Raw genomic sequence first — 144,179 nt, forward strand, 5'->3', positions numbered from 1 at the left:
GCTAGTTAAGAAAATCATATAAAATTTGTCTTCTGCCCTGCTGTGCTGGATTCTATTAAAGACAAACTAGGTCTGAGGAGTCCAGAAATATTAAAATCCCATGCCAGTGTGGGAAATCATACACTGGCCAAATGTGTCACACCTGTAAAGATAGATGTGATTAACATAGACATCACACCAGATTAGGTCAGCCAGGAAAGTCTGCAGTTGCTGAACACAGTCTTGACACAGGACATAGCATGAACTATGGAGACACAAAGAGCCTTTCGGCTGCCTTCACGTACTGAGACTCCATCACTAATGAAGTTGAAATATGTGTAACTAATGACCTGATTAATAGACACACGGGATTTCATCAACTGCAAATGAACAAATCTGACAAATCAACTTAGTTGGGGAGTCAAAGTCGAGACACTTAAATTGTGTACCAACACACAGCCCCTGCACGCACTGGGTCACAATTTGCAGATATGCAAAGACTGTGGCCCATTTCATCGACTTGGGGCTCTGGATGTCGAAGTCCTCTACGAATCATCTAGACTAAAGTTATAGCCACACATCCCTTGACTTTTCTAGCCAACCAGCACATATATTGACGAGCAATGTGTCAGTAAGCACCTGAAGGTGATGAGCAGCTCTCTCATTGAAACACTGCAGCTTTCCCAACACTGTCCAATGCGACACCTGTGAACCACTGAAGAAGTGACATTGGAAAAGTTTCGCGTAGCATGGGACAAATAAAGCCACGATATAACCTGAAAATGAGCACTATGGAACTGAAAAGTTTTACTTTATCTAAATGCATGATATTTAAAATGGAAAGCATCAATGGAACAGGAGCTATGCACCTGATAAACAAAAACCTCTGACAATGCAACTCTGGAAAACTACTCGGGCAAGTAATTTTAGAATGGAAAATATGTTTTGAAAATAATTTTAATCCACTGTGAAAAAGAATTACAAAAACGGGGATAGGACAACTGGGTGAAAGCACAACAATTTTGGTATCAGTTACACTGTGAATCAACTTGCACGGTATGTTAATGGGCAAGATTATCATTAAATAATTAAAGAGAGTAGGTTTTGCAATTAAAACTTTACGATAAAATTTATGCAGTCAAAGAGAATCCTTTAAAATTATTTACTGCATTGTAGTTTGCTTCACTTCAAGATGTCAAATCTTGCATTAATTCGCTATGAACATCAACTGAATCAGATTCACTAAAATCATTAGAAAAGATTAATGAGGATGAAATCAATGAAGAAGTAGTGACACGAAATGATGTCAGTGGAAACCAGTCAGAAATGCTGAACATGCAATAGGTGGAAACATTGGTCACAATAAAAGTGTATATACACGTGTTTAAGGCAGCTCCTTATAAAAAACAGGATATTTAAGTTCGTGCCTGAGTATGGCACTAACTTTCTTTTAACCACGACATTCTCTTTTCACACAATATTAGCAGAATATTAAAAAAACAGTGCTGCACATGTTATCCCTGCATTTAGCCATATTTGTAGTTTTACCTTTAGGAATGGTCTGTTTCTTGAACAATTAAAGAACTCAATAGTAAAGCCGCTTTATAAAAAGGGAGAAAGGGATAATGTAGACAATTTTAGACCTATTTCTACGCCATCAGTGTGTGCAAATGTTATTGAAAAGGTCGTGTATGTAAGGACAATTGATCATTTTATATTGCACAATTTGCAATCAAATGTACAGTTTGGCTTTAGAAGTCATTTAGCAACTGAAAATGTTATATTCTCTCTTCTCTATGAGGTACTGGAGGAGTTAAACAAAAGGTTACGAACACTAGGCATATTTTTTGATTTAACTAAGGCGTTTGATTGTGTTGATCAAAAATTATTGCTCCAGAAGTTGGACCATTATGGAATAAGGGGAGTAGCTCACAGTTGGTTCACCTCTTCTTTTAACAACCGACAGCAAGAGGTCATTATTCATGTTCCTTATTTATATAAATGATATGTCCTCTAGTATTATGGGTGATTCTAAAATATTTATGTTTGCTGATGGCACTAGCTCGATAGTAAAGGATGTTGTGTACAACATTGGCTCTGTTTCAAATAGTGCAGTTCATGACCTAAGTTCACGTCTTGTAGAAAATGAACAGTAAATCACAGTAAGACTCAGTTTTTACAGTTTCTAACACACAATTCAACAAAACCTGATGTTTTAATTTCAAAGAATGGGCATATGATTAGTGAAACTGAACAGTTCAAATTTACAGGTGTTCAAATATATTAAAAACAAAGATTCCATGACTTACCAAATGGGAAAGCGCTGGTAGATAGGCACAATAAAAAAACACACAAACTCACACACAAAATTTCAAGCTTTCGCAACCCACGGATGCTTCGTCAGGAAAGAGGAAAGGAGAGGGAAAGATGAAAGGATGTGGGTTTTAAGGGAGAGGGTAAGGAGTCATTCCAATCCCGGGAGCGGAAAGACTTACCTTAGGGGGAAAAAAGGACAGGTATACACTCGTGCACACACACACACACACACACACACACATATCCATCCATCCACACATATACAGATATATACAAATGTCTGCTTGTGTCTGTATGTGCAGTTGGATATGGGTGTGTGTGCGAGTGTATACCAGTCCTTTTTTCCCCCTAAGGTAAGTCTTTCCGCTCCCGGACTTGGAATGACTCCTTACCCTCTCCCTTAAAACCCACATCCTTTCGTCTTTCCCTCTCCTTCCCTCTTTCCTGATGAAGCAACCGTTGGTTGCGAAAGCTTGAATTTTGTGTGTATGTTTGTTTGTGTTTGTGTGTCTATCGACCTGCCAGTGCTTTCATTTGGTAAGTCACATCATCTTTGATTTTAGAGATATATATACACACATATACAAGTGTCTGTATATATATATGTGTGTGTGTGTGTGTGTGTGTGTGTGTGTGTGTGTGTGTGTGTGTGTGTGTGTGTGTGTGTATATACCTGTCCTTTTTTCCCCCTAAGGTAAGTCTTTCCGCTCCCGGGATTGGAATGACTCCTTACCCTCTCCCTTAAAACCCACATCCTTTCATCTTTCTCTCTCCTTCTCTCTTTCCTGACAAAGCAGCCGTGGGTTGCGAAAGCTTGAAATTTTGTGTGTGTGTTTGTGTGTGTTTTTTATTGTGCCTATCTACCAGCACTTTCCCATTTGGTAAGTCATGGAATCTTTGTTTTTAATATATTTTTCCCATGTGGAATGTTTCTATTTTATTTATAGGTGTTCAGATAGATAGTAAACTGCAGTGGAAAGCCCACATTCAGGATTTTGTTCAAAGACTTAATGCCGCCATTTTTACTATTCGAAAGGTATCTGAAATGAGTAATCCTTTGACACGAACATTGGTCTACTTTGCTTATTTTCATTTGCTTATGTCGTACGGTATTATATTTTGAGGTAACTCTTCCCATTCTAAAAGGATATTTTTGGCTCGGAAATGGGCAGTTCGAGCAATAAGTGGTGTAAGTTCACGAACCTCTTGTTGACCCCTGTTCACGAGTATTGGTATTTTGACATTGGCCTCTCGTCAAAACTGACCTCTCAATATATATACATTCCTTACTGTTATTTCTTGTTAACAATATTAGCCTATTCCCAAGAATGAGCAACTTTCACTCAGTTAATACTAGGCAGAAATCAAACCTGCATTTGGATCGAATTTCCTTAACTCTTGCGCAGAAAGGTGTGCAGTATACTGCTGCATACATTTTCAATAAGCTCCCACCCGAATTCAAAAATCTTAGCTGTAATACAAGCGCATTCAAATTGAAACTGAAGAATTTCCTCGTAGGTCACTCCTATTCTGTTGAGGAGTTCCTTGAAAAATTAAGCTGATTCTTGTTGTATTGTTGATTGCATTTAATTAAACTTATGGATTGACTTTTTTGGGATTCATAAACATTTTATTTTAATCTGTTATTACTTTTATGATGTAATTTCATGAACTGACACGTTCCATGACCTTGGAGATATGCTCCTCAACTTGGTCCTATGGAACTTTTTGACATGTAAATAAACAAATAAGACTAGATATTTTCCCAAACATAAATGAATCCCAAACTTTTTTTTCCATGTGTGTGTGTGTGTGTGTGTGTGTGTGTGTGTGTGTGTGTGTGTGTGTGTGTGTGTGTCATGATGTTGATGTGCTCACTGTTGCATTATACTTTATATCACTAGCTCACTGGATACCACAAGGAGCAAACAGCATATATGTTAGTAGTGCCTAACTTAGCAAAAGGCATTCCTTCCCTAGTAATTGTGCATTCACAATTAATAAATTAACAAAGAACAGCTTACATTTCACTTTATTTTTTTTAGGAAAGGCATAACATACAGCAACTTTAAAAAGTCTTTAATAAGGAAGAAATGTTGAGAACTGTGCATATCTGTCTTGCAAAAGCTACATTAAAATACCTCATGTTGCTGCTGTGGTACAACCTTGTTTCTATAGCTCTCATTTATCCCTATTAGCTCTTGTTGAAAATTTTACTCTCATTTCCTACATTAAACAATCTTTAAATACAGTGGTGAGCATACAATTTTCAGTAAATTTGTCTGAGGAGGTTGAAGTGGTTTTCTATAAATCCATGGACAAATACAGATGCTCTGATGTAGATATGGGAAACGTCGGTTGGTACCTGTGGTACCATGACAGATAAAGAAGCTGCAGCAGGGGGTAAGGGAGGTAGCGCACATTGTGCGTACCACTGCAGCTCAACTCCACTGCAGCTCAACAAGTCAATCAAAAGTACCACTAAGAGAGTAGTATTTGCTTTTCAACAAACTGTAAATTTTGTTACCTAAATAATTTTAAATCAGAAAGAAGCATATGTTTTCCCATGGTAAGCCTTGGAATTGAAATGAATGGATACTATCTTTGATAGATATTGTAAGATGAACACAAATAAAAGAAAAAGAATAAGGGAATGCATTCTATTTAAATTAGATGATGCAGGGAGAGTTAGACTCAGAAATGAAATGGTAAAAAAGCTGACAAGTTTTGCTGTCTGGCTTATGAAATAACTGACAATTGACTGACACAGCAAGAAAACATTCCCTGAGAAACATTTAATATAAATTTTATGGTGTGCAGTGTGAAGAATAGCCTTGTACAAAAGTGAAACATGTTACAAAAAATGTTACAAAAGAATGTTCAAGACTGATGGGCAGATTGAATAACTAATGATGAGATAGTCAATCATATAATTAATGAAGTAGTTTTCAAATGAAACAGGTACAACAAAAACTTTGGCACAACTTGACTAAAGGAAGGGATCAGCTGACAGGACACATCCTGAGGCATCAGAAATGTAAAATTGGTAATCAATAACAGTGTGAGAGAGAAAAACTGTATAAAGAGAGACAGTTTTGACATCAATATGTAGGCTCAAATGCATGTAGGTTGCAGAGAAAAAAAAGAAGCACAGATTTAGATTAACAGTGAGAGCAGTGTCAAAGTTTTCGGCCCGAGGACCACAACATTATGATTCATATTACCACATTCTCCTGTTTTTTAAGCTTTCCTCTGGTCACACACCCAAATAAACAAGGTTGTACTATGATGGGAAGTAGCATGAGTCATATCCACAGAAATTTTAAGCACATGCGCCTGTGCCCCCCCCCCCCCCCCCCACACACACACACACACACACACACACACACACACACACACACACTCTCTCTCTCTCTCTCTCTCTCTCTCTCTCTCTCTCTCTCTGCATCTCTTCCTTATGTATGAACTTCACTTCTTTCTGTGTGAGCAACACCTGTATCTACGAGGTCTGCTTGTCAGCACTGTCCACATTTCTTATTTCTGTACCTACAGACGTCTGCTTGTCATCCTCCTCCTGGTTTTTCATTTCTGTATCTGCAATGGTCTGTTCGTCATTCTCCTCCACATTTTTCATTTCTGTATCTGCTGTGGTCTGCTCGTCATTCTCCTCCTCATTGATCATTTCTGTGTCTACGGAGGGCTGCTCGTCATCCTCCTGACCTTTCATCTCTGTATCGGCAGAGGTCTGCTTGTCATCTTCCTCATTTTCGATTTCTGTATCTGCAGAGGCCTGCTTGCTATCCTCCTCATCATTTAAGATAACTAACTCGACATTGCCTAATCCGAGGTACACTTTATTGTTCAAGGCCCTGATTGCTTCGAGACTCTGGTTGTCGATTACGTAGACCAGAGTCTGGCCCGAATCTTCCGATTTCGCACTAACGTTCTTCCACATGTTGGTCTCGAGGGTCTTGTTTTGAGTGCTGAGCATCTGCAAGATCTTTTTGGGGTCAGTCTTGGCAAACAATTTTGGTGTCTTGAGTAGCACCTTCGTCCCCTGTGAGACCTCTCCTTTAGGCTTTACGCAGAGCTTTCCGCTCTCCCACGGCTCCAACTGGGGTACAATCCTCTCTAGCCACCGTTTTGTCTGTTCGTTGGCACACGACATGACGAGCATGCCCTTCACTGTGTACGTACCATAAAACTGTGGAAAACAGCCATCCTCTAGAGGTTCGAGGGCATCTATAAGTACATCTTGGATTTTCTCTATTTCATTTTCAGTACACTTACGCTCAGGATCTGGCATTACTGACATCTTCTGTTTGTACAATGTCCCATCTTCTGCATCGGCTGACGAATTCTCATCTTTCCGTAGCTGCTTTTGTCTTTGTCTCTGAATATAACTTGCATCGTATTGTATTCCTTTAGCAGCTAGTTTCAGTTTGAGAGACTCTAATTTCTTCCGAGGTGATACAGCTCTCGTTGCTTGGGCCTTCTTCACTACTCTTCCTGAAGACAAGTGTCCGCCATCTAGATTTGAAAGAACAAGAGATTATATTCAGATTATTTACAAAGCAGATTTGAAAGAACAAGAGAACAGCCACATCTGGAAGTACAAGGTGTGTTCTTTAAGTAAGTAAATACTTTTGGAGTAAAGGAGACCACTTACCAAACAGCAAAAGTGTTGAGTTGCCAATAGGCACACACACCAGGAAAGAAAACTGGCTACCATTATGAGTAACATTTTTTTTGAGTTAGTGTGTTACACACACACACACACACACACACACACACACACACACACACACACACACACGTGCGCACCCACGCACGCCTATGCCCCTACATGCCACTGGCTGGACACACTGTGCTGCATTTTGGCAGGTGGACTAGTCTGTTGTGTCGGGTGTGTTGTATAAAGGAAGAGAAAGAGTTGGATGGCAGGGTAAGGGGTTAGCAGTGAGGGGTGAGTGGCTAGCTGCTAGCTAGGAGACAGCCGATTTGCTGGGTAGGAATGACTGAGGGACGGGTGGCAGGAGCATGGAATAAGCACTAGATGCACCACTGTCCCAACTGGTCGGAAGCAGTGGTGTCAGAATGTGAATTTGGAAGTGAGTGACAGGATGTTGGAAGCAGTGACTGTTGGAGGACAGTGGGTTACCAGAGTTTAAGACCAGGGCAATTACGGGAGTGGGGGATGTATTGGAAGGTTAACTCGCATCTGCGTAGTTCGGAGAAGCTGATGGTGAAGGGAAGGATCCAGATGGCCTCAGGCTGTGAAGTAGTCATTGAAATTGAGCATGTTACGTTTAACTGCATGTCCTGCCTCCTGGTGGTCAACTTTTTGGGGTAGAAGGCAGGGCAACTAACAACATGTAGGTACTGTTGATGTTTAGTTTATTTAATGTGGACAGATGTGTGGATGGAGCCGTCAGAGAGGTGAAGGTCAATGTCAAGCAATTTGACACCTAGGGTTAAAGGAGGGCCAAGTGAAGTGGGAGGGACACAAGGAATCGAGGTTGTGAAGGAATGAGGATATGGTGTCTTGGCCTTCAGTCAAGATGGTGAAGATATCATCCTGGAATGGAACATCTGAACATATCCTTCAACAGGGATTAGACGAGTTCTTATCATGCCCTGCAATGAGGGACATCCTTTGCAAGATCCTCCCCACCCTTCCTCAAGTGGTGTTGCATCACCCACCCACCCAACCTACATAACATCCTAGTCCACTCCACTCCCAACTCCTTGGCTGGTTGGTTTGTTTGGGGCACAGGACCAAACAGCAAGGTCATCAAGCCCAATGGATTAAAAAAGGAAGGTGGCCGTGCCTTTGAAAGGAGCATCCTGGCATTAGCCTCAAGTGATTTAGTGAAATCATGGATAACCTTAATCAAGATGGCTGGATGTGGGTTTGAACCATCATCCTCCTGAATGCGAGTCTAGTGTGCTAACTGCTGCGCCACCTCACTCGGTCCCAACCCCTTGCCCCATGGATCGCATCCCTGTGGAAGACCAACATGCAAGATCTGTCCAATCCACGCACCCAGCACTCTTTATTCCAGTCTTGTCACAGGATTATCTTACCTCACCTGTGAAAGCAGCCATGTAATATACCACCTCAGCTGCAAACACTCCACAGCTCTTTATGATGGTAAGATTACTGACCAGCTGTCCACGAGGATGGCACAAAATGCTGCTAAGCATACCATTCTCAATTTCAATTGATGCTTCACAACCTGAGGCCTCTGCATCCCCCCCCCCCCCCCCTCTCTCTCTCTCTCTCTCTCTCTCTCTCTAACACACACACACACACACACACACACACGCACACACACACACACACACACACACACACACTACCTACCTACTTCCAACACAACCCACACCACTTATCAAAATGCAGCATTGTGTGACTGTGTGTCCAGTCGGTGCCATGTAGGGGAATAGGCATGTGCATGTGGGCATGCGCACTCATTGGCTTGCCGACTAGCATGCACATAAAGAAAGAAAACTTTCTAGCTTTTGGAAAATCCTCTTTTGAGCTAGCGACACGTGCACGAGCGCGCACACGCACACGCCCATGCCCACGCGCACGCACACACACATTGTGTGCACTCTAGTTCAAAAGAGAAGTCTCCCAAAGCTATCAAGTTTTCTTTATGTGAGTGCCTATCGATGACTCAACGCTTCTGTTTTTTGGTGAGTGGTCTCCTTTAATCCAGACATATTTACATTCTATCAGAACTTTTTTAAAAAATAAAAAAGTAAGTAAGTAATATCTTTATATTAAAAACACAGGTGCATTTAACATATTATTATTGCTACATGGAAGCCTTAAACTTAGGCTGCTTTTCAATACACGTTACGCCAATATTAAAGCTTCTGGAGTTGCAAGCCTCCTACACACAGCAACATCATTCACGTACAGCCTTAATGATCATCTGAAATTATTCATGGGGTAATTTATACACACTGTAAACACAAACTGTAAAAGTTCTATGGCACTCCCCTGAGGTGCTCCCGAACTGTTTTTCTGCTTCTCGAATTTTTTTTTCTCCTTCTCAGATGGGCTAACTACGAACAGTGTGCCAATTTCTATTTCTTATTCATTGTTCTTTTCCTTTCTTCCAGTCCCTTCATTTTTTCACTATGTTTTTTCTTCCCATCTTCTGACTACTACAGACCAATTTTTTTCCATTCTCCTGCCTTGAAATCCTTCCGTATTCAATACTCTTTGCCTAAACTATTTTTACTTTGTGGATCCAGTCTGTTGTTGACTTGAATATTTGAAGCTCTTTTTGGTTAATCTATGTTTTTCATTTGTTATAGTGCCCAAAAAATACCAGTCTTCTTTTTTCTCATTATTTCTGATTAGTTTTCTCTGTTTGATGAATTTCATCTTACTTCATTATTTCCAATCTTCCATAGTTCTTTGTGGACCTAATAATTTCCTAGCGATTTGCCTTTCCCGTATTTCTAATTTATCTAAATTACACTTAAAAGCTAGACATCCACTTGCATACAGAAATCATGGTTTCACTACTGCACTGTAATGCCTCATTTTTGCATTTTTAGACATGCATTTTTTACTGTAAAAATTATACCACATGCGCTTCACATTTTATGTATTCTTTCCTCTGTAGCAGCCTTATTCAAATCATTTTCTTGGATTATCTCCCCAAGATATTTAAATTTTTTAGCCTTCCACATTTGGCCAATAACTGTTTTCAGAAATTTCTGTTCATTTTTAATGTTTCTTAAATGTTTTTTCCACAGAAAATCTTAAGCCAAACCTACAGGTTATTTCTTCTAAAAGATTATTTGTATCACAGCAGATGACACATTTTCAGAAACTGTAGCAATGTCTTCTGCAAATGTGAGACAGTCAAATCAAACGTCTATGTTTCCTCTGTCCAATTTTATTGGTGAAATCTTATACCCATTCAGTTTTTCATTTCAAATTCTCACTACTTTTCCTACACCACAATGAAAAAGAATTGGGAACAGATGATCACTTTGCTGTACACTTGTCTTTATTTCAAAGGGCTCAGATATTCCTTTCATAAATTTCACCAGTGGTGGCCAGTTATGGCATGCTAACATGCTGTAGCAAACTATAAGTATTGCACTAAAATTATGCCATTTCTCTCTGAATGCGAGCTGGAAATCACATTAAAATTACACCATCTCTCTTCAAATGCATGTTGGTATGCAAATAAAATGAACGAAAACAAGTTTTGCTGTGCTCTCTCTATGACAACTAGAAACCAGTGTCAAGTGCTATGATCAATTCTGAGTAGGGACACAGCTGCCTGTGAATGCTCTGACATGACATCATCCCTTCTGGCACTATGAGTGCTACTTTTCCACAGCACCAGGTTCAGTATTATTATTATTATTATTATTATTGAAAGTGCACATAAGATACTGTGCAAGCATACAGTATGAGGATTTTTTGAGGAGCAGCTTACATAACGGCTCCTTGGCCAAGTGGTGAAGTGCACTAACTGCCAATTCATCAGCTCGGGTTTGCAGCCCACTGCTGCCATCATTTTTTTATCATTTTATTTTATTTGTCCCAATGTTAAACTATTAATTATAAATTTTAAATATATTTAAAAAGTTCAATTCATATAAGTAAAATTAATATATTCAGTTTAGTTGTGATTACTGCCCTTGTAAGTCAAAAGGCTATAAACGGTGACAAAAAAAAAAAAAGGCAACGAAATAAATCTCGGGTGAACAGCCTGGTATGAGTGTGCATAGGACACAATATTTCGGCACTCAACCATGTTGCCATCATCAGGTGCGCTGATGTACTGACCGACGGTGGGCCGGCGCCATGTATATATAGGACAATCCCCCTCCCGCTCCTTCCTCAGGCATTTCCTATCAGTCGGTGCGGTCCGCACCCCAGATACAGCGTCCGTTCTCCCGCCATCTGGGCGCTGCGTCCTAGGTCTTCTCGTTCAGGAGGGTCTGTCGGCACTGCTCTCGTTATTCTGCCCTCCTCCCCCGAAGCCGGTACACTCTGGGAAATATCCTTTTTCTTCTTAATTCGGGTGATCGCGGGTTCCCACACCTTGCTAAGGATGTAACCGCTGTCACGATTTAGTTGTGGCTCCCTTACTCTGATCTCTATGGCTTCCTTGATGACCCAGTCCCAGTATTCGGAAGTCTGTGTCAGGACTTTGGTTTGGTCATAATCCATGCTGTGGAGTTCCGACAGGCAATGCTCAGCGATTGCCGACTTACTAGGCTGTTGCAGTCTAATGTGCCGTTGATGTTCTCAGCATCGGTCCTCAATGGTACGAATGGTCTGCCCTATGTATACACTACTGCATTGGCAAGGTATCTGATCAACCCCTGATTTACGTAGCCCAAGGCTGTCCTTGACACCACCAAGAAGGATCTTGGTTTTGCTTGGAGGATGGAAGATGGTTTTCACTTGGTGTTTACGAAAAATGCATCCAATTTTTCCAGATAAGGCCCCACAAAACAGAATAATAGCCAAGGCCACCGCCTCCTGAGGTTCTCCCTCAGTTTTTGCTGACGCGGCAGGTGTGGGATGTAGAGCCTTCCGAATTTGCCCTTCCTTGTATCCGTTCCTCCGAAACACGGTCTTCAGATGGTCCAATTCTTGTTGGAGACTGCCCCTGTTGGAGATGGTGTGAGCTCCGTGTACAAGAGTTTTGAGCACGTCATTCTTTTGTGCCGGGTGGTGGCAGCTATCCGCATGTAGGCACAAATCGGTGTGCGTCTTCTTCCTATACACACTGTGGCCCAAAGTGCCTTTAGCTCGTCTTCTAATCAAAACATCTAGGAAATGGAGCGTCCCATCCATTTCGATCTCCATGGTGAACTTAATATTCTCGTGTCTGGAGTTGAGATGTGTGAGGAAGTCTGCCAATTTATCTCTTCCATGTGGCCTGATAACGAAGGTATCATCCACATATCTAAAGAAACAGGTGGGTTTTAGATGTGCTGATTCAAGAGCTTTGCAGTGGGGGACAGTGAAGTACTGCTAGTGGGAGTGTGCAGGAACAAGCTGGACAGAAGGGCACCTAGGTGCAGTGACAAGTCAGGAGGTTAGATGGAGGGCAGGGCAGAGAGGGGGGTAGCAGAAAAGTAAAAAGACTTGGTGCATTGGTGGAATAGAGGGCTGTGTAGTACTGGAATGGGAACAGGGAAGGGGCTAGATGGGTAAGGACAATGACTAACAAAGGGTGAGGCCAGAGGGGGTTATGGGAACATAGGATATATTTCATTAAAAATTTCCACCTGCACAATTCAGAAAGGCTGGTATTGGTGGGAAGGATCCAGACAGCACAGACTTTGGAGCAGTCACTGAAATGAGGAATGCTGTGTTGGGCGATATACTTAGCAACTGGATGGTCCAGTTGCTTCTTGGCCACAGTTTGCCAGTAGCCATTCATGCGGACAGACTACTTGTGGATTGTCATGCCCACATAGAATACAGTTCAGTAGTTGCAGCTTAGTTTGTAGATCACATGACTGGGTTCACACGTAGCCCTGGCTTTGATGGGATAGGTGATGTTTGTGACTGGAGTGGAATAGGTGGTGGTGGGAGGATGTATGGGACAGGTCTTGCATCAAGTTCTATTACAGGGATATGAGCCATAAGGGAAGACGTTGGGAGCAGGGGTTGTGTAAAGATGGATGGGGATATTGTGTAGGTTTGGTGGGCAGCAGGATACTACTGTGGGAGGGGTGGAAAGAATAGTGGGTAGTACATTTCTCATTTTGGGGCACAATGAGAGGTAGTCAAAACCTTGGCGAAGAATGTAATTCAGTTGCTCCAGTCCTAGTTGGTAGTGAGTCACGAGGGGAATGCTCCTATGTGGCTGGATGGTGGGACTTTGGCAGATGGTGATAAGGAAAGATAAGGCATGGAAGACTTGTTTTTGTACAAGGTTGGGAGGGTAATTATGATCTGTAAAGGCCTCAGTGAGACCCTCAGTATATTTTGAGAGGGACCAATCATCACTACAGATGCAATGGCCACAGGTTACTATGCAGTATGGAACGGACTTCTTGGTATAGCATGGGTGGCAACTGTCGAAGTGGAGGTATTGTGGTGGACGGTAAGTTTGATATGGACAGAGGTACTAATGTAGCCGTCTTTAAGGTGGATGTCAACACTGAGGAAGGTGCCTTGTTGGGTTGAGTATGAGTAGGCAAAGTGAATGGGAGAGATGGTGTTGAGGTTGTGGAGGAATGTGAATAGGGTGTCCTCACCCTTGTCCAGCTCACGAAGATGTCATCAATGAATTTGAGCCAGGTGTAGGGTTCGGGATACTGGGTGTTTAGGAAGGATTTCTCTAGATGGCCCATGAACATGTTGACATAGGATGGTGCCATGCAGGTGCCCTTAGCCATACCCCAGATTTGTTTGTAGGTAATGCTCTCAAAGGAAACATAATTATGGGTAATGATATAGTTGGTCGAGGCAACTAGGAACAAGGTTGTTGGTTTGGAATCTGTCAGGTGTTGGGAAAGGTAGTGGTTCAATAGCAGTAAGGCCATGGGCATTCGGGATGTTAGTGAAAAAGGAGGTGGCATTAATAGTGACAAGCAGGTGTACTGTGTGGTAAAGGAACAGGAACTGTGGAGAGTTGGTGGATGAAATGCTTGGTATCTTTTTTATAGGAGGATAGGTTGCAGGTAATAGGCTGAACGTGTTGATCTATCAGAGCAGAGATTCTCTCAGTGGGGAACAGTAACTGCCTGCAAAGGGGCAATCCTGGTTGGTTGGGTTAATGGACTTAAGGAAGCATTTAAGAGGTAGGAGTACAAGGAGTGGTAGGGGTGAGGAGAGAGACAGACTCCGGGCAGAGGTTCTGGAATGGGCCTTCTGGATTTCTGGAAAGGGGTCACTGGCAGGGTTTGTAGGTGGATGAATCTGAGAGCTGGCAGAGTCCTTCTGCCAGGTAATCCTTGCGGTTCAAAACAACAATGGTGGAGCCTTTGATAGCTGGTAGGATTATAAGGTTTGAAAAAAGTTTTTGGGTGGTGGATTGTGGTTTTTCCTGTGGATATACAGTTAGTTTGCATGTTGAGGGATTTGGGGAATGATGGTGAGCCAAGGTTCGACATTAAGAAATTCTGGGAAGTTAAGGGGGGCAGTCTGTGGGCGGGGGATCACGGTTGGATGGAGGAGTGAACTGATTCAGGGAGGGTTCAACATTGGTCTTTAGTTCAGTTTGGTTGGTAGGGTTGGTAGTGAAAAAGTGTTTCCACTGTACGGACCAGGAGAAGGAGAGAAGGTCTTTAACAAGTTCTGCATGACTGAACTTGAGTGGGACAAAAGAGGAGGCCTTTGGGAAGGACTGATACTTCTGCGGGGCTAAAGCTGTTGAATGATAGTTTCATGACTATGTTTCAAGTCTGCTTAGGTTCTGGATTCTGTGTAGAGATGGGGGAGTGTTTTTGATGGTGGGGAAACGTATTAGGTCTGCGAGACAGTGTTTGTCAACTTTGAGAGGACGTGGGGCAGGTTTAGAGGTTGTCGCAAGGGTGGTGGACAATGATAGTCCAAGGTTGGAGTAAGAAATTAGCAGGATAAAAGTGTTTTTCAGGTGGCGTCCTCCTCCAGGAACTAAAGCAAGATGCACAATGCCACTTCAAAAAACTCTCCACCCTGCTCATTTCCTACTCCTCCCTTGGACTACCACTATCCACCACCTCTCCAACAACCTCCAAATCTCCCCCTCACCCCTCGTAGCTGATAAACCCTGCCTCTCAGACCTACTATATTTACCTTACCCTCAAAAATTCCCTCCCACCACAAAACACAACACAGAACCTAAACAGACTTGAAACAGTCATGAACCTTTCCTCCAAAGCCTTAGCCCCACAGAAGTATCAGTCCTTTCCAAAGGCTTCACATTTTGTTCCACTTCAAAATTCACTCATGCAGGACTTGTTACAGATCTTCTCTCCTTTTCCCAGTCCCTAAAGTGGAAACACATTCACCACCAACTCTACCAATCAAACTGAACTAAAGACCAACGTTGAACCCTGCCTGACTCAGTTCATCCCTCTATCCAACCGTGATCCACCTCCACTGCCCCCAAACCACCTCCTCTTAACTTTCCAGCATTTCTTAACCTCAAACCTTGCCTCACCATCATTCCCCAAATCCCTCAGCATGCAAACTAACCTTACATCTGCAGGAAGAACCACAATCCACCAACTAAAAACTTAACATGACCTTACAATCTTACCTGCTTACAAAAGCTTCACCACTGTTGTTTTGAACTGCCAAGGATTACCTGGCAGAATGACTCCGCCAGTTGTCAGATTTATCCACCTACAAACACTGCACGGTCACAGCGTTCCAGAAACCCACCAGGATCTCCAGTCTCTCCTCAAATGCTTAGGTCCATCCCAGGACCACTCCCCAGAACCATCTCTCTCCTCACCCCTATGACTCCCCAACATTCCTACCTTCTACATCCTCCCTAAAGTCCATAAACCCAACCACCCAGGACACCCCACTGTGGCGGGTTACTGTGCCTGCACTGAGAGAATCTCTGCTCTTCTAGATCTTCACCCTATTACCCGCAATCTACCCTCCTATATAAAAGATACCAACCATTTCATCCACTGATTCTCCACAGTACCTGTTCCTTTACCATACAATGTCCTTGCTCATCACTGTTGATGCCACCTCCCTTTACATTAACATCTCTAGTGCCCAAGGCTTTATAGCTATTGAACACTACCTTCCCCAATTCCGAATGGACTCCAAACCAACAACCTCCTTCCCAGTCACCATGACCAACTATATCCTCACCCACAATTAGTTCTCCTTTGAAGGCATTACCTACAAATGAATCGGGTTATGGCTATGGGCACCCACATGGCACTATAGTATGTTAACCTATTCATGGGCCATCTACAGAAATATTTCCTAAACACCCAGATTCCCAAACACCTCACCAAATTCAATGACGACACCTCCGTGATCTGTATCGAGGGTGAAAACACCCTATCCACATTCCTCCACAACCTCAACAACTTCTCTCCAATTTGCTTTACCTACTCATACTCAATCCAACAAGCCACTGTCCTCAATATTGACCTTCACCTCAAAGATGATACTGGTGAATTATTAAGACAGATTTTCCCAGAATAGATTTTGCCATTTGGGAAGAAATTCAACTTGACCAGACAATGCTTTGAGGAGGTCACTCTGTGTAATGATAGCAAATCCTAAGGAAGAAATTAATGTGTATATTGAGAAGCTCTTGTCTGTGTAAGACCATATGCTTGCTGAGTTTCACACAGTAGCCTAAAAAATTTTGGTGACAAAGGTTATAAACTCTATAAGTAACACTATAAATATTTCTTGAAGCCCTTCATATCTAAAAGTAATATTATATTTAATGTTGAAATATTTCAAAAAATGTTCAATATGAACTGGCAACAAATAATACAAATTTAATAATACTGTTTTGAAAATATTACTGTTTTTTAATATTTTTCCTGAAATCTGGTACAAGAAGACTCCTCTTACCTCTTGCGTCTCGGAGTTTTAAGCCTGAAGGTCGAAACACTCCTCTGTCTCTTCCTGCTGGTCCACTGCAGAAAAAAAAAGAGATAGAGAATTCACATTTAAGTACTGAGTGAGAATGAGTATCAGTGCAATTAATTCTTGTAACACATGTGGTTAAGAATGGCAATACTAACCCAAAATTGAAATGTGAAGAACAGCTACATTCGTCAACATACAGAATTGGTATATCAAACAATGGAAAATCTGAGATGGAAGCTGACAATATCTAAATGCCTTCTTTCAATGTCTCTATCTGTCACTCAAATCCTCCTGTGTGTGGTGGGTGTCATAGAAAAAGATTCAAGTTTCAAGTCCTAAGAACGGTAAAAGCATTATTCAAATGAAAAAACATAAAATAGAAGGAGAAAAGGTCACTACTGCATCTTAAATCTGCACTGAATAATCACAATCTGAGTCTGCAGCATCTTGTTATGATGTGGAAAGAAAACATTTTCTCAGTGAATATCTATGTCTATCTACAGCTATATTCTGCAAACCACTGCTAAGTGCATGGCAGAGGGTACATTTCATTGTACCAATTATTAGGGTTTCATCCTGTTCCATTTACACATGGAGTGCAGGAAGAATAAAGAATAATTGATCGAATGCTTCCTTGTGTGTTGTAATTATTCAAATCTTGCCCTCACGATCCCTATGTGAGCAATACATAGGGGGTTGCAGTACATGCCTACAGTCACGATTTAAAGGCGGTTCTCGAAACTCTTGGGATAGTTTACATCTATGTGCAAGAGTCTGCTAGTTAAGTTTCTTCAGCGTCTCTGTGACACTCTCCCACAGATCAAACAAACCTGTGACCATTTGTACTGCCCTTCTCTGTATACGTTCAATATTCCCTGTTAGTCCTATTTGGTACAGGTCCCCAATATCTAACTGACTGCCCTGATCCAAAGCTTTCAGTATGGCACGTGAGAAAAGTAAGAGTTGGGTTTCACATGATCGATGTTTACGGAATCCATGCTGGTTGTCACAGAGGAGGTCATTCTGCTCAAGATATCAATGTCAAATGTACTGGCTAAATGGTGACCATTCTTGGAACAAAAGACAGACACACACACACACACACACACACACACACACACACACACACACACACACTCTCTTCAGAAATTCTCTACTGAACAGAAGCTGTCACGAGAAAATGATTTCCATTTATTTTTGTGTAATAATTTACTGATGAAGAGGATAAATATTTCGCTGCATAATCTTCCCCAACCTATGCCACAGTCAGGCTTTACAATTATCAGTTTGCTGCACTAAAGCCTGATGACACAGCGTCGTCTGTGTTGTTGCTTCTTCTTTATACCAAATGCGCATACTACTCACTCACAGAAGGGCAGCTGATTCAGTAGCTACAGAGTAGTGGAAAAAAATTCATCTCACCGGCATAACTGAAACATTTATTAGTAGTGGCTCTGCTGTAGGACACAGCTATTGTCCCATTACCATTCTAATAGTATACATTACAGGAGTGTCCTTAGCCACAATACAGTATTCCAGTGAATTAGCAACTTTCTAGAAAATGCCTCTGGTCTGGTCTTGTAACAAGTGTACAAAGATTGCTTAATGTTGAGACAGACAGGAATACATCAATAACATTCACTCTGCACTCCATTTGAAAATGTGTCACTGCCATTTGTGTAACCCACTACAGTGTTATGTTCTCAGAACCCTACAGAAGGATCTGAAAAACAGCTATGCCAAAAGAACTCTGAGACTGTGACAAAACCAAATCCAATGCAATCTCTGACTGCCCTGAAAGAACTGTCCGGAAACAGGGTCCTAATAATAGGTGACAAAGTACATTTCCACATATTAGGGGAGGCAAGCGAAATGTCTGCTAATGGTGAGACTCAAATCCCTTAGTGCTCCAGGTGTGTCCTCTTCACAGTCGCCATGGCACAGTCTGGTGGAATATGAGAAAGTAGGCTTCCTTTCCACTGTTCACGCATGTCAATATGCATACAAAACACTGTGCTGCTGTCATACTTGTTGCTGGAGAATATGGTTTCTCTAAGACTGATGTACAGCACATACTGCCAAGGTGTCTTGACAAGCTTTTCCCAGGGAAAGTGAACAGGATAATCTGTAACCTGGACACATTGTGGGCATATGTGGTTATTTCAATTTCGGAAATGTGTATTAGCTATATCAGAAATAAAGGATGGAATATTAGGATTTAATGCTCCATTCATTATATCCATTGCGGACGATGAACTGCAACTGTGATTTAAATTTGTAGTTTATGTAGATATATTATATGTCCAGTCTCTTTTTATATTGACATGATTTTATGTACCATTAACTAATGTTTGAGATACTACAGGCTCAGCTTCAGGTGGAGGTCTTACAAGTACACTATTTTCTGGACCACAGCAGATGCTACAATCACACTGTAGTGGGAGCAGTGATGTGACATCTATTGAACAAAGTAGAAGAAGTCTGGTCGAGTTTTATAAGTACTGATTAAAAAAAAAAAAAAGTAAGCGTGGGCTCTAAAATGCATAACTTAAGAGGTATGAGCACTTGTTCATCTTTGGTACCATGAAACAGGTCTCTTCCACTGCAAAGCCTTTGCTTTTCACATTTTAGGGGAGGAAGCTTCAAACCAAACAAGGAAAAAATGTCTGATAAACATGGGAGTCTAAAAGAGCTATGAGCACCTTTTACCTTCACTGGTGTGAAACACATCTTTTCTACTCAACAACTGCTCATAGCTCTTGAGGTATTCATTTTAGAGCCCATGCTTACTAGATATTTTTCCTTGTTTTTGTCCATACTACCTCCTTCCATAATATGAAAAGCAAAGAGCTTGCAGTAGAAGAGATGAACTAGTCCCTAAAATTTGTCTTTTTTTTGGGCGGGGGGGGGGGGGGGGGGGGGCATACTATACACAGACTCAGTACAGTTTTGGCTGTAAGGAATATTTCACAAGTTCGAACAGGTCACCTTTGTGGTCAAGCACATGAAACAAGCTGTAGTGGATGTAAGAGCACTGTTAGAAATCTCTGCTATGCTAATACACAAATCATTAAAGTTTTGCATCACCTCAGTTCTGAGAGTTCCAGAACCTGTACAAGAAATTGGAATAGAGATCAACATAAACATCATTTCTGCCCTTTTTAATGCTCATGAAAACCACACATTGCATATTGTACCACACCCACTCATTTCATTTCATATTGTACCACAATACAGCGAGACCTTCAGAGGTGGTAGTCCACAATGCTCTATGCACTATTATCTCTAATATGCAGTAGCACATCCTCTTGCACTGATACATGCCTGTATTCATTGTAGCATACTATACACAAGTTCATCAAGGCACACTGTTGGTCCAGACTGTCCCACCCCTCAAGGCGATTCAGCGTAGATCCCTCAGAATGGTTGGTGGGTCACATCGTCCATAAACAGTCCGTTTTAATCTATTTCAGGCATATTCTATAGGGTTTGTGTCTGAAGAACATGCTGGCCTCTCTAGTCGAGTGATGTCATTATCCTGAAGGAAGTCATTCACAAAATGTGCACGATGGGAGTGCGAATGAAGACAAATGCCTCACCAATATGCTGCCGATATGGTTGCACTATTGGTCGGAGGATGGCATTCACGTATCGTACAGCCATTACGGTGCCTTCCATGCCCACCAGCAGCATACATTGGCCCCACATAATGCCACTCCAAAACAACAGGGAACCTCCACCTCACTGCATTCGCTGGTCTGTGTACGTAAGGCGTTCAGCCTGACGGGGTTGCCTCCAAACACATCTCCAACAATTGTCTGGTTGAAAGCATATGGGACACCCACTGGTGAAGAGAACGTGATGCCAATCCTGAGTGGTCCATTTGGCATGTTGTTGGGCCCATCTATACCACGTTGTATGGTGGTGTGGTTGCAAAGATGGGCCTCGCCATGGACATTGTGAGTGAAGTTGCGCATCATGCAGCCTTTTGTGCACAGTCTGAGTCATAACACGACGTCCTGTGACTGAACAAAAAGCATTATTCAACATGGTGGCATTCCTCCAAGCCATAATCCGTAGATAGTGGTCATTCACTGCAGAAGTAGCCCTTGGCGGCCTGATAAAGGCATGTTGTCGACAGTTCCTGTCTCTCTGTATCTCCTCCATGTCAGAACAAAATCACTTTGGTTCTTCGAGACACCTGGACACTTCCCTTGTTGAGAGCCCTTTCTGACACAAAGTAACAATGCGGACGCGATCAAACCGCAGTATTGACCATCAAAACCGCAGTATTGACCATCTAGGCAAGGTTGAACTACAGACAACACGAGCCGTGTACCTCGTTGCTGGTGGAATGAGGGAACTGATTGGCTGTCAGATCCCCTCCGTCTAATAGGCACTGCTCATGCATGGTTGTTTACATCTTTGGGTGGGTTTAGTGACATCTCTGAACAATCGAAGGAACTGTGCCTGTGATTCAGTATCCACAGTCCATGTCTATCTTCAGGAGTTATGGGAAGCGAGGTGAGGCCAAACTTTTTTTGATGTGTGTATTATGATTTTATTATTGAAGGGTTTGTAGTGCTTGTACAATGATATTCAACTTAGAATGAAATTTTCACTCAACAGCGGAGTGTGCGCTGATATGAAACTTCCTGGCAGATTAACACTGTGTGCTGGACCGAGACACAAACTCGGGACCTTTTGGCTTTTGCAGGCAAGTGCTCTACCAACTGAGCTACCCAAGCACGACTCATGCCCCATTCTCAAAGCTTTAATTCCGCCAATACCTCGTCTTCTACCTTCCAAACTTCACTTATGTATTACAGTGCTGACAACTTGGTGTCACAGCCAAGCTATGGAATGTCTGTTAGAAGTACTCTGTTTTCATCTCGATCACTAGTTCCACCTCAAAAATACACACTGTACATGCTAATGGGGACTGTATCAACTGGCTTTATAATGTCTAGTGACAAATATCAGAAAGTTCTTTTAATATTGTTTCTTCGGTGGTGACGGTCAGGTGGATTACATAACAGCAAGGAGTGTTACAACTTTATTACGTTTCAGTAGAGACTCGATAATGTGGTGCCACAGAAGAATGCTGGAGGGACAGGAGAGCATCACTGAATGATTGGCCTGATAGAAGGGAGAGACTGATAGGACAATCCTGAGGCACCAACAAACAGTTAATCTGATAATGGATGGTACTACAATGGGTAAAAATTGTGGAGAGAGACCAAGGCTCGACTACAGTAAGAAGGTTCAAACAGGTGTAGGCTGGAGTAATTGTACATTGGGTGCACTGCAGTGCAGAGCTGCAACAAAACAGTCTTTGGACTGTGGACTGTCATAACAGCAAACCTGTCACACAAAAAAGTTTTAGCCATTTAATAATCATCGTAACACATCATCATAATTATGTTACTGTCAGTTACTCCTATGTTAAGACAAGATACTGGCACGACTTCCCTGCAAACGCATCCTACAGAATAACGAAATCCTCTTTCCCTCGTTCACACTCATACACTGGGCAGTATCACTTTCTGGATTACTGTAACATTATTTTGAATCTTACAGAGCATAATGTGTCACTGAGATCTATGACACCTAGGTTACAAGGTGACACTGAATACAATCCAGAAATACTCTTTCACTGCTAAGTGGTACACTACATAATTGCCACTGCAGTTCAAGAACCACTTGTTATTTTACATGATGCTGTCCTTAACTATATCCCACTATTTGTAATGCTAATTGTGTTGAATTCGGCTGCACATAAATCAGCCCCTATCATTTTTACCATTAGGCGATTTGATGAGTGTTGGGACTGTAATCCAAATATGTTTATTCTTTGGAATTAGCAATCAGTGGATGTTTTGTATTTTGTAATTTAACTATGTTACACATGTTAAGCGTTTCAAAAAATATGTTGAAAAAGGCCTCACAGCGAAAACATTCAATCGTCGTCATAATCTACAGTCCACAGCCCCTGGCTGGGTCTATCTGGAACACAGGCCTCTCCATCATATCATATCCCCACACCATGTTTCCCTCTCCACACTGTCCAGTCTTCTCATCTCTTCTTCACACATTCCTTCACCCAATGACCCATCTGCCTCTCCATTTCTTTCCGTCTCTGGCTTGCTATTGTCATTTCACGAGCCTGTCCCTGTATTCTGTTAACTTCTATTCTCTTAACATGGATGTACCACCTTAATTTTACCTTTTATATTGTCTCTTGCTAAGGGTTCTCCTTCATTATTTCTCTCACCGCCTCATTCCTTACTCTATCCGTACCAGCAAATCCTACCCTGCCTTTTCTTCATTACACATGTTTCAGATACTTATGTATTGGAGAGTAATATAGTTGGTATAAGATTTGCATTTTCCGCTCTGCAGGAATCCGTGTGCTTACCTTCCCATTTCACTTATCTCTTTATTTTAAACACAAACTTCTGTTATGCTCTCCAGGTACTTGAAACTCTTCCCTTTCTTTAGCACTTGCCCTCTAAACATTTCAGTAATTAAAATCCACTTTCAAATAATATTTTGTATGTAGTATATTATATTGTAGGTAAAATATTTGTTTTGCATTTTAATATTTGTTTGTGGTACTCTTTGGGCAGCATGTGGCGGTTAGAGTTTGCCGCAGATGCCCTTACATCATAGCAGGCATGGTACGCAGCTTCCGACACTGCACAGACTGCTTATGGGAAGCCTCGGATTGAGCGACCATAGGATTTTTGTCAGTGACGATGTTCTTCAACAATATACTTGTGAATACTTCTGTAAAATACCAGAAGATCATTTTATTAGTGTGAACGATCTCTCCATTAAGATTGGATACCTGTACATTGTTATATGATAAATCTTCACAGTTATATGAACCAACTGAAAGTTATTACAAGAGTATAAATTGAAGAAAAATTAATAAGTAGTACACTGAAATTAAACCTACATCAAGAATGTTTTGCAATTTTGCCTCCCAGAACCCCCTCATCTTGCTTGAACCCATATTTTTTTCACGCTGTCAGTCAAAACCAATCAATAAGAAAAGCAAAGTAAAGGGATATTTTGACCTATACAACAGCTGCCAGTGTGGCAGAAAGTAATTGACAACATAATTTGTAGTGACTGAACCATATTGCATCTACTTTATCAAAATGTTAACTTTCATTGCATACTGTTGCTATTCTCATTTGCAAAATGTCTAGTACTGCTGATATAGAATTAATAATTCCTTCCATGGGGGAGGAGGGGAAGGAATAGCTTGAAGCAGGTCAAAACAGAAAGGTAGTCAAACAAATGTCTTCATATATGAGGTGTTCCAATTACTTTGCAACCTTATAGTTAATCCCAGAAGAAAAGAAATCTTGTCTGTAAAGCAGACTGCAACAGCAAAGGCATGTATTATTTAATTAGATTTCTGGCCCAGTACATACAATTTTTAACAGTGACTTGTTTCAAAAGCTTGCATTCATTTTCAAACCATTACCTACATAAGAAAATAAAATATTAATAAAAAACAAAAATTTCAAATGTTAAAATAAATAAATTGTTTTCTAACATTTTGTATGCACAGGTAGCAATAGAGCAATACATCAATTATAACCTACCGGCCTCTCTAATGTTTGATTGTAACATAATTCCAGTGGCACATTCAAAGATATCGTCCATACTGCTTGTCACAAAAATAATAGTAATTAGGAGAACCTGGCAGGTGCCTTCAGTTGTTTAGTATGTATTTGTGCATGCTATCTTCATTACAAATCAGCCGGAGCAACAAGACATTGCACATGCAAAAATGTGAGGGTTGTTTCATTCCGAACAGAGCACAAAATACTTAGGGACGCTTGGGGAATGGAAGCCGGTGATCAAGAAACTAATTTTCAATATCACAGGAAAGATTAACAGAAGAACTGCCACTGACTTTGATGACTTATAGAAGAAAATCATTTGTCAAACTTTATCGGAATGTTTAGACTGGGGCTCCTGGGTAATGAGAAAGTTGAATGTTATCACCTCTCAAAAACCATTCTGTTACTGACATCTGAGTCTGAGAAGCAAGCACATCTGCAGCAGTCGAGTAGTAAACACCAATATCTGTGTGTGTGTGTGTGTGTGTGTGTGTGTGTGTGTGTGTGTGTGTGTGTGTGTGAGGGGGAGGGGGGGGGGGGGGGTGCCTCCTTCAACATTTTGGACTGGCTAATTTCTGAGGTCAACAGTGGCAATGATTACATTTTCTGCCTTTATGACAGTTCCTCTAAACAAACAACACTTAACAGTGGACTCAGGAACAGGTAATATGCATAAAACCTGACAGAATTCTCGAATTTGTGTACTCTTACAATTGTATCACCATTTGAACTCGACACACTCTGTCAACTCAGTTACCTTCAAAATACATCAGTCATGGTGCTATATTTGGGTCTTATTTATACTGTTGGTGCATAAGTTCATAGCATTTTTGGTTTGCATGTTGATATTCCAGTTGCTATGGGTTTATTTATCAATTGTCATTTTTTATCTGTAGTTCACTGTTGCCATTTGAGTTTACATACTGTCACTTTGTCATTTGGAGACAGATTTCCAAAATATTCTTCTGTGCGAGTTCAATAGAGAAGTGACAGCAGTGGAGGTAGCCTAAAACATTTGCACTTTGTGTATAATGCTACTGGCAAGCACAGCAAGAAAATGGTTCTCTCATTTTAAGGAGGCTTACTTTGACATTAGTTTAAATGCATTAATCCACAATGGTCCACGTCATTGTACTTGAGAACTGCCAAATGTGATAAACTGCATGCAATGCGGAAGGTTCAGAAATCAGGTGTACGGGTACCGCATGCTTCTAAGCCAAAATCACAAAAATCAGTGGGTGGCCAAATGTGCGTCTCTGCCTGCTCATCATTAGTTGGTTCATGAAAGCACTGAACATTCCTGTTCTACACTCCTGGAAATGGAAAAAAGAACACATTGACACCGGTGTGTCAGACCCACCATACTTGCTCCGGACACTGCGAGAGGGCTGTACAAGCAATGATCACACGCACGGCACAGCGGACACACCAGGAACCACGGTGTTGGCCGTCGAATGGCGCTAGCTGCGCAGCATTTGTGCACCGCCGCCGTCAGTGTCAGCCAGTTTGCCGTGGCATACGGAGCTCCATCGCAGTCTTTAACACTGGTAGCATGCCGCGACAGCATGGACGTGAACCGTATGTGCAGTTGACGGACTTTGAGCGAGGGCGTATAGTGGGCATGCGGGAGGCCGGGTGGACGTACCGCCGAATTGCTCAACACGTGGGGCGTGAGGTCTCCACAGTACATCGATGTTGTCGCCAGTGGTCGGCGGAAGGTGCACGTGCCCGTCGACCTGGGACCGGACCGCAGCGACGCACGGATGCACGCCAAGACCGTAGGATCCTACGCAGTGCCGTAGGGGTCCGCACCGCCACTTCCCAGCAAATTAGGGACACTGTTGCTCCTGGGGTATCGGCGAGGACCATTCGCAACCGTCTCCATGAAGCTGGGCTACGGTCCCGCACACCATTAGGCCGTCTTCCGCTCACGCCCCAACATCGTGCAGCCCGCCTCCAGTGGTGTCGCGACAGGTGTGAATGGAGGGACGAATGGAGACGTGTCGTCTTCAGCGATGAGAGTCGCTTCTGCCTTGGTGCCAATGATGGTCGTATGCGTGTTTGGCGCCGTGCAGGTGAGCGCCACAATCAGGACTGCATACGACCGAGGCACACAGGGCCAACACCCGGCATCATGGTGTGGGGAGCGATCTCCTACACTGGCCGTACACCACTGGTGATCGTCGAGGGGACACTGAATAGTGCACGGTACATCCAAACCGTCATCGAACCCATCGTTCTACCATTCCTAGACCGGCAAGGGAACTTGCTGTTCCAACAGGACAATGCACGTCCGCATGTATCCCGTGCCACCCAACATGCTCTAGAAGGTGTAAGTCAACTACCCTGGCCAGCAAGATCTCCGGATCTGTCCCCCATTGAGCATGTTTGGGACTGGATGAAGCGTCGTCTCACGCGGTCTGCATGTCCAGCACGAACGCTGGTCCAACTGAGGCGCTAGGTGGAAATGGCATGGCAAGCCGTTCCACAGGACTACATCCAGCATCTCTACGATCGTCTCCATGGGAGAATAGCAGCCTGCATTGCTGCGAAAGGTGGATATACACTGTACTTGTGCCGACATTGTGCATGCTCTGTTGCCTGTGTCTATGTGCCTGTGGTTCTGTCAGTGTGATCATGTGATGTATCTGACCCCAGGAATGTGTCAATAAAGTTTCCGCTTCCTGGGACAATGAATTCACGGTGTTCTTATTTCAATTTCCAGGAGTGTATATTGTTACTTGTGATGACAAATGGTCTCTTTATGCTAACATAAGGAAAAGAAAGGAATGGCTGAGCAAAGCAGCAACTCCCCACACAAAGACCTGTGTGCGCCCACAAAAGATAATGTTATGCATCTGGTGGAACAGAGGTGGCGTAGTACACCACAAACTGCTTCCCTGAGGCCTGTTGTCAACAACTGAGATGTTTTGCAGACGCAATCCAAGAACAGTGACCCACGAAGACTATGCGAGGTGACAAAAAACACTATGGGAGTTGTGTTGGGAAGTCATACCATACCCACATAATTCACGTTATCTTGTGCCCTCAGATTTTCACCTTTTCTGCTCCCTACCAAACAATCTTCAAATAACTTCCTTACCAGATGAAAATGCTCTTTGACCATGGCTCGACGAGTTCTTCACCTCAAAATCACATGATTTCTACAATCGAGGAATCGGAAAGTTACTCCATTGTTGGCAGACTGTTATAAATAGTGAAGGAGAATATATTATTGATGACTTAAGTATCTGTTATGTGTATCTATTGTGTATGTTAAACTTATGAGAAAATGGTACAAACTTATACACCAAACTAAAATAACCCTGCTGTTACACTGAGGACTGTCACTCCGGCCGTATAGTGCACATCTGAAACTTAATCAATTGCTGTCAGTCAGTTACAATGAGAACTAAATTTTCCTGTGCATCAATGTTCTACTTTAAACAAACTGTGCTCCTAAATTGATGACAAATAACACAGTCCCACTGTTGTAATGTATGAAGTACTGCACTACCATTTTCTCAGTCAATGAAGAGGCAATAACGGCAGTGTGAATAAAAAAGCTCTCCACTTAGTGGTAAACACAGCACGTATAGAGCTACCTACATTGTTTCAGCAAAGGGAGCATCTAGAATCACATAATACTTACTTCGTCAATCTTCTGTCTCTAAACATGACTGTGTAAATCACCACAGCACCTGAAATAAGTGAAGAGCAATTATAAACTGAGTATTACATATCACAGTAATAATACAAACCACAGGTTGCTTTACAGTTTCACATAACAGCAAACGAGCTGCCATCTGACCAGGACACAGTAACATAGTTCCACACTAGTACTACTACAAGCTCTAACACACATTAATTATTTGTCTTCAACAGTACTCGACGTCTAAAGTTTTTTCGTTTGTTGCTGTATGGTACAAGAATAATGGTAACAGACTAAGGTCACGTAGTGAATAATGTAGTAAATCACATTCTGGAGAGTAGACTTTTCCAGTCCACTATTAATAGGCTAATTCTTAATAACAACAAAACACAGTAGTTCAATCCGCCCCACACTGACATTCAATTCCATCACCAACCCAGATTTCAGGGACTGGCAGTCAATGGTAATCTGTCACAGAGTACATACATTCTTCATCTTTTGCAGGAGCTTAATACAGTTACAGGAAGTAGTGACGAATATGATACAACTCGTCAGCTTTGGCCATTGAAGCTAATTGACAAGACAACTATTTTTTGGCACTATGTAACCTCTGTATATTTTAAACTAGCAAAGATCCTCGAGGGAATATGAGGATTTTGGACAATGAAGTTCTTGTTAATTCCTTGAAAGTTACTGAAAGCTTGAACATATCAAACTACTGTCCAAAAATAAGTGTTTTCAGCACGGGCAAAAATATAACTATAGAATACATCAAAATTATTCACACATATTAGTAATCTCTCATTCTATAACTTCACAAACCGATTATTCCACCCTACTTCCCTGGTGTTTTTACTGGAGCACTTTAAATGGTAACTTATTCTCTGTCTTTCTACTTACATGGTCATGCTATTTAGATTGGTATGTTTGTACGCCATCAATCACTGTTTCTATATGCCATTGTTCTGAATCTGTCCCTCAGAACAATGCCCCGTAGATTGTGTCAAAATCTCATCTGTGTGCTGTTTATTCTGGCTTTAGAGAAGAGTCCAATATTCAGTGCCACATACAAGAACTGTTTTCACTATCATATTGCCAAATCTGAGGTATTTCTTACCTTACTTCATTCGGTATTTCTTACCGTACATCGAATGTCTATCACAGTTTCTTTTTAATTTTCCAATGAAGTTATCACAATTTGTTAAATTCACACTCTTTACCTTTTTTTTCTGTTGCAGCCATTGCCCTTGTTCCACTTTTTAAAATTTACATGTGGTACATTTCAGCATGTTTCAAAATTTGCAAGTTTTAGGATCATCTTTACTCTCAGCTATTAAAGTTCGATTAAAATAACTTTGCAACTGACATTTCAGTCGGTCGAGTGGTAGAGACTAACCGTCTGACAGTCACAGCTGTTTCTCGGGCTCCGTGGGCTCGCCGTGTCGACTAGGTACATGTACAGCCTCACCGAGTGGTGCAAGATTACACGGGTAGAGGGGGAGCCAAACTTTGGGTGATTCGTATTGATTGCACAGGAAAAGTGGAATGCCACGTACTAGCCAGCAACACTGCCTTACCCTGCCAATGGTATTTGCCAATTACAAAGTTATTGGAGGTAATAAGTCTTCAGCGCCAACCTCTTCTTCTCGAAGCAGCACTTGCACCCACCATTTTCAGTTATTTATTGATGTATGCCAATCTCTGTCTTCCCTCCACAGTTTTTACCCTCTACAGCTCCCTACTTGCTGTCAGTGTTTTCCTCCTGTACCCTTCCTCGAAGATTATGTGGAGAACCTTATCGTTCCTTATCTTCACAGTCGAGTCACTCCATGTCAAATCAACACGCTTTAAATAAAAATTTTACCTCACCCTCTTACATTTTGCTGAAAGTTAGTATTATAGTGGGTGCTGAAATTAAGAAAAATACCAAATTTCAATTTTTTACCTCAAACCATTCCTGAAATATGGTCATGTAAACTTTTCAAAAACTGGCCAAAAATGTGTGAACGGACTTTTTTTTAAAATTGCCCTAGGAGCTGCCCTAATTGAGCTAGAGAACTGGGAAAGGTGTCATTTTGCAGCATTTTTCATGCTGTTTCCGGTGATAGACAAAAAAACATATCTTCTAATTAATAACCTTTTTCAAAATGGTAATTAATATTTTGATTTAATTTTTTTACAAAAAGTACATAATTGAAAATTTTCAAAATATTTCCATAACTACTTCATACTGTTGTAAATCACATGGCAAAATATAAATGTGGGATGATGATGGGTTCATTGTTAAAAAAAAAAAAATTATTCTGTACTCTTGTTTTTCACTAACCGCCCTAGTTTGACCAAACTGACCTTTAAGGCAGTACGTCAGTAGAGGACCGTATACATAGGGCTTGATGTCTGTACAATAATTCAGAGACTGGAGCCATTGTTGAGATGATGTAGTCTGCATTGTTACCTTCTAAGGCTTTGTGTGCCTACAGCATTATTGTGCACTGTGGTTTTAGTGCAAATCAATTGTTACCTCTGTGTTGACCAGTCTGTATCTATTATATTTAATAGTTCATTTTCAAGTAAATCTATACATTGAAGGACAGTTTATAAGTGGTTTTTGTATAAACATGGAACCAAGTAAAAAGTGCAGTGCTGTAAGAGTGCAGTGTTGTAATCCACTGAAGAAGTCAAATCATTTTATTAGAGACAGAAAAAAACTGAGAAATGCCACAACACGGATGCCCAAATTATTTTCTCGAATACCAAGTGGTGCCAAGATTTGTGATAAATGTAGGAAAGACGTAACCAAATTGAAAAATACACCAGAGTCCATCAGTGATGAAAGTGTTGAAGAAGAATCTTCTGGATCAGAGATAATCACCCGAGACCAAGACCCTGACTTCACTCTAACTTCAGTAGCTGTTAAAACATTTAACACAACACTTCAAGAACTAGGTGAGTCCCCAACTGACAAGAGAAAACTAACATCTAGGCATTACGCCAAATCAAAAGTGAAGAAAATCTCATCAATGACTCGTAAACTTTTTGTTGCTCCTGAAACTTCTTCGTCAGATACTGATACTGATGAATCCGTTCTTGAAAATCTTAAAAGAAACTTTAAAAATTCTATAAGTAGAGCAAAAAAAAACTAATTATTGTTACAAGTTTACCTGAAAAGTGAAGAGTCAGGAAAATAATGAGGGAATTTAATGCTCCTCATTACATTGTTCGGCAGCCCAAAAAAATTTTGAAAGAGAAAGGATTCATGGACGGTCCAAACCCCAAACCATGGAAGTGTTTACCAACAAAAACTGTCAAAACTGCACATTCATTTTATGAAAATGATGAAGTTAGCAGGGCAATGCCAGGTATTAAACATTGTGTAATAATTACAGAAACAAGTGGAAACAAAACAAAAATATTAAAAAGACTTATTTTGTGTAACCTTAAAGAAGCTTGCGAGCATTTTAAAGACAAGTTTCCTAACATAAAAATAAGTTTCTCTAAATTTGCTGAGTTGAGACCAAAACACTGTGTATTAGCTGGCCGGAGTGGCACACACACTGCCTGTGTGTGCACAACTCACCAAAACATAAAATTAATGATAGAAAATGCCAAACTAAATACAGTAACAAACAGCAGCTTAAACAATTATAAGCAGTGCATTGCAAAACTGCTTTACAACCCATCATCAGTTGATTGCAACATGGGAAACTGTGAATACTGCCCAGGAGAAACTGCCATATGTAAAATTTTAAAAGACTCTTTTCATGAAAACTTAATTGAACAAGTTCAGTTCTGACACTGGATGTCAGTTGACCAATGTAATCTGGAAATTGTTCAGAAAACTTCTGAAGAATTCATAGATTTATTTTGTAGTAAGATGTCGACTGATTCGGCATGACTTCATTGCCAAGCAACAACGAACATTCCTTAACTCCACAAGAGAAAACCTTATGGAATCTGAATTTGTTGTCATATCTGATTTTTCAGAAAATTATAGTATAGTTCTACAGGATGAAGCTCAGAGTTTCCACTGGACAAGACAACAGATTACCATTCATCCTTCTGTTATATATTACAAATAGGAAGACAAAATTGAGCATATGAGCTTTGTCATTGTTTCTGATTGCCTGGAGCACAATACAACTGCGGTTTACACCTTTCAAAAGAAGCTAATTTCATATCTAACAAATAAATTTCAATAGATTCCAAAAAAAAGATACTATTATTCTGACGGTTCTGCCACTCAGTATAAAAATAAGAAAAACTTCCTGAACCTTTGCCTTCATGAGGAAGACTTCAACATAAAAGCTGAGTGGCACTTTTCAGCCACAGCACATGGGAAAGGGCCTTGTGATGGAGTAGGGGGTTCAGTAAAGAGACTGGCAGCTCGTGCAAGTTTGCAAAGGCCATACCAAAATCAGATCAAAACTGCATGAGATCTATTTGAATGTGCAGTAGACAATATTACAATTTTTGATTTTGCATATTCCATTCAAGAAGACTACGCTGCTTCAGAAATATTCTTAAAAATCTGACTTGAAGAGGCATTTACAATCAAAGGAACACAGCAATTTCACGCTTTCATTCCCAACACTACATCAAAATTAATAGTCAAATACTTCTCAGGTGATATGCAGAGTTGGGAGAGGGAAGTAGCTACATCACCAGACAAACTGAAGTTACAAGATGTATCAGGCTATGTCACCACTGTATATGGCAGAAACTGGTGGCTTGGGTACGTTTTAGAAAAAAACGAAGATCGTAGTGAAGTGAAAATAACTTTTCTTCATCCATGTGGACCAGCTAAGTCATTCTCTTATCCTGCACGTGCAGATGTCCTGCGGGTGTCAGTTGTGGATGTTCTCACAAAAGTGAATCCATTTACTCCGACAGGGAGAACATACATTCTTAATGAAAGTGATGTGAACCAAACCCAGTCAGCTTTATTAAAATGTAATAAGTGAAGTTCCAAGACAATTTATTGGGAAACTGCTTTCAACTCAAAACTTAATTTTTGTCTCAGGTTAGTGTTAATGTATATTTTATAGAAAGTTGTTTCAAAATTATTGTTAGTACCTATTGTGTTAAATTTAGCTATGTAAAGATACCTGTTACTCAAAAACAAGCATTACATATTTAATTTGTTTAATAGTTCCATTTCAAACATCATGGACCAGAACTATTATGTAAATACTTGTACTTATTCATACTTTATTTCAGTTTGTAGTTAAATGCTCAATTTCTTGTTTTTGTTATATCGGTTAATATACTGTTAGTGAAGTTGTATGAAATTAAAATAAGCAATCAACTTCCAGAATGAGATTTTCACTCTGCAGCGGAGTGTGCGCTGATATGAAACTTCCTGGCACATTAAAACTGTGTGCCCGACCGAGTTCGAGTCTCGGTCGGGCACACAGTTTTAATCTGCCAGGAAGTTTCAGCAATCAACTTAATTATAAAATATGCTGATTAGTTTTGGTTTAATAAGGTGATGTTTTGATATTTCTAATACTTTTTTTAATTACCTTTCAGTATATTTTAAAGAAATTCCTGTTTGTTAAAGGTCAATTTGGTCAAACTAGGGCTGTTAGTGAAAAACAAGAGTCTGGAATATTTTTTTTTTTAACAATGAACCCATCATCATCCCACATTTATATTTTGCCAAGTGATTTACAACAGTATGAAGTAGTTATGGAAATATTTTGAAAATTTTCAATTATGTACTTTTTGTAAAAAAATTAAATCGAAAATATTAATTAGTACTTTGGAAAAGGTTATTAATTAGAAGCTATGTTTTGTTGTACATCCCTGGAAAGAGCATGCAAAATGCTGCAAAATGACACCTTTCCCAGTTCTCTAACTCAATTAGGGCAGCTCCTAGGACAATTTAAAAAAAGTCCGTTCACACATTTTTGGCTGGTTTTTGAAAAGTTTACATAGCCATATTTCAGGAATGGTTTGAGATAAAAAATTGAAATTTGGTATTTTTCTTAGTCTCAGTGCCCACTGTAAGTATACCAACTTTCAGCAAAATCTAAGAGGGTGAGGTAAAATAGGTGTGTTGATTTGACATGGAATGACTCAGTCCACCCAGTTTTCAACATCCTTCTATAGTACTAGGTCCCAAATTCTTCAATTCTCTTCTTTCCCAGTTTTCGCACAGTCCACGATTTACTACTGTACATTGATAAACTCAAAAGGTAGCAGAGATACAACACAAAGAGCATAAAATTAACTTACAACTTGAACTTGTAACAAACCAGAATGCAGCTGAAAGAGTTGCGAGACAAGAAAGGGAATCAGCGATGATGAAGTTAGTAAAACAGAGTTGCAGCCTATCCCCAGTGCTATTCAGTCTGCACACTGAGCAAGCGATAAGGAAACTGAAGAGAAATTTGGAAAGGGAACTGAAGTTCAGAGACAAGAAATAAAAATGAAACTTCCTGGCACATTAAAAATGTGTGCTGGACTGAGACTCAAACTCGAGGCCTCTGCTTAAGTGGGCAAGTAATCTACCGACTGAGCTTCTTGAGCAGGGCTGGGTAGCTCAGTCAGAAGAACACTTGCCCATGGAAGGCACAGGTCCCAAGTTCGAGTCTCCATCTGGTACACAGTTTTAATCTGCCAGAAAGTTTCAAATTGGCACGCACACTGCTGCAAGGTGTAAAATTTATTCTGGAAACATCCCTGGACTGTGGCCAAGCTGTGTCTCCACAATAACCTTTCTTCCTGGAGTCCCAATCTTGCAAGTTTTGCAAGAGAACTTCTGTGAAGTTTGGAATTTAGGAGATGAAGTACTCGTGGAAGTAAAGCTGTGAGGACAGGTTGTGAGTCACGCTCAGGTAACTCAGTCGGTAGTGTACTTGCCCGTGAAAGGCAATCTGCCGAGAAATTTCGTACCACCGCACACTCCACTGCAGAGTGAAAAATTCATTCTGCCAAGAAATAAAACTTTGCAGTAATCCTCTCAGAGATGGCAAGGACTGAGAAGTTGAACAGAATGGATAAAGAGGGTTCAACAAGTGTAAATAACAGAATGGATAAAGAGGGTTCAACAAGTGTAAATAAAAGTAAAAAGATTGTAACTTTGTCAAATTAAGGGGTTTCGTTTAGATGGTATAAAATGCATACTGGCAACACTTAAAAGGCTTTCCTGGAAGTGGCTGTATGGAATACAGCCTTATAAGGATGTCAAATGTGGTCAATAAAAAGTACAGACAAGAAGAGAATAGAAGCTTTTGCAATGTGGTACTACAGATGAATTCTGAAGATGAGAGGGGTAGATCATGTAAACAATGACGAGGTACTGAACTGATTTGGGGAGAAAGACGATTACAGCACAGCTTCACTGAAAAGATAAAACAATGGCAATGCAATCTAGTTGTGTTAAATCATGTATGCTGAAGGAGTAGATCAGGAAATGAGCCAGCAAAAGTAACAGATGAGTTTTCCTATTTGGGCAGCAAAATAACTGGAATTGGCTAAAGCGGACAAGGATATAAAATGAAGACTATAAAATGCAGAATGTGTTAATGTGTAATATATATGAAATGTTCAGAAGTTTTTTCAAAGCTATTTGTCTGGATTGTAGCCTCGAACGGAATTGAAACATAGATAATATGCAGTTCGGTCGAGAAGAGAATGGAAGATTTTGAAATGTGGTGAGGCTGAAGATTAGACGAGTAGAGCAAATAACTAATAAGGAAGTATTGAATCAAACGCGGGAAAAGAAATATATGGTAAAACACTGTAAAAAGAAGGGACTGGTTTATATGACACCTGCTGGGGAATCAGGGAATAGTGAATTTGGGAATGGAGGGAAGTGCGGTAGGCGAAAATTGTGGAGGGAGACCTAGACACAAGCACATTACACCACGTCAATTGGATGTAGGCTGTGGTAGTTATTCGGAGACAAAGACACTCGCACATAATAGACTCGTGTGGAGAGTTGAAAAAAGTAAGTTACTAGGATCATACACGGTGTCTACTGATTCACACGTGCCTCTAATTCACATCCTGTAGGTTCTTACACTGTCCTCACTGCACATCTGCCCTCTTGTGGTTCATAATATCACATTACTTAAGCAAACACAAGTTAGAGGAGTGATATGCATGGTGTCAGCATGTTTTAACCACTGGTTAAAAGGGCACATAACCCTGTACAGCGTACATTTTGCACCGGATTGCGCAAAGTGGAGACAGTCATGGCAAAGCAGAAGTTTTCAAACCCATTTCACTCGAGATATACTGGGAACCATGGACACAAAACAAAGGCAGATTCTGTGATACTAGGTAAAAGGAAAGTGTTTATCATACACCACACAGAAGACTATTAAATGTCCAGGTATACAGAATAGGTTTTGAGATATGTGGTCCGATCATAGACTCTCCGTATAGTGCGGCACAGTGTGTTGCCACGGCTAGCAATTGTTTGTCACAGACACAGCTAACGTTAGGAGTGCCCCAGGGAGGTGTGATGGGACTGCTCCTGTTTTCTATGTTTGTTGCAGCTCTCTCGAATACGGTGGCCGGCAATCTGGCACAGTTTGCTGACGACGCTGTTGTGTATGGCGAAAGTGTTGTCGAGTGACTGCAGGGCAATTTTGGATAGCTCGGACAAAATTTCTATTTGATGCCACGAATGGAGGCTCACTTTAAATTTGGTAAAATGCAATTCATCAGAGATGGCTAGGAGAAACTTTCCTGTGGTGTTCGACTTTTAATGGCATATCACTTGAGTTAGTTACTTCAATTAAACATCTAGGTGTAACATTCTGACGCAGCAAGTAAAGGAGTTAACACGTAATAGAGTCAGTTGTAACAAATGCAAACAGCTGACAATTTATCAGTTGAGTTCGGGGAAACTGTAGCACATGTAAAATGTGACAGCACATAATGACCGGATGATCCTTTCTCGAGTACTTCGAGTGTTCGGTACCCCTATTCAATATCGTTAAAGAAGAAGTTAATACAATTTTGAGGTACTTAGATTTTTATAGTTCTATCAGTAGGAGTGTGTTACAGAAATGCACCATGAGCTAAGTTGGAAATCTTTGGAGGGAAGAGGTCTTTCTTTTGACAAAATACTGCTGAGGAAGTTTTGAGAATCAGTATTTGTGACAGATTACAGACTGATTCTACTGTATCCAACTTTCACCTCACATTTATACAAGATAGAGATTAGGGCATGTAAAGAGGCATGTGATGTGAAATGTAAATTTATGCAATAACTCGTTCTACCCGACCCCCACTACTGCATGTAACAGTAATGATAATTTTGTGTGGCTCCACTGAAATGTAATCCAACGTGTCATGAGTAGTAAGAGCTCTAGACAGTTACAACTACAGATGCTTGTGTGTATTATGACTGCAATATCCGTCTACCATCTCAGTACATCAAACATCTACGGCTAGTCGGGTCGATTGTGGCTAGACAGTTTACGTGATTACCACACACGGTACCTACTTCACTGGCTCCTCGGAGCACACACAGCCCACACATTGCAGCAGAGATTATGTACATCTCATCATAATCAAAACACAAAGTCTCACTTATCTATTACCCTAGCTCTAAGAAAAAAATTTGCAAACTACTACTCTGTCACTCCTGTCTGCCTCTGGAACAGACTACCCTGCACTTTGCACACAATACAATGTTCTGCTGCTTGCTTTAAGATGAAGCTGAAACACTTCCATCACTCTCACTGGTTGGCTGGTTGGATTGGAGAAGGGACCAAACTACGCAATCATCAGTCCCTCCGACCTGGGAATAACTAAAACCGATAAAACCTCCCACTATAAGAGGGAGCTACAATGGCCATAAAAATTACAAACTATTGACAGAGAAGGAAGGAAGAAGGCAGAAGAAGAGAGGAGGGAAAGATAGACACTCGAGATAAAACAGACACCATAATGAAAGGAGTGGGAAGGTAGAGGGTAGGGGTGAACCACCAAGCCCAGTCGAGGTCAGTCCAATTGGGGTGAAGGGGGGAGCAAGATGGCCTGCCATCCCCTCCACCCACCGATAAGGTTAAATAAAGCGATAAAAACTGCCATCATGAAGAAATTGTAAAACTAGATCAGCTACTGAGGCACTGTCAGCTAATGCCAGGGGTAGCGAGTCACGAAAGCTAAAAGTCCGTCGCCAAGACGACAGAGGGGGGGGGGGGGGGTCGGGTCCTCACGACAGAGGAGATAACTGTGAGTCAGCCAAGTATGGCCTATGCAGAGCCGGCAAAGGACGACAGAGATCTTGAAAGAGGCCCATAAGGAGGACCGCACCATAGCTGTAGAATCATTTATAGCCCTAAGCTTGTTCTGCATTCCAAAGTCCCAAAACCTGACGACGTAATGCCGAGCGAAGGTCTATTTCTGAAATGCCAGTAGCAATACATGGCCTGTTAGTAGCCAATTTAGTCAGTCAATCGGAAAGTTCATTGCCAGGGATCCCAACATGGCCTGGGGTCCAAATGAAAACCACTGAGCATCCACATTGATCAAGTCCTGGATAGCTATGACCAAATGGGTAGAGAGGGAGGCACTGGCTGATAGCTTGCAAATTGCTCAAGGAGTCACTAAAGATAGTGAAGGACAGTCCTGAGCAGAAGTGGACGCGGTCCAGTGCGCGTAAGAGCACTACCAATTCTGTAGTAAAAACACTACAGCCATCTGACAAGGAACGAAGTTCCGTGTGTCTCACATAGGTGTAAACATAACCAGTGTGACCAGCAACCATGGAGCCATCAGTATAAATCACTTCTGAACCCTGGAATGAACTGAGGAGGCAGTAGAATTGGTGGTGAAGGGCCTCCAGAGGGACAGAATCTTTTGAACTGATGGAGAGATAAAGACAGAGCTGTGGCCAAGAGCCGCACCACAGAGGGGTATGTGCGGGAGTAGAGAAAAGAGGCGGTAAAGGGAAGTGCTGGAGCTCAGAAAAGAGTGACTGAATGCGGGCAGCCATGGTAAGTCCACATAGTGGCTGCCGCCACGGGAGGCTGATCTCTGTGTCTGGATAAAGGAGACCATAATTAGGGTGCTTTGAGGTGCAGCGAATGTGGAGCACATGAGATATCAGCTGTTGTTGGCGCAAAACTCGCAGCACTGGAATCCCCACCTCTGTGAGAAGGCTAATCACGGGGCTAGTTCGGAAGGCACGAGTCGCAAATCGTACCCCACGATGCTGGATGGGGTCTAGTATCTGCAATGCCGAAGGTGATGCAGAACCACAGACAGGACTCCCATAGTCTAACCGAGACTGGACCAGCACTTTCTACAAACGCAGTAGAATAGAGCGGTCTGCACACCAGGTGGTATTGCACAGACACGTAAGAACAATGAGAAGCAACCAGCACGTCCTCTTCTGCTGGGAAAGATGAGGGAGCCATGTCAACCGGGCATCGAAGACCAGACCCAAGAAGCGAGGGATTGGCCATCGAGGAACAGGTCCGGATGTGGTTGGACTGTACGGCTACAGCAGAAATGCATGACACACAACTTGGACACCAAAAAAAGCCATGGGACAGAGCCCAAGATTGCGCCCGGTAGATTGCACCCTGTAGAGGGCGTTCTGCAGCGCCCATGATGGAGGAAGCAATGTAGATACAAAAATCGTCAGCATACAAAGAGGTAGACACTGTCGGCTCAGCAGCCACCACCAGTCCATCAGCGGCTACGAGAAAGAGAGGGACGCTCAACACGGAACCATGTGGAACCCAATTTTCTTGCCAATGGGCGGTGCAGTAGGAGGAACCAACTTAGACCCACAAAGAGCGACAAGAGAGAAAGGTGGATATAAAAATGGGCAGAGCGCCACGAAGGCCCCATTCGTGAAGGGTGGTGAGGATGTGGTGGTGCCAGGTGGTGTCGAAGGCTTTATGCAGGTCAAAGAAGACTGCAATGAGGTGTTGCCAATGGGGAAAAGCTGACTGGATAGCAGACTCCAGTTGGACCAAATTATCCACCATAGAGCGGCCACAGCGAAAAACACTGAGTCGATGACAAAAGGTTGCGGTATTTAAGAATCCAAAACAGCCGCTGACTCACCAGTCGTTCAAGGAGCTTGCAGAGGGTGTTGGTAAGGCTAATTGGACAGTAGCTATCCAACTGAAGAGGTGGCTTCCCAGGCTTCAACACCGGAATACAATGCTTTCCCGCCACTGGGTAGGAAACACCCCCTCGCTCCACAGACAGTTGAAAAGGGTTATTATACAACGGTGGCCAGCCAACGGTAAGTGTTGGAGCATTTGGATATGTATCTGCTCCGGTCCAGGACCTGTGTTGGGACAAAGGGCGAGGTTGCTGGAGAATTCCCACTCGCTATATGGGGCATTATAAGGCTTCAAGCAGCGAGAAACAGAAGACAAAAGGCAGTCGTTCCGAGCACTCTTTCAGGTGGAGGAACGTGCACGGATACTGAGTCGATGCAGAGGCTTGGGCTAAGTGTTGAGCGAAATGCTCTGCGACAAAGTCCGGATGGGTAAGGACAACACCAGGCACAGAAATTCCTGAAACGCTGGTGGGAGGACAATGTCCAAAAATTCATCTGAGTTTCGCACAAACTTGTGAAGAGGGGGTGTGCAGTCCTATGGCAGCCACATATCGTTCCCAGCAAATCCCAGGTGGGGATTCCAGTGCTGCGAGTTTTGCGCCAACAACAGCTGATATCTTATGTGCAAATCCGTTGCCGAAATTTGATTAGGTAACTGGCCCGGGTGTAGAACCGTTTAAAGACAAGAAGGAGGCAGTAGAAGGGTGCCGCTTGAAGTGTTGAAGAGCACGGTGGCGGTCTTTTATGGTCATAGCAATTCCCGGAGTCCACCAAGGGACCATCTTCTGACGGGGAGGGGGGGGGGGGGGGGGGGGAACCAAGGAAGAAGAGATGGCTGAAACAGCTGCGGAAAGGATGGCAGCAGTAGACTCATCAATACCGCTATGTGATAGTATCGGGACAGAGGTCAAGCCCTGCCAGAACAGCTTCAACCATCCTACCTCAAAAAGGGTTGTGGGCATTAAAGTCCCCTAGAAGCAGAAAGGGAGAAGGGAGTTGTTGAAGGAGGGTGGTTAGGGCAAGGGATGTGGGTGGCCTGTCAGGCGGGAGGTAGAGATTACAGACTGTGATTGGAGTGGCCAGATGGACCCCTAGAGCAATTGCTTCTGGAGTGGTAAGGAGGGAAACCCATTTACTAACAATGTCCTTGTGGACAAAGGTGCAAACACCACCTGAAGCCCGCAACAGGCCAATTCGGTTCCAACAGAAAGCATGGAACCCACAAAGGGTGGGTGAGTAAGAATTGACAAAATGGGTCTCCTGAAGAGCAATGCAAGCAGCAGAGTAGGAGGAAAGAAGGGGTACCTCAGGAGGTACTGGAGGGGCTTTGACCTTGTTCTTGTGTTTCTGGTTCTTGTCTTGTGATGGAAGAGAACGGCAGACTGCAACAAAGTCGGGCATGGAATTACACCTGGCAATCTCGGCGGCCACCAGCTGCAGATCGCGCGGCTGATGTGGAGTTGCAAATCGCTTTCACGGGGATGCCGGGAAGAGGAGTCTCGGGAGGGAGCTCCAGTACCGGCAGCTGCCAAAGAAGGGGAGCACTTCTCTGGCAGGGGAGGGGGAGCAACACCCGAAGGGCTGGGTATGAGTGCTGATGGGGAGGGGAAGTGGGGGAGTGAGAGTGAGGGTGAGGTGAAAGGTGTGGGGCGAATGGGGTGGGGCTGGGAAGAGGAGAGGGAATGGACATAATTGAAGCAAAGGCAGAAGTTATAGACACGGGATGGAGCCGGTCATATTTTGACACGCCTCGGTGTAGGTATGTCGATCCAAGGTCTCGTACTCTTGAATCCGTTGTTCTTTCACTTACACCCGGCATGCTGGCGAGCGTAGAGGATGCTGCGCATTACAATTTACACACACTAGTGGGGGAGCACAGGCACTCCCCTCATGGAGGGGGTACCCACAGTAACAGCAGAGGGGATCATTGGTGCAGCGGGAAGACGTGTCCAAAACGTAAGCATTTAAAAGGCTTGGTCATGGCAAAACTGTTGCCATCTGTCCTGGTACAAACCAGGTACCGAGGAAAAGGTTTCCACCCAAGCCGGCGAGCTTGACCCTCCTCCCAGGGGGCCAGGGAGGGGAAGGCAGAAAGATCAGAAGGAGGAGTGTCAAGTCTTCTAGCACTTTAAGAGACAGCCACAGAATGGCCAGGATGTTGAAGCTTTTGTCGCTTCATGTGCAAGACGTCTGCCCTAGTACCACCCACTCCGACCAGGAGCTCACCCCGTGGGCACTACCCAGCCACAGCGAGGGCCGTCTGGCATGGCGGCCATTGCCAGGAGTTCTGATGCCCCCAAGTGACGAGCATCGACTCCTTGGCATAAAACAGGTGTCAACAGCTCAGGTACTAGCAGTGTGATCCCTGTGTTGTCAGGGGGCTCAGTCAAGTGGGTACTTAACAGCCCCCCCCCCCCCCCCCACACGGACTGGCTACCGTGCTGGTGACCTAGCAGGAAGGGGGCCAGGATGCAAGGGGAAAAGGGAGGGGAGGGGGAGAGGAGCCTGCACCATGGAAACTAGGTTGGGAGTTCATCCCCAAATGGCTCACACTGAATGGAAAACGTCGGAAATGGAGTTCAAACCCCGAGGGGACCAAAAACGCCAAAAAGGAGATGGAAACAGCAAACTAAACAATAGCACATACCAAAACAAAGTTGGGAGGATAGCCAGGTGCATATAAAGAAGTCCACCAAGGGGGAAAGGAGGGGCCAGGTATAAAGGAGCAAGGACAGGGAAGGAGAGGAACAGGGATGGTAATGCAGTCTGGAAAAAGGAAGGAGACTGCAATAGCTTGGGGCCCCGTGCGTGCCACACATGCATCACACTCTTAATGTTTCCCCAGAAATTAACGTATATGGTCAGTTTTCCCTCTGTCACTATTCTGCCCTTCTCTCACGAATATTATTGTTGTCTTCATAATTTAAAACTACCTTCCTGCCCTGTAGTAATTACTAGATGCTTTACAAACAAGTCTGTGTTCCCGACAACCACAGTTGTGGTAATACGTCTTGCAAACAGAACACCGCTTACAGCTGTATAATACTCTTTAATGGGAAACAACCGGATCCATGGTTTATTCCAGAAAAATTTCAAAGCTCCTCTAATGAAAGTGATTGACAAACTGAAACAAGCTATGGACAAACAAGAGGTGACTATTGTGCACTTTTTGGATTTCAGCAAAGCTTTCGACACTGTCTACTTCGGTATTCTACCCGCTAAACTCAAAAGTCAATTTTTTTCTTCAAGTGCTGTACAATGGTTGCACTCGTAACTTACATACCGCCAACAGTGTGTAATGATAGGAACAAAGAGGTCACAATGGAGGAATGTAGTATAGGGCCCATTACTTTCCTCATTTTATGTTAATTATGTGTTGGCTCTTATCCCCCATTGCAAATATCATTTATAAGAACCATGGACCATGAACCATGGACCTTGCCGTTGGTGGGGAGGCTTGCGTGCCTCAGCGATACAGATAGCCGTACCGTAGGTGCAACCACAACGGAGGAGTATCTGTTGAGAGGCAAGACAAACGTGTGGTTCCTGAAGAGGGGCAGCAGCCTTTTCAGTAGTTGCAAGGGCAACAGTATGGATGATTGACTGATCTGGCCTTGTAACAATAACCAAAACGGCCTTGCTGTGCTGGTACTGCGAACGGCTGAAAGCAAGGGGAAACTACAGCCGTAATTTTTCCCGAGGGCATGCAGCTTTACTGTATGATTACATGATGATGGCGTCCTCTTGGGTAAAATATTCCGGAGGTAAAATAGTCCCCCATTCGGATCTCCGGGCGGGGACTACTCAAGAGGATGTCATTATCAGGAGAAAGAAAACTGGCGTTCTACGGATCGGAGCGTGGAATGTCAGATCCCTTAATCGGGCAGGTAGGTTAGAAAATTTAAAAAGGGAAATGGATAGGTTGAAGTTAGATATAGTGGGAATTAGTGAAGTTCGGTGGCAGGAGGAACAAGACTTCTGGTCAGGTGACTACAGGGTTATAAACACGAAAAATCAAATAGGGGTAATGCAGGAGTAGGTTTAATAATGAATAGGACAATAGGAATGCGGGTAAGCTACTACAAACAGCATAGTGAACGCATTATTGTGGCCAAGATAGATACGAAGCCCACGCCTACTACAGTAGTACAAGTTTATATGCCAACTAGCTCTGCAGATGACGAAGAAATTGAAGAAATGTATGATGAAATAAAAGAAATTATTCAGATTGTGAAGGGAGACGAAAATTTAATAGACATGAGTGACTGGAATTCGAGTGTAGGAAAAGGGAGAGAAGGAAACATAGTAGGTGAATATGGATTGGGGGACAGAAATGAAAGAGGAAGCCGCCTGGTCGAATTTTGCACAGAGCACAACATAATCATAACTAACACTTGGTTTAAGAATCATGAAAGAAGGTTGTATACATGGAAGAACCCTGGAGATACTAAGAGGTATCAGATAGATTATATAATGGTAAGACAGAGATTTAGGAACCAGGTTTTAAATTGTAAGACATTTCCAGGGGCAGATGTGGACTCTGACCACAATCTATTGGTTATGACCTGTAGATTAAAACTGAAGAAACTGCAAAAAGGTGGGAATTTAAGGAGATGGGACCTGGATAAACTAAAAGAACCAGAGGTTGTACAGAGATTCAGGGAGAGCATAAGGGAGCAATTGACAGGAATGGGGGAAATAAATACAGTAGAAGAAGAATGGGTAGCTTTGAGGGATGAAGTAGTGAAGGCAGCAGAGGATCAAGTAGGTAAAAAGACGAGGGCTAGTAGAAATCCTTGGGTAACAGAAGAAATATTGAATTTAATTGATGAAAGGAGAAAATATAAAAATGCAGTAAGTGAAACAGGCAAAAAGGAATACAAACGTCTCAAAAATGAGATCGACAGGAAGTGCAAAATGGCTAAGCAGGGATGGCTAGAGGACAAATGTAAGGATGTAGAGGCCTATCTCACTAGGGGTAAGATAGATACTGCCTACAGGAAAATTAAAGAGACCTTTGGAGATAAGAGAACGACTTGTATGAATATCAAGAGCTCAGATGGAAACCCAGTTCTAAGCAAAGAAGGGAAAGCAGAAAGGTGGAAGGAGTATATAGAGGGTCTATACAAGGGCGATGTACTTGAGGACAATATTATGGAAATGGAAGAGGGTGTAGATGAAGATGAAATGGGAGATATGATACTGCGTGAAGAGTTTGACAGAGCACTGAAAGACCTGAGTCGAAACAAGGCCCCCAGAGTAGACAATATTCCATTGGAACTACTGACGGCCGTGGGAGAGCCAGTCCTGACAAAACTCTACCATCTGGTGAGCAAGACGTATGAAACAGGCGAAATACCCTCAGACTTCAAGAAGAATATAATAATTCCAATCCCAAAGAAAGCAGGTGTTGACAGATGTGAAAATTACTGAACTATCAGCTTAATAAGTCACAGCTGCAAAATACTAACACGAATTCTTTACAGACGAATGGAAAAACTAGTAGAATCCAACCTCGGGGAAGATCAGTTTGGGTTCCGTAGAAACACTGGAACACGTGAGGCAATACTGACCTTACGACTTATCTTAGAAGAAAGATTAAGGAAAGGCAAACCTACGTTTCTAGCATTTGTAGACTTACAGAAAGCTTTTGACAATGTTGACTGGAATTCTCTCTTTCAAATTCTAAAGGTGGCAGGGGTAAAATACAGGGAGCGAAAGGCTATTTACAATTTGTTCAGAAACCAGATGGCAGTTATAAGAGTCGAGGGACATGAAAGGGAAGCAGTGGTTGGGAAGGGAGTAAGACAGGGTTGTAGCCTCTCCCCGATGTTGTTCAATCTGTATATTGAGCAAGCAGTAAAGGAAACTAAAGAAAAATTCGGAGTAGGTATTAAAATTCATGGAGAAGAAATAAAAACTTTGAGGTTCGCCGATGACATTGTAATTCTGTCAGAGACAGCAAAGGACTTGGAAGAGCAGTTGAATGGAATGGACAGTGTCTTGAAAGGAGGATATAAGATGAACATCAACAAAAGCAAAACAAGGATAATGGAATGTAGTCTAATTAAGTCGGGTGATGCTGAGGGAATTAGATTAGGAAATGAGACACTTAAAGTAGTAAAGGAGTTTTGCTATTTGGGGAGCAAAATAACTGATGATGATCGAAGTAGAGAGGATATAAAATGTAGGCTGGCAATGGCAAGGAAAGCGTTTCTGAAGAAGAGAAATTTGTTAACATCCAGTATAGATTTAAGTGTCAGGAAGTCATTTCTGAAAGTATTCGTATGGAGTGTAGCCATGTATGGAAGTGAAACATGGACGATAAATAGTTTGGACAAGAAGAGAATAGAAGCTTTCGAAATGTGGTGCTACAGAAGAATGCTGAAGATTAGATGGGTAGATCACATAACTAATGAGGAAGTATTGAATAGGATTGGGGAGAAGAGAAGTTTGTGGCACAACTTGACCAGAAGAAGGGATCGGTTGGTAGGACATGTTCTGAGGCATCAAGGGATCACCAATTTAGTATTGGAGGGCAGCGTGGAGGGTAAAAATCGTAGAGGGAGACCAAGAGATGAATACACTAAGCAGATTCAGAAGGATGTAGGTTGCAGTAGGTACTGGGAGATGAAAAAGCTTGCACAGGATAGAGTATCATGGAGAGCTGCATCAAACCAGTCTCAGGACTGAAGACCACAACAACAACAAGGTGACAACACTTAGTTATACTTAAGTATGAGCTCAATAAATCCACACACAGCCATCCAGAACATAAATACTGACTTACTTCCTTTATCAGAAAGGGCACAGAACATTAGGTTTGAAACGTAACCATTCTAAAATGCAAGCAATCTTACAAGGAGAGGAAGCTACTCGTCATAGCCAAATTCGTCCAAATTCATGGAACATGTAGGGCATGGTGAGACATGAAAATGCCCAAAGTGGGAACTTCAGATGGCCAAGCATTTAGGAAATAAAAGGAATTTTGATACGGATCTATGACCATGTGCATGTTATCAATTGTCCCGGCAACACGATAATACACTGCGTGTCTCACAATAAGGCGAACACGCTCCTCAACACAGGAGCATAGAAGGGAGCCGAAGAATTTTTCCTCTCACCCCCCCCCCCCAATCCCTAACTACTACTCGCATGTCTCCCACCCCATCTCTCTTATTTTTAACTGTAGGTAGAATGTCATCATGAACAAAATTCAATACATGTACAGCAGGAGGAACAGAACAAAAATACACAAGGAGTTCTTGGGTACTGAATTTGGCCGGAGCAAGAGAGCTAAAATTAGATAGAATACCACAACGTCACAACTAAATCTGGCTATTAAGTGTGTGCTGAGGATAGAGTCTAATGCTGTGCATAATTTCCACTTTCCTTACCTATGCAAAAATTTTGTGTGGGCATGCAAGTGTGCACACAGGTATTACATAAGCAAACACCTATTCCTTGCATAAATGCTTGAAGTCTACTTATTTATACTAAGGAAATCTAACACATTAAAATGAATACAACAATAGGAATGCCATTCAAATATGAGCACCCTGAGATCACTCAGTTATGTTCTGATAACTGCAAGCAACTGGTTTTCTCAAGTACTTCCACACTAATTTTCAGATGGTTGCCACTAATTATGCCCCAGCTGATACCATACCATTTTTCTGTCCATTACTAATACTTTTAAAAACAAAGCAAATCCTTATGCAGCATGCTTCCTATTATTATTTTAATTCTAACAATGCAGGAAAATACAGAGTGCTACACACACACACACACACACACACACACACACACACACACACACACACACACCTCATTGTTCCTTTTCACCAATCTTTCTGTACATTTTTAATGTATCTGTGTGTATTTTTACATATTTTTTTATGCATCTGTGCATGTTTTTACATATCTGTGTGTATTTGTGCATGTTTCTGTAAGTCTTTTCATATTTTATATGCATGTTTATGCATCTCTCACAACCATCAACACCTATTTTCCACATTTCTGCATCATCCCATTTCCTTTATGCCAGTCCTGGCCCATTGGACCCTTGCTCCCTCTTTCTACACCCATTCAGAAAAGTTTCCCTTTTCCTGGCTAAAAGCCAGCCCCACATCCTGTTTTCTCCCCCCCCCCCCCCCCCCCAATTTCACAATGACGTACACCTTTTCAGATTCTGCCAATCCCTATCCCTCAAAACCTGGTATTGCAAAAACACATCTCCAATGCACAGGCATCTCAGAACCCCCTCTGTTCCCTCTGCAAAATACCACTACTCTACAATCACTACTCCATACATCACATCTCTGAAATGGAATCTCTTGCTCTCCAGCACTTGGAGGAGCATTCCAGACACCACCTCTATAAGTTATCCTACCTGCTGACACCCCACTGCTGTCTCCACGCACCACTGTCCAACCCCTATCATACCCACACTCTTCCCCCTTGTCCACCCCTCATTGCAGCTAAACCCTGCCTAGCTGACCTTTTCAACTTGCCCCATCCCCCTAAACTCCCTACCAACTCTCTATCAAAACCAAAGCCAAAACATTCCTGTAACATTGTCGCTAACCTTTCCACACAAGCTTCAGCTCCACAGAAGTTTCAGTCATGTCCAAAGACCTTACCTTTAGCCCTACAGCCAAATTTAACCATGCTGGACTTATCAAAGACCTACTCTCCTTCTTCTAATCCCTGCAACATCCAAATTCCAACATTGAACCTTGCCTCTTCCATTTCACACCATCATCCAACCATGACCCCCCCCCCCCAACCCCCACCTAACCACCCACTGGTCACCTTCTAGGAATTCATTACTTCCAACCTAGCCTCACCATCCTTCCCCAGGTCCCTTCCTCAGAACATCAACCTTTCAGTAGAAGAAAGAACAGCCATACACAACCTCAGAACAAATCCTGACCTAATCATCATACCTGCAGACAAGGGTTCCACAACTGTTGTTATGAATCACAAAGACTACCCAGCAGAAGCCCTCCGCCAATTACCTGACTCCGACACCAATAAACTCTGCCAGGGTGATTGATCCCAACCCAGAAGTGCAATACAAACTCCAATCCCTTTCCACAGTATCTCCCCTGAATCCAATTCGCTCCTCATCCCTATGACACCCAGCACACCTACCTTCTACATGCTCCCCAAAATCCACAAAATCAACAATCCTGGACACCCCATTATGGCTGGTTATTGTGCCCCCACTGGAAGAATTTCAGCGCTTGTTGTCCAACACCTCCAACCAATTGCCCGTAATCCAGACTCCCATGTCAGATGCCAATCGCTTCGTATGCCATTTCTCCACCATCCCCACTCCTTTACCTCCTGGATCCCTACTCATCACTGTTGACGCTCCTTCCCTATACACCAACATCCCTCATGCCCGTGGGCTTATCGCTATTGAACACTATCTTCCCCAACGTCCTTTGCACCTTTTTATGGGCTATCTAGAGGAGACCCTCCTAGCCTCTCAAAACACCAAACCCCTAGTCTGGTTCAGGTTTATTGATGATGTCTTCATGATCTGGACTCAGGGCCAAGACACCCTATCTCCGTTAATTCACAATTCAACACCTTCTCTCCCATCTGCTTCACGTGGTCCTCCTAAACCCAGCATATCCTAGATGTTGACCTCCTCCTCTCTGATAGCTCCACCCACACCTCTGTCCACATTAAACCCACCAAACACCACCAGTACCTGCACTTTGACAGCTATCATCTATCATCTCTTTCACTTCTAAAAATCCCTTTTCTACAGCCTAGCCACCTGGGGATTTCATATCTGCAGAGACAAAAACTCCCTTGCTCAGAATGCTGTGGGCCTCGGCAAAAAGGACTTTACAGAGAGGCACTATGCCCAAGACCTAGCCTGCAAACAGATCTCCCATGCTATTTCTCCTCACACCCCCAATCCTCCCGTCACCCCCAAGAAAAAGCCACAAAGCAGTGTCCCCTTGTCACCCCGGACTGGAACAATAGAACCACATCCTTCACCAGGGCTCTGATTATTTATCATCATGATCTGAAATGAGGGACATTCTATCTGAGACTTCCCACCCCTCCTACAGTGGTGTGCAATCAGCCACCCAACCACAACATCATCCTAGTCATCCCTATGCCTCTCCCAATACCAACCCCTTGCCGCAAGAATCATATTCCTGTGGAAGACCCAGATGCAAAGCCTGCCCAATCCAACCATTCAGCATTTCCTATTCCACCCTGTCACAGGTTTATTCTACCCAATCAGGGGCTGGGACACCTTGGAAGCAGGCATGTCATTTACCAGCTCAGCTGCAATCACTGCACAGCTTTTGCGCAGCTTTTTATGTTGGTGTGACTACCAACCAGATGTCCACCAGGATGAGTGGCCACCACCAAACTTTGGCCACGAACAAAGTAGACAACCCTGTGGCGCAACATGCAGCTGGACATAATTTATTTCAATGGCTGCTTCTACCCAAGCCATCTGGACCATTCCCGCCACCACCAGTTTTTCTGAACTGTGCAGATGGGAGTTATCCTCACAACACATTCTCCATTTCTGTAATTATCCTGACCTCAACCTACGGTAACATATTGTCCCCACATCGTGCACCCAACTGTTTCCACCCCCGCTGTCATATCATCTCCAACCCATTCTCATCTCCCACCCAGTTTATTTGCAGTCCGCTGCCAATGCACCTGCCTGTCTTTCCCCACTCCTCTCCTTTTTTGCTTCTATAATATAATAATAATAGATTTTTTTTAATGCAAATCATTATTTATGAACTACTAATGTATTTTTTAAAGCTGCTTCTATGAAAATTGGTATATGACATGTCTGTTACAAATTTAAAAAAAAAAGTGTTTCAGTGTTTTCAGAAATTCTGACCCCTAAGGGGTTGAAATAGGGGATAAAATGTTTTAAAAAATATTTCACTACGAGAGCAATGCTAAATCTATGAAAATTTGAATTTGGCTTCTCAGTCAGACACAAAAAAATACATATTTCACTGTTTTTGGAAATTCAACCCCTATTGTGGTGAAACAGATGATGAAAGCTTTTATGGAAATATTTCATTATACAAGCATTTTTGAGATTGAATTTATGAACATCTGAATTTGGCTTCTCTGTTAGAAATAAAAAATACCCATTTCACTGTTTTTGGAACTTCTACTCCCAAGGAGCTGAAACGGAGAATGAAATGTTTTGTGAAAATATTCCATTATGTAGGTATTTTAAAGCTAAATCTCTGAAAATCGGTATTTGGCTTCTCAGTTTGAAATGAGAAAATACGTGTTCCACAGATTCTTGGAATTTCAACCCCCATGTGGGTGAAACAGAGCGAGACTGGTTCACTGGCTCATCATCGCCCATCGCAAACTGCTAAGGATAGAAACTTAAGTTTAATGAGGGTGCGGATCTTGTATTGCAGGCACTGTTTAAGAAAGAGTTGTTCAAAATTCCACTCCTAAGGGGGTGAAGTAGTGGATGAAAAGCTTTTTGAAAACATATCACTATTAAGTCAATTTTGAGGCTACAACCACGAAAATTGGTATTTGGTTTCTCAGTAAGAAATTTAAAAAAATGTGTGTTCCACCACTTTTGGAAATTCAACCCCTAAGGAGGTGAAATAGGGGATGAAAACTTTTTAAAAAATTTTTGTTATATTAGAAAATTTTTGAAGCTAAATCTGTGTAAATTGGTATTTCATTTCTGTTAGATATGTAGTAATGTGTTATGGGATGAACGTTTCTATGGAAATATCATGAAGAGAAAAAAATTACATGACTAACAAAAACCTTTGACTTCAGCTACCAGAATTGTTTTTTGGTTAGAAGTACATTTAGAACAGACCAGTCTTCTATGGCCTTAATTAGTGTGCAAAGTTCAGGTGTTGCAATTTGTGAACAACATAAAAATTTTATTAAAGGAAATCAAAAAAAAATCTTTGCAGATCATACAGTCTACATGAGCGAAGCAACAGGCACTAAGCTAGTTTGTAAATAAGAAATCTGTAAACAGCTAGCATGTAGCCATTTTCTTTCTTTATATGAGGTCTATGTTTGTTCTGTTGACATATTCAAAATCATAACATTTATTGGAATATGATCTATGGAACAAGTAGATAAGAGAACCAAACTCCGGGGGTTAAGTTGGCGCTGTTCCAAAAGTTCCCAACAGAACGTTAGCAAAACCAGTGTCTGCCTCACTGTATGAGAATGGGCTTTGTCATGCATGAGAATCATGCCTGCTATCAGGAGTCCAGGTCATCTGTGGCGTACAGCTTGTTGCACTTCCCACGGAATGGTACAAGAATTTATGACATTATGGGACCCTTCGTGAGGCTGGAATTTTTCACAATATGACACACTACACAGCCTAAGAGACTATGAAACGGTCTCAAATTTTAGCTTTGCTGGGAAGGAGGGCTTATTTCATTCCACAGAGGAGTGTTACAAATCAGATTGGTAGTGGTGGACTCGTGACTCGTCCCCTAAAATGATCAGCGTTATAAAATCATTTCCTTCACTGCAACATGATGTGCTACACAGATAGCCCACTCTGTTTCATTTGTGAACTATGATTGAAAAGCAGGAAACTTTTTGTAAAGTAAATTTGTAATTTTTTGTAAATTCAACCACATATGAATGATGCAGTAAGTGGTTCCACATGAAAAATGTAGGGCAGGTACAGCGTCATTGTCATATGACGATCTTCATGGATCATTTCCTTCACGCTTTACAATAAATCATCACAGGAAAATTCCACAGGGTGATCATGACACTCCTAATTTGTGATTCTTTCTTGTACTTTGTTCAATTCCTGTATACGATGGAAGAAAGCCACCGGTGAAATCAGTCGTGGACTGGCTCTCTTCCATCTGATATGTGCTACCCCATTCCTGAAATGAACTTGTGTGAAATAAAAATTTTCTGCTACCTTAATCATCAGTATGTTGTCGAGTAACCTTATCTAACAGGGGCACTACTAAATGGTTTACAATAGTAATTATTTGTGCATTATTTATTAATGAACATGAGTCAATGAACACAGGATCTCTCAACATACTCCCAACTGATGTCAGTACACCACTGCCACCTTCCTGGAAACTTCATTATTGTGTCACGGAATCAATGTTTGAGAGTACTAAGCACCCACTCAAGACAGTTGCCTGTAAGACTTCTTCATTAGCCCACAGCACATCCTTTGTATTATCGAATCAAGCACACCCAGATGGAACAAGACCCAGTGAATAATGGTGGGTGTGACACAAGAATGAGCCCCAGTAATGTCAACTTTGCTCATCATTCAAGTGCTGATGGTAATTATCTGCCCCACAAACAGGAGCTTCTTGACCACACACTGCTGTTAAACATTTATGAATCTATTGTTCTGACTACTTCCTTGCAGAAAAACCATGCAGCCCTCTTTGTCCAAGATACTCACCTCGTATCTCATCCATTCTCTACTTAATAAAAAACTGGTGCTGTCCTTTCGCTGTACTCACTGTTCACAACTGCCATCTAGCATTTGCATGGTGTTCTAGAATCACTTCTTATTTCTGAACACCCCTAATATGATACAATGTCAGCTCAATGACATGTATCCTGATTGGTATTATAATGTTCCCAAAATAGAATGCATAATATTACTTGGTTAGAAAATATATCTACAACAACTGTTACAGTGTATCTTGTGGATTGGCATGGCTGATAAATGAAGCTTCAGGTCTATGTACAATTCAAACTCCCTGCCTAAATTTTTCCATAAGTGATTCTAGATTTCCAGATGGATGGCTTTTGACACTTTTCCTCACAAGCAGCTTGTAACCAAATTGCGTGCTTATGGAATATCGTCTCATTATGTGACTGGATTCATGATTTCCTGTCAGATGGGCCACAGTTCATAGTAACTGAAAGAAAGTCATTGAGTAAAACAGAAGTGATCTCTGGAATTCCCCAAGGTAGTGTTATAGGCCCTCTGCTGTTCCTTATCTATATAAATGATTTAGGAGACAATCTGAGAAGCCGTCTTTGGTTATTTGCAGATGTTCACATTTATCATCTTGTAAAGTAATCAGATCAAATCAAACTGTAAAACAATTTAGAAAAGATATTTGTAAGGTGCAACTAACTCTAAATAATGAAAAGTGTGATGTCATCCACAAAAGTGCTAAAAGGAATCCGTTAAATTTCAGTTAGGGCCTACATGATAAATCAGTCAAAGCTAAAGGCCATAAACTAAATACCTAGGAATTACAATTAGAAACAACTTAAATTGAAAAGAACACTTGCAAAATGTTGTGGCAAAGGCGAACAAAAGCCTGTGATTTATTGGCAAAACACAACAGCTCTAATAGAGAGACTGCCTACACTATGCTTTTTCCATCCTCTTCCAGAGTACTGTTGCACATTGTGGGATCTTTACCAGACAGAATTAAAGGAGAAAATCGAGAAAGTTCAAAGAAGAGCAGCACATTTTGTATTATCGAGAAATAGGGGAGAGAGTGTCACGGACATGATGCAGGATTTGGGATGATCATCATTAAAACAAAGGTGATTCTCATTGTGATAGGTGTTCTCACAAAATTTCAACTGCCAACTTTCTCTTCCAAATGCGAAAATATTTTGTTGATCCTGACCTACGTAGGGAGAAATGATCATCATAACGAAATAACAGAAATCGACAAAATAAGGCAAGTCAGAACTCGCACAGAGAGACATAGGTGTTCATTTTTTCTGCATGCTGAGAGTGAAATAATAGAGAATTATTGTGAAGGTGGTTCGATGAACCCTCTGCCAGGCATTTAAGTGTGATTTTCAGAGTAATCATGTAGACGTAGATGGAGTTAATAAACATACCCATTCAGCCATGTAGATCCCGCTGTTTGAATAAACAGATAATGTTTCATTCTTGATCGCCATTACACGTGTAGTAAAATGGACTTTTTACTGTGCCATACAATGTGTTAGCCTACAGTTTCTTCTCGTTCTATTTATAGATGGAGCATTGAAATAATGACTACGTCTCTGATTGTGTGAGTCGCATTTAGCATCATTTTGTCTTCTTTGTGTATATGGGCATGAATCTATGGTGCCGATGGATAAATGAGGCACTCATGGCTACACAATGGTAAGCCACACACTGAGAAATATTGAGATTTATACACTTTTCGTATCTAATGGAGGATGGCAAGCCACTGGTGGAGTATTATTTGAAGAAATTACATGATTGCAACACACACACACACACACACACACACACACACACACACACACACACACTGTTGTTTTGTATTGCACTAAGAAACAACACATCATTTTTGAGCTTTCGTATGCAAAATGGCATCTTGCACAGGAGTCATTTATATGAAAATATGCATTGTGAAGCTGATATGGGAACCCATCATTTTGAGAGTGAATTCACTTGCGATATTGCATCATCATCAGAGGTAAAGCAACAACAAAATGCATTTAAGACTATTATGGCTTATCATGACAGTGCCGTACATTAAATAATACTATTATCTAATGGAACAATAAACTATGGGACAAATTCTTAGATATTTATCTGGAGTTCATTAACCATAAATGATTGTTTTTCTTGTGATAGCATCACTAGGTGTCTACTATATGTTTTACTGAGGCTCACCATTACATTACTGCTAAATTGCTGTACTGTTCAGTGAAGTTTTGTAGGTTCATGCTATTAGTATTTCTTCTTTTTTCCCAGTAAGGAGGCAGAGTTAGCTCCTAACACAACAGAAAGAAAGATAGTTAACAGATGAACAACCTATTAACTTTTCACAAACCAGAGTGTTCAAATTTTTGGCCTCAAATCCTCATACAATTTTGCTGAAACACGCTGTTTGTGGAGAATTACGTGAAATTAATTTCAAGAATGGTGGTCATCCTGCACAGTAATCATCGATTACGACCTTAACACCAAAAAATCATTGTCCTATTCTATGCAGCCTAATCCATAGACGTACAGACTTGCAGTTCATCATGGATATTTTTTTACCCCTGACTCAGTATGAAGCCACAGAGCAGGCAGATGAACCTGAATTAATTGATGGTCATATCTTAGATTACACCGAGAGCAATGTGAATAGTTCTCAGTGAAGCTAAACGTTGGTGCTGAAACTTTGGTGATGTACAATGACATGGCACAAAATTATATGTATTCCTTGTATTTAATACTGTTTTTCACTACACGCAGTAGCTAAGTAAAAATGTTCTCCTCATGTCACAAAAATACCTTAATGTTTATTGTAGGTTAAAACACAATAAACGTATCTCTCATATCCATCATCTGATTTACAAAATTATTTTAATCTTCATGTCTCGTAAAATTACTTAAGTGATTCACCATTATCGAGCCTCAAGCAGTTCCAATGTAGTTTTCCCTCTGAAATTAATTTCATTGAATTTTTTCATAAGACTTTTTGAACAAAGTCTACAACAGGGCAGTGGCAGTCAGCTCTTTTTCCCTACGATAGATACATTGGCAATGTGTGGGTTCTGCATAGTCAATGAGAGGATAGCTTTGTGTAACTAACGAGAGGCAAGGCATGTGGCTTATTATTTTGAGCACCAAAACAAACTATCCGACACTCTTTGCTGATAAGGAAGGACGAATAAGGTTTCATGTTTCATTGATGGTGAGTTCATTATAAATTGAGACAAGTAGATTAGGAGTGGCTGGGAAATGAAATTAGCCACATCCTATTTAGTGGAAACATCCTAGCTTTAACCTATCCTAGCTTTAACCTATCATGATTGAGGGGAAACTGTGGAGAACCTCAATCCAGATTTCTCCAAGCAGAGATTTTAATTTCCATCCTCCTAAATGAAATCTCGGTATCAAACACTGCACCACCTCTTTCAGTCACAGGCTATCTGCAATTTGGCATTATTTTCTTATATAGTCTCCAGTTTGCTTGATAATTATGGCTGTGAATTCTACTGAATGGAACTTTTTGAACAACTTACACAAACAGTGAAGTAGCAGACTTCATAATTTATCACAAAAACACAAAGGGGATATAAGCCTTGCAGATTGCAGATATCCTAGTAACAGGATGTCCAGTACATGAGGGGCCATTGTATGTTGGTAATAAAATGAAGATGGAAATCATTGTGGAGCTGGGCTTCTAAGAACAGTACAGAAATGAATTAAAACATGATGGAATGGTACAATATTATGACACCCACACAACCTCAACCTCTGGCAGCTAAAAAAATACACATATGTAACATATACACAGGATTAAGTGCGGATGGGGCAGGAAATCGGCCATGGCCTTATCAATGGAACCATCACAGCAGAAATATTAGCAACAAGGGAAAATCATAGAACCTCATGTGTGGATAGCCAGAATATGAAACTCACTTCTCCCAAATCAGATTTCAGAGGATCTTCACAGAAATTCTAAATTTAATGATTTAGAGTGGTGTACAATTAGAATTACAACTGGAATACAGTAATGTAATTTCCTGTACTGCACATAAATTTCCATGTACACTCCAATTTCTTTCCACATCCCAGAGACCAGTCTTCTTGGAATATAGCTTTTAAAAAAAAAAAAAAAAAACACCCTTACTTCAGATGATTTTCACTGTATAGTATCGCACTTTTCCGCAACACAATACATATATAGTCCAAACAGACTTTATTAGCAACGTGCCTCTAAGTTCTCTCAGCAGCTATTGCTTACATGATGTTTGTGGCAGGTGTGGTAACACACGTAAATATTACAAAACCACTTGCGTGAATATAAGTACGTAGGGTAACTTAAAGGTATAATGAAAAGGATCGTGCGAAATTTTAGAAGTGTGAATAGCAGTCTTCGAAAATTTTGACAAAACACAATAAAGGAGCTATCATTCATTTGTTCTACTGCTGTTCTATTATTACGTACGGGTTTGTCTACTCTAATGTGCTTATGGCCTTCGCTGATCTGTTACATTTAATATGCGGCAAACGACTTCAAGAAGAATCTTCTCTACATTACATTACATTACATTACAAAATACTTAACTCTAGCACCATAAACATTATTTTCAAATGAATGAGCTTACGTTTTTCTTCACAGGTGCCTTAATTCATGCACTTGTTAGTTACAGATTAGCTTATTGACTATATTATGAATTTATTACCACTCACTAAACCATAACTTTTGTTTTCCGCCCCTACACATCATTTGAAACCAATACCGACAAAGATGTTCATTTGCCGGCAACCAGACATTCCTCACTTGTGTCTAGGGACAGCAAATCTTGGTGCTGATTGGACACTCTCGAGTCTCCCACTCGTAGCGCTTCTTCATGATAGTGAAAGCTTACAGAAGTCTTCTTTGCACTTTCGCTTTTTTTTTATTATGCTTTAGTTTACGTTAGTACAACTCTCATTTGAAAAATGTAAAAATATAGTTGCAAAACAGTAATAAAGCTTACATCGCCGAATTACTCAGGTTACAACCTTCATAATCAAAATTTCCATAAAATTAACTATCCTATCACAAGGCGGTGTGAGATCCGACACGTCTTGTGTGTTTTCATTCGTAGAGGAAACAGCGTTAGTTTGTGTTATATACCGCATGTAACCCATATGAACCTACAAGCTCATCTATACGAGGAAAAAGTTTTTTTTAGCTATGTGTCATATACGACACGGCCTTGTGACATGTGTCCTGATATCCACTCTGTGGCGGGAAAGTTAGCAACAATACTTACAAATGATCATTACCTTTTTTTCTTTATTTTAGGAGAGAGAAACTCAGCTAAAGAGCTAAGGAATACATCTTCTTATTTAACCCTCAGATCATTATTACAGATTACATTTCAACATCATTCTCTCTAACTTTTAATGGCGAGCGCCTCAGATGTTGCCATCGCAGAATATTATGGAAAGAATGATGTTGTCATAACGTTCTTCTACTCTCATACCAAATATTAGGCTCCACATATGTGAAATTTATACCAAATTTCATTAAAATCGAAACTGATGAAATAATAAATTTATTGATTTGAAAAATACGATATAGACTGTCTCGTCTGATGTATGTACAATTTAAATATCTAATTTCTATGACGTAGCCTTCATAAGTTTACCAATCGTATCAAACAAACACACTGACATTACTTTGTTATGGTTTGTTGTTGTGGTCTTCAGTCCTGAGACTGGTTTGATGCAGCTCTCCACGCTACTCTATCCTGAGCAAGCTTCTTCATCTCACAGTCCCTACTGCAACCTACATTCTTCTGAATCTGCGTAGTGTATTCATCTCTTGGTCTCCCTCTACGATTTTTACCCTCCACACTGCCCTCCGGTACTAAATTGGTGATCCCTTGATGCCTCAGAACATGTCCTACCAACCGATCCCTTCTTCTGGTCAAGTTGTGCCACAAATTCCTCTTCTCGCTTCTTCCCAATTCTATGCAATACCTTCTCATTAGTTACGTGATCCACCCATCTAATCTTCAGTATTCTTCTGTAGCACCACATTTCGAAAGCTTCTATTCTCCTCTTGTCTAAACTATTTATCGTCCATGTCTCACTTCCATACATGGCTACACTTCATACAAATACTTTCAGAAACGACTTCCTGAAACCCAAATCTATACTCGATGTTAACAAATTTCTCTTCTTCAGAAACGATTTCCTTGCCATTGCCAGTCTACATTTTATATCCTCTCTACTTCGACCATCATCAGTTATTTTGCTTCCCAAATAGCAAAACTCCTTTACTACTTTAAGCGTCTCATTTCCTAATCTAATTCCCTCAGCATCACCCGACTTAATTCGACTACATTCCATTATCCTTGTTTTGCTTTTGTTGCTGTTCATCTTATATCCTCCTTTCAAGACACTGTCCATTCCGTTCAACTGCTCTTCCAAGTCCTTTGCTGTCTCTGACAGAATTACAATGTCATCGGCGAACCTTAAAGTTTTTATTTCTTCTCCATGGATTTTAATACCTACTTCAAATTTTTCTTTTGTTTCCTTTACTGCTTGCTCCCTATACAGATTGAATAACATCGGGGAGAGGCTACAACCCTGTCTCACTTCCTTCCCAACCACTGCTTCTGTTTCATGTCCCTCAACTCTTATAACTGCGATCTGGTTTCGGTACAAGTTGTTAATAGCCTTTCGCTCCCTGTATTTTACTCCAGCCACCTTCAGAATTTGAGAGAGAGTATTCCAGTCAACATTGTCAAAAGCTTTCTGTAAGTCTACAAATGCTAGAAACGTAGGTTTGCCTTTCCTTAATCTTTCTTCTAAGATAAGTCGTAAGGTCAGTATTGCCTCACGTGTTCCAGTGTTTCTACGGAATCCAAACTGATCTTCCCCGAGGTTGGATTCTACTAGTTTTTCCATTCGTCTGTAAAGAATTCGTGTTAGTATTTTGCAGCTGTGACTTATTAAGCTGATAGTTCAGTAATTTTCACATCTGTCAACACCTGCTTTCTTTGGGATTGGAATTATTATATTCTTCTTGAAGTCTGAGGGTATTTCGCCCGTTTCATACGTCTTGCTCACCAGATGGTAGAGTTTTGTCAGGACTGGCTCTCCCACGGCCGTCAGTAGTTCCAATGGAATATTGTCTACTCCGGGGGCCTTGTTTCGACTCAGGTCTTTCAGTGCTCTGTCAAACTCTTCACGCAGTATCATATCTCCCATTTCATCTTCATCTACACCCTCTTCCATTTCCATAATATTGTCCTCAAGTACATCGCCCTTGTATAGACCCTCTATATACTCTTTCCACCTTTCTGCTTTCCCTTCTTTGCTTAGAACTGGGTTTCCATCTGAGCTCTTGATATTCATGCAAGTGGTTCTCTTTTCTCCAAAGGTCTCTTTAATTTTCCTGTAGGCAGTATCTATCTTACCTCTAGTGAGATAAGCCTCTATATGCTTACATTTGTCCTCTAGCCATGCCTGCTTAGCCATTTTGCACTTCCTGCTGATCTCATTTTTGAGACGTTTGTATTCCTTTTTGCCTGCTTCATTTACTGCATTTTTATATTTTCTCCTTTCGTCAATTAAATTCAATATTTCTTCTGTTACCCAAGGATTTCTATTAGCCCTCGTCTTTTTACCTACTTGATCCTCTGCTGCCTTCGCTACCTCATCCCTCAAAGCTACCCATTCTTCTTCTACTGTATTTCTTTCCCCGTTCTTGTCAATTGTTCCCTTATGCTCTCCCTGAAACTCTGTGCAACCTCTGGTTTAGTCAGTGTATCCAGGTCCCATCTCCTTAAATTCCCCCCTTTTTGCAGTTTCTTCAGTTTTAATCTACAGTTCATAACCAATAGATTGTGGTCAGAGTCCACATCTGCCCCTGGAAATATCCTACAATTTAAAACCTGGTTCCTAAATCTCTGTCTTACCATTATATAATCTATCTGATATCTTTTAGTATCTCCAGGGTTCTTCCACGTATACAACCTTCTTTGATGGTTCTTGAACCAAGTGTTAGCTATGATTAAGTTATGCTCTGAGCAAAATTCTACCAGGCGGCTTCCTCTTTCATTTCTTACCCCCAATCCATATTCACCTACTACGTTTCCTTCTCTCCCTTTTCCTACTACTGAATTCCAGTCACCCATGACTATTAAATTTTTGTCTCCCTTCACTATCTGAATAATTTCTTTTATTTCATCATACATTTCTTCAATTTCTTCGTCATCTGCAGAGCTAGTTGGCATATAGACTTGTACTACTGTCGTAGGTGTGGGCTTCATGTCTATCTTGGCCACAACAATGCGTTCGCTGTGCTGTTTGTAGTAGCTTACCCGCATTCCTATTGTTTTATTCATTATTAAACCCACTCCTGCATTACCCCTATTTGATTTTGTGTTTATAACCCTGTAGTCACCTGACCAGAAGTCTTGTTCCTCCTGCCACCGAACTTCACTAATTCCCACTATATCCAACTTTAACCTATCCATTTCCCTTTTTAAATTTTCTAACCTACCTGCCCGATTAAGGGATCTGACATTCCACGCTCCGATCCGTAGAACACCAGTTTTCCTTCTCCTGATAACGATATCCTCTTGAGTAGTCCCCGCCTGAATGGGGGACTATTTTACCTCTGGAATATTTTACCCAAGAGAACACCATTATCATTTATCCATACAGTAAAGCTACATGCCCTCGGGAAAAATTACGGCCGTAGTTTCCCCTTGCTTTCAGCCGTTCGCAGTACCAGCACAGCAAGGCCGTTTTGATTAGTGTCACAAGGCCAGATCAGGCAATCATCCAGACTGTTGCCCCTGCAACTACTGAAAAGGCTGCTGCCCCTCTTCAGGAACCACACATTTGTCTGGCCTCTCAACAGATACCCCTCCGTTGTGGTTGCACCTACGGTACGGCTGTCTGTATCGCTGAGGCACGCAAGCCTGCCCACCAGCAGCAAGGTCTGTGGTTCATGGGGGGGTTATGGATCTCACCATTAAAAACGTGCTTTGACAATTTGCTTTATTTTTTGACTAATTGTCATTAACAAATGACAAATTTCATTTGGTTTTTTTTATCAGCAAAAACAGTAATGACAATCAGATTGCACAGCAGTTTTTATTCTTAATTCTCCCTGTTGTATTGTGCTAAAGTAGTTTTCTCAATACTCCTGAACTCTAGCAAAACAGTTTGCATTTTATTACCAATTACTGAATTCGAAACACCTTTAAGAAGAAAATTGCCTAGATCACTACTACCGAATATGCACTATAAAACAATTTGCATGGTTTTAAAAATATTTCACATTGAAAGGTGGCTACACTGAGTCACAGCACCAGAGATTGCGCCAAAGATTATTACCCCACCGCCTCCACTGGTGCATTTACCGTAGCCTTTATGGTGGCAGACGGTGAAAGCACAGTGGTGAAAGCTTGACAGTTTACACTTGGCAGTCGCTGTTACTTTCGGCTGAGTCTTGTGTGTACTGTTCGGTTTGGTTGGTTTGGGGAAGGAGACCAGACAGCGAGGTCATCGGTCTCATCGGATTAGGGAAGGACGGGGAAGGAAGTCGGCCGTGCCCTTTGAAAGGAACCATCCCGGCATTTGCGTGGAGCGATTTAGGGAAATCATGGAAAACCTAAATCAGGATGGCCGGACGCGGGATTGAACCATCGTCCTCCCGAATGCGAGTCCAGTGTCTAACCACTGCGCCAACTCGCTCGGTGTGTACTGTTCGTTTCTTCGATGTTTTTGTTGTTGTTACCATGTTGTTATTGTTTGATCCGGTTCTCATTAGAAATATGGAGCAATACAATTGCAATTTGTGCATTGCAACATGTAGCAACAACAGAAACTTATATCACCACATCCGCTGCAAGCACCTGGTTGCTGTTGGTAAAAAAATTTACGTGTGTTTGGTGCGAGTATTCCACTCCCAGAGCAGATTCTCTAAAGCGCCATGAGAATGCTGTACATAAAACAGAACGCAAAAATATAGTACTGTGTGCTTTATGTGACTTTGGCAGCTCAAATAGAAACGGAATGCTTCAACATTATTCATTGCTCCATGGTCTAGTTACCCGCGAAGAAAATCATGAATTTTGTGATCAAAGTAAATTTTATGAATGGAAATGTGAATTAGAAAATATACTGTGAGTGAATTTGTACATGATGAGGACAATGTAATAAAAGTGCGGATGGAAGCAGTAAGTTATATTTTAAGTGCCACCGTGGTGGAAATTACAAACCCCGTGGAAGCAATGAGTGTCACTTAAAACTAATGGGCAGTAATAAAACTGGTGGTCACTGCCCATCTAGAATGGATGTGACACTTTATCAATCAGCCCAAATGAAAGTTATCTTTTGTAGCACACATGTGGATCATCAGCAGGAGATGGGCCGGTTGAGGCTTACGAAATTTGAAAGAGAGGAAATAGCAAAGAAAATTGCTATGAAAATTCCATTTGATCACATTCTCGACTCCCTTAGATATCCAATTGAAGATAGTGGTTTGCAGCGTCATAACTTGCTGTCAAGAAAAGATATCCACAATGTAGCACAAAGTTACAACCTGAAGGCTGAAGCTATAAGACATAAAAACGATTGTACTAGTGTGGAATCGTGGGTGAGGGAGATGCAGGAAACAGGATCTGTTGTCCAGTACTACAAACCGCAAGGTGTTGCATCACAAGAATACAATCTGCAAAATGAAGATTTCATTTTAATAATAATGAACGAAGCTCAAAAAGATATGTTGGTGAAATTTGGAAGTAACTGTGTTTGTATGGACAGCACCCATGGTTTAAATGACTATGGGTTTGAATTGACAACTTTATTGGTGTAAGACAAATTTGGCAGGGATTTCCATGTTCGTACATGTTTTCTAATAGAGGAGATCTTCCAGTTATGGGAGTTTTTTTAAGTGTCATAAGAAACACACTGCAAGTCCCAGAACATACAAATGTGTTGATGTCTTACATGGCAGATGTATTTTTCAATGCCTGGTGCAAAATAATGACTCCACCCAAGCACAGATTGTTCTGTTCATGGCATGTTGACCCTATCTGTGTAGGGTAAAGGGACAAGAAAATCAATTGCAAGTGTATAAGCTAAGTAGAACATTAATGGAGCACAACAACCGAGAAAGTTTTCAGGGAATTTTAGAAGAGGCTATACACTACATGTAAACAGAACCAGACCTTTTGGAATTTGGGATGTATTTTGAAAAAATCTACAAGACATCTGCAAATTGGGCATATTGTTACCGACAGCACAACACTCCAAACACCAACATGCACTGAGAAAGAATTCGTGGTGTGATCAAACACACACATTTGAAGGGAAAGAAGCCCAAGTGACTGGATGTGGCCATCCACACACTTATGCACTACTTGCGAGACAAGATGGGTGATAGGTTGATTCATTTGAATAAAGGAAAACTGGAAAACTGACCACCAAATTATCAACCATAAGGCAACAGCATCTATCATCAGAGCAGTTGAAACCTGAAAATGTTATTTGTGGAGATAGAGAGTGGGAAGTGGTATCAGCAAACAATGAGGAGACATACATTGTAAAAAAATTGCAAGGCAGTCTATGCAAATGTGAGCTATGTTGCTCTTACTGTAAAGATTGGATTCATGAATACATCTGTAGTTGTGTTGATACAGCTATCAAGTTCAACATGTGCGAACATATTCATTTAGTTTGCACATTTACAGCTGAAAAAGTTGATAGCAAACCTGAGTCCTCAGACACTGACTTGATTGTCTGTGAGCCAGGTAGTGGCAATAATCAGGACATCATAGTAAAGGAGCTGCAAAACCCTGTCACATCGAGACACTTTAAAAGCCAGAAACACAAGCGAGAAAAGCTTTTGCAACAGTTTAATCTATGTTTGAATGAAGCCACATCTGAAGAGGCATGTGAAGTCATCAGCAAATGTCTGTCCTCTCTGATGCCCACTCTTCAAGCTATGCAATCTACATCAACTAAATTACCTTCCCTTTCATCAAACAAAGTTTCTCAATTTGCCTCAGAAAAGGTTTGTGGCCACCAAATGGAAACGGAAAACAATGTGTGTGCCAATCATGAAGCCTGACATCTCGGAAAGAAGAAATATTGTCACTGGACTATTACCAACACATCAAGATAAGGATTGAGCAGTGACTGTTATACACTTTGCAGGAGCCTTCAATGTTGAGACTTGGAATGAAGACTATACACAGTTCATGAGTCAATGGTTGGAACCCTGTTATTCTTGAATTGATTTATTGTTCCGTTTTCATCTACAGCTGCACAATGTGCAAGAGATATTTGGATTTTTATGTTAATATTAACAGTTTTACATATAATATACCTTTGTACATAATAACACACACTAATAAATGATGAGTACTTAAATAAATGTTGTTACGCTGTATACAGGGAGAGACTACTGAATGAGACTACATTGGGTTAACATAGAAAAATTTATATTTGTAGGTATTCATTTACTGTGTAAAAGCAGTGATCAACCAAGTACGACTTCAATTTAGATTTGAAGTGACCAATGTTTTGTATGTGTTTAATGGTATCTGGTAAGGCTTTGTATAGTTTGATACTAGGATGGATAAGACCATTTTGAAATAACTTTGTGTTGGTGCTTTGAACATGTACATCCAATTTTTGTCTTGTATCATAGCTGTGTATTGTGTGAATCTGAGTGATGAGTGGTCTTTTTGTATGTAAGTTTTGCTTTAAATACATTATATTTTCAAGTATATATATGCAAGGAAGTGGCAAGGCCGTCCTTTTTTGAAACAATGGTCTACATGATTTGCAATTATCTACTCCTTCCATTATACTTACAATTTTTATTTTTTTTATTTTGAATGTTTTGATGGCCGGCCGGTGTGGCCAAGCGGTTCTAGGCACTTCAGTCTGGAACCGCGCAAGCGCTACAGTTGCAGGTTCGAACCCAGCCTCGGGCATGGATGTGTGTGATGTCCTTAGGTTAGTTAGGTTTAAGTAGTTCTAAGTTCTAGGGGACTGATGACCTCAGATGTTAAGTCCCATAGTGCTCAGAACCATTTGAGCCATTTTGAATGTTTTGATGGCATCTCCAGAATTTCCCCAGAACATAATCCCGTACCAGAGGTGAGGGTGTACAACTGCATAATATACACACTGAAGAGTGTTGTGGCTGGTGCAATTTTTTAATGTATGTAACACAAAACAAGAAGTACTTAATTTTTTGCACATTTGCTCAATACGTGCTTTCCATTTCAAGTTGTATTGTAGATGAAGTCCAAGAAATTTGGTACAGGCTGTTTTGGCAATTGTCTGTCCATATAGCCCTAGATTGGGTGATATCAGATTTTTTGTTTGTGCTGTGTGTATATTGTGTGTACAGTTTTTCCAGTGTTTAAGTCATTGTCATCAAAATAAGATGTTAGCCTGTCAGTGGCTTCTCTTATGTTTTTTATAAAAACACATAAAACATATTTTTTAATTGACTGGTATACTGAAGTTTTTCTCATATTTTGGAGATGAGGAGCAAGATCAATCACCTCCTTAGCCTCTTCATTTCTGATTGCTGAAATACATATCAAAAGGTGAGTAATTCTTTGTTCTATTATATATACCGATACATATCTGCAAATTTTTACAGCACTCTTGGAGGGTTTTTAAAGAGGCACTTCATACGTAAATGGACTGGGGAAATAATCTAATAATCAGTACAGAGGGCATAACCTCTGTCATACAGTTCACTGATTCGCAAAGTATGGAAGAATGAAAATCAGCTGAGAAGCTACTGAGTATAGATTTGTTTTATCTACATTGCCACACTACTGATATATTTCAAGATCATTCTCCTTTAATATAATTGTGGATTTATCAAATGTTGCCATTAAAGAATCATGTTGACAATGATATACCCATATACCAAACTTCTTGTCAAGCCAAATTTCATCTAAATGGTAACTGATGAAATTTTAATAGACATTTGAACAATCTGATACAGAATGTCTTATGTGCAATTTAAATTGCATATCTGAAGCAATTAAGATAACAAATCTTATCAAAGAAAGATACTATATTCTACTTCACCATGGTTCTGAACACATAAAAATTGTGCTTTGATGGTTTCCTTTACTTTTTTAAAGCCTTTATCATTAAGAGTAATGGTTTTCATTTGCTTTTTCTTTATCATAAAAAAACACAAATGTCTTTCTTAACCTGAAATATCTTTAGTGAGTAAATTTCCTATGTCACTACTACTGATAGCACAATTCTTAAAATATTTCGAGTACCAACAGGTAATGTATAGATCTTACTCTAATAATAGGCTCATTACGCTAATTACCTTATTTCATAAAGCCTGTCAGCTGTTTCTGACTCTTCCGTTCAGTGCAACATATTAATAAATACTTCACCTCAGGCTTATGAAATAGCAATGTCGAAAAGGCTTCCTTCGAATCAGGATTTAAATTTAGGACATTTCGAGAAAAGCAGACGCTAGGATGGCAATTGAGGTGTGAATAAGATCATACTATCTGATTAAAACTTGAAAATAAAAAAAAAATATGAAATCACTCAAATGTTTTGTGAAATGATTTATTATCTAAAAGTAAGAAATAAATAGATTAAAGATACATCTGACATGCCACGAATGATGCGTGACTTCATGTACAGCAAATGAGGCACATCAAATGTACTTTGGCCACACCTGACAAATATACTTTGACATGCAATGTAAAAACTATGGATATAACTTTGTAGATAGAACATATGATAAGGAGTATAACGTAAAGAGTTAAAAAAAAGTTTTGAAAATGATCAGTCTCGAACCAGAGAGTCACTTTCAGGTGCATAAGTCACAGACACTACCCCTATGCTGTGTGTCATGGGAGACGTGGGCTTACATTTTTGTACTTTCACAGTTAAGCGGTCTTAGATATCTGTCGGCTATTGAGAGTTTGTGGTCAGATAACAAATGCATGTCTTCACTTCACTGATGAAATAGTCAAACGTTTTGGCGAGAGCTCGTCGTCTGCAGACCCGAAGTCTGCCGAACCGAAGTTAGCCGAGTTCACCTCATTGGCTCCACAATTTGTAGTCGCCAGACAAACCAAAGACTGCGATTCATTGGCAGAACTCTTAGAAGGTACAACAGATCTTCTAAAGAGACAGCTTAGACTATGCTTGTCCGCCCTCTTCTGGAGTATTGCTGTGCGGTGGGGGATTCGCATAAGGTGGGACCGGCGGATGACATCAAAAATGTTCAAAGAAGGGCAGCTCATTTTGTACTATCGCGAAATAGGGGAGATAGTGCACAGCCATGATACGAGAATTGGAGTGGCAATCATTAAAACACAGCCGTGTTTCGTTGCGATGGGACCTTCTCATGAAATTTCAATCACCAGTTTTCTCTTCCGATTGCGAAAACATTCTGTTGGCACCCTCCTACATAGGGAGAAATGATCATCACAATAAAATAAGAGAAATCAGGGCTCGCACAGAAAAATTTAAGTGCTCATTTTTCCTGCGCTTTCAAGAGTGGCACAGTAGAGAGACAGTTTGAAGGTGGTTCAGAGAACCCTCTGCCAGGCACTTTATTGTGAATAGCAAAGTACTCGCGTAGAGGTATGTAAAAGTTTAATTTTGATTCTACTTTTACCCTCCAGTGATTTTGATGTTACTCATCTTGTTTGGATTTCCAAGACTTCAGAAAGTAATACTACTTGTTTGCTCAGGTGCCTGGAGGACACTGACTATAATTTGAAGGGAGCCCTCAAAAATTTTTACGAAGCTTGGAGAGGAGTAAAATTCCAGAATCAGCATTCGTCAACTCAAAATAGTGTTCAGAAAACTAACTAAATTCTAAGAGAAGGCTATGTCATAGTGTTGTGTATACATTGACTGTTATTTTAGTCAAGTGCCTGTAAATAATCATTGCTGTTGTGATTTTGTGTGTGTGTCAGTTAACGTCAGGATATACAGAAGTTTGTGTTGAATGGGCTACATGTGGTGTATGCTAGATACATCAGAACGATTCCAGTGTGGGTTATAAATTAAACTCTTTGTATGCTCGTAATTTCTGATAATGGCAGAGGAGGAGGAAAGAATTCCCACATGTCTTTAACAGTGAGTCTTTAAGCCATATTATGTAGATCGTGCTTCTTTTATATTATGCGCAAACTCATTTTCCCAATAAGTGTAACACATTCCAGTGCTCTCACATTATGTTCTCCCTTGGAATATATTTCATAAAAAAAATATTTATATGCCAATGTTTGTGCCATTATATGCTGTTAACTGTGTGTAAATATTTCATTCATTCTATACATCTTGCGTTATTTGTCCAGTATTTCCTGGCAAATGTTATTTAGCTACCAGATGGAATTTTGCTAATAAAGTACACTTACACTGACAGTCAAAACGTTATGACACTCCCACTTCAAGATCAAATGTCTCCCGCTGGTGTTGCGGGCACATGCTGCTGCACTACGGGAACCTATATGAGTCAAGCAGAGATGACTGGAGAATCATTCGTGAGACGATATGGGCCACAAATGGGGTACACCACTGACATAATCGACAGCGACATAGGGCAGATTGTTACAGCACCTGGAAACGAGCACCTCATAAGTGGTGAAATGGGTTAGCTTGTCACGTGCTACCGTCGTTAGCATCCTGTAAATTGGATCTGACACCAGATGGCAATGCAGGTGCACGCACGAGTGTTTCGAAGCACATCACTGAACACATCTCTGCAGCAGACAAATCCTACACATTCCCTTGTGGACGATTACAATTGCAGTGGGCTGCACAAAATGAGCCGTGCGTGATGGATACAGTCCAGTTGTGACCATATTGTGCTCTGAGAGATGTTCACCTGGGCTTGTTAACTGAAGGTACTACAGCACAAACCTGTGGACTGGGTGATATGGCATCTTCCATCAGGATAACTGTACTTGCTGTGAGGCCAGAATTGTGCTACAGAGGTCTGAGCAGCATCCTGTTGTTTTGGCCATCAAATTCATTTGATCTGAACGTGACATAACACATCTGGAATGCTATCAAGTGGCAGCTCAGTGACCACAAACCACCAACGTGTACTTTATGGGAACAGCATGACCTGTGCACACACACGTTGTGACAGATACCTCCAGAAACCTACCGAGGAATTTGTGTCACACAGAACTGTATTTCAAAGGTCTACTGACACACTATTAATCAGGGGGCCAGAATGTGTTTGATCAGCAGCGTGTCATTATAAAATAGTTTTTGTATTATTTGGGACAACACAGTAATAACAGCCAAGAATGAATAAATAGAGGCTCAGAGGACGTGCAACAAAAGTCCTGGGCCTTGTAGTGGCATTTCTGTGTATATACCAGAGAGAGAGAGAGAGGGAGAGGGAGAGAGAGGGAGGGAGAGGGAGGGAGGGAGAGAGAGAGAGGGAGGGAGAGAGAGAGAGAGAGAGAGAGAGAGAGAGAGAGAGAGAGAGAGAGGGGGGGGTAATGAAGTGCGACCACGTAATTTCTTGTCCAGACATCATCTGCATGCACCCAGTCCAACTTGTGGCAATTAGTGACAGACTATTTAAAATTATTAAATTAAAAGAAATTGTTTTCCTCCATTTAAATATGAACAAAGGTTTTTGATGAAGCCATTATCTAGGCTGAATGCAAATTATTTTATCTCTGCAAGTTGCCATTATTAGTGAGACACTTACAAAAAATTGTAGCAGCACACCTCTGTCCAGAGGATGGACTTATCCATCAAAGATAAGTGGGGAAGAATGGAAGGTAATGCAAGTAATTCAGAAAGAAGTTAACTGGGATTTCAGTAATTTGTTGTGGAACATGAAATAACAAATGTTGACATTCATAACAAGGACAGAGCTAAAGTTATAAATAGGAGTACCAGCCAATCTTCAGGAAGCATGCAATGGCGAGTCATGAAGAACTCTACTGGCAATCAGGTAGGGAGACCATACACACAATGAACATTCTTTTAGGAGTGTTATTTTAATCAGGGAAGTACTTCTCTCAGTAAGCAAATAAAAACAGCTCACAACTGAAGCTGTATACTTGTCACCTCATTTTTTCAATGGTACACACAAAAACTAGAGAACCTTACATTTACAACACAAATTGCTTGTAAATGAAAGTGATGTTTTCAATCACATATCTCTTCCTTTGGCTTGGACAATGTTTGGTTAATGTGAAGAAAGTCAATTTGCACTAAGTTTTGGAGTCCATGTATAGGCAGGAGGAAGGCAAGAGAATACCACCTCCACACCGCTGAGTGGAAGACAACTTTTCAGATTTTTTTTTTTTATTTTCATCTATTGTGTGTAATGTTTGTGAATCAGGGCAGGGTGTAATTAAATGACTTGCAACCCCTTCCTCCCTCCCCCTTGTGTATACGAAATATGTCTCCTTCATTCCTGTTTTTGCTGTTCATATCTTTTATATGAACGTGTGGTGTCTGTTCTTTTGGACATGTCTGAAAGAACAGACACCATGCAGGATCTACAACTGTTGTGTAAATTGAAGGGGATCACCGCTGTCAGCTGCAGTGGGACATTATGTGGAATCAGTGGCAATGAGTGAAAATGTGTACTGGACCGGGATCTGAATCTTGGAACTCCTGCTTACTATCTTGGGACACCTCACAACCTTTCCACATTCCCACTGAGCACCACCTATGCACAGTTCCTGTCCATTTCCTCCATTCCCTGAAGTGTAAGTGTGTGTGTGTGTGTGTGTGTGTGTGTGTGTGTGTGTGTGTGTGTGTGTGCGAGCGCGCGTGCTCATGTTTGCACATTTTACTTGTTAAATAAATGGTCGGCATTCTCCAAGTTTATTACTTTCACAGTTCTGCAATGCAGTGCCACGGTACCATGCTGTTGGACTTCTTCACCTTGTTGTGATGAGCAGGAGCTAAAATACAGCTTTAAGCTATTAAATAACAAATATACTTCTGTGTGAGCTTGTCTTTATTTACAACCAAGTCTTAATTTGCAGTGAACAGGTCTTTCAAAGTATATAGCTCTCGGTAAGTCACAACACGTGCGTGTAATGCATCTACACAGATTTCTAAACCAGGAATGATAGTTCTCATGTCTGATCAACTGTTCTGCCGGTTACATTCTTGCCATTGCCTCCTTTTCTTTGAAACTTCTAAGGCAACCCCTAAGCATAATTGAGCCTCCACAGCATGTGGAGATGTGCAGTTGCCGTTGTGCCTTGCCAGGGTCCAGAGCTGGCGTCTGTCATGTCCTACCTGTTTATATGCCAAACCAAAGCGTGTACAGTGGGATGTTCCACACTTAAAACTACATAAATTATGTTTTCGGTTACCACCAACATCTTTCATTGGTCTAAGAGGATAGATAAAGGTGGAAACCGTTATTCCGCCCAATCCCATGTTGACGTCACAGATCCTACCTCTTCGACGAAAAATGTTATGGGACTTAATTAGTCATAATATCGCATAACAAAAATTATTCTTTAAATAATATGTTTCTTATTATTTCCATCTTTAAATTCCCATGTAAATAGAAGCCAGTCGTATCTCTGAAAATGAATCGCCATCAAGTAATAATTCAGTCTGGTCAGGCAAAGTATAGGGTTACACTGAATGTACTTTCTTCTAATGTTTCCGTAAATGTTCAACCAATCCTTTGTTTGTTTCATTTTAAATTATAATAAATACACTTTTTCATTTTGTATTTTATTGGTCCCTCTGTATGGGATTCCTCTGGATATTGTTTCCTTTTAGTAATGAAGAGTACTAGAAATAGAGGAATGACTATATTATGGTTACGCCAATGTGACTGCATTCTCTTTACTTTGAACTTATAGATTACAAGAACATAACATGGATGCAAAGAGCCATCAATGCCCAGGTAAGTCTATTTGCTTCTAACTATTTTGGAGGATATTCCAAAAGCGTGACTCTGCAGTCACTGTGCAGCTTCCTATCTCTGTAAGAGCTGTGCTTACACTTTGTTCTATGGGCAGATTCTGCGTAAATACCTTTTCAGCTCTACAATGCAAGTGTCCCTCTATTCACCCTTCTACATTAAGAAAAGTGGTTCACATCATTCCTTCTATGGATTCACCTGGGCTGGGCATAGACCACTTGCCTAATGTTCACCTCTGTAAATACCTGCAACAAATTCACCCACATCCCATCTTAAATATTTAACAGCACACACAGCCTCTGATGCTTATCTTTACATCTCCCCGTGACAAGGTTTCACAGTAGCATACCGACGTTACTCCAACATATGTTTCCTGTTTTCACCTTTTATAACTTCTACTTATGTTTCATACAATGTTATACATTACCTTCCCATAAGCACCATTCACTAATTACTGTTTTCATGAATTCATACTTAATATTCATTTCTTGGGATGATTGCTTACACTGTACCCCTTCCCTATTTTTGTGGTGTGTGTAATATGTCCACATATACAATAAATCATAAATGACTTTACATCATTTACTAAAGTAGTAATGGATTCTGTTGATAACAAAGGTAGGATACTGAAACATACACTCAAGTTCATGATCACAGGAGAGAAAGAGAAGAAAAAAACTGCTCAAGGAAAAATGAAAGTTTGAAGCAGCTGCCCTGGAACCTGGCAGCTGCCAATCGATTAATCTGCAAAGGTGGTAGGTTCTCCAGAGGGTTTCAATTTCATTAACTCATCAATATTATACAAACATTTCTTGATCCATTCTGTGATCTGCCAGAAACAAAGTGTAAAAAAAAAAGTGTGTCTTTTTTTTATGTTTACATTATGATAATGCTACGTAATCAATATACTCCAGAGACTTCCTAGTGCTCATGCATTGGGGCTTACACTCGTTGTATACTTTAGTACACTCACTAGGATACCGAAATTCTTTTTTGTTTGCTATATAGCCCTGGTACATTCAATTTTTTCCTTTACTTCCTGTTCACCTAACTCATGTCAACTTCCCTCCAAACTAAATGAAATGTTTGAAGCACCAATTATTTCATTAAATTATTTACTTTGTTCAAATGCCTGTACTCCGCCTCATATGTCTGAAATTTGACTAATTAACTACTTAGCTTCACTGTGTACCTCTGTAAACTGTTCTTTCACTACATTTCTTAAGGGGTTACCCTGTTTATTTAGTTCAGTTTGTAACTTCTTAGGCAAATTTAATATTATTGTTTCTATCATAGAAATCTATTTTAATAGCTACCTCCTTCCCTTGCGTTTTTAAATCTGTAACACTATTAGACAACTCTGCTTTAAAGGTTTTAATATAATTTAACAACTCTTGTTTAGTGGCTGTAATACCATTTGATAATTTTTAATTTCTCCGCTCTTCCATTTTGTGTGTAGCAACTGGCATATAGTAATGACAGCAATATATTCCCTTCATAGCATTGAAATACTATTTCTCTATTTTGACACCAACTCACAAAAGTAGAGAAATGTATACCTAAAAATCTTCATAACTGAACTATTAAAAAAAATCAGTTTGATGCTGTTTACAGCTCACTTTATCAGGCGCACTACTAGCCAAAGTGTCTCACATGTACTGCACGATGTTACCGTAAGCTGCTGTATAGCCACTGCACTGTGAAGTGAAGCTGTGCTGTCGTGCTGGTCGGCTGCCACAGGTATGCTCTCCGCGATCGCTGTTGCTACTGTAATCTTGAAGTCACAGCGTGAATTTCTTTTGTGTCACCTATGAGAGTCTTCTTCACATACGTGACAAAGGTTACTTAAGTATGTGAATATATATTGCTGTTGACCTCGTTGATACTGTCAACAACTATTCTTTAATCAATTCTTGATAGCAGTCAGTGCTTCTTCTGTTTTAAAACAAAATATACTTAAAATGATGGGAAGTCCAGATTGGAATACCAGAAATTGTGAAAACGATAGATTGTTACTCACCATAGATTGAGACGTCGAGTTGCAGATGCACACAACAGAAAGACTGTTACATACTGAGTTTTTGACCAAAGCCTGCTTCAGGAAGGAAAGGAAAACACACCCACTCACACAACCAGGCACACTTCACACACACACGACTGCTCTCTCTGGCCACTCTGGGCAGACTGCAACTGTTGCGTTGAACGAATGCAGCAATCTTGAGTAGGGCAGGGAATGGGGACGGGTAGCAGGGTACGGGTGGGGTGGAGTGGAGTGCTGTCTGGCAGAGCGTGCAGAGACTGGAACGTGGCAGGACAAAGCTCTCAGGTGCAGTAATGTATGGAGGTTGTGGAGGAGGAGGCAGGGGAACGGGGAGTAGAAAAAAAGAGAGGAGCATCCTTGGGAGAAGACTGGTGGGTGTGTTGGCATGGGTCATGAACTGAGAGGAGGCGATACAACAGAGAGGGAAGGAACTAGTGGGTGGAGAGTGTGGGGACAGTAGGTTATCGTAAATTGTGGTTCGTATAACTTAGAGAGTGGAGAAAGTGTTGTAAGCATATTAGCTGGCAACTTTGCCCTGCCACCTTGTAGCCCTGTACCACTCACCCAGACAGCACTCTTCTCTCTCCCCACGCACACCCTGCTATCCTTTCCCCTTCCCTGCCCCACTCGAGATTGCTGCATTCGTTCAGCACAACAGTTGCAGTGTGCTCAGAGTGGCCCGAGATACCATATTTTTTTCTGCAGAAGGGTTTGGCCAAAAGCTTAGCATGGAGCACTCTTTTAGTTGGCCCCGTTTACAACTCAATATGTCATGTTTACGGTGAGTAGCAATTTGTCCTTTGCAAAATAAACTTACTTCTTCTTGATAATTTGATTTAAATTTAGGCCCGCTTATATCTTATCTTCTCCTCATATTTTCATCAAAATTCAAGACAAAACTTCTTTATTATCATGAATGCTCTCTTCTTATACTTCTTATAGTACCTCTAATTGGCATCCAGTCGTGGTCGCAAAATGGAGTGTAACAGGGTGGGACCTGTCATCCTGATGTGTGTGTGTTTGCTTTACTTCTTAAATAATTACCGTTGTGTTTGCTTTACTTCTTAAATAATTACCGTTTTGAAGTTGATTACTTTCATGGTAGTGTCATAGAGGCATGCTGTTGGACTTCTCCAGCTTGCTGCAATGTGCGGGTGCTAAAAGAAAGCTTCAGTTTATGCAACATACTAAATGATGAATGCACTTCTGCAAGAACTCTTCTGTATTTAAAATGAAGTCTTAATGCTTTACAACCGTAAACACTATTTGCAGTGAACTTATCTTTGGTAATTATAGCTCTAAGTCACATGTGTCTGTAATGCTTGTACATTGATTGCTAAATCAGAAGTGACAGTTCTCCAGTCTGACCTTCGACTGTTCCGTTGTTTACATTCTTGCCAGCATCTCCTTGCCTACTCCTCTTTGAGAGTGCCAAGCCATGATGCCAAAGCATATGCAAACCTCCACGGTAGGTGGGGACGTGTGAGCACTGTCACACCTAGCTGAATTCTGGAGCTGGCGGCTTTCACATCCTATCTGTGTATGTTTAAACCAAAGTGCTCACAGTGTGATGTCCCACTCTTAAAACTATATAAATTACATTTTCAGTTACCACAAACATCTTCTGTTGGCCTAAGAGATTAAAGATGGAACAGGTTACATCGTAGAATCCTATGTTACACAACATGTCTCACTTAATGAGTTGGTGAAATCTGTATCTTGCATGAGCTGTCATATTTGGGGACCAATAAATACTCACTCTTCATTCTTTGCACTGCTCATATTGCAAATCTTTGACTTCACGTGTGTAAAAGTTTAACCTTTTCTATATATATACTAAGATGGTATCAGTTCTTTCGGACATGTCCGAAAGAACAGATACCATCGGTGACCATATAGCTCGTTAGAATGAAATTACAATGAAATGAACACCCTTAGCTGCTTACAGGTGATGACATACGTCAATGGGGACAGATGAAAATGTGTGCCCCGACGGGGACTCGAACTCGGGATGTCCTGCTTACATGGCAGACGCTCTATCCATCTGATCCACCGAGGACACAGAGGATAGCGTGACTGCAGGGATTTATCTCTGGCACACCTCCTGTGAAACCTCATTCTCAATGTATTGTCCTGCACTACATTCGTAGTGTCCCTGCCCATTATATTCATTACTCGCGTGCGTTGTATTCCCGTCAGAGTTCGGGCACTGTTTGTGCATTCGCACAGAAGAAGAAGATGGTCAAGTGGCCGGTGAGCCTTAACTATATATATATACTAAGATGGTATCTGTTCTTTCAGACATGTCCGAATTGGCAACGCGCCGCGAGTAATGAGTATAATGGGCGCGGGCACTACGAATGTAGTGCGGGACAATACGTTGAGAATGTGGGTTTCGCGGGAGGCGTGCCAGAGATAAATCCCTGCAGTCGCGCTATCTTCTGTGTCCTCGGTGGTTCAGATGGATAGAGCGTCTGCCATGTAAGCAGGACATCCCGGGTTCGAGTCCCGGTCGGGGCACACATTTTCACGTGTCCCCGTTGACGTATGTCATTGCCTGTAAGCAGCTAAGGGTGTTCATTGTAATTTAACCTTTTCTGTCCAGCACTTTTACAAATATTGTCATTAAGCCCATTTTAATATTTTAATATGTGGGAGTGGGTGATATACATCTTCAGAGTTTACTTGCAACTCATTTGCTTGGAATGTAGGTGTTTCATTTTGGCCACTCTTAACGTACATCATGTTCCTTCTCGTAGCGATTGCCCCATTCACACAGAAAGCAGCAGTACTTTGAGTAACCTGATTGCAAATCGGTCAGTAGCCACATTACTTTTGGATCTACACACAATTTCCTGTCACACATATCATAATTTAATTTCTTAACTATCTTCTTGTTAATAAAGTATCTCACGCGAAATGAGGGATATTTATAACAATTATGAAGGAGGACTGCCTCTAAACCTCAAACCATTGATGTGACTACAGTACACAAACTAGTTGAAGGAAGATAGAAAGGTTTCCAATTCACATTGGAGCCTCCTACATCGAGTCATTATACCGCCCTGAGTGAGCAAATTCCATCCTCGTAATTGTGAACCCAGTAACTGAGATTTTGCCTGTGAGGGATTAAAAGCTCTACAGACGTGGTTAAGTTCTTGCTGCACAATGTGATGAAGTGGTGATTGTGGTGGTAGATACTCTTGATCTGAACCAACACATGCTGTGCTGGTTGATGCTGCTGTTTCATTACCACTGCTGTCAGATACTATCTCTATACGTTGTTCATCAATGGTCCAATCGCTTGGGGGTTTAGGAGGTGGAGAAGCATCATGATGAATTGGCTGCTTGGCTGAGGGCAGGTCTGGATATTGAATAGCACTCTTTGATTTTGCAGCATACTCTTTCACTTTGGACAAACAAAAATAGCAATCAGTGGCATGATTACTGAGGTTGTTTTAACATTGCCTCAACATTCTGTACAGAAGTTTCTAACAGAATATACTCTACTTCACATAAGCTTAACACACAATACAGTAATAATTGCCCTTACTGTGTTGCACCCATACTCTTGCTTCAAAATTGCATGAACAGAGAAAAAGTTGATAACCAGAAGAAACTGTACACGATGGAGGAAAACTAATTACATCTGAATTCTGTACTCGAAAAACAGTCATTATCACCTATTTTCATGCAGAGGGAAAAAATTGTGTTGTGCAGTGTTATTAAACTATTCATATTGTATAGGGATGGGAATTTATCCTCGCCTAACAAATTCAGAAAGCAACTGAATGTTGAACAGTGCTTCAATCTCGAATTGCTATGAAAGTTGACTTACTGTTAAGTGTAACAATTACTCCCAAGGAGCACGGTAACACGATATTCACATAACTTGGCATTAATATGATATGTGGCTTTAACACATTGCTAGTGCTACATCCTATGCAGAACTCAGCTGGAAACCTCTACCCCAGTTGACAAATCATTGACTCCTATCTCCACTCCTCTTCGATTATCGAGTCACAGAACCCGTTCACCTGGCACGACACTTCTGTCCCAAATCAAACATATGACCTTCATTGAGGCTGTGCTCTGCCACTGCAGATTTGTCCCTCTGGCCAAGGCAAATGCTTCTCACACGTTCTGAGGAGCACTGTGAATTACACTGTTGTGCCTGGCTGATATATCACCAGGCACACTTGCAACTAGTGATGTAGACTCTGGGTCTTTGTAGCTCTAGTTTGTGTTTTATTGAGCCAAGCAAATTTTTGATTTTGGCCAATGAGCAGAAAATGGTTTTAATGTTGCTCTTCTCCAGTACCCTGGCAATCTTAGCCATGGGTGGCCTAGCATACAGAAGGAACTAATGGCACACTGAGACATCTGTCTATAGACAAAAAGGCACACATGGACCTATGTCTAAACACCAGTAGCTGCCACCATCCAGCTCAATAATCTGTGCTCATTACCCTGGTGCACAGAGCACGATACACACGTGACATGGAGTCTACCCCCGGAGTTGCAGTATCTGAGGGCAACCTTTCTCAAGAACAGATGCTTGGAGACACACATGAGATGCACTCTCCAGCTGAGCAAGAAGAAGAAAGACGACAATCTGGAAGAAGACAAAGTGTCTGGCATTCCTTCTATATGCTGGGTTTCCCATGGCTGAGGTCGCCAGATTAGTGGAGAACAACTACATTAAAAGCATTTTCCACTCATTGGTCAAGATCAAAAATATGCCTGGGAGCTTGGCTCAATGAAAGACAAACTAGGACTACATCATCAGTTGTGAGTGTGGCAAGCAATATATTGGCCAGACACATTTTGCAGTATCACTCAGTACATGAGAGACATTCATCCTGGCCAGACAGACAAATCTGCAGTGGCAGAGCACAGCCTTAACGAAGGTCGTATGTTAGGTTTTGAGCAGACAGGTGTGCTGGACAAATGTGTTCTGGGACTCGATCATCAGACAGATAATGGAGACTGGGGTACATTATGATATTGTCAAGTGGGATACAGGTTTCCACTGAGCTCTGCATGCGACATAGCACTAGCAATAATACATGAAGAGTACTCTGATGTGAAAGCAGCAAAGGCAGCAAATGTAATACACAGGAATCCCCGGGATGCAACACCCAGACCCTTCAACATGACGGGAGTTAGCCCCCCACCCCTCCCCCCTCCTACAATTCCTCCCAAACCACCATTGGTGACACCCCTTCCAGAGGACAATTGGCACAGCTATTGCAGATGAGCCTGCAGTCCAGCATCTATAAAGATACAAACTGGACACAAATCCAACACTTCGGCTGAAGATAACAAGAAGGAAACTTGATGAAACATTGCCACTGAACAACAACTTGAGTCAGATAATGACTCGGGAAGACTTTATCATCAAAATTTGCTGAGAAAGCCTGCATTCCCATGTAAAATTCAATCTAAGTTACTGCATGACTTAATCACTTGAATTAGTGAAACAAAACCATATGTTTCAAAGTACTTACTGTATATATAAATGGACAACTGCATAAAGTTTTATCTTATTTCGTGTGCCTCATGAGTAAAAATAGCAGTGCGGGTAAGCTACTACAAACAGCTTAGTGAACGCATTATTGTGGCCAAGATAGACACAAAGCCCATGCCTACTACAGTAGTACAAGTTTATATGCCAACTAGCTCTGCAGATGATGAAGAAATTGATGAAATGTATGATGAGATAAAAGAAATTATTCAGGTAGTGAAGGGAGACGAAAATTTAATAGTCATGGGTGACTGGAATTCGACAGTAGGAAAAGGAAGAGAAGGAAACGTAGAAGGTGAATATGGATTGGGGCTAAGAAACGCAAGAGGAAGCCGGCTGGTCGAATTTTGCACAGAGCATAACTTAATCATAGCTAACACTTGGTTCAAGAATCATGAAAGAAGGTTGTATACCTGGAAGAACCCTGGAGATACTAGAAGGTTTCATATAGATTATATAACAGTAAGACAGCGATTTAGGAACCAGATTTTAAATTGTAAGACATTTCCGGGGGCAGATGTGGACTCTGACCACAATCTATTGGTTATGAGCTGTAGATTAAAACCGAAGAAACTGCAAAAAGGTGGGAATTTAAGGAGATGGGACCTGGATAAACTGACTACACCAGAGGTTGTACAGAGTTTCAGGGAGAGCATAAGGGAACAATTGACAGGAATGGGGGAAAGAAATACAGTAGATGAAGAGTGGGTAGATTTGAGGAATGAAATAGTGAAGGCAGCAGAGGATCAAGTAGGTAAAAAGATGAGGGCTAGTAGAAATCCTTGGGTAACAGAAGAGATACTGAATTTAATTGATGAAAGGAGAAAATATAAAAATGCAGTAAATGAAGCAGGCAAAAAATAATACAAACGTCTCAAAAATGGCTAAGCAGGGATCGCTAGAGGACAAATGTAAGGATGTAGAGGCGTATATCACTAGGGGTAAGATAGATACTGCGTACAGGAAAATTAAAGAAACCTTTGGAGAAAAGAGAACCACTTGCATGAATATCAAGAACTCAGATGGAAACCCAATTCTAAGCAAAGAAGGGAAAACAGAAAGGTGGATGGAGTATATAGAGGGTCTATACAAGGGCGATGTTCTTGAGGACAATATTATGGAAATGGAAGAGGAGGTAGCTGAAGATGAAATGGGAGATATGATACTGCGTGAAGAGTTTGACAGAGCACTGAAAGACCTAAGTGGAAACAAGGCACCGGGAGTAGACAACATTCCATTAGAACTACTGATAGCCTTGGGAGAGCCAGTTCTGACAAAACTCTACCACCTAGTGAGCAAGATGTATGAGACAGGCGAAATTCCCTCAGACTTCAAGAAGAATATAATAATTCCAACCCCAAAGGAGGCAGGTGTTGACAGATGTGAAAATTACTGAACTATCAGCTTAATAAGTCACAGCTGCAAAATAATAATGCAAATTCTTTACAGAAGAATGGAAAAACTGGTAGAAGTCGATCTCGGGGAAGATCAGTTTGGATTCCGTAGAAATGTTGGAACACGTGAGGCAATACTGACCCTACGACTTATCTTAGAAGAAAGATTAAGAAAAGGCAAACCTACGTTTCTAGCATTTGTAGACTTAGAGAAAGCTTTGTTGACTGGAATACTCTCCTTCAAATTCTGAAGGTGGCAGGGGTAAAATACAGAGAGCGAAAGGCTATTTACAATTTGTACAGAAAGCAGATGGCAGTTATAAGATTAGAGGGACATGAAAGGGAAGCAGTGGTTGGGAAGGGAGTGAGACAGGGTAGTACCCTCTCCCCAATGCTATTCAATCTGTATATTGAGCAAGCAGTAAAGGAAACAAAAGAAAAGTTCGGAGTAGGTATTAAAATCCATGGAGAAGAAATAAAATGTCAGAGACAGCAAAAGACTTGGAAGAGCAGTTGAACGGAATGGACAGTGTCTTGAAAGGAGGGTATAAGATGAACATCAACAAATGCAAAACAAGGATAATGGAATGTAGTCGAATTAAGTCGGGTGATGCTGAGGGAATTAGATTAGGAAATGAGACACTTAAAGTAGTAATGGAATTTTGCTATTTGGGGAGCAAAATAACTGATGATGGTCGAAGTAGAGAGGATATAAAATGTAGACTGGCAATGGCAAGGAAAGCGTTTCTGAAGAAGAGAATTTTGTTAACATCGAGCATAGATTTGGGTTTCAGGAAGTCGTTTCTGAAAGTATTTGTATGAAGTGTAGCCATGTATGGAAGTGAGACATGGACGATAAATAGTTTAGACAAGAGGAGAATAGAAGCTTTCAAAATGTGGTGCTACAGAAGAATACTGAAGATTAGATGGGTGGATCACGTAACTAATGAGGGGGTATTGAATAGAATAGGGAAGAAGGGAGAAGAGGAATTTGTGGCACAACTTGACCAGAAGAAGGGATCGGTTGGTAGGACATGTTCTGAGGCATCAAGGGATCACCAATTTAGTACCGGAGGGCAGCGTGGAGGGTAAAAATCGTAGAGGGAGACCAAGAGATGAATACACTAAGCAGATTCAGAAGGGTGTAGGCAGCAGTAGGTACTGGGAGATGAAGAAGCTTGCACAGGATAGAGTAGCATGGAGAACTGCATCAAACCAGTCTCAGGACTCAAGACCACAACAATTTGAGTAAAATGAAGACTACAGTATCCACAGTTTGTGGACATTATTTTTAGCGCAACAAATTGATTCCTACACAAGTTTCAAAGCCATAAAATCTGGATGTCTGAATGCTTTTTACACTCAATGTCCATGAAGATAAAATATGAGGTAGTAAGTTAGGAAGTAATTAGGTAAGACTACTACAAAGAAAACTGACTAAATACATAACTCTAATACTTACGATGACATAACCAAATAGTTTAATCACTGATGCACATATAAAATTGTTCTGACATCAGAAAATGGAATAACGTATATAAGCCTGCTGTAATTAAACTGTGGCCTCTCAAAAGGCTATGGCAGACTTCTTCACTGGCTGCACAGTAATTGCTGAAAATGACTTCAGTACTACTACTGTAACTATTTTCAAATAATATACAAAGACTACTTATAGTTATAACCCATATATTGTCCATAAACATACAGGGTGTCCAAACCTTTTGGGTCAAATTGAGACAGGGGATCAATGGTCGGAAATGCACATTTGTCGCATTATGGACATGCACAGCGTACTCTGCTTCACAAGAAATTGGCTCATAATAATTGTTTAAAGTGATAACCACCAGTCTCAATTAATGTGTTGCAATGGTGCCTGCAGTTCTGCCACACTCCCGTAAATATCCCAGGAGTCTGCTGTACACTGGAACAGGCAGCGGTTCATAAACAGCGTACACTCCTGACCAGGTAAACTGCACACAATGTAGATCACAGTGTGTGTGTCATGTGACAACTACACGCATTGCACCGGCTCATTAACCTGTGCCGCATGCACATCACTATCCCTGGTGTCAACTGTCAGTTGCATCAGACAGCTTGTCCTGTGTCTATGAAAAGATGTGTTACTGCGTACAGAGCATTACGTGCTGTCAAAGACGGAATATTATTCACTGTAGTAGTACAGGGTAGCTTCTGCCATGCACAGTACGGTGGCTTGTGGAGCATCTATGTAGATGTAGATCACGAGAGTTGGCAGGCATTCATTTAACGTGTGGTGTGTCAGGATGTAGCGCCTGTAAAGCAGCAAGAATGTACAGAAAATGCGTTCCTAACGGGCGTCATCCTAATTGGAGGAAGTTTATCTCTGTGGGTACCAACTTACGAGAGACGTGATCACTCACGTCACAGAGAACCGACCAAGGTTCCTGCCGAAGATATGTCCCAACACCACACTTTGAGGTGGTGGCATTGGATTGTGTGGCTGACCACTCAGCCGTAAGCACCTGTCAACTTGCCTCTGAAACGCACACCCCGAAGGATACAGTGTGGAGAGTAATGGTGAGATAGGTATTACATCTATCATAAAAAACATGTGCAAGCACTGGGACCAAAGGATTTTGAGCCTCGCCGCATTCACTTCTGCCAGTGGGTTATCCACTGCAGTGCTGAGCTACATACAGTTTGTATTGTTCACGCATGAGGCCTCATTCATTCATGATGGTGTTTTCAATAGCCACAGCAGTGATGTCTGGAGTGAGGAAACTCCCTGTGTCACCCTTATCGGTGGCCACCAGCAACAATTCTCTGTCGATTTATAGGTGGGCTTTGTCCAGGGTCAGCAAACAGGACCAGGTTTGCTGCCTGCCCATTTGACTGGTCCATGTTACCTGGTATTTCTGCAAGATGTGCTGCCACAGTTCTTGGAGACTGTATCCCTTGTTGACCAAGAAACGATGGGGTTTCAGCATGACAGTGCACCAACCCACTGCAATGTTAATGATGTCCAAGAGCACCTGAACAACACTTATCATTGTTGGATTGGTATGGGAGGTCCTATCCCATGGCCAGTGTGATTGCCAATCTCTCACCTCTGGTCTTTTTCCTCTGGGGTTATGTCAAGACTTGTTGTATGAAACCTCCGTAGAAAAGGTTGAAGACCTTCTTGGTAGGGTCCAATCTGCCTGTCAACTGGTACAACAGACAGCAGGGATCTTTAAGAGTGTGCGGCAGAACTGCAGGTGTTGTTGCAATACATGCACTGAGACTGATGGTCGCCCCCTTGAACAATAACTAGAGCTGTGTCCATAAAACAAATATGCATTTCTGACCATTGGTTCCCTATCTCAATATAACAAGTTGTGGACCCAAATATCACTGTTGCAGATTGATCCAAATGGTTTCAGGCAGCCTGTAACCATCATTAACTGGATAACATCAGACTTCTGTCAAATCATATGTCCAATTCGGAATCTTCACATAGAACAAGTGACATTTCTTAAATCAACATATCTATTGTCAAAATTATGCAGACTTTGAGGACTTTGGTACTTCTGCAAAGTAGGGCCTCTCACAAAGTTGCCGTGATCACTGTCCCATCTCAAAGATACTCGTCGATCCTCACAGTGAATCTCCACTGAAAATAAAATCTGCACAATATTTGTGCTTTCCTATACAATAACATTTCATGGTTTTCATTCATCGACAACAAGACATAGGGATACATATTGCTCCTGTGGAGTGGTATGTGACACGGCACACGTGGTGAGATATTTTAAAAAACGTATTCATTATACTGAGAGGAGAAAAATTTAATTGTGATGGGAGTAGTAGAAAAGGACAAACAGTAATGCATGGAATGGGTGAAAGGAATGGAAGAGTGATCTACCAGCTGGAGTTTGCACGATATTAAACTACAAAATCTCCCCAGGATCAGAGGGGTCTTGAATAAGTTTCACATGGAGCACTGGGCAACGATGGAAAGAGGGGAAAACTGTGTAATGGAAGACGGATGGGTACATTTGAGAGCTAAAACTGTGGAGGCAGCACAGGACAAAAAAGGCAAAAAGATAATGTCCACTAAAAGTCCTCAGATAGCACTGTCCCCAATCTACATATCTTAAAACAGTTAAATCCAGGCTAGAATAATGGCACACACACACATTCATATATGACTGGGTGCATTACAGGGATGTGGTGGCGACAGGGTACAGCAGCTGGGTGCAGTCAGGAGTAAGACGATGTTTGGGGGGGGGGGGGGGGGGGAGGCAGAAAAGGAGAGTACTAGAGAAAGGGTAAAATGACTACAGGTGTGTGTTGGAACAGATGGCTGTGTAGTGCTGGAGTGGGAGCAGGGAAGGGGATAGATGAGTGAAGGACAGGAACTAGCAAAGGTGGAGACCAGGGTGGTTATGGGAATGTAGGATATATTGCAGGGAGAGTTCTCACCTGCACAATCCAGGTAAGCTGGTGTTCATAGGAAGAATCCAGATGGTATATGCAGTGAAGGAGTCATTGAAGTGAAGGCAGCATTCTCTGCAACTGGGTGATCCAGCTGTCTCTTCGCCACAATTTGTTGGTGGCCATTTATGAGGACAGACAGCTTTTTCGTTGTCATACCCATGTAGAATACAGCACAGTGATAGCAGCTTAGCGTGTAGATCACATGACTGCTTTTATAGGCAGCCCTTGTGACCAGTTTGGGGCAGGTGGTGGGAGGATGTATGACACATGTTTTTCATATAGGTCTGTTACAGGGATACAAACCATGAGGCAAGGGGTTGAGAGCAGGGGTGGAGTACGGATGGACGAGTATATTGTGTAGGTTTGGTGGGTGGTGGAGTACCACTATGGGAGGGGTGGAAGGATTGTGGGTGGGACATTCATCATTTGGGCACATGAGAGGTGGAGAATGTGATTCAGTTGTTCCATTCCTGGGTGGTACTGAGACATCAGGAGAATGCTCCTTTGTGGCCAGACAGTGGAACTTGGGGAGGTGGTAGGTGACTGGAGAGATAAGGCATGGGAGATATGTTTATGTACAAGGTTGGGAGACTAATATGAGTCTGTGAAGACCTCAGTGAGATCCTTGCTATATTTGGAGGAGGACTGCTCGTCACTACGCAATATGCAAGGCTACAGGTGACTAGGCTGATGGAATGGATGGCATCTGTTGAAGTGGAGGTATTGTTGGTGGTTGGCTGGTTTGACATTGACGGACATATCGACGAAGCCGTCTTTGAGGTGGTCAGCATCAAAGAAGGTGGCTTCTTGGGTTGAGGGCAACCAGTTGAAGTGAATAGAGAGAAGGTGTTGAGATTCTGGAGGAATGAGGATAAGATGTCTTCACTCTTGATCCACATCATGAAGATTTCATCAGTGAATCTGAACCAGGTGAGGAGTTTTGCAATTCTGAGTGGTCCGGAAGGATGTCTCAAGGTGGCCCATGAATAAGTTGGCATAGGACGGTGCAATGTGGGTGTCCATTGCCATACCATGGAGTTGTTTGTAGGAGATGCCTTCAAAGGTGAAGTAATTTTGGGTGAAGGTGTAGTTGGTCATGGTAACCAGGAAGGAGAGTGTAGGTTTGGAATCCGTTGAGCATTGGGAAAGGTAGAACTCAATACTGGCAAGACCATGGGCATTAGGGATGTTAGTGTATAGGGAGGGGCCATCAATTATGATGAGCATAGCACAGTGTCTAAAGGAACAAGAACTGTGGAGAGTCAGTGGAGGAAATGGTTGGTATCTTTTACATAGGAGGTTAGGTTATGGTGATAGGGAAAAGGTGTTGGTCTATGAGAGCAGAGATTCTCTCAGTGAGGGCACAATAACCAGCCACACAGGGGTGTCCTGGGTTGTTGCGCTTATGGAATTTAGGAAGTATGTACAAGGTAGGAGTATGGGGTGTGGTGGTTGGGGTAGGAGGGAGGGAGGGAGAGGTGGAGAGAGGTAGAGAGAGAGAGAGAGAGAGAGAGAGAGAGAGAGAGAGAGAGGCTCATGGGAGAGGTTCTGGGAGGGGCCTAAGAATTTGAGGATAGACTCAAGACCCTGTTGGATTTCTGGAACAGGGTCACTGTGGCGGGGTTTGTAGGTGAACGAATCTGACGGCTGGGAGAGTCGTTCTGCCAGGTAATCCCTGCAGTTCAAAACCACAGTGGTTGAACCTTAGTCAGCAAGTAGGATTATAAGGTCAGGATCAGTTTTTAGGGATGGTGGATTGTGGTTCTTTCTGTTCTTCAATGTTGCGGGAATTGGGGAAATGATATTGAGACAAATTGAGAAATTCTGGAATGTTAACAGGGGTGATTTTGTAGCAGTTGAGGTGGATTGCAGTTGGATGGAGGAGTGAAATGACTCAGACAGAGTTCAACATTGGTTTGTTTTGAGTCTGATTGGTAAGGTTAGTGGCATAAAAAAATTTCCAATATAGGGTTTGGGAGAAGGGGTAAAAGTCTGTAACAAGTCCCACTTGATTGAATTTGGGAGTGGGGCAAAAGGTAAGGTCTTTGGAAAGGATTGGTACTTCTGTCGCGCTAAGGCTTTTGGAGGAAAGGTTCATGACTGTTGTTTGGGTCTGTTTAAGTTCTGGGTTCTCTATGGTGTGGGGAGGGAGCTTCTGAGGATGTGGTAAATGTTACACGTCTGCAAGGCAGGGTTTGTCAGCTATGATGGGATGTGAGGGAGGTTTGAAGTCTGTTGTAGAGGTGGTGGATAGTGGTTGTGCATGCTGCTCTAGTTCCTAGAGGGCAAGAGTTTCAGTGTTAGATGTAGGCATTGCACGGCAGAAGAATTTTATGGATAGAGAGGAATTATTGCAAGGAGGTTTGGGCCTGATTTACATGGTTTTGGAGGACTAGGTTGGTGAGGACTAAGGACTGGTAGAAACCAAACAGATGGAGGTCATTGTGGAAAGAGGGGTTGCAGCTGGGGATGGGTAATTTGATGGTAAGGCCATTTTGTGGGCTTCCATGAGCCAGGCAACAGCGCAGGAACAGTATGCAGGACTGGGTTCTGGCTAAGTATAAGGTAACTTTTCTGTGTCTTGGTGCAGATGGAAGAAGCAGTGATCCATGGTATGATGGATAAAAAGCATAAAAATATGTAAGAACACCTACAAAAAAAACTTGTAAAATACATAAAAACAACATAAAACTGCAACAGCTGCCACCTATTCCATACCATGAAGTCACTTTCGTACAGCCTAGCACGCCCGGCTGTTGCAACTGTAGCAAATAGCAGTCCCGCCCCAAATATAGCAAGGATCTCACCAAGGCCTTTGCAGACAGAAATTACCTTCCCAACATTGTACAGAAACAGATCTCCCGTGCCTTATTTCCACTGTCATTCACACCTCCCAAAGTTCCATTGTCACCACAAAGGAGCAATCCCCTCATGGCTCAGCACCATCTATGACCAAAACAACTGAATCAGGTACTCCATTAGGGTTCTGACTACCTCTTGTTGTGCCCTGAAAAGAGGAATATCCTGCCCACCTCCCACAGTGGTATTCCGCCACCTGCTGAAACTACACAATATCCTTGTCCATCACTATTCCACCCTGCTCCCAACCCTTTGCCTCAGGGCTCATATCCATGCAACAGCCCTAGACGCAAAGCCTCTCCCATACATTCTCCCACCACCACCACCACCACCACCACCACCACCACCACCTACTCCAGTCCAGCCACAAGCATCACCTATACAATCGAAGGCAAGGCTACCTGTTAAAGCAGTCATGCGATCTACAAGCTAAGCTGCAACCATTGTACTGCATTCTATGTGGCACGACAACCAACAAACTGTCTGTCCGCATAAATGCCCATCAACAAACTGTCATCAAGAAACAGCTTGACCACACAGTTGTTGAGCATTGCTCCACCCAGGCATTTCCATTATTGATTAACACCTAGTCAGTTTTACACAAAATTCCGAACTATGAATTTGGACACTGTACACAAATAATAGCAATGTTTTTAGGCACTTTGCGTCAGCATTTGTAATCCTTCTGAACCACAAATCATGAAAAATTTCTGAACATTTTTGTATGCAAAAACTTCTAATGTAAAACAACGATAATCATCTCTACTCACCTATTTCACCTTTGTGCACATCTAGTTCAATTGGAGGAAGTTGGAGACTTCACCTAAAATGACATGAAACTTCTGTCCACAGAAAAGCTGCTCCATAATGAACAGTAGGTCTATCTGTCTTCGCTGTCACTATTAATTACACTGACAAAGTTATAAGTAAGGCCCATACTGCGTTGTATTTGTACTAATGCTTATGATGAGTGTGTCATCAAGAAGTTCGAGGTAACATTATAAAAGAGAGAAAGTGTGAGGAAGCAATGAATGAGTTGGAAAGATTCATGCAATTTGACTTGACGTGTTCAAGCACAGGTGGTTCAGCTTGGTGGGGGAGAGCATGGCGCCTTGTAATGGTTTTATTTTGAGCAGCTACTGCACAAGAGAGTAGCTGTCAACTCCTTCATTGCATCTTCTGACTTTAAACTGTCTCAGGTGCATCAAAATGAAGTTCACTCTCCTTGCACATACTGTAATAGGAGACACACAACAGCTAAGAGTTAACTGATGTGGCCCACAGGATGCACCAAACATTTGTTGGTAAGAAAGTGTCTCTCCTGCACACAATAGCAGCAACAATAATGAAAATTTCCATTCAGCAGACTTAACATGACAGAGACTATGAGTTCATCTGCAAATGGGGAGGGGGGTCTTCAGAAGTGAGGTGTGATGCTATACTCAACCGTGTATTGCATGATTCTGTCAGCATAAAAATATGGTGATGGCAAAATACAACAACTGAGACAGATCCATAAAATCTGAATCGGGATGTCTCTTATCACAAGCGGGAGGTCAATAGGAACTGGGAGAGATATAACAACTTCTGGTCATCCTGGTGGTCAGTAAACGTTGAGTTTGTGATCCTGCCCAACAGTGCACCAAAGAAGTCTAAGAGCAAAAAAATGCACTGTGAGGTTCCTGGAACTTATGCAAACATAGCCAAAAATATTTCATGGTGACAGATCCATCTGCGTCATCAATCAGCTGGGTGCTCACAAAGGAAGGTTAAAGATGAATCACACTTTACCTGGTAGCATCATCTACATCTACATGACTACTCTGAAATTCACATTTAAGTGCTCGGCAGAGGGTTCGTCGAACCACAATCATACTATCTCTCTACCATTCCACTCCCGAACAGCGCACGGGAAAAATGAACACCTAAACCTTTCTATTCAAGCTCTGATTTCTCTTATTTTATTTTGATGATCATTCCTACCTATGTAGGTTGGGCTCAACAAAATATTTTCGCATTCGGAAGAGAAAGTTGGTGACTGAAATTTCGTAAATAGATCTCGCCGCGACGAAAAATGTCTTTGCTGTAATGACTTTCATCCCAATTCGCATATCATATCTGCCACACTCTCTCCCCTACTACGTGATAATACAAAACGAGCTGCCCTTTTTTGCACCCTTTCGATGTCCTCCGTCAATCCCACCTGGTAAGGATCCCACACCGCGCATCAATATTTTAACAGAGGACGAACGAGTGTAGTGTAAGCTGTCTCTTTAGTGGACTTGTTGCATCTTCTAAGTGTCCTGCCAATGAAACGCAACCTTTGGCTCGCCTTCCCCATAATATTATCTATGTGGTCTTTCCAACTGAAGTTGTTTGTAATTTTAACACCCAGGTACTTAGTTGAATTGACAGCCTTGAGAATTTTATTATTTATCGAGTAATCGAATTCCAACGGATTTCTTTTGGAACTCATATGGATCACCTCACACTTTTCGTTATTTAGCATCAACTGCCACCTGCCACACCATACAGCATTTTTTTCTAAATTGCTTTGCAACTGATACTGGTCTTCGGAGACCTTACTAGACGGTAAATTACAGCATCATCTGCGAACAACCTAAGAGAACTGATCAGATTGTCACCCAGTTCATTTATATAGATCAGAAGCAGCAGAGGTCCCAGGACGCTTCCCTGGGGAACACCTGATATCACTTCAGTTTTACTCGATGATTTGCCATTTGCCATCTATTACTACGAACTGCGACCTTCCCGACAGGAAATCACGAATCCAGTCGCACAACTGAGACGATACCCCATAGGCCCGCAGCTTGATTAGAAGTCGTTTGTGAGGAACGATGTCAAAAACTTTCCGGAAATCTAGAAATACGGAATCAACTTGAGATCCCCTGTCGATAGCGGCCATTACTTCGTGCGAATAAACAGCTAGCTGCGTTGCACAAGAACAATGTTTTCTGAAACCATGCTGATTACGTATCAATAGATCGTTCCCTTCGAGGTGATTCATAATATTTGAATACAGTATATGCTCCAAAACCCTACTGCAAACCGACGTCAATGATATAGGTCTGTAGTTCGATGGATTACTCCTACTACCCTTCTTAAACCCTGGTGCGACCTGCGCAATTTTCCAATCTGTGGGTACAGATCTATCGGTGAGCGAGCGGTTGTATACGAGTGCTAAGTAGGGAGCTACTGTATCAGCGTAATCTGAAAGGAACCTAATCAGTATACAATCTGGACCTGAAGACTTGCCCGTATCAAGCGATTTGAGTTGCTTCGCAACCCCTAAGGTATCTAATTCTAAGAAACTCATGCTAGCAGCTGTTTGTGTTTCAAATTCTGGAATATTCCATTCATCTTCCCTGGTGAAGGAATTTCAGAAAACTGCGTTCAATAATTCCGCTTTAGCGGCACAGTCGTCGGTAACAGTACCATCGGCACTGCGCAGCGAAGGTATTGACTGCGTCTTGCTGCTTGTGTACTTTACATACGACCAGAATTTCTTCGGATTTTCTACCAAATTTCGAGACAATGTTTCGTTGTGGATCCTATTAAAGGCATCTCGCATTGAAGTCCGTGCCAAATTTCACGCGTCTATAAATTCTAGCCAATCTTCGGGATTTCGCGTTCTTCTGAACTTCGTATGCTTTTTCCGTTGCCTCTGCAACAGAGTTCGGACCTGTTTTGTGTACCATGGGGGATCGGTTCCATCTCTTACCAATTTATGAGGTATGAATCTCTCAATTGCTGTTGCTACTATATCTTTGAATTTGAGCCACATCTCGTCTACATTTGCATAGTCAGTTCGGAAGGAATGGAGATTGTCTCTTAGGAAGGCTTCTAATGACACTTTATTCGCTTTTTTAAATAAAATTATTTTGCGTTTGTTTCTGGTGGATTTGGAAGAAACGGTATTGAGCCTAGCTACAATGACCTTGTGATCACTAATCCCTGTACCAGTCATGATGCTCTCTATCAGCTCTGGATTGTTTGTGGCTAAGAGGTCAAGTGTGTTTTCGCAACCATTTACAATTCGCATGGGTTCATGGACTAACTGCTCGAAATAATTTTTGGAGAAAGCATTTAGGACAATCTCGGAAGATGTTTTCTGCCTACCACTGGTTTTGAACAAGTATTTTTGTCAACATATCGAGGGAAGGTTGAAGTCCCCACCAACTATAACCATATGAGTAGGGTATTTATTTGTTACGAGACTCAAATTTTCTCTGAACTGTTCCGCAACTATATCATCGGAGTCTGGGGGTCGGTAGAAGGAGCCAATTATTAACTTAGTTCGGCTGTTAAGTATAGCCTCCACCTAAACCAATTCGCACGGAGTATCTACTTCGACTTCACTAGAAGATAAACCACTACTGACAGACACAAACACTCCACCACCAATTCTGCCTAATCTATCTTTCCTGAACACCATCTGAGACTTGGTAAAAATTTCTGCAGAACTTATTTCAGGCTTTAGCCAGCTTTCTGTACCTATAACAATTTCAACTTCTGTGCTTCCTATTAGCGCTTGAAGCTCAGGGACTTTCCCAGCACAACTACAACAATTTACAACTACAATTCCGACTGTTCCTTGATCCAAGCACGTCCTGTATTTGCCATGCACCCTTTGAGATTGCAGCCCACCCCGTACTTTCCCGAGGCCTCCTAACCTAAAAATCCGCCCAGTCCACGCCACACAGCCTCCGCTACGCGTGTAGCCGCCAGCTGAGCGTAGTGAACTCCTGACCTATTCAGCGGAACCCGAAACCCCACCACCCCATGGTGCAAGTCAAGGAATCTGCATCCAACACGGTCGCAAAACCGTCTGAGCCTCTGATTCAGACCCCCCACCCGGCTCTGCACCAAAGGTCCGCAGTCAGTTCTGTCAATGATGCTGCAGATGGTGAGCTCTACCTTCATCTCGTAAGCAAGACCCGCAGCCTTCACCAAATCAGATAGCCGCTGGAATCCAGAGAGAATTTCCTCAGATCCAAAGCGACACGTGTCATTAGTGCCGACATGTGCCACCACCTGCAGCTGGCTGCACCCTGTGCTCTTCATGGCATCCAGAAGGACCCTTTCCACATCAGGAATGACTCCACCCGGAATGCACACTGAGTGCACACTGGATTTCTTCCCTTCCTTAGCCGCCATATCCCTAAGGGGCCCCATTACGCGCCTAACATTGGAGCTCCCAACTACCAATTAGCCCACCCTCTGTGATTGCCCAGACCTTGAAGACTGAGAATCATCCTCTGAAACAGGACAGGCAGCTGCATCTGGCTCAGTCAGAGACAGTGCCTCAAACCTGTTTGTCAGACGCACCGGGGAGGCTTTCTGATCAGCCTCCGGGGACGTCTTTCGCTGCCTGCCACGCCTTGGAACGACCTCCCAATCAACCACAGGCGAGGGCTCAGCCCCACTGCGGGCAGCAACCGGGGCAACCACAGCGGCAGACCGATCTGGCGACAGACGGGACGAGGTTGACATCCCCGTGATACCCAAGTCCGGCTCCCCATAGTGGTGCCCATTGGCAACAGCCTCAAGCTGCGCGACCGAAGTCAGTGCCGCTTGCAGCTGTGAGCGAAGGGATGCCAACTCAGCCCTCATCCGAACACAGCAATCACAGTCCCTGTCCATTCTAATCGATGTTGAACAACAGTTACTGAAACACGAGTCAGTGCCTAGATAATGCAAGGGAACACGCAAAGAATGTATTAACTAACCTGTACAAATGCCTAACGACTGCGCTACAATCTGCCTGAATTTACGATTACAGTAACTAAGACTCGAAATTACACCTCCTATACGAAACTCACACGCAATTTAAGTAAGAATCTACGAAGTAAACACTAAAGTGCGATGCTACAACTCTCAAATACTATAATACGCACGAAATTTATGAATTAAACAATGCAAGTACCCAAAAACACGCAAAGAAATTAAGAATTAAACTATGTAACAAATAAGTAAGCTAGGGGTATACGACTTGCTGCTGCAGCTGCTTATCCAACGGCGGCAGGGAGCACAGCATTGCTTGAATATGAATGCTCCTGGTAAGACATTATGTGTACGGTGATTCCCATTGTGGTTCCTAGGTCTTTCTAATGTGAGAGGTTCCTAGGTCTTTCTAATGTGAGACACTGCTCTGGGTCTTGAAGGACATCCATTTATGTTTTCTATAAAAACATCATTGACGTGTTGCCTGTTGGTGCTCATCTCAGGATATTCGGCTGCTGGTTGGTTAGTGTTTTTCTGACTTTATGTCAGCTCGAGTGGCTAGCACACTCAGATTCACCCTGCATTCTGCCAACACCAATGGAGAGTGACTTTTCACAATGTTAGCCACTGGTAAGCTAAACCATTTAATGTCTGGTCCTCAAAGATACTGAGATGAAAGCTATAGGCTACACAGCAGAAAAAAGTATCCAGTTGGTTTATTCTGTGGCCTCCTCAATGCCGTTCACTGTAGAATCACATAATTCTACTTATCAGACTAAACCGTTATGCCATTAATAGCATCCACCTTACATGTCTCGAGTTCCATCTCCAAAACAGCCGGAATGACCTGTATTTGCACACTGCCACACTGCAGACTGTTAATGAAGTTCCAAGCATACGTTTAGGTGCTCAGAAATAAGAGTGGTTTGAAGACCTTTAGTACCTTGAAGACTTTTTAAGTAGAAGAACTCAATACATTGTCCAGTATTGTGAATGTTCACCAGAGACAAAGGTGTCATCAGAAGTGCCGCCCAAACGGTGATGGGACGACTCTTTTTCTCTATATATGTAAATGATCAATGGGATAGGGTGAGCAGCAATCTGAGACACTATGCTGATGGCATTGTAGCTTATGAAAGTGTTGTTGTTGAGTGACAGAGGATGACTTGGACAAAATATCTTTTGGTGTGATGAATTGCATATTGCTCTTAAAATAGAAAAACGTAAGTTAATACAGATGAGTAGGAAAAACAGTCGCAGAATTTTCAAATACCTAGATTAAATATCTAGGAATAAAGCTGCAAAATATATGAAATGGAATGAGCGTGAAAGGCCTATTGTAAGGAGGGTGAATGGTCAACTTTGGTTTATTAGGAGAATATTAGGAAAGTGTAGTGCATCTATGAAGAAGACCACACACATAACACTTGTGCGACCCATTCTTGAGTACTGCTTGAGTGTTTGGGATGCTGCCAGGTCAGATTAAAGGAAGGCAAGGGAGCAATTTATAAGTATGCTGCTCTATTTGTTACCAATAAGGTTGATCAACACTTATTACGGAAACGCTCTGTGAACTGAGTCTCCGAAGACAAGATGACATTCATTCTGCTAGACAATATTGAGAAAATTTAGAGAACTGACATTTGCCATCTGTAGATGTAGATAGCAAAACAGGCCTACAAGTGATTCACTGCAAAAAAGTTTAAATCTTACTGACAACATAAAGATCTAGATTACACAATTTAAAACAAGTGAGAGTCATCTTCTGGCACCACAGATAGGCATTCACAGTAAAGTGCTGTATGTGAAATTCTTTGGGATCCAGTTGGATAACAAGTTGAAATGGATTCAACATGCGAATAAGATAACCAAGAAGCCCAGTTTAACATCTTTGGATCTTAGAAGTATGTCTTGTTGTCTTTATTGAATGGTACCGGCTTACTTTGCGTATTTGTGGCTCCCTGTTGTATTAAGGAATAATCTTCTGGGGTAGTGCATCTAAAGTAAATAAAGTATTTATTCAGCAAAAGTGAGCAGTAAGAAAATTCTACATAGGTGTTTGTAAGTAAGTAGCTAGGGACTCTTACATGAATTTCCCAATATTTTACTCTATAATGTCTTTTGTTGCCACAAATACTAAAATGTATTCTTCAGTCATGGCTATTTATCTGTGTTCTTTATTTTCTGCCTATCAGTTTTAAATAAAAGTACTTTGACATCACTTGAATGCAGTAATTCTAATGGTGCTATGATATACTCTCAAAATGATCACTGTTAAATTGCAATATTCTACTATATTTACAGGTTTGAAAGTTGAAAGCCTCAATGTGCTGAGGGGGGGAGCAATGTGGCTTGGGTGAACTATCCAGGCAAGTAATTGCTGAACAGAAAATGTTTTGAGATCTTTAATCTTATTTTTCGCCTTCTCAGAATACGGCAAGAACTGGATGCAGTACTAGTTTCCACTGTCAATATCTTACAAGAATCCTCACCAATCAGATATGTTATGGACAGCAGTTACAAAAAAGTACAACTGGGTAAAAGCTCAACAATGTTGGTATCAGCCTTGCTGCGGATCAACTTGTAAGGCGTACTAATGGGCACAAATATTATGAATAAAAATAAAGTGTTTGGGATTTTCAATTAAAATTTCATGTTAAAGTTTATTTAGTAAAAGCAAATCCTTTAAAATTGTATTTACTGCATAGAAATTTGGCTTACTACTACATGCTTTATCGTGTGTTAAGTTTCATGTGGATATCAATTGAATTATATTCACTGAAATGGAGCAATAAGGACGAAATCAATGAAGAATGCCATGAAATGAGGTCTGTGACAACCAGTCAGACATGCTGAACCCAAATAGGAAAAAAATCATCATCAATGCTGTGAAAGTGGGTGCATACTCACACAGCTTATTTGTTAAAGCAGCTGCTTGTGGAAATAGGGAAATTTTGGTTCATGTCTCAGTCTGGCACAAATTTTCATATGCCACGAAATTCTTTTCACAGAGCTGACATCTTCCCAAACAAGGATTAATCTTAGATCCATTTTTTTTTTGTCATATGCTCGCTCTTGTGTCACACTTTATATCACTAGGTCATTAGTAATCGCAAAAAGAAAACAGCACATATGTTAGTAGTGCATAGCTTACAAAAAGGCATCGTTCACTAGTAATCATGCATTTCCAAGTAATAAACAAAGAACAACTAACACTTCACTTTATTTGTCAGGAAATACGACGACTTTAAAAAGTCTATAATAAGGAAGAAATGTTCAAAATTGTGAAGACCTATCATATAAAGACTACATTAAAGTATCTCATGTTACATCCTCCTTTGTCCAGCCCTCATTTATCCCAATTAATTTCTGATGAACATTTTACTTTCATTTCTTAGATTAAACAACTTTTAAATGCAGTGGCGTGTTTACAACTTTCAGTGAATTTGTTTGAGAAGGTTGAAGACGATTTTTTATAATGTATGAACAATTAAATGGATGCTCTGATGTAGGTATTGAAAACATCAGTCGGTGCCTGTCCACTGGAAAAATACAAGTACAAAGAAGCTACATATGGAGCAAAGGAGGCAGCATACCTCGGCACTCCACTGCAGCTCAACAAGTCTTTCGAAAAAGTACCGCAAAGACAATAGTTTTTGTTTTTCGACAAGCTGTAAATTTTGTTTGTTACATAATTTTAAATCAAAATTAACCACATGTTTTCTCATCATAAGTCTTGGAAGATTACTTGAAAGGAGTGGATGATTCATTTGAAACAGATTATAAGATGAACATAAATAAAAGAAAAATATGGGTCAGGGAGTATATTCTATTTAAATTGAGTGATGTTGGGGGAATTGGGCTAGGAAGTGAGATGTTAAAATTGGCTAAGTTTTGCTATTTGGGTGATAAAAGAACTGATAATTGACTGGCAAATCAAGAAAAGCTTCCTGTGAAAGAGAAATATATTAACATTTAATATAAATTTAAGGGTTTGGAGTATAGAGAGTAACCTTATATGAATGTGAAACATGGACATTAAATGGTAGGGGGGAAAAAAAACTTTTGACATGTTACAGAAGGATGTTGAACATCTAATGGGCAGGATGGATAATTGAGGATGTATTGTATCAAATGGAAATGTATGGCTCAACTTGAGTAAAGGAAGGGATCAATTGACAGGACACAACCTGATTCATCAAGGACTCATCAACTTGATGCTGGAGGGGAGTGTGAGAGTTAGAAGTTGTGCAGGAAGACTGAGGCTCGACCATGGTAAGCAGGTAGTTACAAAGACATTTGCACAGGGCAGACTAACAAAAGGGCAGTATCAAGCGAGTTTCTGGCTCGAAGGCTACAACTTTATTATTCATTTTACCACATTCTCCTGTATTTTTAGGCTTACTTTTGATCCCACATAGTCCAAATTAACAAGATTGTACTGTAGCTGGAAGCAGGTCCAGCCCTAGCCACAGAAATTTTAAGCACAGACATTGTCCTGCTCATTGCACTATAGAAGGAAAATGAATTTGCTCAATTTGAGCAACACTAGTCTAAATATTTGGGCCTCCTTCTTCAATACGAACTTCAATGCACTTCAGTTCTGTGAGAGTCACATATGTATCTAGGTGGTCTGCTTGTCAGCTTCTGCCTTGTTTTTCATGTCTGTATCTACACATGTCTCTTTGTCAGCTTCCTCTTGATTTTTCATGTCTGTGTCTACAGACGTCTGCTTGGCAGCTTCCTCCTGATTTTTCATGTCTGTATCTGAAGGTGTCTGCTTGGCGACTTCCTCCTCATTTTTCATGTCTGCATCTACAGACATCTGCATGGCATCTCCTTCCTTGTTTTTCATGTCTGTATCTCCAGAGGTCTGCTTGTCACTCTCTTCCTCATTTTTCTCATCTGTATCTGCAGAGGTCTGCTTGCCATCCTCCTCATTTACGATAACTAAATCAACATTGCCTAATCCGAGGTAAACTTTATTGTCCAAGGCCCGGATGGCTTCGACAGACTGGTCATCAACCATGAAGACTAGAGTCTGGCCTGTAGCTTCAGAAGTCACACTGACATTCTTCCAAAGGCTTGTATCGAGGGTTTTATTTTGAGTGCCAAGCATCTGCAAGATTTTTTTTGGCTCTGTCTTGGCAAACAACTTTGGCGTCTTGAGTAGCACCTTAGTTCCTTGTGCGACCTCCCCTTTAGGCTTTACTAGGAGCTTTGCACCCTTCCACGGCTTCAAGTCTGGCACAATTCTCTCTAGCCAGAGTTTTGTCTGCTCGTTGGCACAAGACATAACAAGCGCACCCTTCGCCACGGAAGTCCCGTAAAACTGTGGAAAATACCCATCCTCTAGAGGTTCAAGAGCATCTAGGAGTGCTTCTTTGATTTGGGCTATTTCCTTTTCCTCTAATTTTCGATCGGGATCTAGTGTTATCAACATCCTCTGTCTGTACCCCACAAAATCTTCTGCAACAGCCCGTGGATTTACAGCTGTCTGTACCTGCTTTTGTTCTTTCAGTTTGTTCTTCTTATTAATATTGTAAGGCGCATCAACAAATCGTCTTCCTTTGGTAGGCCAGGGCCCAATACCTAGAATTGGAAAAGCAAAAGAAACATATGATTATAATCAGATAAAAAAAATTCTATTACTTGACAAAGCTAATCATAGTCCCAGCCATATCATTAACTATGAGGTTTGTTTTGTAAGTAAGTCTTGTCCTCATTTAAAAAAAAAAAAAAAAAAAAAAAAGTGCATTTACAAAATTCTTATTACACAAAAGCCCAAACCTTAGTCTACCTTTCAATACAATTTATACCAATATTAAGGCTTCTTTCTGGTGTTCCAAGCTTCCTACTAGACAACAGCAGCATCTGCAGACAGCCTCACAGATCTTCCAACATTATACACAGGACCATTTATAGAGTTAGTAACAGTAACTATAACACTCCCTTGGCGTGCTCCTGAAATTACACTTAGAGCTGTTGATTTTGCTGAGTTATGTATGCTACGAAGTCCTGAAGTCAGTCACAAATCTGGTTCGATACTCTGTAAGTTCAGATTTTGTTTGTTACACAACAATACAAAAGTAAAAAATTCAGCAGCAACATGGATGCCTTTGTCTATGGTGCTGTGGACTTCCTGAGTTGCATGTGGCCTCTGTATGCAGATGCTGTGTTGATTTTAATAGACATTGTCATTCTTCAAAAAGACCACAATTCGTGTATTAAACATATTTCATAATTCCACAATAGATCAATAGCAGCAATAACTTTCCAAAATTATGTGCACCTGCCTGGTGATCCTTCTTGTGAAATGGGAATGGCCTGCATTTTTTTCAAGCCTATGTCACAGCCACTTCAATTATTAAACAGATCTTCCCACAATGGATTCTGCCATTTCAGAAGAAATTTGACTTGACCAGGCAATACTATATGGGGTCACTTGCAGGAGTAAGTTATAGCAAATGATAAGGAAGGAACATGCATTACTGTAAATATTGAGGAACTCCTGTCTGTGCAAGATACTTTGCTTGCAGAACTTCACACAGTAGACCAAAAAATCATTGTGACATATATAACAAAGGATGCACACACTACAAGCAAAACTGTAAAAATTTCTTGAAGTCCTTCACGTCGGAAAGTAGTTGTATCAACATTTAGTGTTGAAATAGTTCAAAAACTTTTCAGTATGAACAGGCAACAAATGTTACAAATTTATTAGCAGTATTTTGAGAACATTACAGTTTTTGAACGTTTTTCTGAAATGTGTTACAATACAACTCCTCTTACCTCCTGCACCTCGGGGTTTTAAGCCTAAGGGTCGATATGCCTCTCTGCCTCTTCCTGCTGGTCCTCTGTAGAAAAAAAAAAAAAGAATTCACGTTTAAGTACTGACCACAAATGAGTCACAAAACAATTAGGTCTTGTAACACCGGTGGTTACAAATGAAAATTATAACCCAGAAATCAAATGTGCGGGGCAACTACATTCATCAACATACAGAACAATTGATTTCCCACACATCAAACAATGGAAGATCCAAGATGAAAGCTTACACTCTCTAATGGCCTTCTTTCAATGTTCCCGTCGGCCACTCAGTGCCTTCTCTATGTGGTAGCAATCTATCCAACTGAATATCAATTCTCCCCAGTCACGAGAAACGCTATTTCCATTTATTTTTATTGTGTATACGCACTTTTAATTCACTGGTGAGATGTACAAATATTGTGCTCCACTATTTTCTCCCTCTTGTGGTGAAGGCAGGCTTAGTAAGGGATATTGCAGCTAGTTTTTACTTGTGTTATATTTACGAATGGAATCATTTTTTGTAAAATCACCAACCCATCAAACACTCATTGTCAAGCAGGTTGTCTTGCTATGCGGTGGTGACTGCACAACCTGATGCAAGAGGGACACCGCTTGCCACGCTGATAAAACAGTCACAGGTGGAGCAACTTCTATCCTTCCATTTCATGTCAGCATTTCCTTTCTTTCCTACACTGCTTCTTATCAGTCATTATCTGTTGGCTGTTTTCAAAAAATGTGTCCCGCTGTGGGCTAATGATCTCCAGGATGAAGGGTCAAGGATTGAGTTGTTAATATTACTTTGACAACATCTTCATGTTAGCTTTAATTGCATCCTTAACTCATTTCCTCTGATCTCCTAGACTAGCATCTACTCACAATCAACTCAAAGTAAAACACTCGTTTAGGAACATGGGCTACATGCCATCCCCATCATAACTAGCACCTGAAAAGTGCCACTTCTATGCCGGTTGTATGTGCCAGTTATAGGATGCTAACATTTGTGTGACTGTCTTGCTATATTACACTATGTCTCTTTGAATTAACAACACTGCCTGTCTAACGCCACTTTCTCACTAGATCCTGAATCGTTGATTTTGCAGGAATATTACTTGCAGGAAAAGTGTCATGAACATCTTTAATGGATTCAGACCACACATATTCTTCAACAACGAACACACGTTCTTCAATGGAGTAAGGCATGACAATGAAGTACACGGTTTATAACGACTACTTTTCGTATGAACTGCTCACACACTACTGCAGTTAAAAGGGGGCAAAGAAACTGACAAGCTAGTAATGCTACGCACGCACGTCGACATTCCGGTTCGGGACGGCTTTCTGTGTGCCACTCTGCAGTATATTGCTACAAACATCAGCTTGAAACTTTGTTAAGTCGACTTTCTCATGATATTTCTCATCTATCTTCAAGTACCAGTTCAGTTTTATCAGCCTCACTGTGGCACTCTCCACAGGTGAAACAAACCTGTGGGCCTTCGTGCTGCCCTCCTTTGTGTACATTCAATATCCCCTGTAAGTCCCACTCGCTAAGAGTCCCACACACTCAATGGTGCTGTTTTATATCCTTACATATTGTTACACACAGGTACTTGCATGAATTGACCATTTCCTGAATATTTAAAGCAAGTCGTCAATCTTTGCACAACTTTGGAATCTCTTCAAGACAGGACTGAATATTTCTGCACTTGTTTTCAGACAATACTTCATTTCAAATAACTGTATCATTTACAAAAATTCTGAGGTTACTTTGCTACTGCCTGCAAGGTCATTAAAACATAACACAAACAGCAAAGAAACTCAACACACTTATGCAAAGACAAACAGATTTGCTCATGATGGAGCAGACTGGACAAGTGCAACAAGATGTCAATGACAACACTGAACAGCACGAAAGTCAGGACATTATTGCAACTTTTGTACTGAAGTGTTGTTTGATTGCTGAGTCAGCTTTACCTTTATATGCATACTGCTGCTATTTTCATTTGACTTAGCCATTTGCCTCCAGGGCGCCAAATGTGTAGTATTGCTGACATACACACATGAAAGGAGACACTTCTTAGCTTTCATAACTAATGGTTCCATCCCCAGAGAGGATGGAGGTATTCATTGGGAAAGGTTAAACAAGAAGGCCATATCACTCAAACATCAGGGTGAGAGAGACAGTACTGTCAAACAATTCTGTCTCATAATTATAACTTTTCTCTACAAAAGTTTCCTTCGATTCAGTTACAAGTTGCACAGAGTCATTCATTCAAGAATTAATATACATACAAATTTCTTCACAACTTTAAAGTGATTCCAGATGAGAAGGAGTCTTTTCTGAAAAGAAGACCACAAAAACAAAATTATCTGGTGTTTAAATCTGAAAAGTGCAGAAGCTTCGCAAATGGAAGCCCAAGTTCCAACTTCACGTTAATGAAAGAAGAACTGTCGCTGACTTCACAGACTTATAGAATAACTTAGTTCATTGTACTGTATAGAAATTTTATAGTCACAACTTCTGAGAAGTAAGAAGAATGAGAAAGTCGAACATTATACTGCTTGACATATTGTTCTGTCACTGACATCTGTACTCAATGTGACACGAGTCTGCTGCACTGCAATAGTTAGCAACAATATGTGTGTGTTATTAATGTGCACTTTAAAAGTTCCCAATTTGTTAATTTTGTAGGCTAATCATAGCAATGATTCCACATTATGTGTTTTTTTTATGTTTCCTTCGCACAACATTCTTACCAGTGTTTTCAGGAATATTTAATCAGTATAAAATCAAACACAATTCTCAAATTTGTAAATGCCTACAATCAAACCCCTATCTCAACAGGCTTAGTTCTGTTTCTCAACGAAGTCTGCTCGAAGACATGTCAATGGCGATGTCACTTTTGTTCAGATTTATATAACCTTGCTGTCACACAGCGCACAGTCAGAGGAGCCATATAGTAAACATCCAAAGGTTAATCAGCTGCTGTCACTGAATTACAATGAGAAATAAAGTTTCTATTAAATTTTGAAACAGCAACACTCCTTTGCAAACAATTGCAAACAATCTGTGTATCTAAATCAACAAGAAATAACACTTCCCACTGCTGTAACAAAGAAGCAATAACAGACTGATTAAAATGGCTCTCTGCATAGTGGTAAAGACAACACATGTGCACTGAGATGAAAAAATTCGTGGGATGCCTCCTATTATTGCGCGGGACCTCCTATTGCCCAGCATAGTGCAGCAACCCATTTTCGCATGGACTCAACAAATCATTGGAAGTCCTCTATAGAAATATTGAGCCATGCTGTGTCTATAGCAGGCCATAATTGCAGAAGTGCTATTGGTGCAGGATTTTGTGCACGAACTGACCTCTCGATTATTTTTCATAAATGTTTGACGGGATCTGGGTGGCCAAATCATTCACTCAAATTGTCCAGAATGTTCTTCAAACTAGTCACATATAATCGTAGCCCGGTGACATGGAACATTGTCAGCCACAGAAATTTGATCAAGTCCATGACTGGCTGCAGACGGTCTCCAAATAGCCGAACACAATCATTTTCAGTCAACGACCCAGTCAATTCCGTGCAATCATAGCCCATACTATTACAAAGCCACCACCAGCCTACACAGTGCCTTGTTGACAACCTGGGTTCGTGGTTTCGTGGGGTCTGCGCCACACTCATACTCTACCATCAACTCTTACTAACTGAAATTGGGAATCATCTGACGAAGCCACAGTTTTCCAGTCATCTAGACTCCAACTGAGACGGGCACAAAGCCAGGAGGGGAGCCGCAGGCGACGCTGTGCTGTTAGCAAAGGCACTTGCGTCGGTTGTCAGCTGCAATAGCACATAAACGGCAAATTCTGCCACACTGTCCTAACAGATACATTCGTCACACATCCAACATTGATTTCTGCAGTTATTTCATGCAACGTTACTGGTATGTTAGCAATTACAACTCTACGCAAATGCTGCTGTTCTAGGGTGTTAAATGAAGGTCACTGGCCACTCCATTGTCTCTGGTGAGAGGTAATGCCTGAAATTTGGTATTCTCAGCACACTCTTAACACTGTGGATGTCAGAAAACTGAAGTCCCTAACAATTTTCCCCTCCCCCCATGAATCATGGACCTTGCCGTTGGTGTGGAGGCTTGCGTGCCTCAACGATACAGATAGCCGTACCGTAGGTGCAACCACAACGGAGGGGTATCTGTTGAGAGGCCAGACAAACGTATGGTTCCTGAAGAGGGGCAGAAGCATTTTCAGTAGCTGCAGGGGCAACAGTCTGGATGATTGACTGATCTGGCCTTGGGCAACAGTCTGGATGATTGACTGATCTGGCCTTGTAACACTAACCAAAATGGCCTTGCTGTTCTGGTACTGCGAAAGGCTGAAAGCAAGGGGAAACTACAGCTGTAATTTTTCCCGAGGGCATGCATCTTTACTGTATGATTGGGTAAAATATTCCAGAGGTAAAATAGTCCCCCATTCGGATCTCCGGGCGGGGACTAGTCAAGAGGATGTCATTATCAGGAGAAAGAAAACTGGCATTCTACGGATCGGAGTGTGGAATGTCAGATCCCTTAATCGGGCAGGTAGGTTAGAAAATTTAAAAAGGGAAATGGATAGGTTAAATTTTTTTTTTTTTTTTTTTTTTTTTTTGTGGTTTTAGGGCGCAAAACTTCTATGGTCATTAGCGCCCAGCCCGTGACGTAGAAAACAGGAAAAAAACGAAATTTAAAATCAGCAGCAATGGAAACAAAGTCAGAAAAATTAAGAAACTAAAGGCAGAAGGAATGCTTAAAAGTCCACTATAGAAAGGGGTTGGTTGTCCCCCAAAAAAAAGCTTCAAATGACTGACGTCATTTCACTGTCTCTAATAAACTGTAGAACGCGGTCAGCTGAGCGCGTGTCATCTGCTAAAATCGACGATAGATCAGGCGATAGCTGTAGACGGGAGCGTAACGGATTAAAATAGGGGCATTCAATTAAAAGGTGTCTGACCGTCCACAGCTGAGAGCAGTGGGGACAGAGTGGGGGAGGATCACCGCTTAAAAGATGTCGATGACTAAAAAGACAGTGCCCTATCCGGAGTCGGGCTAAAATTACCTCCTCCCGACGACGCGTTCGGGAGGAAGAGGTCCAAGCGCAAGGAACGGCTTTCACTTCCCGCAATTTATTGTGGGGAAGTGTTGACCAATGCGCATGCCATAAATGAGTGACTTGGCGACATAAACCGCTCCGTAGATCGGTAAACGGAAGAGACTGAAGAGCTGGCCGAGGAAGAGAGACTGCAGCCTTGGCCGCTATATCGGCCGCCTCATTTCCACAGATACCAGCGTGTCCCGGGAGCCAGAGGAACGCCACTGAGACGCCCCCCAGGTGGAGCAAGCGCAGACAGTCCTGAATCCGGTGGACCAGAGGGTGCACAGGGTAAAGAGCTTGGAGACTGAGGAGAGAGCTGAGAGAATCTGAGCAGATTACGTACTGTATCCGCTGATGGCGGCGGATGTAGTGGACAGCCTGGAGAACAGCGTAAAGCTCCGCAGTATAAACCGAACACTGGTCGGGAAGCCGAAAGTGATTTGGGGTGTCGCCAACAATATAGGCACTCCCTACACCTAACGATGTTTTCGAGCCATCGGTGTAAATAAATGTGGCTTCCGTCATTTGTGCACATAGAGCAGCAAATGCCCGACGGTAAACAAGTGTAGGGGTACCATCCTTGGGAAATTGACATAGGTCTCTGAGCAAGTCGATCCGGGGACGGAGCCAAGGCGGTGCTGTACCCCAAGTTGTCAAGAAGGTTTTAGAAAAGCGGAAGGAAAGAGAATGGAGCAGTTGACGGAAGCGGACTCCCGGGGGTAGGAGGGAGGAGGATAGGTTAAAGTTAGATATAGTGGGAATTAGTGAAGTTCGGTGGCAAGAGGAACAAGACTTTTGGTCAGGTGAATACAGGGTTATAAATACAAAATCAAATAGGGGTAATGCAGGAGTAGGTTTAATAATGAACAAAAATATAGGAGTATGGGTAAGCTACTACAAACAGCATAGTGAACGCATTATTGTAGCCAAGATAGACGAGAAGCCCACGCCTACTACAGTAGTACAAGTTTATATGCCAATTAGCTCTGCAGATGATGAAGAAATTGATGAAATGTATGATGAGATAAAATAAATTATTCAGGTAGTGAAGGGAGACGAAAATTTAATAGTCATGGGTGACTGGAATTCAAGAGTAGGAAAAGGGAGAGAAGGAAACATAGTAGGTGAATATGGATTGGGGGACAGAAATGAAAGAGGAAGCCGCCTGGTAGAATTTTGTGCAGAGCATAACTTAATAATAGCTAACACTTGGTTCAAGAATCATGAAAGAAGGTTGTATACATGGAAGAACCCTGGAGATACTAGAAGGTATCAGATTGATTATATAATGGTAAGACAGAGATTTAGGAACCAGGTTTTAAATTTTAAGACATTTCCAGGGGCAGATGTGGACTCTGACCACAATCTCTTGGTTATGAACTGTAGATTAAAACTGAAGAAACTGCAAAAAGGTGGGAATTTAAGGAGATGGGACCTGGATAAACTGAAAGAACCAGAGGTTGTAGAGAGTTTCAGGGAGAGCATAAGGGAACAATTGACAGGAATGGGAGAAATAAATACAGTAGAAGAAGAATGGGTAGCTTTGAGGGATGAAATAGTGAAGGCAGCAGAGGATCAAATAGGTAAAAAGACGAGCGCTAGTGGAAACCCTTGGGTAACAGAAGAAATATTGAATTTAATTGATGAAAGGAGAAAATATAAAAATGCAGTAAATGAAGCAGGCAAAAACGAATACAAACTTCTCAAAAATGATATCGACAGGAAGTGCAAAATGGCTAAACAGGCATGGCTAGAGGACAAATTTAAGGATGTAGAGGCTTATCTCACTAGAGGTAAGATAGATACTGCCTACAGGAAAATTAAAGAGACCTTTGGAGAAAGGAGAACCACTTGCCTGAATATCAAGACCCAGTTCTAAGCAAAGAAGGGAAAGCAGAAAGGTGGAAGGAGTATATAGAGGGTCTATATAAGGGCGATGTACTTGAGGACAATATTATGGAAATGGAAGAGGATGAAGATGAAATGGGAGATATGATACTGCATGAAGAGTTTGACAGGGCACTGAACGACCTGAGTCAAAACAAGGCCCCAGGAGTAGACAACATTTCATTAGAACTACTGATAGCCTTGGGAGAGCCAGTCCTGACAAAACTCTACCATCTGGTGAGCAAGATGTATGACACAGGCGAAATACCCTCAGACTTCAAGAAGAATATAATAATTCCAATCTCAAAGAAAGAAGGTATTCACAGATGTGAAAATTACCGAACTATCAGTTTAATAAGTCACAGCTGCAAAATACTAATGCGAATTCTTTACAGATGAATGGAAAAACTGATAGAAGCCAACCTTGGGGAAGATCAATTTGGATTCCGTAGAAATGTTGGAACACGTGAGGGAATACTGACCTTACGACTTATCTTAGAAGAAAGATTAAGGAAAGGCAAACCTATGTTTCTAGCATTTGTAGACTTACAGAAAGCTTTTGACAATGTTGACTGGAGTACTCTCTTTCAAATTCTAAAGGTGGCAGGGGTAAAATACAGGGAGCGAAAGACTATTTACAATTTGTACAAAAAGCAGATGGCAGTTATAAGAGTTGAGGGGAATGAAAGGCAAGCAATCGTTGGGAAAGGAGTGAGACAGGTTGTAGCCTATCCCCGATGTTATTCAATCTGTATATTGAGCAAGCAATAAAGGAAACAAAAGAAAAGTTCAGAGTAGGTATTAAAATCCATGGAGAAGAAATAAAAACTTTAAGGTTCGCCGATGACATTGTAATTCTGTCAGAGACAGCAAAGGACTTGGAAGAGCAGTTGAACGGAATGGACAGTGTCTTGAAAAGAGGGTATAAGATGATCATCAACAAAAGCAAAACGAGGATGATGGAATGTAATCGAATTAAGTCGGGTGATGCTGAGGGAATTAGATTAGGAAATGAGACACTTAAAGTAGTAAAGGACTTTTGCTATTTGGGGAGCAAAATAACTGATGATGGTCGAAGTAGAGAGGATATAAAATGTAGACTGGCAATGGGAAGGAAAGCGTTTCTGAAGAAGAAAAAATTGTTAACATCTAGTATAGATTTAAGTGTCAGGAAGTCGCTTCTGAAAGTATTTGTATGGAGTATAGCCATGTGTGGAAGTGAAACGTGGACGATAAATAGTTTGGACAAGAAGAGAATAGAAGCTTTCGAAATGTGGTGCTACAGAAGAATGCTGAAGATTAGATGGGTAGATCACATAACTAATGAGGAGGTATTGAATAGAATTGGGGAGAAGAGGAGCTTGTGGCACAACTTGACTAGAAGAAGGGATCGGTTGGTAGGATATGTTCTGAGACATCGAGGGATCACCAATTTAGTATTGGAGGGCCGCGTGGAGGGTAAATATCGTAGAGGGAGACCAAGAGATGAATACACTAAGCAGATTCAGAAGGATGTAGGCTGCAGTAGGTACTGGGAGATGAAGAAGCTTGCACAGGATAGAGTAGCATGGAGAGCTGCATCAAACCAGTCTCAGGACTGAAGACCACAACAACAACAACAACTATTTTCGAAATTGAATGTCCCACAGGTCTAGCTCCAACTACCATCTCATGTTGAAAGTTTGTTAATTCCCATTGTGCAGCCATAATCATGTTGGAAACCTTTAGACATGAATCACCTGAGTACACACGACAGCTCCGCCAAACCACTGCCTTTTAAATGCTCATGTACATGATACTACTGCCCTCTGTATATCTGTGTATCACTATTCCATGATTTTTGTCACCTCAGAGTATAGTTACACATATATTAATTCAGCAAAGAGGGCAATTAGAACCACATAAAATACTTACCTTGATGGCTTCCTGTCTCGAAACATGGTTGTTTAAATCTGCACAGCAGCTGAAATTAATAAAAGAACAACTATGAGTTGAGGATTACATATCACAGTAAAAATACAAGCCACAGGTTGCTTAACAGTTTCATATAACAGAAATAAGCTACCCATTGGTATGTTGATAGACACACAAATTAACACAAACACACACACAAAATTCAAGCTTTCGCAACCCACGGTTGCTTCATCAGGAAAGAAGGAAGGAGAGGGAAAGACGAAAGGATGTGGGTTTTAAGGGAGAGGGTAAGGAGTCATTCCAATCCCGGGAGCGGAAATACTTAGCCTGCCTACACTGTGAAGCTTTCTATGTGGGAATGACCAGCAACAAACTGTCCATTCGCATGAATGGACACAGGCAGACAGTGTTTGTTGATAATGATGATCACCCTGTGGCTAAACATGCCTTGGTGCACGGCCAGCACATCTTGGCACAGTGTTACACCATCCGGGTTATCTGGATACTTCCCACTAACACCAACCTATCAGAACTCCAGAGATGGGAACTTGCCCTTCAGTATATCCTCTCTTCCCGTTACCCACCAGGCCTCAACCTCCGCTAATTTCAAGTTGCCGCCACTCATACCTCACCTGTCATTCAACAACATCTTTGCCTCTGTACTTCCACCTCGACTGACATCTCTGCCCAAACTCTTTGCCTTTACAAATTTCTGCTTGTGTCTGTATATGTGCGGATGGATATGTGTGTGTGCACGTGAGTGTATACCTGTCCTTTTTTCCGCCTAAGGTAAGTCTTTCCGCTCCCGGGATTGGAATGACTCCTTACCCTCTCCCTTAAAACCCACATCCTTTCGTCTTTCCCTCTCCTTCCCTCTTTCTTGATGAAGCAACCACGGGTTGCGAAAGCTTGAATTTTGGGTGTGTGTTTGTGTTTATTTGTGTGTCTATCAACATATCAACGATTTTGTTTGGTAAGTTACATCATCTTTATATATATTTTTTGTACGATCCAAGAGTAATGGTTGTAGAATCAGGTCAGGAACTGAATAATGAAATAAATCCTGTTCTGCTAAGTACAATTGTTAATCCACAGTTAACAGGCTAACTCTTAATAAGCAGGAGCTCCAGTTTTTCTGGACTGACATTCATCTCAATCAGTGACAAATTGCTGCCACTGGATGTCAATGGTAATCTCTCTTAGAATACACACATCACCTCCTTTTGAAGATTCTGAATGCAGTTGGCTCAACATAGCAATGAATATGACAACTCAGCTTTCACCACTGACACTAATCGACAAGGTAACTACATGTCAGCACTACATAATCATTGGGATGACTATGACATTGTACAATCACGCATATTTAAATTAGTGAAATATCCCCCAAGATGATGTGATGGTTTGTAGTGAAGATATTCTTGTAATTAATTCTGTGAAACATATTAAAAACTTCAAAAATCAGACTAGAGCGCAGAAATAACGGTTTTCAGCTGATGTAAAACTATATCTACGCATCACACCACCATCACGCACATAAGTAGCACTGAGTATGCTCCCATTCTGTGACTACTCAAAGTGATCATTCCATTGACGCTGTGGTCTTCTTAAACTTCTCCTTTCTTGGGATTTTTAGTAGAACTTATTCTTCATCCACCTACTAACATGGTGTTGCAATTTAGATTGGTATGTTTCTACACCATACACTAAATGTCATGGTTAACACTGTCCATCAAAGCGACAACACTTAAGGAGTGCAAAAATCTCATCTGTGTGCTGTTTATTCTCATGTTATAATTCTGAAGAAGAATTTAACATTCACTGCCAAGTAGAACAGTTTGATTTCATATTACATTATTAAATATGATTTGTTTTTCTTACCTCCAATGTTCACCAAAGTTTCTTTTGACTATTCCAAGTAGTTTACTACAATTGGTTAAATTTAAATAAAGAAGAACAGCCATGACATGGAAATGAATAAAGAAGATGGGAAAGACCTTTCAGTTGACCAAGGATGTCTACAATCATCTCTCAAACAATTACAGCACTACGTTACAGTACGAAAATCAGAATGTTTATACACATCTGCACGCCTGAATTTGACTACACCAGGAAAAATAGAAAACATGGAACAGAAAGAAATGAAAATTCTGAGAAAATAATAGGGAAAGTAAAACACAACAGTGAATACCGAAACAGGAGTAATGAAGATCTGTATAAGAAAACTGAACAACTAAATGCCACAATGAGAAAACGTAGACAGATGTTTTACAGCCATCTGGTTTCGAGGAATGAAAACAGGTCGCACAAGAAAATTTTTGAACATGTCCGTTGCAAAAAAATCTCTCTGGTGCAAGTAGCGCCACGAAATCAGAAGTGAACATTTAAGAACACAAAATTGCAAACAATGATATGTTTTGAAAGAAGGTTTTATTTTCCCAGCTCCAGAGAAAACCAAAAAAGACAGTTGGAACAAAGTGGTCAGAAGGCAGGAAACACCAGTATTCTGATCAAATGAAAAATTACTGGAAACTCTGAAGTTAAATCAGAAGTAGTTATTTACATGGTCCAAAGGAGGCCCAAGTGAAGTGATGACAAACTTAATTTAATAAATGTTACTCTGTGTCTGTTTGCTTTCCAACATGTGGTTGCCCAAATGTATTCATTGAAAAAAAAAATGACAAATATCAAAGCAAGAAAAAAGTCCAGATGCATAAGATGCATACCTTAAGAGACATGAGCACTATTTATCTTCGATACTGTGAAACACATCTCTTCTGCTGTAAGCTCCATGTTTTCCAATAAACATGGGCTCTAAAATGATTACTCTAAGTGCTTACCTTATCTTAAGAGCTATAAGCATTTTTTTCAATAGAAAAGATACATGTCACAGTAGCAAAAATAAACAAGTGCTTGCAGCTCTTAAGGTATACATTTTAGAGCCCATGTTAATGGACTTTTTTTCCTTGTTTTGATGAGTGCTACTACCTCTCAAAATATTCAACATATCATAATATAACACACTAAAATGGATGTAACCGTAGAAACATTGTTCAAAAATGCATTGTCATTAAGGAGATGATGTGGGCTCCTACATATTAGATGTCCACGGGTTTCTCAAGTCTTTCCAGGCAAATTTCAGAACAGTTGCTACTAATTAGGCCATCGTTGACAGCTTCACATTTTCTTGCCCCTTACTAATACTTCTAAAACAAAACAAGTCCTCATATGGTATGCTTACTATCAATATTTTAATTCTGAAATTCCTTAGTGCCATTTTGGATAAAATAATTCTGGGTATTGGACTGCATCATGGTAACTACTAAAACAGCTAAATTATTGATGTTTCAACCGACTTTGTGCGGTCCTCTTCAGGGCGGTTCACTGCTGTATAATGGTGTAAGTCTTGCTTATAGACTTGTCATTTTTGGTTACCTGGTGACTATCAAATCTTGTATATCCAAGATGTCACTGGAAAATTTGAAGAGGTCGTTATGGATGGGTGGCTGTACAGTGTGCTACAGCCTGGTGGCTGACTGGAAGGCAACTGTGTTTTCCGACTGGCAATGCCACTTAACCTGAGTTTGGCAGCGCAGATGGCTGCCACGAGAGAACTAGCGTGAGGTCTTAATGCCTTGCTTCACCATCGCTGGATACATCTGGGGTGTACACACGTACATCTAACACGAATCTCTTTCAAGCAGCTGGTAATATTAACCATAGCCTCACAGTATATTTATACAAGTGTGGAATTTGTTATCAACAATCGATCTGAGTTTGAGAAGAAAAATCATCTTTTTCATCATTTAATGAATCTAAGTTTTATACAGAAAGGAATGAAATATGAAGGTATAAAACTCCAACAGTCCATCCATGGAAATATAATTCCAGACAGATACCAGCAGCTGTTTTCAAATATCAATTGATGTCCTTGACAACTCCTAAGCCGTAGAGGAACTCTTAAACAGAAATAGTCATTTTTTCAAAAAACCTGTAAATGGCCAGCATGGAGTACATGTTCATCCAGTTTCTACATCTAAATCAATACTCCACAAGTCACTTGATGGTGTATGGCAGAGGGTACTTCTGGTACCATTAACTGAGCCTCCCTTCCCAGTTAAACTCGCAAAGGGCATGTGGGAAGAATGACTATTGGTAAGCTTATGTATTAGGTCTAATTTCTTGAATTTTCTCATTACAGTCTCTTTTTTCTATCAGTCCTACCTAAAATGGTCACAGACTGATGAACAATACTCATCTAACAAGGGCCTTATTAGCTGCTTCTTTTGGGAAAGAGTTACATTTGCTTAAGATTCTTCATACGAATCCCAGTCTGGCATTGCTTTTCCTACTATTTGTTTTATATGGTCACTACATTTATGGTCACTCTGTATAGTTTCCTAGATGTTTTATGGTAGATATTGTTTCCAGCAATTTGTCATCAATATTGTAGATGTACAGCAAGTGATTTCTTTCCCATGTTACATTTATTTACATTCACGGTCAAGTGCAAGAGACTGCACCAGACACTTCTGTAGTTCATTCTGCAAATCGATGTCTTCTGGCATTGCTACTTTCTTATAGAAAAGTACATTATTTGCGAACAGTCTTAAAGAACTTTCAATGCTTCCTACTACGTCACATATATATATTGGAAACAGTAACACTCGTAGCACGCTTCCTTAGGGTATTCTGCAAATTACCTCTACATCTGTCAAGTGACATGTTGAGTTCTATCTGCAAGGAAGTCAGCTCATACTTTTTCCACTAGACAGCATTGCATGATGATGCCAAATACCTTCCTGAAGTCAAGGAATACAGCATCAACATGAACACTATTGTCTACAGTGCTCTGGATCTCATGGAGGAACTGAGCAAACTAAGTTTTGCAGGATCTCTGTTTGCAGCATCAATGCTGACTTTTACAGAGGAAATTTTTGTAACAAAATTACAAAAAGTCATAATTCCCGAGCATAAAATGTGTTCCATAATTCTACTACTGTTTGCTGTCAACATATGTAGGCCTATAATTATGTGCATCTGCAGCATGACCCTTCTTGAAAACGGCAATGACCTGCATTTATTTCCATTTGCTAGGTTTCCTGCATTACTCCAGTGAACTATGATAGACTGTTGCTACAAGCTGTAGATTGTAAAATGAAAGCACAATTTGAGCAGCAATATTGCATCAAACAGCGATATTGCATCGAATTTTGTGAACAACTCGATGATTCCAAACTGGAAACGATTCACAAGATTCAATACGCTTTTGGGGAGAAAGCTATTGGGAACTCACAGATAAAGGAGTGATCCAAGGTACAATTTCTTCAAAGACAGCCACATATCAGAGGGCAGTGAATCAGGTACGTCCTCAACAAGCCAAAATGACAATATCATTGAGCATGTGTGGGATCTGGTTACGGACGACTATCGTATCACAGTACTAAAACTTGTGAAGGAAGTAGGGTAAACTCTGGACTGCTACATTCAATTTTGATTGACAATTTGTGCATGGCAGAAATCACACAGGGCATGCTGGACAATTCAAACAGTAATCCACCTTTCTGAACACTGATCACAGGCAATGAGAATTGCTTGTTTTGTTTTGCTTTAGGGCGCAAAAACAACTAGAGTCATATGTGCCCATGTCAGAACTGTAGAACACAAAGATGAAAAAGGAGTTAAAAACGGCTAAGCATTAAGCCCAATTGACGAAAGGAAATATGGCTAAAAACAGTGACACGGAGAAATGTCAATAAAATACACCCTAGAGCCAAAAGAGGTTCTGAACTAAAAGTTACATGTCCTTTGCCATATTGCTACAATGGATAAAAAGTAAAACATATTTGACAGCTCATGCATTGTTTCTTAAAATGGCTGATAACTCACATGGCAAACACAAATGAGAGAGCAAATGGTTAAAGAAAGGGCATTCTGTCAGGGAATGGTGAACTGTCAGAGGTTGAGGGCAATAAGTACAAAGTGTGAGGGATCATCACTTAACAAATGGCACTGGCTAAAAAGGCAGTGCCCAACACACAACCTAGCTAAAATGAGATGGCCCAGTCAAGATTGGCCAAGCCACTGGGAGAGGTTTAATTCCCTGTAGCTTGTTCCCACGAGGGGAAGACCAGTGGTGATTCCACAATGACACCACCTGCTGACAGACGGTGACAGAGAGATCATCGCAGGGAGTGGAAGAATTAGCAGGCTGAGGTAAGAGGACAGCAGCCTTGGTAGCAGCACCAGCAATCTCCTTTACCGTCAGACCGATGTGACCGGGCGTCCTAATAAACATCACACCAGCTCCATCAAGAGTGAGCAAGTGAAAGCTTATTTGGAACCGTTGCACTAAGGGATGGATGGTGTACAGCACACAGAGGCTCTGAAGGGCACAGAGAGTCAGAGCAGATGACACAATTGGAAAGCCTGTGTTGCCGAATGTACTGAGTGGCGTGATAAAGGTCAAAGAGCTCCACTGTAAATACTGAACTATGTTCCAGAAGCTGATACTGAAAAACATTGATGCTAATGACAAGGGCACACCTGACACCACAGTTACTACAAGAGCCATCAGTGTACACACAGGTACTGTCGCGAAGTTCCGTGTGAAGGTCATGAAACTTATGGTGATAGAGCAGGCTGGATTTGTGTCCTTAGGAAGCGAATGAAGTCCCATGTGAACATAGGCCACCGCACGAAGGCAAAGCGGTGGAGAGTTCACACCCATTGGGAAAGTGGTAGGTATCATGAAGTAAGCTGCCGGAGCAATAGCTGAAAGTGAACTGCCGGGGGTAATAAAGAAGTTGCCAGAGCAATAGCCGAAAGTGAACTCCAGGAGGTAATAAAGAAGAGGGACGTGCCCCACACTGGTGATCAAAGGAGTCACTGAAGAAGGAGACATAGGATAGCATGGTAGACAAATAGAATATCACAACCACCTTGGGCACTCCTGACAATACCCTCGTCTATGATGAACATCCACCATCAAGGACAACATAGTGAGTTCTATTACTAAAGAAGTCTTTCAGCCACTCAAATATCTGGGAACCTATTCCATATGCTCGTACCTTCATTAAGTGTCTCCACTGTGTTGAATGCTTTCTGGAAACCTAGAAATATGGAATCTGCCTGTTGCCCTTCATCCATTCTTCACAGTATATCATGTGAGAAAATGGCAAGCAGAGTTTTGCAAGAGCGATGCTCCCTATAACTGTGCCGATTCATGTACATGAGGGTCTCAGGATCTAAAGATTTATTTTATTTGAACATACAATATGTTCAAGGATTCTGCAGCAAACTGATGTTAGGTACATTGATCTGTAATTTAGCTGGTCCATTTTTTACTCTTCTAGTATAGAGGAGCCACCTGTGCATTTTTCCAGTCGCTTGGGACTTTGTGTGGGGTGAGAGATTCACGATAAATGCACGATAATGAAACCTGTAGAGCACCCTTTGTAAAACAGAATTATTTCTGTTTATGCGGATTCTACATTCAATATAAAAAGTCACTATCCAACTGACAAAAACATGTTTATCCCATTGCAGACTTGTTTAACTTTTTTTTACTTGTGCATTTTCTTGGACATGCATCAGTGTAGCACAGAACTGAAAGCTTTTCATAAGTCTAGGCATATAAAAGTATACTTACCAACAGTTACCTGTATCAAATGCTATTAGATTATACTATTTTAAGAGTGCAAATTGGGTTTGGCATGACTATAACATGCAGTTTTCAACTGCTATTACATCTCTAGACATGGAGTAATTGATTAGTACAAGGATGCAAAATAAAATAAAATATGTGTTGGCTGTGTGCTTTGTTCAGGGCGTTGCAAAGCTATTAGGGTTTTTCATCCAGTCGACTGTATTGGGTATATCAAAATTGCGAGCGTGATAAATTTAAAAATTAACATTTCTTGCAGACTGTGTAGTGACTGACGCCATCCTCAGTTATGTGAAGGATATAAAGGCAAAAATTAGCTACCATACAGAGCCATACTAGTTAACTTCCCTTCACTTCACAAGAACCATGCTTCTCATTGTAGTTGGCTGAGCTTTTCCACAACACACTTCTTATATGCTTAGAATTGACTTTTATAAGCAAAGCAGTGCGTCAAAAAATTAAACATTAAGAAAAACTTCCATAAATTCAAATGTTTGCTCGATGCATTAAAAGTACAATGCAAAAGTTTAATACAGAATTGTTTTTTGAGTGCACACACACACAGACACACACAATACGAGATCACAATACAAAATGAGAAATGGTTCAAATGGCTCTGAGCACTATGGGACTCAACATCTGAGGTAATCAGTGCCCTAGAACTTAGAACTACTTAAATCTAACTAACCTAAGGAAATCACACACATCCATGACCGAGGCTGGATTCGAACCTGCGACCGTAGCGGTCTCGCGGTTCCAGACAAGCGCCTACAACCGCTCGGCCACAATGAGAAATACTTAGCTATATTATTATTTTTTTTCAAATGAAAAAAAAACTCACTTTTAAAAAAAATATTCACACTCTTCTTAATTCTGACAGCAGCGAACTTAGTAGCAGATCAAAACATTACCAATCAACTAACTGAAACACGTTTTTCGCTAACACACAATTTCTATAAACAAACTACTGATCACTGAAATAGAAGTTCACTGCCGCTAACGAGACATTCCACTTCCCTGTTTCAAGTCAGTGATTACAGCACAATTTTCAATGCAGCACCACTGGCGCACAGCTGCAATCTGCGCAAACCTGGAAGTTAGAGGAAAGTTACTCATCTAGATACGTAAATCGCCAAGCACTGGGATGAAAGAGAATTAAAATCAACACTCTATGGATAGATGATTCTCTTTATTCCGCTGATGTCGCAACTCAGAAAATTTCGCGCGAATCCTACAATCAATCGCCGGCCAATTCAAATTTTTCGTGACCCTCTTTGGCTGGTCAAAAACCATGTGACCTTCATGCTGTCCTTCGTACGCGTGCAATATCTTACTGCTGTTCCTATTAGTTACAGGTTCCACAAACATGAACAATAATCTAGGATGAGTTGCTCGAGAGTTTTGTTAACAATCTCCTTTCGTAGAATTATTTTATTTTTCAACAGTCCTACCGATAAATCGAAGTTAATCACCTGCTTTACCTACGGCTGAGCCTGTGTGATCAGTCCATTTCACGTTCTCACATGTTGTTATGCGCTTTGTGAAATGAATAATTTTACATTTCTGACAATTTAAAGGAAGTTACCGATACTCTCATCACTTTGAAGTGTTATCAATCTCTGACTAGGTATTTGTGTGACTTTTCCAGAGACTGCTTCATTATAGATAACTGGATCATCTGACATAAATCTGAGATTATTATTAATATTACGTGCAAGGTCATTAATATACAACACGAAGAGCATGGGCTCCAACGCATTTCCTGGGACATGCTTGAAACTACTTCCACAACTTTCGTTGATCCTCCATCCTAGTTAACATACCGAGTCCTGACTACCTAGAAAATAAAGCTGACACTCTTGCTTCCCACAAAGGAAAAACACTATCATCATAAGGACAACAACAGGTTAGTGATAGAAGTAAGTGAGAACTGTTTGCAGCTGTTACGATAAATGAAGTCTGTTTACAGATTGGAGAAGATTATAATAAGAGAAACAGGGTTGCATGTTCTCTGATTCCTTCCTATCATTGTCATCTAAATCCAGTCGAATGGAAATGGAATGTAACGAAACAGAATAAAATTATTTGCGATAAATATCAAGTGTATTTCGCTGGAAGCTTCCAAGAAACAGATATGAAGCAGCAACCAAGTGAGGTGGCGCATTGCACAGCACATGGGACATGCACTTGGAGGACAAAGGTTCAAACCTGCATCCAGCCATCCTGGTTTTTGTTTTCAGTGATTCCTCTAAATCACTTCAGGCCAATACCAGCATGGTTCCTTTGAAATGGCATGGCCGATTTCCTTCCCAATCCTTCCATAATCCCAGCTTGTGCTCCACTCTAATGACCTCGTTGTCGAAAAACCATAAATACTAATCTCCTTTTTTCTCTAATAAAGCAGCGTAAAAGAAGTAACTGTAGAAAATGGAGCGAAGCATGTGAATGACGTAAAATTTTGACTGGGACTTATGCGATGTGATGCTTAAATATGGCAGGAATATGATAAAGTTTTAATACCAGTTGTGCTTAAAAGCCTGGATGTCCAGTGGTAAATTTACGTCAAGCATTTAATATAAGCGCTTATCACATGGTCAGATTGATTGAAACCATTACATTTGTAACACCAAACACTGAAAGTGATCAAGTAACGTCAAACAGAATAGCTATGGTGAAAGGTGAAAGCTGTGTGTAGTGTGGTTCATGAGACAAAGTCTGATACCGAAGGCACCCACAACACACATCTAGAATCGTTTGTTTATGTACATAGAAAATCAGCGTCATGCTAAAATCTTCAACTAAATAAGTACATACTTTCTAAAGTGGCAGTATGTTTTTAAACAGTGCGACAGGAATACCATTCAAGCATTCAGCAATTCCTTATAAACACTAATTTCTAACAGAGTAACACACCGTCATTTGATGTGACGAAATAGATTAAAAACTATTGATACTAAGAGTGTGAACTTGATGTGAACTTGATGAACCGAAGTTCATATTACTGCAGAACAGTCAATACTGTAAAAATACTTTTTTATTTTGGTATAATGATCATAATATTTTGCTTTAGTCTTTGAGTGAAATATTACAGTGATATGGAAATTTATTTTTGAATTCAGAGGTTTAAAACTATTCTTGTCCCTCATTAAAATTTTATGTACAGTAAATATAACAGTGTTTGTATTGTCGCCATCTTTGACTGTTCTGCACAGTAGTACAATGTTTGGTTACAAATTAAGTTCCACACTTGTAAAATAAACGTATATTTCCAGCACCTTTGACCTCTGTGACCTAGCAGAATCTCGACTAACTCTTTGAGGGGCAGGTAAACGCCACTAAAATTTACCCTAGTGTGGCAAGAAAATTTATTGGCAAATTTCAATTTTTTTTTACTATTTTATACATTGAGTTTGTAAAAATTCACTTAAACGACAACAAAATATTAACATTAAATGTGGTCACTACAGGTAACCACCACCCCATTACAGTATACAAATTCGATATTTGGTGGTTGAACTTTGAAATAACTAGTTTTTAATTTTCGTGGTATCTCTTGAAACAGTTCTTGCCTGCTCTCAGATACAAAGGTACTTTGCACACTGAACATATCCACACTGTTCACACTGGATTTTTCTTTGAACTGCAAACTGCACATCTTCTAGATGATGGGTGAATTGGTTGATGTTTACTGCTTTAGTCGCGAATACTCGTCTGTGTATGGTTTGTGTGATTTGATCTGGGTTGCTATACTACTTTGGGATACAGAAGCAAAATTAGCTGCCACTGAAACTATTTTTGGAACCTACAAGATTTTGTACACCTCTCGATGGTAGTCTTCATTGGAGAACTGCTCCATTTCAATTTTTTTGCGCATAATGAAGGCGTTTGTCACACTGCAGTCTAAAAAGTGAAAAAAAAATCCCATCCACCATTTCTTGCTTTTTCTGTCAATAGCATAGTCTGACTTTAGTCGAGCAAAATTATCCATATAGTTCATACTGGTATTGTAGTCTTTCAATACAATTGGACAAGTGATATTGGTTAGTGTTCCATCTTTCAATTTTCGAGTTGCTGTGGACACATCTTATGGTGAATGACATGTAGAAATCAAGTTGACTGCCCTGTTATCTTTGCATCTATAGATTATTATTGCATCATTGCTTATTTCGTAATCGAATTCCCCTCTTTCCAGTTCCTTTTCCTCCTTGAGTTTTGGCATATTTTTCCTTCTGGGATTTATTGTTCCACAAGAGTACACACCATTGGATTTTAGGTGCTTGAACAGATCATATGATGTAAAATAATTGTCCATGAAAATAATATGATTCTTTCCAAGAAGACCAATGGTTAAATTTAGAACCAGTTTCGATCCTAGACCCACTACTGGAGAGTGTGAAGCTTTTCCTGTATAAACGTCAAATTTAAGGTTGTATGGCGACTGATCACATAACATCCATACTTTGTACCCTCTTTTTATAGGTTTGTCCCTTATATATTGTTTGAGAGATGATTTGCCTTTGAATTTAACCATTGCTTCATCAATAGCAAAGTTTTTGATGCGGTTTATAGCAATCCTGGAATTTGCTGTTCAAATGGTCTAGAAATGGACGTAATTTGTACAGTTTATCATAATTCTGACTGTTTCTGTCAGGAGCGACCGAATTATCATTGAGGTGTAAGATACTCAGTAGCCAACTTTCCGACTTGGAGTAACAACAATCAGAGAAATTGTAAGAACACTATGTTCATCAATGTTACATGTTAAAAGAGCATGTAAATGAATAAAACATTAATTCAATGTTTTAATTTTCAACATATTATATAATATTAATTTCATGTGTTTTAATTTTCAACATAATGTTAATTATGTGTGTTTGACAGAAGTTTGTAATATTCTGCTGTGCTTATTGTGGACAGTATTATGACAATTCCTATATCATGTAAATGATGAAAAAGATGATAATAAACGAAATGAAAAAAATTGAAATCTGGATTATCATAAAAGATGAATGTTTGCCAGAACCGACCAAAAACGACTGGCTGCAAATAGCAAAAGATTTTGAAACTAAGGCCAATTTCCCAAACTGTTTCAGTGCCATTGGTGGAAAGCATGTGCGACTGGTGAAACCAGCAAACAGTGCATCAATATTCTTTGACTATAAGAAATATTTCTCTATTGTATTATTGGCTGTTTGTGATGCAAACTACAAATTTGTCGCTGTATATGTGGGATCACATGGTAAATGTGCTGACTCAACGATATTTCAACAATCAGTGTTCTATAAGCGAATACTGTCTAATAACTTGGTCATTCTGGAAGAATAACACATATTTGAGACATAAACAAACGCCAGTGCCTTATGTATTTGTTGCTGACGACGCATTTTCGCAGTCACACAGAATTATGTGTCCGTACGTAGGTCTGCGACTTGATACTATAAAAAAGTATTCAGCTATCGTCATTCTCGAGCTGACGTTTCATAGAGTGTATGTTCGGGATAATGGCAAATAAATCGAGGATCTTTTACGGGCCCCTGAATGTGGACGTTGACTTCGCCATAGACATTGTTAAGGTGTGTTATACTCTACACAACTATGTACGAAAGAGTGATGGTGTTCAATATTTAGACACATTGTATGGATATCTTTTAGTTCATGACGATATTCCCAACGAATATGTACGTGTGCAAGCAGTTCACACTACAGAAACATTTTTGCCGATTACTTTGTACATGAAGACGCTCTGCCATGGCAGTAGGATTACATTTATTAAAGTCTGAATTATATGTACAGTCTTAGACATAAAAACTGACTACCGGCTGGGCGCCACAGAGACTCAGTTCGAGTCGTGCACTTAAGGTGACCATCACAACGAATATGTACTTGTGCAACCAGTTCACACTACAGAAACATTTTTGCCGATTACTTTGTACATGAAGACGCTCTGCCATGGCAGTAGGATTACATTTATTAAAGTCTGAATTATATGTACAGTCTTAGACATGAAAACTGACTACCGGCTGGGCGCCACAGAGACTCAGTTCGAGTCGTGCACTTAAGGTGACCAATATAACTGACTGCCCTTGACAAAGCTAAGTCCGCCCATCTGCACTATCTGGCAACACTGTAAGATCAGGAAGTACCAGGAAGACATGTTGTCTACTTTTGAAGTTCTAGTTATCATCTTGCAGTTAAGCACTGGATTTTGCATATTTGAAAACCATGAACTACGGTTAAGCGTTGTAAAATTAGGTCGAAATTGGAAAAAGATCAATATTTACTTTTGGTATAACAGAGGGGTGAATGCAGAGGAGGCAGCTCGAAAGATTTGAACTGTGCGTGGAGTGAGTACTTTTGGGAAAAATACTCCAAAAAAAGATATTCTTGTTCCAACAAACATCGTTCGTTCAGGCATGAATGATTTTCCTCTTTAAGGAACTCTTGACTGTTGATATAAGTGATGGATTACCATTTCACCATCATGCGACACTTGCATTCATGGTTCAGAAGTCTGGTGTAGGAGTACTGCATGCTGTAATTCGAAACAACAAAAATCAACGGAGATGCTATTATTGGAATTATTCTTGAACATCAGGTCATTCATTGTACATACCTACACTATACTGTTACTGGTGATGAGTTAGCCTTTATCGTTAACTTCCTAAGAAGAAATGAAAGGCTGAGCCCCACCAAAAGACGTAAACTCGAGCAAAGAGTAGTGTGAACATAATATTTTTCATCTGATAGCTCCAAAAGTGTGTTTAATACTACGAATTCTTCCCCAAGGATGTGTTCATCACAGCTAGAGTTGTTGCCAACACCTGAGACATCTTTTGGTCACAGTGTAGGAAAATCGACCGACAAAATTACATCCGTGTGCTACTGCATGATAACGCACTCTTTTCATTTGAGAAACAAAACTATTCAGGAGATTGATAGGGAAGTCATCTCTCACGTACTTGTCCCTCTCCTCGTATACCCATAAAATATTACCTTTCTCGCTCTTGATCGATCAATCGTCAAGGCATTTCATTTCTAGACAAAAATGCTCTTCAAACTACATTGGTTTAAAGACATCGCTAGAACTAGTAGGTTTCTACAGGCATTGAATTTGTGAACTACTTTAGCATTGTCAGATTGTTTTAGATATCGTGAAAGAATATACTGTTGCTGACTGATTTCTCGTTGATGATTACTGCTGTGTTCAATAAACTAATGGAAAACGCAAATACAATATTCACTGTAATAATACAAATTAAATTCAACTTACTACAGAAACATCACGACGGAAGTCTATTTTAATACATCATTAAGTGTCTGTAAGACGATTGTGTCTATTTTAACACGAATTAGTAGGATATTACCGACTTTTGATTTCGAAAAGGTCTGTATTTACTTCAAGCTCTGTATTATACTCAAGTATTATGAAAATGTAGAGTTTATAGATGAAATTATAGATCCACAACAACAAAAAATATGTCGGCAGAAAACAAAAGTGGCATTATGAATTTTGCAGTACCATAAGGTTTTCGCTCTGACACTAACTGTAAGGGGTACTGAAAGTAGCGAGACGAATTTTACTCGAGTGTTGTCTTACGATTCCCTTATTGAGTTTCTACCTGTCTGCTTGTAGCTCTGCTACAAAAGAATTAAAAATATGGCTTCCAGCGAGTCTCGAAAGACTAATGCTCGGTTTACACTAGCAAGTTCTTGCAGCAATTTACTTGCGCGAAGGAACTTGCCGCGCGATTTGCGAGTGTAAACATATCGCCAAGTCGACTTGCGACTGTAGCAATTTATTGCGGAAGTGACTTGCTGCACGTTTTTCGCTTCCAGTGTGAACACCACGCAAGAAGTATCTGCAAGTAACTTGCAGCTTTTAGGATTTATTTCTATTTCCTGCAAGTAGGAAGCGCAAGTTTTAGTAAGTATGTCGTCTGCATAACATTCATATTTAACATTTTACTTAATGTGGTGACTTAATTTTATGCAACCATCTTACGTATTATATGCAAACAAATTTCAGAAATGGAGGATAAACGGGAATGGATGAAGCAGGATACAAAACATTTTATTGAAGCAGTGGAGAGCTATCCCGAAATATGGAACGTGCATAGCCAAGACTTAAAGGATAGAGTGAAGAAGATGAGCGCTTTAAATGAAATCTCGTCGATATTCGACACATCTAGAAAAGAAGTACATAGAAAGTAGCATAACTTGGAGACACAACCCCTTTGCCACCTGCATCCACTCGCTTGTTGTTTTAGAAGTCTAGAAAAAGACGATGTGTAATTATTACATGTTCTATTTACTTAGCTTTTCACTTTCCATTTTATGAGCATTAGAAAAAAAACCATTTTTATAATCATATCATTCTGTAAAATGCAGTTTATTTCAATAAAAATTTCATTTCATTGTTGTGTTTTCACATACCTTCAAATAATTTTCCCTTTTCAAGACACTGAAAAAGGCTCTACATACATCGGATACGATCAGAGAAATCGTGCAGACGGGAATATGAAACAAGTACATTAGGGACTTGTATGAGTCTCCTACAAAGAAAAGGTTTCAAAATTCAAACTTTTTTTGGTTGTATGTTTCACATAAATAAATGAAATGTCTATTTTATTCGTAGCTCACCGGTAGCTATAAATCATAGAGTGACTAGCAAACGTTCCTTTGCTAAAATAGCAGTACCGAAGTTTGTGTCTCGTTTTGATATGACGGGCGCTATTAACATCAACAAATACTCAGGATCATTTGAAGACATTCTGCAAAACTATCCATGCTCTCGATACTAAGTTCTTGCAAAAGGTTATTACAGGCACCATTTTGCGATCTTCTCATTATCTACTCTCTAACCAAAATACTTCTCCTTTTTTTTCACGTTTTGCATTACAATTACAAGAGCTGCAGCATCTCACCCGTCTACTTGTCATTTTACACTTCGGCTGACACTCGTAGTGGTACTGAAAGCATATGTAAACACTATCAGCAAGTTGTTGACGCAAGTTTCTTGCCAAAGAACTTGCGGAAGAATCTTGCTTAATTCTTGCGCTGGTGTGTAAACACAGCTGCAAGCGGCTAGCAATAACTTGCAGCAATAACTTCTGCAAGCGACTTGCTAGTGTAAACCCAGCTTAACGAAAGCAGCATGCACCTGATAGGCAAGCATGTTACCTCAGAGCTGGTTTTTTCCTAAAGTTGGTAGACTTCATTTTGAGGTTGACTTGTTGGCAAATGTCAGTCAGAAGTGTGCTGTTGGCGTTAGTGTTTCAGTGTGCTGAATTTTTACCTATGATTTTTCTATAAGGTTTTGTGTCCCAAATAGAGCGTTGAAGTCTCTCATTAGGATTTTCACATCATCTTGGTGAATTTTGCTCGTGGTTTTTTTGAGTGTGTTCCAGAATTTTTCGTTATTTTCAGAGTTTTTCTTATTTTCGATGTCGGTGGGGGTGTGTGCATTGATGAGTGTACATTTTTTATTGGGGCTCTGAATGTGCATAGTCTTAAGCCGATTGTTGATGAGTGTGATTTCTTTGACAGAGTTGATGATGGATCTGTGTACGAGAAATGCCATGCTGAAGATTGGTGAGCCTTTCGCTACCTGTTGTTGTGTTTTGCGCTTGAAGATGGGATAGTTTCTGTAATGCAGGGTTTCATTGTCAGTTAGTCATATTTCTTGAAGAGTAAGGATGAGAATATTTTTTTTTGTCAGTCGATTTCTTATGTGAGATTATTTAGTTTTCCTGTTTGGATCAATGTATTGATATTTACTGTTCCAATGAATGTTTTCTGCTTGTAGGAAGGTTCATCAGAGATATCCGATATTCACTGCCATGCTAGCCTGGACTCTCCAAAATCCGAAAAATCCCGTTGCCGCCTGTCGACAGGCGGGTTGTGTACCACCTGGGGTAAAGTTGACTTCACTTGTACAATTCATGTATGCTTGTTTTTCATTGGTTTGTTCTGTATGACACCAGGACCAAATAGGACCAGAGGTTGTTGAAGCTTTTGGTACCAAATATTTTCAGCCGAGCTCATTGGCCCGTAAGAATAAAGTGAAGCAATGGCTTTTCCTTCGAATTTCGAAGCTAAAGCTTCGGAATTTATGAATAAAATGTGAAGCAAGAGCTTTTGCTTGTGGGAACAAAAATAAAAATGAAAGCTTTTGCTTTCCCCTTGAGCTCTTGCTTCGGTATTAGATGAACTGAAAGAATAAAGAGAAGCTATGGCTTCATTCTGGAAGCAATTGCTTGTAAAACGTAAAGGCTGGTCAGTAGCAGGCTCACGTTTGCAGAGCGCAGGTATGGCTCAAATAGCAACACGTTTACGCCGCGAAAAATGCTACAGACACCGTCGATGTCCACCTGGAGAGCATTATAAAACACTGCATCGTTTCAACGAAGAAAATGTTAAGTTGATTGCAAAGCATTTTCTGACAGAGACAGAGGAAAGAAGAGGTGGAGCACTATCGTCGGAGCAGAAGAGGAAGATTTTCCTTCGGTATATAGCTGATCAAGGGTTCGAGTCTGGAACAGCAGAAGAAATGGGAATTCATCAAACTACAGTGAGTAAAACAGTGAGCAGTGTTTCTAAAAAGGTAATGGGAAAAGCTGATTTGTGGATCAATTTTCCGTCACCAACACATGATATTACTGTGGCTAAAAATGAGTGGTTACAAAAATGTAAATTTCCAAGTGCTATTAGTGTAATTGACTGTACACATGTGCGAATTCCATAACCTGTGCAGTTTGGCGACGAATATATCAACAGAAAGAGTTTTGCTAGTATAAATGTGCAGGCAACATGCTATGTGAAGGAACAGTTCACGAGTGTTGAGGCTAGCCGGCCTGGATCAGTACATGACAATCGAATATGGAGAAATTCAAGTGTCTGGAAAGTGCTGAGTGAATGTAAGAACACTGTTCTTTTTGGTGATGAAGGGTATGTCCTAGAGTCCCGGCTAATGGCCCCCTTTCGTAATCCAACTGAGGACAGTCACAAATCATTCAATAACCTTTTAAAAAAAGAAGGAGTTGTGATAGAGCGTTGCTTTGGTCAGCTGAAGAGGTGGTTTCCTGTTTTGACATATACATGTAGAGTTGCCTTACCAAATGTTCCAACAGTAATAACTTGCTGCTTTATACTGCATAATGTTGCAAAACATCTACAAGATGAAGATTTTGAAGACACAGCACAGGATTTACATGAAGATGGCGATAATGAGGAGGAGAGCCTTTAACTGAAGCGGATGTTCTTCGGAGAGGATGTCAAAGAAGACAAGAAATTGCAGCTCTAGTACAAAATGCAGGATTTTGAATTTTTTATTTATGAAAAGATACAAAATTATTGATCGTCTACAACAAAAGGAATAACACAGTCTACAGAACGGTATATACATTAAAACTATTTTCATTTTCCTCCTGTTGCAAATTGTTTACATTATTTATCTTTATATTAAGAAAGTTCATTAACATAGCTTCTTTTTCCATTTGCAGTCGAGTGAGCTTCAGTTGCTCCAGCAGCACCAGCTTATGTAATTCTGTGGTACTGAGCATCTTCGTCTCGTCTGATTCTAGCAATGCTCCTTTCTTCAAGGGCGGTGGCCTTGCATATGGACTTGCTCTAGACAAAGAGGATTGTGGACGAGCACGAGTTGTAACATATGTTCCTAGAAACACACGTTTATGCCAGAGATGCATACAACGTAGAACTTAACGCGTGTTTGCATTTTTATGAAGATTTACTTTACAAAGATAGCCGGCCATAGTGGCCGAGCAGTTCTATGTGCTACAGTCTGGAGCCGTGCGACCACTACGGTCACAGGTTCGAATCCTGCCTAGGGCATGGATGTGTGTGTTGCCCTTAAGTTAGTTAGGTTTAAGTAGTTCTACGTTCTAGTGGACTGATGACCTCAGCAGTTAAGTCCCATAGTGCTCACAGCCATTTGAACCAACTTTACAAAGATAACAGCAGAAACTTTCCTTCGCAAAGGGTTACGAAATGTTGATGGCCCAAGTTAACTCTAGCCATGGCACTCAATGAAACTGAATATCAAACATGGCTCTTACATATCATATTACTGCTAGCACCACTAATAATAGTAATAGTAGTACTTACGATACAGTAATAAGAACATTTCGCTACTCTCGCGGAAAACAAACTTCCGCTATTATCTTTATAAGTAGCAGTAATTAATTTTGTTTGACTAACAAAAACTAGAACTGAATCTTACCAGATGAGTTTGAGTGCTCTACTGGCGACAGTATAGATATGGATGGTGCAACCCCTAGTGTCGCAGCCCCTGAAAGTTAACGATTTGAAAAAATAAATAAATATTAACATCACACAAACTCATAATTTATCTTACCTCGTATCTGGTTCACTGTAGGACCCCCATCTCCTTGTAGCAAGCTGTAAAACTTTTTCTCCCAAACATTTAAAACAGTCTGTTTATTTGCCGTTCTGTTCTTATCCATTTTCCTTTTAAGTCTCGTTTTCATGTTACTTTCTTTAGCAATTGTTTCCTGTCAATTTTAATGCCAGTATTAGTTTCAAATGAATGTACAACATTTAGAATTGCTTCTTCTTTCTTTCTTTTTGCTTCTGGAAGTTGTGACTTCTCTAATAACTCAGGATGATTTTCTAAAGCCGTGACTAAAAAACAACATTGTACTTTCAGCACATACCAAGCTTTCATCTGAATCGGACATCTTCAGTCTATAAGTGACAGTACTCAATGAAAATAAATGAAGTGAAATGCAGTCGCATGGCAAAGAAAACAGTGATGAAGCCTGCTCTTGCTCAACAATGGTTCGCTGACAATGCGTACCAGGCAGGCGGCTAGGAGCTTTTGCTACTGTGTTAGAAGTAAAAAGTAGAGAGGAAAAGCAAAAGGTTATTTTTAGCATCAGAAGCTAATGCTTCTGCTTTTACTTTTTGCTTCCAAGTGAATGCTCTTATTTCTACCTTTTGCTCCAAGCCTGTGCTTCAGTTTTATTCATACAGCCCAATGAGCCAACAGAGTGCTGGTGATTTTCAATCAGATGTGTCCGGATTTTGGGTTCAACAGGTTGAATAACTGTTGAGGATTGTGTTAGTATTTGGTCCACCCCAAGTATATGATTTCCTTGGGACCACCCATATCTGGGAGGCTTTCCATCTGGAGAGGCACTTGGAGGAGGAATCTAACAACCTCACAAGGGATTATTACTATTCTGTCATCAGCAAATCCGATATGGTGTATCTTCCCACCACTGAAATAGGTGTGTATTGTTCGATTCAATATTTGCATCACATAAATATGGGCTATAATTACATTACATTGCTGCTAGTAGACATATTCCTCACATTTTCTTAGACAGTTGCTGCCTGTCACTCCATCAAAGGATTTTATGTGTGCAGCATTGTTGCAATACAGACATTCAAATTACCTGATTTCTGTTCGATACCAGGTCTTCTATGACTGTACATGTTGTGTTAATATAAATAAATAAAAGTAATAGAACTTACACAGTGTGTTTTGTTCCTGTGGTGTTGCACATTCTCTGCCCTCAAACATTATAGTCACTTCCTCCCACATTCTCTTTTTTCACATCATTGTCAGTGTGTTCTTCAGGTGAAAAGTCCCACAAAGGAGGACTCTCCCTTTATAATAAATTTCTCTGTATTGAAGTTCAGATGACAGAAAGACCCTTCTGCAGACACGCAGCAGCAAACAAATAATAAAATGTGAAGTTTCTCCACAGCTGGAACCGCACTGATGGCTGGCCGCACACTGGCAGTGGAAAGTGCGCAGTGCCCCATTCAGCTGCGTGTAACATTGGCCGCAGAGGCGCGCTGGCCGGAGGCTGGCCGCAACCGGCTCAGTGCGCGGCACCTTTCCATGCAAACCCGGTCGCATCCGGCCAGCCGCAGGTCTGGCCGTGGCCTCACTGGTGCGTTATTGCCCTTACTTCCGATTTTAAGTGACTGACTGAATTTCTATATATGCATCCCTTCATCACCACCCTTATATGAACTTTAGTATTTCCTCATGCCAGAATTGTAAGTGCTACTTACCAGACTCTCAAGATGGCGAGAAATGAAATTATTTGCACAGTAGTTGCGCAGTTTTTAGCTGTAGAGATTACAGTGACGTTGACGAAGATAAAACGGACCAACATTTGTTGGATATGAAAGTAGCCATTTCGCAGGAAAGGTTTGGGAATATCAAATAACCTAATAAGGGAGATATTTGACGAGAATGACGTATCGTTCGAAAATCATTTTCGAATGAGTAAAATCAAATTTGAAATCTTTTTGTGCCATATATCTGGCTTCGTAAAATAGACTACTACAAGCATGCGAGATGGTGTGCCAACCCATTTTAACTTGTAAGTAAAATTGAAAAAAACTGGCAACTGGAATCACTGCAATATATGTATTGCATTCCAAAGAGCACCATTTCTAAATTCTTATTTTTTCTACAATACACTTAAGGTACATCGGAAAGTAAGGTTCTTGTCTCAACGGTTCAGCTTTCTTTTTATTTTCAGAGTTAGTCAAGGATCTCACAAGTGCTGTAAATATATGTTTGTTTTATTGGTACGGTATTGTACTTAATCAGACATTGTATGACTATGTCGCACACCCATTACTCAGTCATTGTGCCAATATGAACACTGATACATTTACATAGGAGTTTAATGTGGGTCAAGAGTAGTTTTAAATCTCTAAAGGCACAAATACATTTCCATTTCATGGTAACATTTACACTTAAAGACTAAAGCGCTACAGTTAATCTGAAATAACAAAATACCTTTACAATATTCACTGTTCTTCAGTAATATGAACCTCATCAAGTTTACACACTCAGTTCCATACTTTTGAATCCATTTCGTCACTTCATATAATGGTGTGTTACTCTGTTACAAATAAGTGAGTATAAGGAGTTGCTGAGTGTTTGAATGATTTTCCTATCGATCTGGTTTTTTTTTTTTTTAATCTTATGTGACTTAACTGCTAAGGTCATCAGTCCCTAAGCTTGCACACTACTCAACCTAAATTATCCTAAAGTCAAACACACACACACCCCCATGCCCAAGGGAGGACGCGAACCTCCGCCGGAACCAGCCGCACGGTCCATGACTGCAGCCCCTAAGACCGCGCGGCTCGCTCTTTTTAAGAACATCTTGTCACTTAGCTGAGGATTAAGCAAATCATTTTGGCATGACCCTATCTTCTCACGTGCAAAACAAGCAATTGTCAGTCTGTATTGTTGAACAAACCAGAGCAGAATGAGCTTAAACTCGCACGCGATGGTGAGGGAAGTGACGTCGTGGAAGAAAGCAGAACACTTTTCAACTTTCCTAATTTACGTGTAAGTTGGCGTGACAATATGCAAGTAGAGCGTTTTCACATGTGAAATGATTTACACAAGTGGTGGTAGTGGGCACAAATGTAAGAAATTCATACCTGTGGGAGCAACATAAGAGCAAAGATCGATTCTGAAAGCGAAATCTTGCTGCTGAAGCCGCAATTTCAGAATCGACATTGCTGCATTTAATCAGAAATGGTATTTGGAGACCAGTTTACTAAAACCGGTATGGGAGTCCTTGTAAATGTAATGATACTGAGATCTACCAATACTTAGTTGTTTTCTATAAAAGGCGCGCCCCATTAGTAGATTCTCAAAGCCACAACTACCATGGATATGCTTATCTTCTAGTAGCTGGTTTTTTTAAGGCTGCAGCCCCACAGCTTCAGCTTATGTTGAGGGGGTTTTAAATTTATAAATAACAAACAAAAATTTTGCATGATATTTATTATCACTGAGAACAAAAGAAAGAGAAAGTATATTGCTCCCCTTCAACACAGCATCATCATCAGTGGTGTTACCATTCTATTTACTGGAATTGAACTGTCAACCTGTTGCTCTCACGGCTGTGTTAGGAACAGGTGTAACTCATTATACACCCTCCATCGCTGCCCACAGTTTTCCAACTTCTGCTGAGGCAGCTTCTTTAGTATGGTGCCTTGTGACGTCACTCTTATGGCTTCCACCAAATCCTGTGTCAGATTTTCAAGGTGTCTTATTTATCAAATAATCATTTGTACAACTACAAATTATACTGAAGGCCTATTTTCAGTATGATGAGTAGATCAAACTATTGTTTGGTGGCCCTCATAGAGTGGCTGCTCTGTTTGCATGAAAATATATTTTATAATGTACTGATTGAATTAGGTTAACGAGGGGTAGGACTGAAAACATACAAAAATGATTGATTGCTTAATGGAGAGGAGTTATGGGACCAAATGGCGAGGTCATCAGTCATGTGATTCTGAAGTTAGTCACAGAAGAAAGAGGGTTCGCTAAAAGTGCATGGATCCAGTCAGGGGAGTGAAATTATAAAATAATGAACATTAAACACAAACAGTAAAGGCATAAAAGGTGAGACCAAATCTAAAACCTGGAAAAAAGGGGATGGTCATGGGGTCACAGGTTGACAAGACTGTAAGAGAAGTCCCAACCACAACCAACCTGCCCCTGCTCCAAGGCTAAAGTAGAACCTTATACCTGGAAATAAAAACCAGTTTTACAGAGGAAACTGACGACCAGTTCAACCATCCATGGATCGTCTTCTAATATTAATTTTAAGGAATCGGGAAGAGCTATACTTAACACGAAGGGCCGAAAGAAGGGGACATTCCATCAATATGTGAGATATCGTCAGTCTGGCTCCACAACCACATTGTGGGGTGGGTTGTGACATAGGAGGAAACAATGGGTGAGCTGGGTATGACCAATGCGTAAATGGCAAAAAACAGTGGACTCCTTCCTAGAGGAGTGGAAGGAAGAGCACATAAATGCTGTAGACTCCTTGAGTTTATTACTGCGAGCAGTAGCACTCCAGATGGTGTTCCACTTTTGGTCAAAGAGAGATTGGACATAGATCCTTATATCCGCAGCTAGAATCATGAAAGGAAATGTGGGCAGTATCTGCTTCTCTAATGAAACGGTCAGTCAGTTCATTCCCTGGGATGCCCACATGACTTGGGACCCAGAGAAAGACGACTGAACAGGCGGCATGCTCAAGGGCAGAGAGGAGGTCATGGATAGTGGAGACCAAAAGGTGACGAGAGTAGCATCAGTCGATAGCCTGAAGGCTGCTCATGGAGTCTGAACAAATTAAAATGCTGTGCAGGGAGGCCTGAGAAACAAAAAAGACGACCCTGTGAATGGTTAGAAACTCTGCTGCTTACACACTACATGATCCCAGCAATAAATAGTGTTCAAAGCCAGTTAGAGATGTGAAAGCGTATCCCACCTTATCGACTGTCCTAATAACATCAGTGTAAAAGATAGTGGCATCCTGGAACTCTGCAAGGATGGCACATTTAAGATGCTGGAAAACCAAGGAGCAACTGAAATATTAGGATCCTAGAATAGAGCGGTCCTAATCTGTGGTCTGAGCACCATCCAATTGGGTGAAGGGCGGAGGGGGGTGGTGGTGGTGGTGGTGGTGTATGGGAGGAAAGATATGGAGTGCAGTCCAGTGAGTGGAGGTCCGACAGAGGGAAGTGAGACGAATGCCAATTGGCAATCCCACCCGTGGATGGGGAGACGTCCCTCTTTGGCAAAGAGCACAGGGTACACAGGATGGTCAGGGAATGGACGAATGGTGATTGCATAAGAAACAAGGACATGACTATTTGGAGCTTATTGTCAGTCACTTCCAGCCACTCATCCTCCCACCGACGCATGACTCGTGAGCTCAACAGCGAGGTGAGTGCATGCAGGGGGATAGCACACTGAGATACTTGTCGATCGAGACATGCCTCCTCAGCTGCGAGATCTGCCCTTTCATTCCCAGCAATGCCGACATGCCCTGGAACCCAACAGAAAGCCACCACCTTCCCCGGTCGCTGAAGTTGGAGGAGGGCACCCTGGATGGTCTGGACTATTTTATCTGCCGGATAAAAACGTTGCAATGAGTGAAGGGCACTTAGTGAATCGGAACAGACAAGAAATTTAGGACAGGAAGAATGTCTCATCTGCTCCAGTGCCCACAAGATCGCAGACAATTCTGCATCAAAGACAGTAAAAGTCTGAGGCAGTCGGACCTTGAGGACACGATCCGGAAAAACAACAGAGCAACCAACGGAATCCCCTTGTTTCGACCCATCCGTAAAAACAGCTACATAGTCGTGGTGCTCGGATAAAATGGCAGAAAATGCTGCATTAAAAACGGTGGTGTACTGCACCAAATCTAAAATCACTCTGGGCCTCTTCAGTAACCAGGGTGGCAGGCAGTTAAAATCCAGGAGGTGGGGTTGTACAGACTCCACACCGAGGGACTCTAGCACACGTTGCACACGGATCCCAAACGGCATCGGAGCCCGGGGACGGTGGGAAAAAAGGCGGTCCAGAGGTGGATGAGCAACAATATGGTGAGCAGGCGAGGTTGGAGCTGCAAGAAACTTACAAGCCTGGCCCACCAGCAGAAGCTGCCGCTGGATGGTAAGTGGCGGATCCCCAGCCTCAGCACAGAGGCTGGGTATGGGACTGGTCTGATAAGCACCAGTGGCCAGTCGAATCCCAGCATGGTGGACAGCGTCAAGGATCTGCAAATAAGATGGCCTCGCTGACCCATACACTGTGCATCCGTAGTCCAGCCATGAACACACAAAAGCCCGATAAAACTGAAGGAGACGCGCCCTGTCCGCTCTCCAAGACCTGTGGCTGAGGAGGATGTTCAGTGCCTTCAGGGTTCTGGCTTTCAAGTCTCGTAGGTGTGGCAGCCATGACAACCTGGAGTCAAAAATTAGGCCCACAAACCACACTGTGTCTCTAAACTGTAGGACACTATCCCGGTAGCTGTCGAGAGACGTTGAGTTCTTAAGAATGCAACAGGGATAATTATACTGTCTCGCCATTTTGACGGAAAAGCAACTGCAAAACAAATGTGGTTGAAGACCGTGAAGAGACGTTGCCTCTGGGGAATATCCAAGTGTTGGATCATCTCGTTGTGGATGGAATATGTGCCCGGGGCCATGTCTCAGGAGTAAGTAAGAGCCTGCAACAATTCCCATTCAGTGAAGCGTGCATTATAGGGCTCAACATGTTGCGGGATGAAACAGAGAGGGGTCTGTTCAACTCTGTGTTTTTGCTGGAGAAAGGTACTCTACGGCATTGGTCCCTTTCCTAGTTGGAATCCATAGCGAATCTCTTCCCCAGTGCAAAATCCCAAGCAATTGGAAAAAAGCTCAGGTGACTCATGTATATAAGAAGGCCACATGAACAGACCTGCAAAATTACAGACCAATAACCGTTAACACCAGTCTGTGGTAGAATCCCTGAACATATTCTCAGTTTGAATATAATAAACTTTCTTCAGACTGAGAAGCTTATGTCCAGGAATCAGCGCGGTTTTAGAAAGCATTGCTCATGCGAAACTCAGCTTTCCCTTTTCCCACAACATACTGTGAACTATGGATGAAGAGCAACAGGCAGATTCCATATTTCTAGATGACTGGAAAAAATTTGACACGATGCCCCACTGCAAACTGTTAACACAGGTTCAAGCACATGGAATAGGTTTCCAGATATGCAAGTGGCTGAAAAACTTCTTAAGTAATAGAACCCATTACATTGTGCTCTAAGGCAAGTGTTCATCAGAGACAAAGGTATCATAAGGAGTGCCCTAGGGAAGTGTCATAGGACCTCTGTTATTCTCTACATACATAAATGATTTGGCAGACAGAGTGAACAGCAATCTGTGATTGTATGCTGACGATGCTGTGGTGTATGGTATGGTGTCAATGTTGAGTGATTGTAGGAGAATACAAGATGACTTACAAAAATTTCTAGTTGGTGTGATGAATGGCAGCTAGCTCTAAATGTGAAAAAATGTGTAAGATAATGCAGGTGAGTAGGAAAAACAAATTAATAATGTTGGGATACAGCATTAGTAGTGTCCTGCTTGACACAGACATGTCATTTCAATATCTGGGTGCAATATCACAAAGTGGCAACGGCCTTGCCGCAGTGGATACACCGGTTACCGTGAGATCACCGAAGTTAAGCGCTGTTGGGCGTGGCCGACACTCGGATGGGTGACCATCCAGGCTGCCATGCGTTGTCACCATTTTTCGGGGTGCACTCAGCCTTGTGATGCTACTTGAGGAGCTACGTGACCGAATAGTAGCGGCTCCGGTCAAAGAAAACCATCTTAACGACTGGGAGAGCGGTGTGCTGACCACACGCCCTTCCTATCCGCACCCTCACCTGAGGATGACACGGCGGTTGGATGGTCCCGATGGGCCACTTGTGGCCTGAAGACGGAGTGCTTAATATCACAAAGCAATATGAAATGGAATGAGGATGTGAGGATTATGGTAGGGAAGGTGAATGGTTGACTACTTTACTGGGAGTATTTTGGGAAAGTGTGGTTCATCTGTAAATTAGACCACGCACAGGACACTCGTGCGACCTACTCTTGAGTACTGTTCAAGTGTTTGGGATCCATACCAGATTGGAGTAAAGGAAGACTTCTAAGCAATTCAGAGGCAGGCTGCTAGATTTGTTACTGGTAGAGTCGAGTAACATGTGGTGTCACCACCAGACACCACACTTGCTAGGTGGTAGCCTTTAAATCGGCCGCGGTCCGTTAGTATACGTCGGACCCGCGTGTTGCCACTGTCAGTGATTGCAGACCGAGCACCACCACACGGCAGGTCTAGACAGACTTCCTAGCACTCGCCCCAGTTGTACAGCCGACTTTGCTAGCAATGGTTCACTGACAAAATACGCTCTCATTTGCCGAGACGATAGTTAGCATAGCCTTCAGCTACGTCATTTGCTACGACCTAGCAAGGCGCCATTACCAGTTATGATTGATGCTGTAAAACATGTACCATCAAGAGCGATGTTCACCAATTATGGATTAAAGTTAAGTATTCCAGCAGCTATGTACGTTTTTTGCTAGTCTCATTTCCTTGACCTGTTCCAGACCTCACGCCAGCCTGCGTGAGCTAAAACGCGTGCCTTTCGGCTTCCTCTCATAGTGGGTTGGCTGTCTTGCCAATCCACAACATAACATGCAAGTGTTATGGAGATGCTTTGGGAACTCAAATAGGAATCCTTGGAAGAAAGGCAAAAGTCTTTTCAAGAAACACCATTGGCAAAATTTAGAGAACCGGTATTCGAAGCTGTCACTGTTTACAGTGCAGCAGCTGGTGGAGACTGCGAATTCACCCCTGTATCTGGGTGCTGTGTTGACAGAAGGTTGTGCAGCTGTAGAAAATGCAAATAACTGCGTAAAGAAAGCAGCTTCTGCCTTCATAAAATTGTAGTTGATACGCAGATACAGGAACATCACATGCAAAACTAAAATTCATATTTTTAACACAGGTATAAGCCAGTGAAAGTTGGAAAGTAAAGATGATATCATCATATTTACACAGCTTCTGACACATCATAAATATTTGGTGGCCATAAAAAAATAAATTAGGAGGATCTACGGAGAAAACAAACCAGATACCATAGAAGGACAAATACATGAGAGAAAGCAGAGAAGACTGTGACACATATTGAGAAAGCACAACTGAGGAATTGAGATAAACGCATTTAATGGAATCCCCAGGGAATGAGGACGAGGGACAGGCCTGGATGAACATGAAAGAGGGTGGTGGAAGGCAAAATAAAGAATGTACATCAGACTCAGGGGGAATTGAGAGAAATTGCCAAAGACAGAAGTGAATGGTGAGCAGTCCTGGATGACCTATGACCTGATAGGTGCCAAAGGTATTAAGAAAGTCATCTGTGGGGTCCAGCATGCATTAGTATTGGCCCCATTCTTGTTCTTCAGCTACACAAATAACATTACAAAGACAAAGGGCAGTTCAGAAATTATAATATTTGCTCATGACATAAGCATAAGAGGTGCGGCTATAAAATAATGGGACTATTGCTGTAGCATATGTTGCTTCGAAAATGTGTATATTTATGTATTTTCACCTTCAATATACTCCTCTCCTCTATCCCTACAACACAACATGCAAATTTTCCATTGATGGGAACAGTGCTGGAAGTCTTCTTTTGTAAGCTCCTTGATCTGCTTTTTCTTTCACTGCTTTAACAGACTAATATCTTGTTTCTTTTAATGCAGATTATACCTTGGGGAATAGATAAAAGTCACATGGTGGTAGATCAGGTGAATAAGGTCGGTGGTCTACTACTGGGATGCTGTACTTCACTAGAAACCTCTTAATAGACAGTGCGGTATTAGCCTGTGAATTGTTTTGATGCAAACCCATGACTTGTTCTTCCACAATTTGGGTCCTTTCTTCTTACTTTCTCATGGAGTTGAGCAAGAAACTCAAAATAGTAATGTCAATTAATAGTCTGAACTTTGGGAACCCAGTGAAGATAAACAATTCCATGAATATCGAAAAAAACTATCACCAGCACTTTGAATCTTGATTTGCTCATTTGAGCTTTTTTGGCTCTCAGTGAAGTTGGCTCCTTCCAAAGCATGGCCTGGCACTTAGCTTCTGGATCGTAATTGAAAAACCAAGATTCATCACGTTATCACTCTTTCCAAGAAATATGGATCTTTTTTAATGGTATTCACAGCGTCAGTATAAACATTTTCATGAGCTAGCACCAGTTTCGCACACATTTTTCTCAAGTTGTATTGGTTATGGAAAATTTGCCTTAAGCATCCTTTGAGAGTTCCTATAGTTTCAACAATTGATCATATACTCAACTGCTGGTCACATCAAACCTGATTCCCTACTTATTTGATATTTCCTTCCATTTTTGATGTTGAAGGCTGTCCAGGGCATGATTCATTTTCACTGTCTTCTCAGCCATTTCGGAAACGCTTGAACCTCTCAAAAACTTATGCACGTGATAAGCAGTCTTCGTCATCCTCTTTTTTTTAGTAACAGATTTCAGCTGCAGTTTTTCCAATTTTCATGTGAAACTTGGACAATTTGTTGCTCTGTTATTACATTTATTTTTCCAACAAAACAAAATAGCAGCTCTTACAAAAATGAAGACCATGGCCACATCGATTTGCCTACAGACACTGGGGATCCTGCATTTGATTGAGAAAGCTTCACACTTCACAGTTACCAGTTGTTCATCTTTGGCATACACATACTTACTCTGTGACAGAGTCAATCACATTGCAGCCACTCCTCACACTAATCAAGGGTCTAAACGTGATCTAAAGAGAGGCAAGACAGGTGATAGCTCGTGTGAAGCTCAGCTTACCCTACATTATTCTGCAAACCACTGAACTGCAAGCAGATTGCTTATTGCTGCATTTCCAGAAAGCATGTGACACAGTGCCGCAATACAGACTGTTAGTGAAGGAGTGTCCCACATAAGTGTGATAGAACCGCTCTTGTTAACTATATACATAAATGATCTGATAGACAGGGTGAGCAGCAATCTGTGACTATTTGTTGACGATGCTGTAGTGTAAGGAATAGTGTAGTTGTTGGGTGACCGCAGGATTATACATGATGGTGACTTGGACAAAACCTCTACCTGGTGTGATGAATGGCAGTATGCTCTAAAAGTAGAAAAATATAGGTTAATGCAAACGAACAGGAAAGACAAGCCTGTAGTGTTCGAACACGGTGTTGGTGGCATGCTGCCTGGCAATCACATCAAGTAAACATGAGGGTTGTCCGTAAAATAAGGTTCCCATGGAGCTACAGTCCTGAAAAGCGCTGTTATGGTGGATCCCACAATTCTATAGTGTACCTTGGTTCCCCCACTCCAAATCACCTCCCTAGTGACCTGACTGTGAAGCTCAGTCTTGGCTTGACAGCCGTACGTGATGGATCTCCCACTCGCTTCGCCCGCCAGGTGTGAGCTGTGCTCAGTGATCCGTTTCCTGTCTGCAAAAAACATTGCACCAGCAGATATCCATTCCCAGCTATGCAAAATCTATGGAGACAAGTGTATGAGCATACAACACGTGTGCAAATGGTGCAGAGTGTTCAAGAACGGGCGTACCGACGTCCACGATGAGGAGAGTTCCGGACAGCCACCTGTTTCTGATGAAAGAATTGCAAAATTGGAGCAATGGTGCTCTCAGATCGAAGAGTGACTGTTCGTGAGTTCTCCGGAATGATCCCTGATGTCAGCAAAACCTCTATTGACAAGATTTTGTTGGAGCATTTAGGGTATGCTAAGGTTTGCGCGAGATGGGTGCCAAGAATGTTGACCGAAGGCCACAAACGTCAATGCGTTGAAGCAGCCCAAGAACTTCTTCAAGATCACGGAAGTCATGGCGAGGAATACTTCGACTCCATTGTCACTGTAGATGAGACTTGGGTGCAATACTGCACACTTGAAACCAAAGAACAGTCCAATCAATGGAAGCACCCAGAGTCGCCGAGATCGCAAAAATTCAAACAAACGCAAAGTGTCGGCAAAGTGATGGCAACAGTGTTTTGGGACCGAAAGGGGGTATTGTTGTGTGAGTTCTTGCCCAGTGGTACAAAAATCAACACTGCTGGGTACTGTGAGACACTGCAAAATTTGCACCGAGCAATTACAAACAGAGGGGTATGCTGTCCAAGGGGGTGCGTTTGCATAAGGATAACGCTCGACTGCACACAGCTAAAGCCACCAATGAGCTCATCACAAAATTTGGATGGGGTATTGTCTAACACCCACCCTACAGCCCGGACATAGCCCCAAGTGACTACCATCTCTTCCCTGACATGAAGAAACATCTGGGTGGAACGCATCTTGGCAACAGAGAAGAGCTGAAAGAAGCGGTTCTCAGGTATTTGTGTGGCTTGGTGGCAGATTTTTTTGACTTGAGCATTCAAAAGCTCATACACCACTTGCGAAATGTATTGACATTCAGTGGCGACTATGTAGAAAAACAGGTTAAATTCCGAACTTTCCAAAAATGTACGCATTCATGAAATAAACATGTTTTACACTGTGGAAAAAAAACAAAACTGGGCACCTTATTTTATGGACACCCCTCATATGTAGGTGCAATGCTGCAAATGAACACGAAATGGAACGAGCATGTACGGTAAGCAACATGGAGGGGGCTGGGGGGAGGGGGGAAGAAGGAACAATGGTCAACCTTCATTTATTGGGGGATTTCT

General features: G+C 41.2%; 2 protein-coding genes across 7 annotated transcripts; both read right to left on the reverse strand.

Annotated features, from left to right (window-relative positions):
- Nucleotides 1-5,648: 5,648 nt before the first annotated feature.
- LOC126424762 (uncharacterized) lies at nucleotides 5,649-58,514 on the reverse strand. Of its 6 annotated transcripts, none has more exons than XM_050087511.1 (5): nucleotides 58,368-58,508; nucleotides 55,858-55,958; nucleotides 28,151-28,199; nucleotides 16,841-16,905; nucleotides 5,649-6,825 (listed from the first exon to the last, which is right to left on the reverse strand). In XM_050087511.1, exons 3-5 carry the CDS (start codon nucleotides 28,174-28,176, stop codon nucleotides 5,795-5,797), a joined length of 1,122 nt encoding a protein of 373 aa, XP_049943468.1. In that variant the 5' UTR covers nucleotides 28,177-28,199; nucleotides 55,858-55,958; nucleotides 58,368-58,508; the 3' UTR covers nucleotides 5,649-5,794. The 6 variants fall into 6 exon arrangements, with proteins under 6 accessions (XP_049943468.1, XP_049943466.1, XP_049943467.1 ...); XM_050087509.1 differs by having other exon boundaries at nucleotides 58,290-58,508; XM_050087510.1 differs by lacking the exon at nucleotides 55,858-55,958 and having other exon boundaries at nucleotides 58,368-58,514.
- A 41,440-nt stretch (nucleotides 58,515-99,954) lies between these two features.
- LOC126425032 (uncharacterized) lies at nucleotides 99,955-120,043 on the reverse strand. Its single transcript, XM_050087940.1, has 4 exons — nucleotides 119,887-120,043; nucleotides 111,380-111,428; nucleotides 102,408-102,472; nucleotides 99,955-101,207 (listed from the first exon to the last, which is right to left on the reverse strand). The coding sequence occupies exons 2-4, from the start codon at nucleotides 111,403-111,405 to the stop codon at nucleotides 100,240-100,242; spliced, it is 1,059 nt and encodes a 352-aa protein (XP_049943897.1). The 5' UTR covers nucleotides 111,406-111,428; nucleotides 119,887-120,043; the 3' UTR covers nucleotides 99,955-100,239.
- Nucleotides 120,044-144,179: the final 24,136 nt, after the last annotated feature.

Source organism: Schistocerca serialis, chromosome 10 (assembly GCF_023864345.2).
Source record: "Schistocerca serialis cubense isolate TAMUIC-IGC-003099 chromosome 10, iqSchSeri2.2, whole genome shotgun sequence".
Classification (NCBI taxonomy): domain Eukaryota; kingdom Metazoa; phylum Arthropoda; class Insecta; order Orthoptera; family Acrididae; genus Schistocerca; species Schistocerca serialis.

Excerpts from the sequence above, each read along its gene's own strand:
- LOC126425032 (XM_050087940.1), bottom strand. The coding sequence starts at position 111,405 with ATGTTTCGAGACAGGAAGCCATCAAG. Across the intron at positions 102,473-111,379 it reads CGAGACAGGAAGCCATCAAG|AGGACCAGCAGGAAGAGGCA; the intron begins GTAAGTATTTTA and ends TTTTTTCTACAG. Across the intron at positions 101,208-102,407 it reads AAAACCCCGAGGTGCAGGAG|GTATTGGGCCCTGGCCTACC; the intron begins GTAAGAGGAGTT and ends TTCCAATTCTAG.
- LOC126424762 (XM_050087507.1), bottom strand. The coding sequence starts at position 58,411 with ATGATGTGTAGGGGCGGAAAACAAAAGTTATGGTTTA. Across the intron at positions 16,906-28,150 it reads AGAGACAGAAGATTGACGAA|TGGACCAGCAGGAAGAGACA; the intron begins GTAAGTATTATG and ends TTTTTTCTGCAG. Across the intron at positions 6,826-16,840 it reads AAAACTCCGAGACGCAAGAG|ATGGCGGACACTTGTCTTCA; the intron begins GTAAGAGGAGTC and ends TTTCAAATCTAG.